Source organism: Rattus norvegicus, chromosome 20 (genome assembly GCF_036323735.1).
Source record: "Rattus norvegicus strain BN/NHsdMcwi chromosome 20, GRCr8, whole genome shotgun sequence".
Classification (NCBI taxonomy): domain Eukaryota; kingdom Metazoa; phylum Chordata; class Mammalia; order Rodentia; family Muridae; genus Rattus; species Rattus norvegicus.
In genome coordinates, this window is record NC_086038.1 from 32,152,228 (window position 1) to 32,262,480 (window position 110,253).

Consider the following 110,253-nt stretch of genomic DNA (forward strand, 5'->3'; position numbering starts at 1 on the left):
AATTTCTGTATCCATTCCTCTGTTGAAGGGCATCTGGGTTCTTTCCAGCTTCTGGCTATTATAAATAAGGCTGCTATGAACATAGTGGAGCATGTGTCCTTGTTTTATGTTGGAGCATCTTTTGGGTATCTGCCCAAAAGATATAGTAAGAGGTACTATACCCAATTTTCTGAGGAACCGCCAGACTGATTTCCAGAGTGGTTGTACCAGTTTGCAATCCCACCAACAATGGAGGAGTGTCCCTCTTTCTCCACATCCTCGCCAGCATCTGCTATCACCTGAGTTTTTGATCTTAGCCATTCTGACTGGTGTGAGGTCATTTTGATTTTCATTTCCCTGATGACCAAAGATGTTTTTTTACGTGCTTTTCAGCCATTCAATATTCCTCAGTTGAGAATTTTTTGTTTAGCTCTGTACCCCAGTTTTTAATAGATTTATTTGGCTCTCTGGAGTCTAACTTCTTGAGTTCTTTGTATATATTGGATATTAGCCCTCTATTGGATGTAGGATTGGTAAAGATCTTTTTCTAATCTTTTGGTTGCCATTTTGTCCTATTGACAGACTTCTTTTCCTTACAGAAGCTTTGCAGTTTTATGAGGTCCCATTTGTTGATTTTTGACCTAAGCCATTGATGTTTGTTCAGGAAATTTAGAAAGAGAACTTCGTACCAACCTCCCTTATGAATATCAATGCAAAATTACTCGATAAAATTCTTGCAAATCAAATCCAAGAATACATCAAAATGATTGTACATCATGATCAGGTAGGCTTTACCCCAGAGATGCAGGGATGGTTCAATATACAGAAATCTGTCAATGCAATCCACTATATAAACAAACTCAAAGGAAAAAACAAACAAACAAACACATGATCATCTCGTTAGATGCGGAGAAAGCATTTAACAAAGTTCAACACTTCTTCATTTTAAAAGTCTTGAAAGATCAGGAATTCAAGGCCCATAACTAAACATAGTGAAAGCCATATACAGCAAATGAGTAGACAACATCAAACTAAATAGAGAGAAACTTGAAGCAATCCCACTAAAATCAGGGACTAGACAAGGCTGCCCACCCTCTCTTTACCTATTCAATTTAGTACTCAAAGGCCTAGCCAAAGCAATTAGACAACAAAAAGAGGTCAAAAAGATACAAATTGAAAAGGAAGAAGTCAAAATATCACTATTTGCAGATGATATGATAGTATACTTAACTGACCCCAAAAAATTCCACCAGAGAACTACTAAGCCTGATAAACAACTTCAGCAAAGTGGCTGGGTATAAAATTAACTCAAACAAATCAGTAGCCTTCCTCTACTCTAAGGATAAACAGGCTGAGAAAGAAATTAGGGAAATGACACCCTTCACAATAGTCTCAAATAAAATAAAGTACCTCAGTGTGACTCTAACCAAGCAAGTGAAAGATCTGTATGACAAGAACTTCAAGCCTCTAAAGAAAGAAATTGAAAATCTCAGAAGATGGAAAGACCTCCCATGCTCATGGATTGACAGAATTAATATAGTAAAAAATGGCCATCTTGCTGAAAGCAATGTACAGATTCAGTGCAATCCCCATCAAAATTTCAACTCAATTCTTCATAGAGTTAGAAAGAGCAATTTGCAGATTCATTTGGAATAACAAAAGCCCAGGATAGCAAAAGCTGTTCTCAACAATAAAAAACTTCTAGGGGAATAACTTTGCCAGATGTCAAGCTGTATTACAGAGTAATAGTGATTAAAAAACAAAACAAAACTGCATGGTATTGGTACAGAGACAGGCAGGTAGATCAATGGAATAGAATTGAAGACCCAGAAATGAACCCACACACACTTATGGTCCCTTGATGTTTGTCAAAGGAGCCAAAACCATCCAATGGAAAAAGGACAGCATTTTCAACAAATGGTGCTGGCTCAACTAGAGGCCAGCATGTAGAAAAATGCAGATTGACCCATTCTTACATCCTTGTACAAAGCTCAAATCCAAATGGATCAAGGACCTCCACATAAAACCAGTTACACTGAAAGTAATAGAAGAGAAAGTAGGCAAGAGTCTCGAACACTTGGGCACAGGGGGAAATTTCCTGAGCAGAACACCAGTGGCTTATGCAGCGGACTCTTTCAGCTGCTTGTTGGGCTTCTCAGAGGACAGCCATGCTAGGCTCCTGTCTGTAAGCACACAATGGCATCAGTAATAGTGTCAAGCCTTGAGGCCTCCAGTTGAGCTTGATCCCAATTTGGGTCTGTCAGTGGGCCTCAGGCTCTTCTCCATTTTTGTCCCTGCAGTTCTTACAGACAGGAACAATTCTGGGTCAGAGTTTTTGATTATGGGATGGCAACCCCATCCCTCCACTTGATGTCCTGTCTTTCTAACGGAGGTGGACCCTGCAAGTTCTCTCTCCCCACTTGTAGAGCATTTTATCCAGGGTCCCTCCCTTTGAATCCTGACTGTCTCTCACCTCCCGGGTCTCTGGTACATTCTGGAGGGTCCCCCTACATCCTACCTCCCGAGGTTGCCTGTTTCCATTCATTCTGCCGGCTCTTAAGGCTTCAGTCCTGTCCCCTTCTCCAATATCTGATCATGTTCTCCTTTTCCCCTCCCTGTCCCCTCTCCCACCCAGGTTCCTCCTTCCCTCTGCCTCCCCCCCACCACTCCCATGATTGCCCCACCTCCCATGCGGGATTGAGGCATCCTTACTTGGGCCCTTTGGCTTGTTAACTAACCTTCTTGTGTTCTGTGGACTGTATCCTGGGTATTCTGTACTTTTTGAGGCTAATACCCACTTATTAGTGAGTACATGCCATGCATGCCCTTTTGAATCTGAGTTACTTCACTCAGGATGATATTTTTTGGTTCCAAGTAGTCTGCTGATATACAGCCAGAGATGTCCTTGAACTTTTGATTGTCAGGCCCAAAAGAAACTGGGGACTAACTTTGGTGCCTATTAGCATACCAAAGTGCATGCTGGCCTCCAGACACCCCGGCTTCTCCCAGTTGTTCTTACCACACCCCCTATCTACCATTTCAGCCAAGCCTTCTTGGTCTGCTTGCTCCCTTCTCTCTCAGCTGCCTTTGGTGTTTTGAATACAAATGGCTCCCAGAGGCTCATAAAGAGTGGCACCATTAGTAGGTGTGGCCTTGTTGGAGTGGGTGTGGCCTTGTTGGAGGAAGTGCACCCCTGTGGAGGTGGGCTTTGAGGTCTCAGATGCTCAATCCAGTGCTTATTTTCTCCTCCTGCTGCCTGATAATCTGATCCAATGTAGAATTCTCGGCTCCTTCTTCAACACCATGTCTACCTGTCTGCTGCCATGCTTCCTGCTCTGTTGAAAATGGACTTCATCAGGCTGGAGAAATGGCTCAGTAGTTAAGAGCACTGACTGGGGCTGGAGAGATGGCTCAGTGGTCAAGAGCACTGACTGCTCTTCCAGAGGTCATGAGTTCAATTCCCAGCAACCACAGGGTGGCTCACAACCATCTGTAATGAGATCTGGTGCCCTCTTCTGGCCTGCAGTCACATATGCAGGCAGAATGCTGTACATAAAATAAATAAATCTAAAAAAAAAAAGCACTGACTGCTCTTCCAGAGGTCATGAGTTCAATTTCCAGCAACCACAGGGTGGCTCACAACCATCTGTAATGGGATCCGATGCCCTCTTCTGGTGTGTCTGAGGACAGCTACAGTGTACTCATAAAAAAAAAAAGAATAAATACATTTAAAAAAAGAAAGAAAATGGACTAAACCTCTGAACTGTAAGTCAGCATCAATTAAATGTTTTCCTTTATAACCATTCCTGGTCACTGTGCCTTTTCTTAGCAATAGAAACCATAACTAAGACAGCCCTCTTTCTTGGGCCTCTCAGTTTCCCTTGTACCTCTCTTCTTCCTCTCCTGCTCTCCCCGCTCTTTCCTCCATGACCAGGTCCAGTCTGCTGGCTATGTTTAATCCACTAATTTCTCTCCATGCTCTAGTCTCTTCCAGATGCCTCTGGCTGTACTTTCTCTCTCTCATATTTACAATAAAAATCTTCTCCTTACCCACACCTTGGCCTCATTTTATATAATGATCTCAAAACCTCTACCACTTAAGTGCTAAAATTATAGGTAAGCACCATCTCTCCTCCCCCAAAACATGCAAAATATAAATCTTTAGGGTCACTGAGATGGCTTACTGGGTAAGGAGAACAGTTGCTGCCAAGTATGACAATCCGGGTTTGGACCCTACCATGAACAATATGGAAGGAAGAACCAATTCCTAAAAGTTGTTCCAACACACTCAGACATGCACCATAGCACACACACACACACACACACACACACACACACACACACACACACACAACATTACCCCACATACCATCATCATCTCACACACATTTTTTTCTTCTGGTTGCCACTTGCTCTCTCTGACACATAGCTGTATTTCTTAGGGAAGTTCACTTTAACTTTTTTTCTTTCACAATCAAGTTGTACAATAAATTTCTATTCAAAGATAAACAAATTCATCTGACCTGTCATATCTATCTGAAAGTAATACTCTGGCTTTTATAAGAGAGTCTTGTTCTATCTTGGTTTGAGAGTTAATGTAATAAGACCTCGAACAAGAACTGTCTACTTGCCTCTTTCAGTGAGTATGAAGGAGAGAGAGAGAATACCATCCAGACATATCTGGAAATTCACAACTCAAGCTAAAGTCTCTAAGGCAGACACCAAAATTCATTCAGTATCTGTAGATCAACATTTAAGTTACCCTGTGAAAGTAGGAGGCAAAGAACACACACACACACACACACACACACACACACACACACACGCCTATGTATGGATGAAAGTGCTGTTGTGGAGAATGGAGAACGGAGAATGATCTGGAAGCTGAAGAGGCAGGTAGCCTGAGTAGAGAGAACAGCCACAGAACCAAAAATCTAGTGTCCAGGCTGAGAAAGAACAAAATGAAGGGCTCGTATTTTCCTGCCATAAGCTGTAGTATTCAAGAATTTTTTCCAGACCTAGACAAGATGGCTTCCCAATGGCCATCAGCAGCAAGTTGTTTTGTTTTTTAATCAGCAGGGAAGCTGGGTGTGGTAATGCACAAGGAGGTTTAGCTCTCAGGAGGATCCTAGAGCTCAAGGCCAACCTTGAACATATAGCAAGCTCACATGTAAGGCAAACACAAACTATACAGGATCCTAGCTCAAAATCACAACACTATGACCTTCTTTCTGTCTATACTCGGTAGCAGGAGACAGATGCCTAGAGGGTTTCCATTTTGTATCTCGGGTCTCATCTTCAAGGTCATTTCCATTTTATATGTCAGAGTCACTCTAGGTTAAGGATAAAATTGTCTAGGTCATCAGACTGAACCAAAATCTGTTTTGAGGTTTTCTACTTCCTTTAGAACATAATAGATTTGCATTTCTATTTAATTTCTTTTATTAAAGCAAACTAAGGCATATATACTATATACACAACTAAGGTAGGACCTACGTGCCATTGTCTGTCTGAAAACAAACATACATTGCCATAAGATATGCAAAACGAGCAGTGAATGGTAAATAAAGGGATCGGTGTGTCAGTCGCTGATGGTGTTGCCTCTCCCTGTGACTGGTTTCCACCTCACTGTCGGACTTGTCCAGGTGAGCACTGTTCTCCTTAGAGAAACTTGGGACTTTTATAATACCTTAGCTTCAAAAAAAAAAAAATCAAAATGAAACCAGGTGTGGTGGTGCACGCTTTTAATTTCTGCCCTTGGGAGGTGGAGACAGGCAGATCTCTGAGTTTGACGCCAGCCTGATCTACAAAGTGAGTTCCAGGACAGTCAGGAATACGGAGAGAAAATCTGTCTCGGAAAACAAGGGGGTTAAAAGTCAAAAGGAAGGGTCTGAAGAAAGGGAGTGATGGTTAAGAGCACAGGCTGCTCTTACAGACTCACACAGCAACTCACAACTATAGAAACTCCAGTTCCCGAGGATCCTAAATCTTTCCCTTTATCTGGCTGACAATTTCAATAGAGAAAGGTAAAACTATTCATATCAAAGTATTAACTGAGGTGGAAAAGATGCCCCTCTTCTGGCCGTCCTTAGGCACCAGGTTTACATATATGTAAGTGTACATATATGTATACATACATGTATACATTCAGACAAAAGACTTATACACAGAAAATGAGACCAAATAATTTAAAATCTTTTTGAAAAAAAAATCTGGGGAGAAATCTTAAGATTAAAACAGGCACATAGTCTTGATATAAGAATTTGTGGTTTGATATATTACTTTAGGCCACACTTCTTTATCTCATTATATAGGAGAATGTAATAGCGGTAATATATTTACATTTGTCAGCCCATCCTATCGAGCTACATCCGGGTCATTCCTTACTCTCCTGGCATGGCCAACATTGAGATCAGACTGTGTTTACTTCTCTAAGTTATTTCTATTGTATGAAAGAGTTTTTGTTTTGTTTTTGTTTTTGTTTTAGCTATACATTACCTTATGAGGGTTTATTAAAAATAAAAAGGTATTCAAAGGATTTATTTTCATTTTATGGCTTCAGTTTGCCTTCGTGTATCTCAAGGGCTGGGACAGCAAACATGTGTCCTCCCACTTGGCTCTGTCTGCTTTTCCTCTGAGACACAGCCTCACTCTATCACTCAGGCTGTCAGTGAAGTCCTGCCTCAGCCCCTGGAATGGTGGGGTCCCAAGACTGTGTCGTATGCTTGAGTACTGTTTTCTCTTAGCTTATGGGGGTTGGCTCTCCTTCCAGTGTGTGGGTTCCAGGGGCTCAACTTTGGTCCCACTGCACCTTCACCTCTGTGGAGTTCCTACTGCCACTGGCCTCTGTGGAGTTTTTTGTACAGAATTTTTCTTCATGTTTGAGCAAAGGATGGTATAATGGAAGTCAGTGGGTCCTCCCTCACTACCCGATCCTAGATCTTTCCCTTTATCTGGCTGACAATTTCAATAGAGAAAGATAAGACTATTCATATCAAAGTATTAACTGAGATGAAAATGTCACCAGGGCCCCCATGACTCAATGGATTCCTTGGTGGTCAACAATTTCACTTGTCATTCATGGATCATAGAGCTAAATGTGTTAGAGGCGGCCAGCAGCTGTCCAGATTCGCCTTCTTAGAAGGAAACTTAAGGGAAAGGATGTGGCCAGTGAGATGCCCAGTAGATAAAGGGTCTGCTGTCAAGCAAGGCTGACCTGAGTTCAAGGCAGGAGTCCAGCAAAGTGGAAAGACAGAAAGAACTCTCACCAGCGGCCCTCTCTTCCACAGGCGTGGACCCACACAGACACACAACACAAATAAAAATGTGACTTGAAAATTTCAGTTAAAAGTCTGATTTGGTGGTCAAATTAATCTTAGCATCTGAGAAACAGAGGCAGGGGAGTATCTGTGAGTTCCAGGGCAGCCAGAGCTACATAGTTAGGTTCTCTCCCGAACAAAACAAAACAAAGATTTATTTTTTTGAAAGGAAACAAGAAGGTAACGCTAGTAAAAGTTTCCTTATTGAGGTGTGTGTGAAGATAATATTTTCAGGGAAGTGTATTTACTTTTGATTTGAACATGAGCCTACTGTTTAAGTATCTCCTTTACACCCCAGATCTTTATATACACATTTATTAACTCTCCATGACAACCGGAGAGAGTTAACCTGAAGGCCAGTGAATCTGTTCCAGCCAGAGCTGAGCAAGCCTCAGTTTGTAAAGCTGGAATTCTTTCCTCTGGGGTTGCCGCAGAAGAAGGTGCAAAGTCCACGGGCCAAGTCACACTTTGAATTTCAAAAGTTAAAGTGTAAACCAGGCAGGAAGCGAGGGCCTGTATTCCCCTAACTCTGAGAGGTGGAGGAAGAACATTTCAGAAGTTCAAGGTCAGCTCCTGCTACTTACCAAACTCAAGAAAACCCCTCTCTACTCGGACAACAAACTTAGATCGACATCTGCCAGTTTAGGCTTGGAGTTGGGGAGTGGAGAAGATTCCAAAGATCGCTTGGCCTTGGAGGATCTGAACCTTTCTCAACCCCGTTGCACTTCTAGATATACTAATTCCCAGAGGCCACGGAGGTGGTGTGCGAGTTAGAGCTAAGGTTGTGTCCTCGCAGAGGAAGGTCTGGAGGTCTTAAAGGGGAAAGTCCTTAAAACTAGTATTAACCTTCCCTCTGTCCAGTTTTACGGCCAGGACTCCAACTGAATGACTCAGTAATAATCTTCAAACTCTTCCGCGGTCCATCCAGTCTCTCTCAAGACTTTCCCACCACCTCAAAGAGGCGCCTCAATTACTGCTCCGTCTGAAGTTTTCGGGACTTCTCTGAAGACACGTCAGCTTACATTTCTCTCACTGGCCCTACTTGGCACATCTGTTCCCACATCTGGCCAGGCACCCACCTGTCTACCGAGCTCCACCTACAACTGGCCTCTTCCCACCTTTTAATCCTCTGAACAACTCAGTTCTCTGCCTTTTACTCTCAGAGAGGGCATTGCCTTCTCACCATCCAATTAGATCTCTCCAAATGGGCTCCGAATACACTCTCTATGTTACAGAGTGCAAACTGTAGTGAGCGATTGTTTCTACGCTCTGCAAAAGCTGCGTGAATTTAAGCACCCAGCCACATGGAATGAATGAGACAACGGAATGAATGGAGAGAAAAAGAGATGAATGAATGGATGAATGAATGAACGACTGAGATTGAATGAATGAATGAGATTGAATGGACTCGAACTGTGTTTCAAGCCACTGCCATCATCCCATCAGATTTCGGGTGCCTTGCATCGCCTTGGCCCACCAGCTCTAGGGTGGAGCTGACATAGTGCCGGAGGGGCGGAGTCTGAGCCGCGGGGCTTCGGCGGGCCTGCGCGCCAGGTGAACTTTTGATTTTCATTTTCTCGTGAATCTGGGCAGGTGGCGCGGGGGCGGGGTGGGGTGGGGGACGAAACCGGGCGCCCCCCTTGGGAGACCCGTGGTACCACTGGTCACCCCGGGGAGGGGGCGGGGCGGGGCAGGGCGGGGAAAACACGCCCTCTCGCGGGCGCGGGCGGCCCACAGGGATCGGTGCCGTGTGCCCGCGCCGCGCCGGGCCGCGGAGGAGGCTGCCCCAAGCGGGCAGCGGCGGCGAAAGCCGGGCCGGGCGGCCGATCCTGCGGGTCTGGAGTCTGGCGGGGCCATGGGGACCGGGGCCGGTGGGCCGGGTGTCTTGGCGCTGCTGTTCGCCGTGTGCGCTCCGCTCCGTTTGCAGGCGGAGGAGCTGGGTGAGTGACCGCGGGACCCGGGGCTCCGGGAGGGCTGTGGGCCTCGGGGGAGCCTCCCGGGGGCCGGCGTTCTCCGCCAGACCCGGAATTGACTGAACTCAGCGGGTGCGTTCTGGATCGCGCCCCAATACTCCTTCCTTCCCCCCATAAACGAGCCCGGAAGCTTGGCGCCTGTTCCCCGGCTGCCTTCGCGGTGTCCTCGCCCGGCCACTTAGTTCCCAGACTTCTCGACCCTTCCCGGCGGGTGCTAGTGGCCTGGCCCTGCGTGCGCGCCCGGCGTTGCCCCGCCAGCTCCTGGTCTCTGCCTGCAAGTGAGGGTGCTTCTGCGGGCTGCCCCGGACCCGACTGCAGACGGGGCCCCCGCAGCCCCACGCGTGTCCGGTTGGAACCTTGCGGCTCAGGTCCCTCAAGGGTATTTGAGCGAGTCGACTGCGGCCCAGGCTGCTTTTCCTCGGTCACTGATCTTTGGCTTTCTCAGCGCTACCGAATTTACCGAATCCACCAGATTAAGGCAGGAAACTGGTTTCCCAGCCCTACATGGCTCTACTTCATTAATCTGCTTTCATTAGTTCTTGGGTTGGACGAGTCAGCTTTCTGTCGTCTTCCTTCCTTCCTTTCTTTCTTTCTTTCTTTCTTTCTTTCTTTCTTTCTTTCTTTCTTTCTTTCTTTCTGTTTTTGTTTCTCTCCTGCCTTTGCTCCTCTGTAACTGGGGTTAATTAATGGCAGTGAGTTTATGCGGAATACTTGAATACCGCCCCCGCTATGCTTTCTGGGGGAACAGAAATCGAAGCTAAACTCATAGCTGGAATTGTTTTCATTGGATAATGTATTCATTCACCCAAACATTCAGCATGTTGATAGCATTAAAAACATAAAAGAAAAATGTAAAGTTATTTTGTTTAGAGTTACTGTAACACAGTCTAATGTATGTTAGTTAGATTTGCACTATGTAAAGTTTTATGGCTGCTTTATAAAGGTGCTGTTTTGTTTGGGTTTCGGTGGTGCTGGGGGGGTCCTTGCAAGACCTTCCAACAATCGAACTATATATTCCAGCCACAGAGTGTTTGAATCATTGAAGACACTTTCTCAAGTCCATGTTTGAAAATGTAACATTTTACATTTATTTGGTGTGTGTTTTGAAGGAGATATGGTTTTAATTATGTGTATTTGTGTCTGGGTTGAGATAGACGCATGTTGAGTGCAGATGCCCTCAGAGACCAGAAGGGTCTGATCTCTTGGACCTGGGGTTTCAGGCAGAAGTGAGCCCGTGGGTTGTGAGTCCTGGGAATCAAGCTTGCGTCTGCCGAAAGAACACTATGTGCGTTTAACCTCTGAGACTTCTCTCCAACCGCATGTTACAAATTTTTATTTAATTTCTTGTTATTATTAATATTTGCTGTTTGAGGCAGGGTTTTATTTTGTACTTCAGGCTAGCCTGAAACTCTAGGAACACAGACTACTCTTGGATTCACGGTAATTCTCTTCATGCCTCCCAAGTGCTGGGATTGCAGGCAGGAGCCATTATATCCAGCTCGACTGGTTGTTTTCTCTCTCGCTTTTGCCTATTTCTTCTTAAAATTTTTACTTTGTTTTAAATTATGTGCATGTGAGTGTAGGAATCGTCTGAGGCCAGAGGCCACAGGTCCCCCACCACCACTTTCCCCCCTCCTCCCCTCCGCCCCCATCCTTCACCCCCCCCTCCGCCCATGTGACTAGAATCAGTTGTGATCACCTGATTTGGGGAGCTGGGAACTGAACTTGCATCCTCTGCAGGAGCTATATAACCTCTTAAGTGCCACAGCTCATTTTTTTTCTTTCTATTTTCCTTTCTTGCTTTTTGTTTGCTTTAGCCATGGTCTTTTGTAGAGTAGACTTCCTGCCTCAGACTCACCGTTTAGCCTGAATGCCTGATTCTCTCTTTCCTCAGCCTCTGAAGATGGTGTTATCGTGGTGGACAGGCACATCACCACAATCTGTGAGTTCGCCTCCCAGCCCGTCCTCCACAGGAAAAGGCTAGCCTGGGCTAAGTGAGCACTTCAGAAGACGATTGTGTAGATTCTTAGCCAGCTTCAGATCTTAGACCTTGTTGCCTTTGACTGATGGAAAATACTGTCCTTAGGGTTGTCGTGGAGCATCCTATGTATTTAGGATTTTACAGTAAACGAGCACTCACTCACCTTTAGCTGAGGCACTTTGGAAACAGAAGCAGGAGGATTGCCCCCAAATTAAGGCTAGTCTGGATTATGTAGTAAATATCTGGCCAGCCAGGGCTGCAGAGTCTGTCAAAATAGCAACCCGCCAACCAAATGACCAACGAAATAGATGTGGGAATTTACACACCCAAGGTAAAACTTAAGTTTGGAATATTTACCGAAAGAGTAGTGATGAGTTGTTTTTCTTTAAACTCTCATTTTTTATTGTCTGTGTATTGTATGCGTATGTGTGGAGATTAGAGGACAATTTGCTAGAATCCTTCCACCAAGTAGACTCCAGGGATCAAACTCACATCCTCCAGTGGTGTGACAGAGAACCCCTTTACATCTCACCAGCCCTGTTTCTTGTTTTTGAGGCAAGGTCTCACTCTGTACCCCAGAATGGCCTAGAGTTCACTATGTAGCCCAGGCTATCCTCACACTTGCTATGTAACCAAGAATGATCCTCCAGTTCCTATCCTAATCCTCCTGTTCCTCTGATCTCCAAGTGCTAGGACTGCAGCTTGAACCATCTTGTATGGCTTCTATGAGTTTTGAAGTAGTTTCCACATTGGTGGTCTTCCAGAGTACATGGTAGGACAGTTTTCAAGTGTTCATAAATGTGAACATCCGTACAGACTTTAGGTCAAGGGATTGCTTCAGGGTCCAGGTTATGGGGTTGGTGTCTTAGTTTGGGTTTCTATTGTGAAGAGATACCGTGACCACAGCAAGTCTTATAAAGAAGAACACTTGATCGGGGCTGGCTTACAGTTCAGAGGTTCAGTCCAGAATCATCATCATCATGGCGGGAAGCATGGTAGTGTGCAGGCAAACATGGTGTGGAGAAGGAGCTGAGAATTGTTCATCTTGTTCATCTGCAGAGTGGACAGCTTGAGATTCTGAGACCCCAAAACCCACTCCTTAGTGATGCGCCTCCTTCTCCAAGGCCACACCTCCTAATAGTGCCATTCCCTGTGAGCCTATGGGGCCATTTTTATTCAAGCCACCACAGTTAGGTAGTATTAGGGGTGAAGTCAGTGCTCTCAATGCTTAACATTCATTAGTTTACTACATTGTCTTGGACCTTTGTTCCCGGAGTGTGGGGCTTCCTGGTTACACAGTCCCTTGAATCTGCCTGGCTACCAATATCTGAGGAAGCATTGCAGTTAGAGTTCCCTAATCTTATTGATTTGTTAAACACACACACACACACACACACACACACACACACACACAGAGAGAGAGAGAGAGAGAGAGAAAGAGGGTTTGACTGTGTGGCCCAGGCTTGTCTGTGTAGCTCTGGCTGGCCTCAGACTTATGGCCTCAGACTACCATTACAGGCTAGCATTACAGGCACGGGCCACCACACCATGTTTCCACCTAAGTTACTTCTGATGCTCGTCAGTGATGCTATTCAAACATTTTTGTCTTAGGATCTGGTGGCCTCATGGGGCTGCTTTGATTCGTTTTTCTGGTTGCTGCTTTCACTCCGTTTCCTAAACTCCAGCCTTCAGTGCATTTGCCCAGCACCCTTCCCTTTCTTTTGCCTGTGCACTGAGACTCACTCTCCCTCGGGTCTGTATTTCCATAAACTGTTCCAAGTGATTTTAAAAGTTTTGAGTAATAATATGACATGTAAGTTGCTCCTTTGTATTGATTCTCTCTGTATCAATCTGTAGGCTTGGATTTAGTCCAGCCTTAAGATCTCAGTTCTAGAGACTAAAAAATGCCCTTAGTTCTTTTAAAGGCCGGGGGCTGGGGATTTAGCTCAGTGGTAGAGCGCTTACCTAGGAAGCGCAAGGCCCTGGGTTCGGTCCCCAGCTCCGAAAAAAAGAACCAAAAAAAAAAAAAAAAAAAAAAAAAAAAAAGGAGTGAAGTTCTTTTAAAGGCCTTCTGTACTTATTCTTTGACCATTTCATATAGGTATAACTGGTATTTTAGTTACTTCCCCCCCCCCCCATTGCCCTTTCTTTGTACCTCTGATCCCCTTTCCCTCAAGTCCCTCTTGCACTAAGGTGTTCATGTGATGTTTGAATCCCCTGGGTTTATTAGAATGGCCTGCATGAACGTGGCTGTGGGTTTTACTAGAACATGGTTAATTCACCAGCACATACACCACTGAAGAAAAATGACTTCTTCCCCCCAGCAATCCACCTGCCAACAGTTCCTTCACTGGGGCGGAGCCTCTCGTCCATCGAGAAAGGTCTCCTGACATACTCTGCTGCGGGTCTGCTGGGCAGTCTAAGACGCTCTGAGTTCTTGACTGTAGAACGGGTTTTAAGCTCAGAAGACAGTATTTTCCCATCTTCCGGCTCTCACATGCTTTCCAACATACCCTTGATTGCTGTGATGGGATCAACAAATCCTGATTCACCAAAATATGTACACACGGGGCGGGTGGGTACTGATTTCCTCCCAGTGATTTAAATATTGGCCAAAAAATGAAAGCAAGCAGTTGTTACTTTGAAGACCATCTCCTGGATGCTTACAGATTGCTTTGAAAACCACGGCCCACTCGTGATTTATTGCTGTTATATGGTTATTGTCTAATCGTCCATCAGTAATGTTCACTTGGGTAGACATGTGACCCGCTGATATTTGATGTTTTTGGGATGTGGCATTTAAAAAAAAAATAAGTGCAAGTTTATTCTGGCACCTTCTGCACCACCCTGCCTTCTTGCTGACCTTCCTAGACCTTATCAGTCCAGGGGAGTGTCCCCATCCCCCCAGGCTCAGCCAGCCCTGGTTACCATCCCTGTCATCCTTGTCGCAAGCATCTGACAGAGACACCCCGCGAACATTGCTGAGTTGAACTGAACAATCTCCTTGTGTTTCGGAGACACTTTTGAATCATCCCTCTAATGAGTGGAAAGAAGAGAGTCAACGGAAGCTTAATGAGGTTCTTTATGTGGGTACATCTGTTGCTTCCACTTGTTAATTGTGTTGACTAAGCCCAGCTCCTTGGCATGCTGAGTTTTATATGTAAGGATGCCAGCAGAGCAATCTTCCCGAAGCTCTGGGCTCCGGTGGAATGACTGATTTGCAGTATTCGGAAACATAGTTGTACCTCAGATCTGGGAACCAAAAGAAGCCATGTTCGAGAAGTCAGCCAGCAAGTCACTGGATGTTCTTAGAGCAGGATTTGAACCCTGAATAGTCTTTCACATGCTTTGGTAATTTTTCATAACTTGAGCCCGTTAACTTTATAATATAAAGTAGAGTTGAAAATCATGAAAACCCCATGCTTTGAAAGTTGGACCTCTTATCGTTTATGAGGGATTATGGGGTGTGTTTCTTTGTTTTCTTGTTTGTTTGTCTCTTGGTTTTGTTGTTGTTGTTTGTTTTGTAGTGCAGGCTGTTCTTGAACTCTCTTGGTAGGTAAAAATGACTGTACTCTTGATCCTCCTGTCCCTATCTTACACGAGCTGGGGATGGAGGCATGTACCACTATCACAATGTTTTCTGCTTATAGTTTGTTTACTTTTTGTGGTTTGTTTGTTTGTTTTGAGACGAGGGCTCTTAGAAAGGACAACATTTAATTGGAACTGGCTTACAGGTTCAGAGGTTCAGTCCACTATCATCAAGCCTGGGAAGCATGGCAGCGTCCGGGCAGGCGTGGCGCTAGAGGCGTTGAGAGTTCAATGTCTTCATTCAAAGGCACCCAGACTATCTGGGTGGAGCCTGGGCATAGGGTGAGACCTCTAGAGCTACTCCCACAGTGACACACTTCCTCCAAAAGCCACACCTCCTAATAGTGTCACTTCCTATGAGCCAAGCATCTTCAGACCACCACATCCTGGAATCGCTGTCCATTCCTGCATCTCCGTGTCCTCCTCCCTCAATTCTGTTTTCTTTAGAGCACTTGCCCTCTCAAGTAGAGTGTACCAGTTACATTTTTATTAATGTGTGTGTCTCTTCCTCCTGGACTGTAAGATCCAGGAGAAGGTTGTGTGTTGAACGGTACCTGGAGCATGCTCAGTAGGGCTTTGAGCTCCCTGAGGATCGATGGGGTGAGAAGGTGGTGGAAACGTATGCCCACCTCTTGCTGAGGCCCCAGTCTGACTGGTTGGGAATCAAACCCTGAGCACAGGAGAGTAAGGAGATAGTCTGACTCGACAGTTGTTAGGAGGCAAACAGTCTGAGAGGAAGAATTTAACAGAACTCAGGCTGGTGAGATGGCTCAGCTGGTAAATTTGCTTGCTGCCAAACAGGGCAACCCAAGTTCAATCCTTGAGTCCCGCACGGTGGAAAGAGAGAACCAACTCCCACAGGTTGGTCTCTGGCTTCCACAGGTACAACAAAGCAAGCATGGCCCGCCCTCTCCCATGTATACACACCAAAAATAAGTGACAAAGAACTTGCTCTGCTGTGAGACGTCTGACTCTGAGGACTGAAGGTTAAATACTGTCAGAGACTCTGATGCACTGGGGACCAAGCCTTCAAGAGCCAGCCTTACTAGACACTGCAGATCCACATCATAACAGCCATGTCTGTGTTCAAGAAAACAGCAAGGTTCAACTCTCGACCTTCTGAGGTTTCAAGTCCTCTTTTAGGTGACAGCTGGAGCGCTGCTGTGAGTAAGGAAGCCCTTGATACCCTGGGAATAGGACAGGTGAACTCGTGGATCTCCTGATAGATGTGCACACACGTGAGGTCATGTGAGGGTAATAACCAGGCATTAGCGACATTAGTCATGGAGGTGTATCGCCTAGTGTGTTAAACAGTAGGTAGAAACAAAATACAAATAAAAATATTTATGAAGAACAATAAAATAGCCTTTTTTCTAGAACCCCATGTATGCCAGGCTGGCCTTGAATTGGTCGTGTGGTCGTGGGTGACCTTAAGTCTTGATCTTCTTGCTTCCACCTCAGGGCCAGGATCACCAGCGTGTATCTCCAGGCTGGCCTTTTTGTTATTTTGAAATGGTCTTGCTCTGTGGTCTCTGTTGACCTTTCACCTGCCATGTGTGAGCACGCCTCCTGCCTTCTTTTTTTTTTTTTTTTCTTTTTTCCGGAGCTGGGGACCGAACCCAGGGCCTTGCGCTTGCTAGGCAAGCGCTCTACCACTGAGCCAAATCCCCAACCCCCGCCTCCTGCCTTCTGATTCAACCTTGTTTTTCCATCTAAATCTTTTTCTTTTAAGCCTAGAGCACCCGATATTCCCAGGCGCTCTCCCATTCAAGTACTAACCAGGCCCAACGCTGCTTGGCTTCTGAGATCATATGAGATTGGGTGCATTCAGACCGTAGACTCCATGTAATTCAATTACAATCACTTTGAAAGCTATAAAAGGAACTGAGATCTAGAAAGACGGGTCCTTTATCTTGGGCACATGCACTCTGTGCGTGTAAAATAGGATGCAGGGACATTGCTGACAAGCCCAAGTGCCTTCACATGGTCCCTATTCACACAAGGAAACCATCGTGCGCTTGTGCCCAGGGGATAACTACTTAAAAAAATTTTTTGGAGGAACCTGATGCCAGAGGGTAATTTGTGTAACCAAGCTTTAAATTAACAGTCTTTGTCTTCTCTTAGGGGTAATCACGTTTGACTCGTGAAAGTCCTAATTAATAGCTAACCATTTGCTTCTGTGACACTGTGATAAATTCAGACTCCAGAATGCACAAAGGCCATGCAGTTTTCGGGACTGTGGAATGACAGCGCACTTTCAGGAATGCGCTCTAAGGCTTGTTTTCCCCCTCGAGTCTTGTGCTTCATACCTTACTAGACTCTCTGTCTCTCCCCATTCATAAGCCGTTCTCTGGTCAGTCAGCGCCGATTGCTTTCCCTATACGTGTTTATTTATGTCTGCTCAGACAAGCATCCACGTCCTTTGCTTTTGTGTTTTTTCTGTAGTTGACATTCATGAGTAGCAGAGTAGCTCTGGACCTTACTTAGATCCTGGCGTTTGTGCTTTATTGACTTACACACCACATATTCAGAGTCAAAATGAGTATTAGCAAGTTGACAAGTACTGTGTTCCAATTTTAGGAGTAGAAATTGAGGATAAAGCTATCCTGGACTGGTAATTCAGACACTTTCCATTTTTAAAAGATTCATCTCAGTATCCCGAGTACTCCTTTAGTTTCTTCTTCCTTCTCTGAGTGCTTTTGGCAGGGCCAGCAGGATAAGTATTACAATAGAAATGGAACACTTCCGGGCTGGAGAGGTGGCTCAGCAGTTAAGAGCACTGACTGCTCTTCCAGAGGTCCTGAGTTCAAATCCCAGCAATCACATACATGGTGGCTCACAACCATCTGTAATGAGATCTGATGCCCTCTTCTGGTGTGTCTGAAGACAGCTACAATGTATTCATATAGAATAACTGAATAAATAAATCTTTAAAAAGAAAGAAAGAAATATAAAATTTCCAAATCATGAGCTTTATCAAGCACTCTAGGTGATTGTCAGGGGTGACACTTGAGTGCTTTAACCCACAAGCCTGTCATTTCAGAGCTTCTCTTTAGGGAACCACATGATTGGAAGCAAAATGAAGGACCTCTGTTAGAGGTGTAATAATGCTTCTCAGGTAGACAATTTCCTGACTAATCTAGTAAAGAGTACTTGAGTAATTAAAAAGGAAGGGTAATAATTTCCCGTGTAATTTTTATAAGAAACCCTGAATTAAACATTACTATTTTCTCCACAGGGTTTTTATTGTTGTTGTTTGATGTTTGTTTTGTCTGTTTGGTTCCTTTTGATTTTGGTTTTGTTTTGTTTGAACTCCAGCCTCACAGTGTAGCCCAGGCTGGGGTAGAACTTAGTAGCCTAGGTTGGCCACACACTTAATAACAATCCTTTTCCCTAAACCTTCCGGGTGCTTAGATGATGGGTGTGGGCTACAAGCCTGGCTGTTTGTGTTCTTTTTAAGACACAAGAGTCTAACTGCGAATGACAGAGGGTGACATGAACTTGAATTCCATGACTGGGAGCCTGGGCAGCCTCCTCCAGTTACTCAGTTATCCTAGGAGGTTAAGGCGAAGGTGGAGGCAGGGTACAGTGATTCTGTTCTGTGGTTTTTGGAGTCAAACTAGGTTCATTCTGTCAGTCACATGGGCTCAGTTATGCTGGTCAAAGCTGTACCTATCCCCGGGCGATGGGAGGGATCTGTGGTAAAGAAGGACTTGGGGGCTTCACGTGTGTTTTGTTGAAAGTATTCTTTAGACTGTGGAGTGTATACTTAGATATTTAAGATATCACTTATTGTATGTGTATGCATATGAAGTGAACCACCATTGTCTATTAAAATGACGTATAGTATAGAGAGTCCTTACAATATCCTGTCTGTCATCTTTACGATTTACGTGATCAATTCTTGGCAAGGGCCCCTACACTGTTCTTTGTGTGTGTGTGTGTGTGTGTGTGTGTGTGTGTGTGTGTGTGTGTGCCGTACCCCCACCACTCCCCCGCCTTTAAAACTTTATTTTCTTATTGTTGGGAAGGGGAGTCGTGAAGGAGGACAGACGACAACTTTGTGGAATTGTTTCTCTCCTTCCACCTTTACACAGGTTCCAGAGATCCAGAAATCAAGCTTGCTCAGCAAGGTCCCCACTGAGACATCTCAGTGGCCTAACATTGTTTTTTTGAGGCAGGGTCATCATGTAGTCCAGGTTGACCTTTTAATTTACTATGTAACTGAAGATGGCATTGAACTCCCGATCCTCCCGTGTTTACGCCTGTGGTGGTTTTGAATAGGTATGGGCTCTATAGACTCGTGGGTTTGATGCTTGGCCTATAGGGACTGGTACTAACTGGAAGTGTGGCTTTGTTGGAGGAAGTGTGTCACTATAAGGGCAGGCTTTGAGGTCTCCTATGCTCAAGCTACACCCAGTGTGGCATTCAGTCCCCTTCTGCTGCTTTCAGATCACGATATAGAACTCTCAGTTCCTTCAGTCCCATGTCTGCCTGGATTCCACCATACTTCCTACCATGATGATAATGCACTAAACCTCCCCAGTGAGCTTAGCCAGTCCCAGTTAAATGTTTTCCTTTATAAGTTATACCTTGGTCATGGCGTCTTTTCAAAGCAATAAGACCGTAGCTAAGTGGGTACCAGGGCCTGGGGTGTTGTGATAGGCCTGACTATGCTTTGTTTGGAGGAATGTGGATTTGGGGGCTTTGGGTTAGGAAAGCAGTGGAATGCTCTAAGCATTACCTAATGGGCTATACCAGTAGAAGCATGGGAGACAGTGGTGCTGAGGGTGACTTGAACTGTGGAGGCCTGGCTCAAGAGGTTCCAGGGGAGAAGAATTTTAGTATGTTGCCTAGTGGTTGTTCTCGTGATGTTTTGGTGAAGAACGTGACTGCTCTTTGTCCTTGTGGGAAGAGTCTGCCTGAGGCCAAAGAAAAGACCTTTAGGTTATCTCTGTTAGCAAGGAAATCTCTGAACAGCCTTCCATGGACCCAGTTGTGTGGTTACTGCTATTCGCTTTTAATGAAAAACAGTGATGAGAAGGAGTAAACTGAGCAAGGTTAAGTACAAAATACAGATTGAGAAGAAAGGAGCCGCCAATTAGTGGAATGTGCCTGCGTCCTAAATTCAGGGAGATAAATAGCTTAAGAAATAGAATAAAAATAGAATAAAATCCCTTGGGGATTTGGCTCAGTGGTAGAGCGCTTACCTAGAAAGCGCAAGGCCCTGGGTTCGGTCCTCAGCTCCGGAAAAAAAAAAATAAAGAAAGAAAAAAAAAATAAAGAAATAGAATAAAGGGAATGGTAGCCTTGGGGTATTGGGGAGGGGAAGACCCCACCCAGCTAAGATTCCATTCTGTGCAAAGGAATTAGAGAACTGTGGAAGTCAAGGTGGGGTGATACACGCCTTTAATGCCAACACTCTTGAGACAGGCCAGCGGATCTCTGAGTTCAAGGTCAGTGTGGTTTACAGAGTAACTTCCAGGATAGGCAAAACAGTGAAGGAAAGCATTGAAAACAAATAGCTAGGGAAACTGTAATTGAAAGGGGTGGGGGTGGGGCAGGGTCCAGCCCCTGCAAGCCCCAGATCTTGGCAGCTTTGGCCACGTGGTTCAGGCTTTAGAGACAAGGACAGAAGAAAGGAGTTATGGAATCTCCCTCTATGAGTAAGGAAAGCCACTGAAGCCTGGTGTGTGGCATGGGTGTCCCTTCATTGTGTGAAACTGTAAAGGTGAAACCTGGGTTGCCTCAGAGACTCTAAGAGACTTAGAGATGCCAGAGCCCTGAGATACCTGTGGAGGAAAGTGACTAGACTAACAGGAAGTGGAACCAGTCCAAGAGAAAGATGTTGTAGTCAACAATGACCGAAGGAATTTGAGATCTGAAGAGTGTTTTCGACGTGGGGCAGGGAGATATTGAGCTTGGAGTTTGTGCAGTTGGTTTTGTTTTTGTTTTTTTTTCCTCACTATGATCGTTTTGGTACAGTGATACTGTATATCCTGTGCTGTTATATGTTGAAAGTATTCGATCTCTTTCTTCATCATCATCGTCATCATCATGCTTTGATAGGGGATTACAGTTAGGAGATTGCACAAATCTCAGATGGGGGTCAGGGAGTGGAATGTGGTGGTTTGTATAGATATGGCTCTCATGTGATTGCATGCTTGGCCCCTGGGAAGTGGCACTATCAGGAGGTGTGGCTGTGTTGGAGTAAGTGTGTTACTATAAGGACAGGCTTTGGGTTTCTTATGCTCAAGTTCTGCCCGGTGTGGTGTACAGTCCCCTTCTGCTCCCTGTAGACCAAAATATAGAACTCTCAAAGCTCCTTCTTCAGCAGCACGTCTGCTTGAATGCTGCCATGCTTCCCTCCATGATAGTCATGGACTAAACCTCTGAAATTCTAAGCCAGCCCCAATGAAATGTTTTCAGTTATGAGTTGCTTTGGTCACGGTGTCTTTTCACAGCAGTAAAACCCTAAGACAACCCTCAAGTGCTGGACGGAGTTGCAGCTCTCACTACTACACCCAGCTTCCTGATTTATTTTCTGAAAACTATAAATACAAAACAAAAATCACTTGCTTGTACGAAAGATAATTTGTGGACAATTTCAACCTCTGTAATCCAGAGTAGCTCTGTACTTGGTACTGTTTGGACATCTAAATTCAACAGAAAAAGTCACTTGGATACTTTTTGGTGTCTTATTTAATATAAAATCAACATTAGAAAGTGTGCATATTCTTGAGCTGTGAGCCATGCAGTGAGGCCTTGTTACCAAGTCAGAGCATCAGAGCTAAATACCTGGGACAGAACCGATTCCCACACATTTCCCTTTGACCTCCACCTGTAGGCACAATACACAGTAAGAAGGAAAAACAAAGCATATTCTACAGACCTCCCCCTATTTAGTTATTTATTTACTTATTTCTGGATGTAGGGTCTCTTGTATTCTTGACTCAAGAGCTGAGATTGTATGTGTGAGCCCCCGTCTACCACACCCATTTATGCAGTTTTGGAGATTGAACCTGGGACTTCTGCATCCTTCACGGTGCCCACTAAACCACATCCCCAGCTTGCCTATATGCTGCCCTCTTCCTCCCTCTCCCTTCTCTCCTCCTCCCCCTCCTCTCCCTCCTCCTCCTTCTTCCCCCTTCTTCTCCTCCTCCTCTCCTTCCTCCTCCCCCTCCTCTCCCTCCTCCTCCTTCCTCCCCCTTCTTCTCCTCCTCTTCTTCCTCCTCCCCCTCCTCCCCTTCTCCTCTTCCTCCTCTTCTCCTCCCCCTCCTCCCCCCTCCTCCTCTTCCTCCTCTTCCTCTTCTTCTTCCTCCTCCCCCTTCTCCTCCCCCTCCTCCTCTTCCTCCTCTTCCTCCTCTTCTTCCTCCTCCCCCTCCTCCTCTTCCTCCTCTTCCTCCTCCCCCTTCTCCTCCTCCTCTTCCTCCTCTTCTTCCTCCTCCCCCTTCTCCTCCTCCTCTTTTTCCTCCTCCCCCTCCTCCCCTTCTCTTCCTCCTCTTCTCCTCCCCCTCCTCCTCCCCCTCCTCCTCTTCTTCCTCTTCCTCCTCTTCCTCCCCTTCCTCTTTTCCTCCCCTCCTCCTCCCCCTCCTCCTCTTCCTCCTCTTCTTCCTCCTCCCCCTTCTCCTCCTCTTCCTCCTCCTCTTCCTCCTCCCCTTCTCCTCCTCCCCTTCCTCCTCTTCTTCCTCCTCCCCTTCTCCTCCTCTTCCTCCTCTTCTTCCTCCTCCCCCTTCTCCTCTTCCTCCTCCTCTTCTTCCTCCTCCCCCTCCTCCCCTTCTCCTCCTCCTCCTCTTCTTCCTCCTCCCCCTTCTCCTCTTCCTCCTCCTCTTCTTCCTCCTCCCCCTCCTCCCCCTTCTCCCTTCCTCCTCCTCTTCTTCCTCCTCCCCCTTCTCCTCCTCCAATTGTTTTTCAGGTTTTTGATGGCACAATTACTCTGAGAGGTCCAGCCGGCCTTGAATGCTCCATGGTCCTCCTTAGTGCTAAGTTATGGGCCCATTTTATCACACCCAGCCAAGATTTCTTAATTAGTCCTCAATTTAAGCAACAGCAGGATCACCTGTATTAGTAAAATTAGCTGCCAATTTCCTTTGACTTCTTTATTCTGAGAGGCTAGTCAGTGTAGAGAAAACAGTTGACTCTGGGAGCTGGAAAGATCAGTGATCTCACAGGGAACAGGAGGGAGTTGAGTTCTGGTCTCAACTCCCACACAGCTGCTCACAATCTCCTGTTTGAGGAGGTCGGATGCCCTCTTCTGGACTCCACAGGCACCAGGAATACGTGTGGTGCACGTACATACATGCCAGCAAAACATTCATATACATTAAGATAAAAAATAAATATTATGGGCTGGAGAGATGGCTCAGTGGTTAAGAGCACTGACTGCTCTTCCAGAGGTCCTGAGTTCAATTCCCAGCAACCGCATGGTGACTCCCATCTGTAATGGGATCTGATGCCCTCTTCTGGTGTGTCTGAAGACAGCCACACACTGTACTCATGTAAAATCAATAAATCTTAAAAAAAAAAAAAAAAAAGAAACTTGCACTTTTTTTTAAAAAGAAAATATGGGATTACATATATTACCATGCATGTCTAGCTTGACTTCTTGATGTATGCTTAGTGTTGGTTGTTTTGAGACACAGTCTGGCCTTGCTCTGACCAGAGATACTAGTACATTAGGGCTATGCTGACCTGGCATTGAGTGGGCATTAGATAAATCCTGGGAGTGTATTCTAATCTGACTTTCTCAGCAGTTTAAAGCCTTAAGCAGGGGTTGGGGATTTAGCTCAGCGGTAGAGCGCTTGCCTAGCGAGCGCAAGGCCCTGGGTTCGGTCCCCAGCTCCAAAAAAAAGAAAAAAGAAAAAAAAAAAAGCCTTAAGCATACACAGCCTCGTTTATCTATAACCACACCCTTTATGGTTAGTAATTTAAAGAAAACTGATATACAGAAAACATGTCACTTCTCAGTTGATCATATAGTGAAAATGCACTGCACTGGAGCAGTCACCTAATTATATATATACACAAATATACATATATACACATATATACATATATATATGCTGGCTTTTTAATGTCAGACCATATAGTTCAATTTCAGTATCATTTTTAGACCTCTTAGAGACCAAAAGTTCACTTCTCTTCTTGGATGTGCTGTATAAAGATATCTTGTAATTTTTTTCTTGAAAATATGATTTTCTTTTCACTTATTAAAGGCAAATTTAATGCAAATAGTTATCCGGGGATTTTAAATTAAACTACTTAACACGAGGCTTGAGACTCACATATTTGAGACTCACACATTTTTAAAACTGTAAACTCCCTGAGGTGTTAAGATTTTTATCCCCTTTGTAAACAATGACATCTGTTGCTCTAAAAAATAATTCTAGGCACCAATAAAGTCTCACCAACATGGCTTCCTAAATGTGAGCTGAACAGGGACAAAAATAAACAAGCTAACACTGATGGAGAAACACTGTAGGGTTGATGGAGGCCTCACCCCTACACAAAGAACTTCAGGTAACTAAGAGAGCAGGAGAACAGTCTTCTCCCAGGAGGAACAGACCAACTGGTTATCCAGTACCAAATGGTCAGTCCTGAAAATGCGAGAACAAATGGTGTCGTACAGACTGAACAGGTTACGTCTACGAGTTTAGGGTTATCTATGTACATTATGTATGTAACAACTGCAGATGAGGAAAAGTTCATGAATTTGAAAGAGCAGTGGGAGGGTTTGGAAGTAGAAAGGGGAAATGATGTGATTATACTACAATCTCATGAAACAAAAGAAATTAAAAAAAAAATTAACGGGCCAGCGAGATGGCTCAGTGAGTAAAGGATGCTTGCAGCCAAGCCTGGCAACCTGAGTTCAATCCCTGGAACCTGTACAAATGGTGGCTGGATAGCATCAACTTCACAGAGTTTGTCCTCTGCTCTGTGCACACACCATGACATGTTCTGTCCCCCGAAACATTTGCACATGCACACATACGCACACAATAGTATTTTAAAATTCTTCAAAAAGTATGCATGTATTTATTAATATATAAAACGGGCATTGGTATTTTGCCTGCATCTCTGTGTAAGGATGTCAGAGTCCCCGGGAACTGGCGTTATAAATAGTGGTGAGCTGCCATGTGGTTGCTGGGATTTGAACTCAGGACCTCTGGAAGAGCAGCCAGTGTTCTTAACCCTTGAACCATCTCTCCAGTCCGATATTTTTGAAAGTTTAAAGAAGGAATTATTTTTAGAAGTAGGGTGTGGATTTGACATTTGATGTTTTTTCTTTTAGACAAACTTCTTTGTGTTAAGGAAGGAACCAAGTGGGAGCTACAAAGACAGTTCTCCAACCCCAACAATACTCACCTTTAACTTAAGGTGTAGAGACCAGAGCCGGATGCCACTGGTTTTACTTGTAGCACATTAAAGAATATCAGTGAATTGGGTTTTCAGGCTGTGGTATACAATTCGAAGATCTTTCAATATCAGAAGTGTAGACCACAGATGGCATTGGAAGTATGTGATGGGCCTGGAAATGCCTTGCTTGTTTTTACATGGTATATGTCCGGTGAAACTTTCCTTTGATAAATTTTGGTTTTGATCATTTCTATGGGGAGATTTTAATTGTTTTTGCTTGTTTCGTGTTGGGACAGTGTGGTGTAGCACGGGCAAGCATCGAGTTCATTTTGTAACTGAAGGAGTCTGCTGTGCTAGGACTACAGGCGTTCGGCATAGATACTGGTTTTTGTTTGTTTGTCTGTTTGTTTTATGTGGTGCTGGGGAAGAGAACCTGGGACTTCATGCCTGGGCAAACCCTCTGCCGGCTGTGCCCCATTCCCAGCCTCTTTAGCCCCTCCCCCACCTCATGTCTTTAATACATAAAGAAAATAAATTGCTTTCATTCACCACTCTGTAGGATGCAGAGTCCAAGACTAAAGGCCACTGGGCCTGTGGTAGAAGATAGGAGAGTCAGAAACCGTGCATCCTAGACAGAAGGAGACAAAACTCATCCCCATGAGGACCTTGCGTTCAGTAGTATTAGGATCATGGCCTAATTCACTCATTATCACATCTTACAGCCCTGCCTCTCAGCGGCAGTGCACTAGGACTTAAGTGTCTAAAATGTTAATTCAAGGAAAGACAGCAACCACAGCACCCAGACACAGACGGAAGGTTAGCAGAAGGAATTTGTGAAAGCACGATTTGGCCATGCTGTGACTGACCCCAGGGGAATTTTGCAGCTTGGAGAGCCATATGAAGTTGTCTCCCATTGTGGCCAAATCTTTATCCTCCTGCCGTCAAGAACTCATTGTATTTGGGTTTAGCCTGGAAAGGAGGGTAAGACACTTCCAAAGGACTGGGAGCTGAGCGCTGCTGGAGGGCAAAGGCCACAGTGAGGACACTTGCTGAATCCCGTCCATGCAGGGTCCATGCAGGTGTTTGTAAGCTGCTGGAACAGCTGGCTGCATCAGCACATGAGCATCCGTTTCATCTGTGGTGAGATAAGGTTGGTGAGCCTTAGCAGACAGTTCAGAAGAACTCACCTGGTGGTCGTGCTTTCTAACAGATAACTGTGATGTCATTCAGTATAGCAATAATAGCACCCTAGAACTGGATAACTATTCTGTTTTAAGGTCACAACTTTTGCTTTACTTTTTTTTTTTTTTTCCAGAGCTGAGGACCGAACCCAGGCCTTGTGCTTGCTAGGCAAGCGCTCTACCACTGAGCTAAATCCCCAACCCCTTTGTTTTACTTTTTTATTCTCCCATGGCTGCTTAAGCACTTCTGCCTTTATTCTTTCATTTCATATATATATGTGTATATATATATATACATATATATATATATATATATATATATATATATATATATATTTAAGTTTATCGTTATTGTAGAAAGGGGTTTGTCCTGCCCTCCACAGGCATGTGGCTATCGGAAGACAAGTTTGTGCAGTCTTGTCCTTCATTTTTCCCCGAGTTCTGGGCATTAGTCTTAGCTCAAGCACCTGCTAAGCCAGTGGTTCTCAGCCTTCCTAATGCTGCAACCCTTTAATACAGTTCCTCATGCCATGAGAACCCCCGGCCATAAAATCCTTGCTACTTCATAACTGTAATTGTTACTGTTAGAAATCATAATGTAAATATCTGTGTTTTCCAGTGGTCTTAGGCGACCTGTGACAAAGGGTCGGTCGACCGCCTCTAGTGGGTAACAACCCTTAGGTTGAGAAGCGCTATGGTTCTGGCCAGTCTTGTTTTTCCATTCCACCTGGCTGTACATAAGGCATAGTTGAACACAGTTGGACAACGGCAGTGCTTCTAAGAGTCTGTCTCACAGTGAATTAGTGATACCTTGGGAATCTGGCTGCCTCACCACCAGACAAAGAGCGTGGTAATGATTGCAAGCTTGCCTTTGTGGTTGAAAAGATTGCAGCCATGCAGAACTTGTTTGATCTCAGACACGGGGAGCAGTTTTCTCACACCCACACCTGGGTGATTGTGTACGAGGAGACCTGTTAGAACTTGAATATTCGAGGAGCCCAGATGGAGCCACAGTGAGCTCAAGTCTCTAGACGTGGTTTCAGTCTGACAGTATTTCAGGACGCTCTTTCCCAAATTACTGGTTGGAACTCATCAGTCATGCAGGTTCAGGAGGCAAAACCAGTATGCTTTTAGTGAACTGCCAAGCGGAACCAACTGGGAAACAGAACAGTGGGTTGCATCTACTGGAAGAATTGTATCGATAAAGTTTGTTGTGTGGTTTATGTACGCGTGCCTATGTGTTTGCTTGGGTTGTGATAAATCCATGGGTCATAATCAAATAGGCTTCTGTTTTCAGTCTAGGAACTACTAACTAATCAGTCTGAAAGTATTTGTGCACTATTCACTCTCCATTACCCAGATAATTCTTCCACAAGTGCAAACCCATGGAAAGCGGTCTATGCTTATATGTATAGTGTATGTTCATGTGTGTGCATACGAATACATGGGCACACATGTGCATGTCCATGCGGAAGCTAGAAGTCCGTGCCATGCTTCCTCACTGTCCACCTTTTGTAAATATATGTATTTATTTACTTATTTCTTGACAATTTTTAAAATTATATTCATCCCCATTACCTTCTTTTAACCTCCCTCTTAGTTTCTGGAATCCCCCCTTTCTCACTCTATGTGCACATGCATGTATATTGTGTGTATGTGTGTGTGTGTGTGTGTCCCACTAAGTTTAATTGGAGTAGCTTGCATAAGTGCATGTAGGGGCGTTATTTACTACACCTCAGGCTTCTTACCAGTGGTTATAGCATTGAAGAAAAATGACTCCCCTTCACCTAGCAGCCTTCTTTTGCCAGTGGCTCCTTACCCAAGGGACCTCACAAGTCCATCCCCTATCCCTTCTGGAATGTTGATGAACTCCATTTGTGCAGAACTTGTACTTCTGACTCAGTTTGGGTTTTATTACTGTGAGGGGACACCATGACCATGACAACTCTTCTAAAGGACAACATTTAATTGGGACTGGCTTACAGTTTCAGAGGTTCAGTCCATCATCATGGTGGGAGGCATGGCAGCATCCAGGCCCACATGGTGCTGGAGAGGAAGCTGAAGATTTCTCTATCTTGATTAGAAGGCAGCTGTGGGGAGACTCTTATCCACTCTGGGCAAAGGAAGCCTGAGCATTGGAGCCCTCAAAGCCTGCCTATTCAGTGATGCATTTCTTCTAATAAGGCCACACCTCCTACTAGTGCCACTCCCTATGGCCAAGTATTCAGACACATGAATCTATGGGGGCCAAACCCATTCAAATGACCACAACAGTAACCATAGCTGTTGTGAGTTCATGACCGTAACAGCATGTCCTGTCCAGAAACAGCCTTTTGCGGAATATACATTCGTTCCTCTCCCCTTTTCACTGTGTTCCCTGAGCCCTGGGGTAGTGATATAAATTATCCCCCCCCCCTTTTTTTTTCTTTTTTCTTTTTTTTTCGGGAGCTGGGGACCGAACTCAGGGCCTTGCGCTCGCTCTACCGCTGAGCTAAATCCCCAACCCCGATCCCCCCCTCCTTTTTAAAATAGTTTTCTAAAACGTTTTATTTTATATGAGTACACTGTCGCTGTCTTCAGACACACCAGAAGAGGGCATCAGATCTCATTACAGATGGTTGTGAGCCACCATGTGGTTGCTGGGATTTGAACTCAGGACCTCTGGAAGAGCAGTCAGTGCTCTTAACCTCTGAGCCATCTCTCCAGCCCCAAACAATCCCATTTTGATTGGGCATAAAACAATCACTTATTCTCAGTACTTTAGACACTGCCCACTGCATAAAAGAGGCTTCTGTGACCAAGCCTGAGAGAGCAGCCCTCCTCTATGGGTAAAAGCATTTAGTAGGCAGTTTGACAAGCTGTCAGTTTAGCAGAGTGTCAACAGTATTCCCCCACCCACTTACGCTTGCCTTCAGCTGAGGCTCGTGATTCTCTGTTCGTGGGCTTTTGACAAGGTGTATAGTAACAGCCCCCGATTGAGACTGGTTCTCTCCCTGAACTTGAAGCTAATCCATTCGACAGTTCCCAACCTATGGGTTGCCACCCTCTTGGGAGGAGGAGGTAGTAGGTCACCTAAGATCATTGGAAAACACAGAGATTTACATTATGATTCATAACGATTATGAAGTAGCAGTAATTTTATGGTTGGGGGTCACCAAAACATGAGGAACGTTATTAAAGGGTCACCGCGTTGGGAAGGTTGAGAACCAGAGGCACCAGTGAGCTCGGGATCCACCCAACACTGGGATTGCAGAGAAGAGGTACCTTAGCCAGCTTTTTCTGGGTGCTAGGGATCTGAACTCAGGTCTTTGTGGCTATGCAGCAAACGCCATATTGACTAAGTTGTCTCCCTCGCTGCTCGCCACCAAGTTTTCTTCTTAATCCTACTTCCTTCTCTTTTTTAGTATTGTAGATCTAACCCACAAGTAATTTGCTTTTCTGTTTGTGAAACACGTATCTTATCAAAGGGAAGGAGCTGTTTAAGGAAGTTACTGTCTTCCTTTCCTACTGAGAGGAACCAGAATAGACTAAATAAAAGGATTGTTCTGTAGACGAGGATCTAGGATTCCCGGCTTATTTAGAAAATGCCTCGGGGCTGGGGATTTAGCTCAAGTGGTAGAGCGCTTACCTAGGAAGCGCAAGGCCCTGGGTTCGGTCCCCAGCTCCGAAAAAAAGAACCAAAAAAAAAAAAAAAAAAAAAAAAAAAAAAGAAAATGCCTCATATCCATCTTCCTGAAAAGGCAAGTCCACTGCTCTCAGCCGTAGGTAGGATAGATGTCAAGTCTGTATTTATGGCTTTGAACTCACAGCTTTACTCTCAGGCATTACTTGATAAAACTGGGATGCAGCTCAGTTGGCAACGTGCTTACCTATCGTGCACAAAGTCCTGGCTTCTGTCCCAGAACCAGTATAATCCAGGCATTTGGTGCAGACCTATAAGCTCAGCATTGAGTGGACAGAGGCAGGAGGATAAGTTCAAGACCATCCACAGCTCTACAGTGAGTTCAAGGCTAGTTTAAGATGTGTAAAACTCTGACTCAAAAGAAAAATTACTTGTTAACATCTCCCTGGTGACCATGAACTCTCTGAAGCAGGAGAGTGTCATCATTCTTAACTATGTCATGGAGTTTTAATGACATTTATATATCGATTTATGGAGCAGTTTTGCCATCTATATTATTTGGTTCATACTAAAGTAGGCTTAACTGTTTCAAAAAAATTGATAGAATTTGGTCTTCTTATATTACTTTATACTGTGTTCACATTAAAAAAGATGAGGTTCCACAGAAGTGGCCCAGTAGGTCAAGGCTAAGTGTAGTGAAGTGAGTTTGACTCCACGTGGTAGTAGGAAGAGAGCTCCCTAAAGTCGTTCTGTGATCTCAATACCACAACATGGGTCCGCCACGTGAGCATGGACAGTCAACCATTAAATACAAAATATTATAAAGATGTAGGAAATTTATAATAAGTTAATAGTACTTGGAAACTTACACCACACATTCATATTATATATTCATATCGTACACACACACACACACATTTTTTTTTCTTTTTCTTTTTTTCAGAGCTGGGGACCGAACCCAGGGCCTTGTGCTTGCTAGGCAAGCGCTCTACCACTGAGCTAAATCCACACGCACATTTTTAAGACATAGTCTCCTTCAAACTTGGTGTATAGCCAAGGAGGACCTAGAACTCCTGGTCCATGTGCTCCCACTTCCTGAGTACTGATGATCCTTATGAGATCAGAGGATAACTTGAGGGCACTGATTCTCTCCCGTCATCAAACCTAGTTCCTCAGTCTTGGCAGTAGGGTAGACACCTTTACACTATAAGCTATCTTGTCAGCCCTTAACTCTTCTTTTTTAATGAATATTGCTTCTAGGTCTTCAGAGAAAGTACTTCTCTGTACAGATCACTTTGAGAGTTTTTTTTAAAGACCTATTTATTTTATGTATGTGAGTACACTGCCGCTGTCTTCAGACACACCAGAAGAGGGCATCAGATCCCATTACAGATGGTTGTGAGCCACCATGTGGTTGCTGGGAATTGAACTCAGGACCTCTGGAAGAGCAGTCAGTGCTCTTAACCACTGAGCCATCTCTCCAGCCCCAAATAGCTTGGTCAAGTACAGGAGCCTGCCACCAAGCCTGACAGCCTAAATTTAATTCCTGGGACTTACGTGGTGGAGGGAGAGAACTGACTCCTGAGAATTGTCTTCTGATCACCATACGTGTGCTGTGTGTGCCAAGCGCATCTCCACAAATGAATGAATGAATGAGTACTTTTTACATATTTTTATTTTAAGGTAGGGTTTCACTACATATAGCCCTGGCTGGCTGGAACACATATGCAGACCAGGTTTACTCCAAACTCACACAGAGCTCCAGCTGTCTCTGCCTCCCAGGGCTGGGATTAAAGATATATGGCACCTATACCCAACCATAATTTTCTCATCGAGTGTAAATTTCTTTTTTTTTTTTTCCAGAATATAATTCTTCCAGCCATAGGTAACAAACACTTTTCAGGGCTTTGGTGGCAATTGTGGGCTAGCACCAGCAGGTCTAAGTCTCATAGAGTGTTTGGTCCTTGAATACCAACCATCCTGCTGTGTGAAGTAATAGAGCTTGGGTAGTCAGTGCTCTTAACTGCTGAGCCAGCTCTCCAGCCCAGGATTTTTTTTTTTTTTTTTTATTAATTCTTTGCTCATATCTGCTCTCAACTCCCCCTCTCACGTTCCTCTTCTCCAGGATCTTTCCTTCCGCAGGTTGGCTTAAACTTGTTAGGTAAGCTGTGCCTGGCCTTGAACTTCCAGACCCATTCAGGTTTATTTTGTATTGTTTTAAGAGAATGGCTGGTCATTTTCCCAGTGCAGCAGCAGCTGTGACTGGTAGCCAGACACTGGGCCCAGTAAAGGGACCACCATGAGATAAATATTGTGTCGCGGGAAAGCAGTTTCTGTCTGGGGGAAAAGGAAAGGTACTGGTTTGGTCATCCTGTGCTTTGGCAATTAAGTTCCAGTTCAAAGGAAGGAAAAGATAAACATTTCCTTGCAAATGCTTTTGACTTGAAGAGGATGCCCTGCAGGAATGTTTCTCTCTACTCTCTGCTTTGAAGTTAGGCCAGTGGCAGTTCATTCTGGCTGTCACCTCTACTCAAGCCTTGCTTCAGCCCCCTCCGCCTGGGAGAGCAACTCCAACCCTTCTGTGAAATTTAATCATAAAACTTTGGTTTTATTGGTTCCCTTGGATGCCGACTTTATTACATTTTCTGTTACATTGCGGTGGGGACTCAGCTGAGAGCCTGAGACAAGCACTGTACGGCCGAGCTACATCCCCGTCACTTTGGTCACCGAGCAAAGTCACAACATCCATCTTTTCATTTAATCCCACCGCTCCCCTTTGGTGTGAAGAATTTAAGGCAAATCTCAGACTGCGTGCCCTTTCAGCCCCACATAAATCAGTAGATGTCTGTAAAAATGCTATTTTCTTCCTTTTTTAAAAATTGTTGGGGTTGGGGATTTAGCTCAATGGTAGAGCGCTTGCCTAGGAAGCGCAAGGCCCTGGGTTCGGTCCCCAGCTCCAAAAAAAAGAACCAAAAAAAAAAATTGTTTAAGAACTTCCTGTTATGTGTGTATGAAGTGCCCCGTGTGTGTGTGTGTGTGTGTGTGTGTGTGTGTGTATGTGTGTGTGTGTGTGTGTGTGTGTGTGAGAGAGAGAGAGAGAGAGAGAGAGAGAGAGAGAGAGAGAGAGAGAGAGAGAGCGCGCGCACTCTGGGGAGTCAGTGCTTTTACACAGACCCTTCCTAACAGCCCTGGGTTGTCTTTAACCATTTTTCTATCTCTTCTCCTCGCAGAGAAGAGCCTTACAGAATGGAAAGCAATAACATTTAAATGGTTGGCTAGGCTGCTTCTGGGTAGCTGAGAGGTTTAGTTGAATGTTATATGTGATTGTTCCTACCCTTGTTACCCCAGGGTTGATTTTTCTGGGTGCTCAAAAATCAACCTACAAAGGTAAAGTTAAGGAATAAAAATGAGCAACAGGGGATCTTGGGTGGTGGGAGACTGGAGTGCTGACCCCCTTTAAAGGGACAGTAATCATTTATCTAGACCTATGGGGAGGAATACATACACACACACACACACACACACACACACACACACACACACACATATATATATATATATATAATGTGATTGACATGGTATCTAGTTTTCTGGAAAAATTATAAATTTTGTTATAAATTAAAACTTTTGAAAGCAGGCAAATAATTCAAATGTTAAATCAAAATGCGATTCACCATGTGCCTTTTTATAATACACCTCTCTCCAGTATAATTTTCAGTTTTATACTTACAGCTGCTCAAGAGCCCAGAAAATTTAGCAATCAGTCCAAAGTTGACCACAAAATTGATATATTGTGGTCCTGGCTGCCTCAGCCTTCCAGTCACTTGGATTCAGGACCTCCGCTGTTTTGTCTCCTCCAGTCTTTCCTGTGTGGCTGTGTGAACCCAAGGTGTTTCCTCTAGCTTCCCATTCTCAGCACTCCTCAAACTCCTGCCCACTGTTAGTCCCCAGCAGCATCCAGCTAGGATGCTCATTGCTTTCTAAGACCTGTGCTTTATTTGTTTCTGTGTTTTGAGACAGAGTCATAATCTATAGCACACACTGGCTTTGAATTCACTGTATAGCTCAAGTTGGTCTTGAATTCATGGCCCTGCAACCTCAGCTCCCCAAGTATTAGATTAATGGTGCTTGTTACCACACCTGGTAATCATACCCTTTCATGAACCTCATACTCAGAAAGTTCTGTAGCTCTCTGTTACTCACCAGCTTACCTTTCTAGACCTCCAGACTCAATATGGTCATTGTTGTCATCGTCGTCGTCGTCGTCGTCGTCGTCGTCGTCCTCCTCCTCCTCCTCCTCTTCCTCCTCCTCCTCCTCCTCCTCTTCCTCCTCCTCCTCCTCCTCCTCCTCCTCCACTTCCTCCGCTTCCTCCTCTTCCTCTTCTTCCTTCTTCACAGTCTAACATTTTACTGTGGTACAGATTCATGAATTATTCCACTGAAAGCAACCTGCTTGTCAGGGCCTCCTCCTGGCCCTCACCGTAGGCTCCCGAGATAGGCTCTGAAGTTATGCAGCACTCTTAAAATTTATTTCCTCTTGAGCTCCACAACTCCAGCTGTCGTGGAGCCCAAGTGCAGTCTATTCACCTTGCAGCTGGCTTGGTTCATGAGCCCTTGGATACTAGTGTTGTGCATTTGGCTACATCAGCTGGTACAATTTGTTGGTTAATTGATGAATGGGGGGGAGGGGAGGGGAGAAGGGGAAAGGAAGGGAAGGAATAGGGAAGGGGAGGGAGGGAAGGGAAGGGGAAGGGAGAGGGAAGGGAGAGAGGAGGGGAGGGAGGGGAGGGCAGGGGAAGGGAGGGGATAAGATGGGAAGGAAGGGAAGAGAAGAGAAGGGATAGGGGAGGGGAGCAGAGCAGAGGGGAGGAAGGGCCTAGACTCAGTCCCCACATTGCCTTTACTGCACAGGAAGAGCAGAGCAAGTGGAATTAGCTCATCGTGACGATCGCGTCTTCACTGATTTGAAGATGAATTTTGCTTTTAAGTCAGAGCATGGTGCCTGTCTTCTTGGGTGGCCCCGAGTCTTAGTCCCACACCAGCAGGAGGCAAAAGAGAGAATCCTAGATCACTGTTAGTCATCCGTATGTCAGGAAACTTGACTAGTATTTTCATGACGTTAATGAAGCACCTCATTTACCCTACAAATGTGCTATAAAATATCAGTTCGGGTCAGCTGTGGTTTTGGGCCCTAGAAAACATGTGTTTCCACTTCACTATTCAAAATAATCTTAAGGTAACTCCATATTTTAGCAAGTTATCTATAAAATTCATGGGAATGCATTGCCTTCCTCCTTCATAATCCTCTGACACTGTGTTCAGCTTTCTTGTGCAAGCACATGTCACCTAGAATTACAGTTATCAAATGAAGGCCTCAAGTTCCATGAAGCATCTCTTGCTGACTTTGTATGATTCCCCAGTAGTTAACCGTGACTAGCGTGTCTAGAACACTACACATAGTAAAACTCAGATGTTTTCTGATTGCCCGAGTCTGTGAGAAATCTTTGGATCCATGACTACCACAGTAATTGGGATATAAATGTGGAATGGTTGTTCAGCTAAGAGACTTGCAGCTAAATGAAATGCTTATCTGTATTAGTATAAATTCTATCAGGAACATCTTTCACTGTTCAGCGTCACTCTGAAGTAAGTTATAAATTATTATTCATCGGCTTTAGAGTGACTTGACAAATGTGTGGCAAAAGGCCAGGATCTTTTGAACAGGGTAAACAACCAGGACCATAAATTGTGTGTTTCTTAAGGTCTGCATCTAATTCAGAGCATGAGAAGCACCAAGTTCATTGAATGAAACCGAGGACCAAATGGAACATCTTGAAGCAAGATACAGTGCATGATTCGTGCTCAGGCTATGTTGTTTAGCCCTTTCTTCTCTCAGGAAAACAAAACAAAACAAAGCATGAAACGCTCAACTCCAGAGTGTAGAAGAGTCTGGGTTGAAGCCAATTACACTTACATCTTGCGTTCTTTCTTCTTTCCCAGGTGATGGCTGCGGGCACATAGTGACATCTCAGGACAGTGGCACAATGACATCTAAGAATTATCCAGGGACTTACCCCAATTACACCGTGTGTGAAAAGATCATCACAGTCCCGAAGGGGAAGAGACTTATTCTGAGGCTGGGCGATTTGAACATTGAGTCCAAGACCTGCGCTTCCGACTATCTCCTCTTTAGCAGTGCGACAGATCAGTATGGTAAGGAACGGGTATGGGGATCTGTAGGTGTGAGAGAACTGAGAGGGGAGGGAGGCAGGCTGTGTGTTGCGTTAGCAGCACAGCCTCCCAGGACAGGACCGTAAGAGAACCTTGGTTTGTGTAAACTCTCAGGGTAACTGCATGCAGGGTAAGCGCTTGCTTGGAAAGCTGAAACAATAAAGGAGATATTGTGTGTCTGCCCCATGTGTCTCAGAAGATTGGCATAAACTTCTCTCTTGCTGAAAACAGAATCAGAAATGTGGCGTTTGCTTAAACATACTCTTTACTTGGCCAGTACTTAGGGAGTAGCAACTGTGATTTAGACATTCTGTGAAGAAGTGGGTTCTATTCCGAGAACAAACAAAATTCCTCTCACAGAGAGTCCCGCTGGGGAAAAGATAACTGCATTTGTAACGTAACAGGTTGTGAGAATGAGAAAGAAGGAATCCTGTAGCAGGAGGAGCCTGTTTCCTGATAACGTCAGTGGGGTGGTCAGGTGCGCCCTTCCAGTAACGAAACATCTGAGCAGAGACGCAGAGCACACGAGGGGCCTCTCAGCTAAGGCTGAAGTCCGTTTTCAGAAGGGACAACTTAAAAGGAGTTTTCCTAAATAACCTTCGAAATTCAGTTTCTTGTGCTGTGGTACTCTGATTATGCCTGAGATAGTCATCTTTGGTGGTTAATATTGATGGTCAACTTTAAAGAATACAGAATCACCTTGGTGACAAATTTTTTGGCATGAAAAGTCCTTGAGGTGGGAAAATTCACCTGGCTCCATACTGAATTTAAAAAAGAAAGCAAGTGTGAGCATTTATCACTGTCTGACCCCAGACTGTGGGTGCTATGTGACCAGCTGCCTGCCACGAGACTTACCTTAACTGTGAGCAAAAGGAGCTCTTTTTTTTTTTTTTCTTTTTTTTCCGGAGCTGGGGACCGAACCCAGGGCCTTGTACTTCCTAGGTAAGTGCTCTACCGCTGAGCTAAATCCCCAGCCCCCCACCCCCAAAGGAGCTCCTTTTCCTTGAAGTGGTCTCTGTCCATTGGCAATCACAGTCAATGGGAAAGCAGCTAATCCACCATCATGGCGGATCCTAAGCCCCAGGAGATACCTCGAGTTAGACAATTGGAAACCAAAGACAAAACCTTGGACAAATCTTGTCCGAACATGTAGATGTTTTAGATTCTTGCTTTTTCTTTTTCTTTTTGTTTTTTTGAGACAGGATTTTCCTTTAGCCTGGGTCGGCCTTGAACTAACTATAGCCAAGGATAATCCCTCCCTCCCATTGGTGGTGGAGCACTGGGGTTATAGGCACGAACCCAGGGCTTCATGCATGCTGGGTAAGCACTCTACAAACCGAGCTACATCTCCAGCCCTAGGTTTCTGGAATTTTTTAAGATGTGGGTTTTTTTTTTTTTTTAAACTGAGATTTCAGTACTGAATTCTGATTTGGTACAGAGATAAAAATAGCTACTACTCTTTCATGGTTTTTCTTTATTAAGTTTTATTTGTCTTTTACAAACAGGATTTATGTTCCTAAAAATGAACATATTCACTGTATTGGGCATCAGCTGTCCTCACACACATCTCTAGAATGCACACATGCATCCTTGGGTGACTTTTATTCATTTCTTAGTCTACAGATGGATGGATTCGCACTGAAATTTGGTAGCATGATCAGGGCAACACAATTAGATCATTAAGGGCTGAGGGAAGAATTTGATTCTATATTTTTATGGCTCAGATATCTATTGTTCTCGCTTCTTTCTTTCTTTCTTTCTTTCTTTCTTTCTTTCTTTCTTTCTTTCTTTTTAGATATATTTCTTTACTTACATTTCAAATGTTATTCCCTTTCCCGGTTTCCTGTTCATAAGCCCCCATCCCCTATCCCTCCCCCATACAGGTATTCCCCCCATGCATCCCCCTTATTGCCCCCCCACCCCCATATTCCCCTGCACTGAGGGTTCAACCTTGGCTGGACTTCTCCTTGTACTGGTGCCCCAACAAGGCTATTCTCTGCTACATATGCAGTTGGAGCCCAGGGTCAGTCCATGTATAGTCTTTGGGTAGTGGTTTAGTCCCTGGAAGCTCTGGTTGGTTAGCATTGTTGTTCTTATGGGGTTGCAAGCTCCTTCAACTCTTTCAATACTTCCTCTAATTCCCCTCAGGGGTGTTCTGTTCTCAGTTCAGTGGTTTGCTGCTAGCATTGACCTCTGTGTTGGACATGCTCTGGATTTGTCTATCAGGAGAGATCTATATTCGGTCCCTTTCAGCATGCATTTTCTAGCTTCATCAATCTTATCTAGTTTGGTGGCTGTATATATATAGGCCACACATGCGGCAGGCTCTGAATGGCTGTTCCTTCAGTCGCTGCCCTAAACTTTGCTTTCATATCCACTCCTATGGATATTTTTTTCCCTTTTAAAAAGGAGTGGAAGCGTCCACATTTTGGTTATTCATTTTCTTCTTGTGGTCTGTGGATTACATCTTGGGTAGTTCCAGCTTTTGGACTAATATCCACTTATCAATGAGTGCATACCAAGAGTGTTTTTCTGTGATTGGGTCACCTCACTCAGGATGATATTTTCTAGTTCATTCCATGAAGTCATTGTTTTTGATAGCTGAGTAATATTCCACTGTGTAGATGTACCACATTTTCTGTATTCATTCCTCTGTTGAAGGGCATCTGGGTTCTTTCCAGCTTCTGGCTATTATAAATAAGGCTGTGATGAACATAGTGGAGCACGTGTCTTTTTTATATGTTGGAGTATCTTTTGGGTATATGCCCAAGAGAGGTATAGCTGGATCCTCAGGTAGTTCAATGTTCAATTTTTTGAGGAACCTCCAGACTGATTTACAGAATGGTTGTACGTCTACAACCCCACCAACAATGGAGGAGTGTTCCTCTTTCTCCACATCCTCGCCAGTATCTGCTGTCACCTGAGTTTTTGATCTTAGCCATTCTCACTGGTGTGAGGTGGAATCTCAGGGTTGTTTTGATTTGCATTTCCCTGATGACTAAGAATGTCGAGCATTTCTTTAGGTGCTTTTTGGCCATTCGATAACCCTCAGCTGAGAATGTTTTGTTTAGCTCTGTACCCCATTTTTTAATAGGGTTATTTGGCTCTCTGGAGTCTAACTTCTTGAGTTCTTTGTACATTTTGGATATTAGCCCTTTATCAAATGTAGGATTGATAAAGATCTACCAATTGCCATTTTGTCCTAATGACAGTGTCCTTTGCCTTACAGAAGCTTTGCAGTTTTATGAGGTTCCATTTGTCGATTCTTGATCATAGAGCGTAAGCCATTGGTGTTCTGTTCAGGAAATTTTCTCCAGTGCCCATGTGTTTGAGACTCATTCGCACTTTTTCTTCTATTAGTTTGAGTGTATCTGGTTTGATGTGGAGGTCTTTGATCCACTTGGACTTGAGCTTTGTACAAGTCAGTAAGAATGGATCGATCTGCATTCTTCTACATGTTGTCCTCCAATTGAACCAACACTATTTGTTGAAAATGCTATCTTTCTTCCATTGGATGGTTTTAGCTCCTTTGTCAAAAATCAGGTGACCATAGGTGTGTGGGTTCATTTCTGGGTATTCAGTTCTGTTCCACTGATCTATCTGTCTGTCTTTGTACCAATACCACACAGTTTTTATGACCATTGCTCTGTAATAATACTTGAAGTCAGGGATGGTGATTTCCCCCAGACGTTCTTTTATTCTTGAGTATATTTTTCACTATCCTGGGTTTTTTCTTATTCAAAATGAATTTGCAAATTGCTTTTTCTATCTCTATAAAGAATTGAGTAGGAATTTTGATGGAGATTGCATTGAATCTATAGATTGCTTTTGGCAAAATGGCCATCTTTACTATATTAATCCTGCCAATCCATGAGCATGTAAGATCTTTCCATCTTCTGCGATCTTCCTCAGTTTCTTTCTTCAGAGACTTGAAGTTCTTGTCATACAGATCTTTCACTTGCTTGGTTAAAGTCACACCAAAATATTTTATATTACTTGGGACTATTGTGAAGGGTGTCATTTCCCTAATTTCATTCTTAGCCTGTTTATCCTTTGAGTAGAGGAAGGCTACTGATTTGTTTGAGTTGATTTTATACCCCAACACTTTGCTGAAGTTGTTTATCAGGTTAAGTAGTTCTCTGGTGGAACTTTTGGGGTCACTTAAGTACACTACCATATCATCTGCAAAGAGTGATATTTTGGTTTCTTCCTTTCCAATTTGTATCCCTTTGACCTCCTTTCTCTGTTTGATTGCTCTGGTTAGGACTTCAAGAACTATATTGAATAAGTAGGGAGAGAGTGGGCAGCCTTGTCTAGTACCTGATTTTAGTGGGATTGCTTCAAGTGTCTCTCCATTTAGTTTGATGTTAGCTAGTGGTTTCCTGTATATTGCTTTTACTATGTTTAGATATGGACCTTGAATTCCTGATCTTTCCAGGACTTTTATCATGAAGGGGTGTTGAATTTTGTCAAATGCTTTCTCAGCATCTAATGAAATGATCATGTAGTTCTTATCTTCGAGTTTGTTTATATAGTGGATTACATTGATGGATTTTTGTTTATTAAACCATCTCTGCATCCTTGGGATGAACCCTACTTGATCAAGATGGACGATCGTTTTGATGTGTTCCTGGATTCAGTTTGCAAGAATTTTATTGAGTATTTTTGCGTCAATATTCATAAAGGAAATTGGTCTGAAGTTCTCTTTCTTTGTTGTGTCTTTATGTGGTTTTGGTATAAGAGTAATTGTGGCTTCATAGAAGGAATTTGGTAGTGCTCTGTCTGTTTCAATTTTGTGGAATAGTTTGGACAGTATTGGTATGAGGTCTTCTCTGAAGGTCTGATAGAATTCTGCACTAAACCCATCTGGTCCTGGGCTGTTTTTGGTTAGGAGACCTTTAATGACTGCTTCTATTTCTTTAGGAGTTATGTGATTCTTTAGATGGTTTATCTGATCCTGATTTAACTTTGGTACCTGGTATCTATCTAGAAAATTGTCCATTTCCTCCAGATTTTCCAGTTTTGGTGAATATAGACTTTTGTAGTACGATCTGATGATGCTTTTAATTTCTTCAGATTCTGTTGTTATGTATCCCTATTCATTTCTGATTTTGTTAATTTGGATACACTCTCTGTGCCCTCTGGTTAGTCTGGCTAAGGGATTATCTATCTTGTTGATTTTCTCAAAGAACAGCTCCTGGCTTTGTTTATTCTTTGTATAGTTCTTTTGGTTTCTACTTGGTTGATTTCAGACCGGAGTTTGATTATTTCCTGCCTTCTACTCCTCTTAGGTTTATTTCTTTTTGTTCTAGAGCTTTTAGGTGTGCTGTCAAGCTGCTGGCACAGCTCTCTCCTGTTTCTTTCTGCAGGCACTCAGAGTTCTGAGTTTTTCTCTTAGCACCCCTTTCATTGTGTCCCATAAGGTTGGGAATGTTGTATCTTCGTTTTCATTACATTCTAAAAAGTCTTTAATTTCTTCCTTTATTTCTTCTTTGACCAAGTTGTCATTGAGTAGAGCATTGTTCAACTTCTGTCAGTATTGTTGTTATTGAAGACCAGTCTCAATGTATGGTCATCTGATAGGATGCATGGGATTATTTCTATCTTCCTGTATCTGTTGTGGCCTGTTTTGTGCCCGACTATATGGTCAATTTTGGAGAAGGTGCCATGAGGTGCTGAGAAGAAAGTATATCCTTTTGATTTAGGATGGAATGTTCTATAAATATCTGTTAAATCCTTTTGGTTCATAACTTCTGTTAGTTTCTCTACGTCTCTGTTTAATTTCTGTTTCTATGATCTGTCCATTGATGAGAGTGGGGTGTTGAAATCTCTTACTATTATCGTGTGAGGTACAATATGTGCTTTGAGCTTTAGGAAGGTTTCTTTTATGAATGTAGGTGCCCTTGCATTTGGAGCATAGGTATTTAGGATTGAGAGTTCACATTGGTGGATTTTTTCTCTGAATATGAAGTGTCCTTAATTATCTTTTTTAATGACTTTTGGTTGAAAGTCAATTTTATTTGATATTAGAATGGCAACTCCAGCTTGTTTCTTTGGGCCATTTGCTTGGAAAGTTGTTTTTCAGCCTTTTACTCTGAGGTAGTGTCTGTCTTTGTCTCTGAGATGTGTTTCCTGTGTGCAGCAAAGTGCTGGGTCCTCTTTAAGTATCCAGTCTGTTAGTCTATGTCTTTTTTTTTTTTTTTAAAGATTTATTTATTATATATGAGTACACTGTAGCTGTCTTCAGACATTCCAGAAGAGGGCATCAGATCTCATTACAGATGGTTGTGAGCCACCATGTGGTTGCTGGGATTTGAACTCAGGACCTCTGGAAGAGCAGTTGGTGCTCTTAGCCACTGAGCCATCTCTCCAGCCCAGTCTGTGTCTTTTTATTGGGGAGTTGAGACCATTGATGTTGAGAGATACTAAGGAATAGTGATTTTCACTTCCTGTTATTTTCATTGTTAGACATGGAATTATGTTTGTTTCTCTTTTGGTTTCATTGCAAGGAAATTATATTTTTGCTTTCTGTATGGTGTAGTTTCTCTCCTTGTATTGGAATATTCCATCTATTATCTTTTGTAGGGCTGGATTTGTAGAAAGATATTGTGTAAACTTGGTTTTGTCATGGAATATCTTGGTTTCTCCATCTATGTTAATTGAGAGTTTTGCTGGATACAGTAACTCGGGCTGGCATTTGTGTTCTCTAGGGTCTGTATGACATCTGTCCAGGATCTTCTGGCTTTCATAGTGTCTGGTGAGAAGTCTGGTGTAATTCTTATAGGGCTGCCTTTATATGTCACTTGATCTTTTTCCCTTGCTGCTTTTAATATTCTTTCTTTGTTTTGTGCATTTTAGTGTTTTAACTGTTATGTGGTGGGAGGAATTTCTCTTCTGGCCCAATCTATTTGGAGTTCTGTAGGCTTCTTGTATGTTTATGGGCATCTCTTTCTTTAGGTTAGGGAAGTTTTCTTCTATAATTTTGTTGAATATATTTCCTGGCCCTTTAAGTTGGGAGTCGTCACTTTCTTCTATACCTATTATCCTTAGGTTTGATCTTCTCATTGTGTCCTGGATTTCCTGTATGGTTTGGGCTAGGAGCTTTTTGTGGATTTACATTATCTTTGATAGTTGTGTCGATGTTTTCTGTGGTATCTTTTGCCCTTGAGATTTTCTCTTCTATCTCTTGTATTTTGTTGGTGATGCTTGTATGTTCAGCTCCTTGTCTCTTCCTTTGGTTTTCTATATCCAGGGTTGTCTCCCTTTGTGCTTTCTTTATTGTTTCTATTTCCATTTTCACTTCCTTCACCTGTTTGGTTGTGTTTTCCTGTAATTCTTTCAGGGATTTTTGTGTTTCCTCTCTATGGGCTTCTACTTGTTTACTTGTGTTTTCCTGCATTTCTTTAAGGGAGCTCTTTATATATTTCTTGAAGTCCCCCATCATTATAAAAAAATGTAATTTTAAATCTAAACCTTGCTTTTCTGGTGTGTATGGATATCCAGTATTTTCTTTGGTGGGAGAACTGGGCTCTGATGATGCCAAGTAGTCCTGATTTCTGTTGCTTAGGTTCCTGCGCTTGCCTCTAGCCATTGGGTTGTCTCAGATGTTTGCTTATCTTGCTGTTTTGAGAGTTTTGTCCCTGCTGTAGGCCTCTGTATCAGTTCCTGTGGAACTGTTTTCCTGTTTTCCTTCAGCCTTTCCTGAGAACAGGTGCTCTGCTCTCAGCTGTGGCGGTGCTCCTGGTGACTGTCTTCCAGCTCTAGACTCGGGCAAGAATCAAAGGATCCTGCCCCTGATTGCTCCTAGGTCCTTGCACCCAGTGGGCACAGTTGGCACTATGCAATTCCCTCTTGGGTCTGGACTGTGGGCAGAGGGTAGTCTCCTCTGATTTCTCACAAGTGTCCACACTTCTGAGGGTCCAGCTCTCTCCACCTTGGGACTTGGGTGCAGGGAACTGTTTGGCTGGTTCAGCTCAGACCAGAACCGCGGGTACAGGCAGCTGTCTGTTCCTATATCCCTGTGTCCAGAGGCACTGTGCAGTTTCCCCTTGGACCGAGAATGTGGGCAGAGGCGGCAGTCTGTCCTGTGGGCTCAGGATTTCGGCACTCCTGGGTGTTCAGCTCTCTTCCCCAGGGGATTTGGGTTCAGAGAACTGTGGGACGGTATTATCTCACTTCCATGCTGCTTCTTTCATTCAAACAAAGGCAGTAAATGGGAGGTGGGGGATGGGAATAGAGCAGCACAGGTCTATAATCTAGCACTTGGGAGGGAGAGGCAATAAGGTCAGTATCCTTTAGTACATAGTCAGTTCAAGTCTGTCTTGTGCTGCATGAACCCTGTCTTCTGAGCTGGACCAGCCCATTAATATGCTGTGCAGCGATTTTTCTCTAAAACACAAGGGATAAGTAGTAATTTAGTTAGCAATGTTAAGACAACATGTTTAACAATGTTCAGTGTTCTTCTTTTGTGGCTGCTTTAAAGATTCCCTTTGATGGAAACCACTAGCAAGTCATATGCTTTAAAGCTAAGATAGAATTAAGCTGAGTTAAAACAGACCCCAGGTCAGTTTGCACTTCCCCTCGCAGTGCAGAAAGAGAAGGCAGAAACACTTTGTCCTCCTGTCACCTGAGCCTCAGCAGGGCCAGTTCTGTGTCCCTTGCTCCATCCCTGGGAAGGTGTGGGTCTTCTGCAGCTGTGTGGCTTTAGGGTCCCAGGGACCCACTGCTGTGCTAGAGAATGGCCACTGAGGTGTATCCAGCAAGGCCCACGCACGCTCTGGAATGACTCCTGCAGTTCTGAAAGATGTCAACTCTAACAGTTCTGTATGTGACTGAAACGGCTGGGTTCTTTGAGGTCAAACAGTTCAGTACCTCTCATTACCCAACTAATTGTTAAAACCTGCTGGTAACGGACATTACGACTTAGAGTTGTTGGTATTTTGAATGTAGGGTTAATGTTTTGAAAAAGAGCAACGTTCTCTGGCCTGAGTATTGGCCAGCTATGCCAAGAGTCCACATTCTTGGGATCTGCTCACATTAGCTTTTGTGAATGTGCTCAAACTAGACAGGTTTCATTTGTAGGCCGTTAACTTTTGATGGTTCGTTGCTTGAATCCTATGTTGGGCATTTTTAACATTCTTTAGGGGGTTGGCAGGTGGCTTGGTAGGTAAAGTAATTGCTGTGCTTATAGGCCAGAGTTTGGATCCCCATAAAAGGCAGGCATGGAGGCAAGTACCTGGTAGAGACAGTGGATCCTGGGGAACTTGATGGCTACCCAGTATAACTCAGTGAACTTCTGGTTCAGGCCCTGTCTCAAAGGAAGGTGTAAAAGTGATCAAGGAAAGACATCTCAGCATCAAGCCTTGGCTTTTAAACCCTCCACCTCCTACACTCAGGAATGTAACACACACACACACACACACACACACACACACACACACACACACACACACAGAGTTGGGGGAGCGCCATGTTCTTTGCAACAAGATGAACTGTAAGTGTGAACACACCCTCTTCATCTTATAGGAATTGTGCAGATACACACTGGAGATTGTTGCTGTTAAAAGGCCTATGCAGACTAGATGGGGAGGTGTTTGTTGTGTATTTTGACTATGGCTGATCCTCCAAGTTCAGTCATCAATTAGAAGGTACTTGTCTTCGTTCGGATTTCTATTTCTGTGATAAAACACCATGACCAAAGAGTAAACTTGGGAAGGAAAAGATTTCTGCTTATAACTCTCAGGTCAGGTCACCTTTCCTCACTTGGGGAAGTCAGGGCAGGAACTGAAGCAGAGGCCAGGATGGGATTCTTGCTCCCCATGACTTGCTCAACCTGCTGTTTATATAGCCCTGGGCCACACAGCAAGGGTGGTACCACCCAGAGTAGGCTAGGGCCTCTCACTTCAATCATTAATCAAGGAAAATCTCCACAGACTTACCTACACACCTGTTTTATGGAGGCATTTTCTCAATTGTGGTTCTCCTCAAATTATTATAGCTTCTGTCAGTGTCATAGTCAGGGTTTCATTGCTGTGAAGAGGCACCATGACCAAGGCAACTCTTAGAAAGGAAAACATTTCATTGAGGCTGGCTTACAGTTTCAGAGGCTCAGTCCATTGTCATGGCAGGAAGCATAGCAGCATCCAGGCAGGCATAGCACTGAAAGGGATGAGAACTCTACGTCTTTATCCGAAGGAAGCCAAGAATAAACTTTCACCCATGCAGCTAGAAGGAAGGTCTCCTTTGCACTGGGCAGAGATTTAAAGCACACCCCCACAGTGATGCATTTTCTACGACAAGGCCACAGCTACTCCAACAAGGCCACACATCCTAGTACTGCCACTTCACATGGGCCAAGCATATTCAAACCACCACAGTCAAGTTGACTAAAAAAACTAACCAGAACAACTGTCCCCCTTTTACCCTGACACACGAACACATCACTGTTCAGTTATAAATTTTCCCTTCCCATTTGATCCTAATAATATAACATTTCAATGTTTAGAAGTCCCACAGTCTTTAAAATTTTAAATACTTTAAAAGTTGAACCTTTTTTAAAAAATATTCAAAGTCTCTTTATAAGTTCAAAGTCAGGCTGGAGAGATGGCTCATTGGTTAAGAGCACTGACTGATCTTCCTGAGGTCCTAAGTTCCAGCAACCATCTGTAATGAGACCTGATGCCCTCTTCTGAAGACAGCTATAATGTACTTATATAAAATAAATAAATCTTAAAAAAAGAAGTTCAAAGTCTCTCTAAAATATCTAAAGTCTGGTAAAAATAAAACCATTCCAGGAAGTTTGGTAAGTGTAGTGGCTGTTCCTGGATGTCAACTTGACTCTATCTGAAATGAACTATAATCCAGAATTGGAGGGCTCACCTGTGATCCAGATCTTAAGGCTGGGAGATACAAGTTTCTGACCTGGTTCTTGGCATGGAGGAGATCTTGAAGCATAGAAGCTATGAATCCCAGGAGTCTAAGACAAGGAGATCTCTGAGTTCAAGGTCATCTTGGACAAAGCAGGTCCCAGATCTAGGCGTGGTGGGACACACCTTCTATTGGAGACCTACATAAGGACATTGGAAGAAGGAAGATGCTTTCTTCTTCACCAACCTGTCTTGTGGGACTGAGCCACTGCTAGATCCTTGGACTTCCATTCCCAGCTGCTGCTGTTGGGGAGTTGGACTACAGACTGTAAGTCATCAACAAATTCCCTTACTATATAGAGACTACCCATAAGTTCTGTGACTCTACAGAACCCTGACTAATGCAGTAAGGTAGAGCAGGTTGAGACCCAGAGGCTCGGTGAAACCGTGACCTACATACAGTCACATAGGCTCAAGACAGTGTTCTCCACGCTAATGAGGTACCTAGAGGCTCGGAGGGCTTAGCCAATAAGCTTCCCTTCCCAGACAGTCCTCCCTACAGCAAGTATTTAATCTCAGATCCACCATGAGAAGTGGGTATGGTACATTATAAATCCATTTTCCACCAAGAACAACCAATGAACAGTTTAGAACTATGGACTGTCTCTTTCATCACGATCTTCCAGGGGGAGCCATGGAATAGGCGTTCAACTACAGAGCAGCAGCTTAATTTTCCCGTAGAAGGCCTCTCTGCACTTCTGGCCACAACTGCTACTAAGCCTGCCCCTGCCAAGCTAAGGACAATCACTGTTGGGACAAGCCAGAGCTCTCCTTTCTCATCCCCACTCATACTCTCATCCTACACACCCCTACCCCGACTTCATTGTAGGCTGGGAGACTCCAGAACCAGCTCTTGCTTTCCCACATCTCAGACTGCATTTTCCCACTCCTGGAGTGGTGTCTCGGTCCTTCCCTACATCCCGCCACCCACCTTGGCAGTGGTGTGGGATAAGCGCAGTCAAATTCCCAATGTTCTGACTCCCCAAGAAGCCGTGCCCAGTGGCAGAGTGGACGTGGACCTGTGGACCCAGACCAACAACAACCAACAACACACACACACACACACACACACACACACACACACACACACAACACACACACTGCCTCTGGGGTGCTAGCATTTATATACCCTGTAAAAAAAACTCAGAATTCCAAACGTCATACAGTTACGCAAACTGTCTGCAGCTGGGCAAAATCATGCCCCTTTTAGCCAACTGTTCTACGCAATCTGAAGCAGCCCCATATTTCATACCTGAGATTAAAATGAAAACATTATTTTTATTTAATTTTTTCTTAAAGATTTATTTTATTTATATGAGTATACTGCCGCTGTCTTCAGACACACCAGAAGGGGGCATCAGATCCCATTACAGATGGTTGTGAGCCATCATGTGGTTGCTGGGATTTGAACTCAGGACCTCTGGAAGAGCAGTCAGTGCTCTTAACCGCTGAGCCATCTCTCCAGCCCCTAATTTTTAATACATAACAGGACCATCTGGCCGTGGGTGTGTTACCATTCAAAATGGGCTGGATCCTTTCTCATCAACTACTAATTAGGACAGTGTCCCCCCAGACTTTTCTACAAGTCAGTTTTTGTTGTTATTATTCTTGTTTTTGAGGTTGGGTTTCTTTATGTAGCCTTGGCCGTCCTGGAATTTGCTTTGTACAGCATGCTGGCCTTGAACTCATAGAGATCCTCCTCCTTTGCCTCTCTAGTGCTGGGATTAAAGGCATGCAACACCACTGCCTGGCCTCTACAAGTTAGATTTATGTTGACGTTTTTTTCTCTCTGAGAAGTGGTTCCCTCTTCTTAGATAACTGTGGCTGTGTCAAGTTGACAAAATACCAAACTGATGTGTTAAGAGACTGACCTTTTCAGATGCCTTTGAAATAGTTAAAAAAAAAAAATGCAACAGTTAATTAGGACATGAGGACACATCAGCATAGTGTTGTGTGTGCTTAATCCCAGCCCTCAGAGGCAGAGACAAAGGAAGGCAGAACTCTCCGAGTTAGAACTGTGAGTTAAGAGACCACAACCACTGAAGTGAAACTTTGCTGGGTTAATCGATACTGATTAGCAGGTGCTGAAGGATCAGCTATGATTAAGAAATCAAGACAGCCTGGTCTTCATGGCCAGTTGCAGTCCAGTCAGACTTACATGGTGAGACCCTGTCTGAAGAGGAAGGAAGGAAAAATGATGGATTATGTCCCTTTCTTATCTAGATTGGGGAGCATTTAGCCACTGTGGCGGCTCCTTGGTCTCCTATAATCAAGAATACTTCCTCGCCCTGTGTTTGTCTTTTGTGCCGTTTGACTCGTGCTACCCAGTTATTTTGTGCCTGTGACATTGGGTTGCTTTGATGTTCCTTGTGATTAAATTCAGATACTGCATTCCTAACCACCACGTCTGTCTGAGATAGTCTCACTGTAATGCAAGCTAGCCTAGAATTAACTGTGTAGCCTAAGCCGGTTTTGAACTCACAGCAATCTTAGCTCCTCACTCTCCCCATGTCTTTGGTTACATTCAACAGTCACCACACTCGGCATAGTTATACTACTGTGAAGTAGTCCTGGGCTTGGTGACTCGTGCTCTGAATCCTAGGACTTGACAGAGAGGCCGGAGGCTTGGAGTTCAAGGCCATCCTCAGCTACAAAGGGAGACTGAGGCCATTCTGGACTACAAAACCCTGTCTCAAAAAGCAAGTAAATAGGAAATAAGATAAATCGATAGATTGTAATCGTTGGGAGACATCTTTATAGCACTGTTCCGACATCAGGGTCTGTGGCATATGCTTCCAAAGTGTGATTCGTGATGTCAGCATCAGCTCCGCCCCCCCCCCCCTTTCAATGTCTTACAATTGGGATTTTTTTTTTCTTTCCTATTCAAAACTGCACCAATTCTGGGGTATTTCACACCAAGTTCCTTCCAATAACCAGTATGTGTTGTTATTCAAATTGAACTGTGGTGATGGAAGGGGAGGGCTTTTTAAGAAGAAGACTTTAGAAAAACACCTCATCTTAGATGTATTTATTTATTTATTCTTATAAAACAGTAGAGACTCCATTCAGGTAGCAGAGCCAGTTCTGGGAATGAATGCATTTACTTTGAAACATACAGGAGGATCGAGCAGCCCAATCGAAATCCAGGCAAACACTAGGATTCCTAGCCTCATACACTTGGACCCAAGCACTTAAGGGAGACTCAACCTGTATTTCTTCTTGAAAAATGGATTGACTCTCATCTTTCCTTACCAACTCCCACTGTTTTCTAAGCCATTTAAACCGTGTTAAATATTGTCATAATAATTTTTTTTTTATTTTAAAAATTGTGTTTTGTGCAGAGCATGGTGGCACAGACCTTTAATGCCAGCAACACTTGAGAGGCAGAGGCAGATAGGTTTCTGAATTCCGGGTCAACCTGGTCTATAGACTGAGTTCAAGGCCAGCCAGCGCTACACAGAGAAACCCTGTCTCAAAGCATAAAAATCAACCAGTCAATCAATCAGTTAATCATTGTGTGCTAGCATCTGCAGAAACATGGTAGTGTGGAATTCAGGCTTTTTACTCTCCAGTCTTCTATGTAGCCTTATCTCCAAACCCCACTCCTATCCTTATCTCTCTGTTTTCCCTCTAAGTGCATCGTGGTAGATTTCTGAGGCAGTGTAAAAAGACAAGGCAGAAAGAGATAAGAGTCCAACCCTCGGACTGGAGAGTTGGCTCAGCGGTTAAGAGCACTGACTGCTCTTCCAGAGGTCCGGAGTTCAATTCCCAGCAACCACATGGTGGCTCACAACCATCTGTAAAGAAATCTGATGCCTTCTTCTGGTGTGTCTGAAGACAGCTACAGTGTACTTATATATAATAAATAAATAAATCTTTAAAAAAAAAAAGAGTCCAACCCTCATCAGACAAGACGATGTAGACACAGGGAAGGGGCAGCAAGGATGGGAGGTTTTGGGAAACATAAGGGTCCGCCAAGTGAAAAGCTGGCTGGAACCTTTTATAGGGGTGGGGTGAGGAGCTTGGGAATGAGGAACTTGTTGCGGGTGAAGGGCTAGCTACCGGTTGCCTACAGTCTGTCCTTCCTGAAATTGCTTGCCAAGCCAAGACTGTCCTTCTGTGATCAGCCTCCTCAAACTCAGGAATCCCAGTTCATAACCAAGACACTATCACATCATACAGCTTTGTGCCCTGCATATTTGTTGATATCTCTTCCCCTGGCTTTCCTGTTCCTGTTCCTTTTAACACACACAGACACACAGACACAGACACACACACACAGACACACACACACACACACACACACACACACACACACACACACCGGCACCTATCAGATTCCCAGTCAAGGATCACTTGTTCCGATCTGGACGATTATTTCACCTTTACCAGAGGTGTTGGGGAGGGGTTGTCTGAGCAGGGGGGTACCCTTTATCCGTCCTCTCTTATCCATGAGTGTTTAGCATAGGCCCGCCATTCCAGATGCTCAAACGATGTTTACATGTAGTTCGATTTTCCACACATATCTATGAAGCTCACTTCTTACAGAAGAGAAATTTGAATGTCACTGTATTCACACCAAAGGAGGAATCACACCTGGACGTTACTGTCTGCAGATATCCTCATTTAAGAGAAGCTTTGAATAGGTTTTTATGCCAACATAATAGGGCCAACTCAAGCCAAATTAAAAGTATAAAAGCTGGTTTATTCGGGAACAATTCCCATGAGTTCGTCAGTCTCAGTTGGATGAGGCTGGAGGAGTCTCCTTCAAGATAGGGAGAGGACAGAGAGGAGAGGTGGGAGAGAGAACTCGACTTTTGAAATGTTAAATAGGCATCCTTACCCCTGTCTGCAACTGAACTGCTTGGTGGAAGTCTGTGAAACAGGATTGGAGGCACATGTGACCCAACACCTAGCTGTATGTGTACAGGACTCAGAACCTGCTTGTTCCCAATTCTCTTCTCTGAATAACTCTCTAACAAGGATTCTGTTTCTAGCCCCTTGGCATAAGGAGGCCAAGGAACTTGCTTAAAGCTCGCCTAGCACTTAAGATTCAAGTGAACATTTGACTCTGGAAGCGTGCTCTTAATTAAGCATTATACTACTCCAATTCAGTGGGACGAAGGCCATCTGAGCTCTCCCCTTTTGTGTTTCACCCTACCAACACCCCCAGCTTGTGACTCATGTGTGTCTCTTGCTGAAGGAAACGGGCACTTCAACGGGACTCTCCTCGAGGACATCCTGGGACCAAACCAAGGTTGCTTGGGTAATGAGTCACAGAGCTTGCTAGGAGGATTCCTCTGAGAAACCGGGGTGGTCTGTGGTGGAAGGAAACAGTCAGAGGATTCCTGTTTTGCTCTGTGCTTTGAGCCATAGGAAGATCAAAGATTGGTCTCCATTTCCTGTATCACCACCCCCAACATGTATTTTTAACCATTGTCAATGACTTACAAGTACCTTTACACTAACTGTTAATGTTTATACCACACTAAAAAACACGATAAATGGAAAAATAGGAGCTGTGATTTTGGTTTTTTTTTTTTTTTCACTTAAGATTTCTAAGTTTTCTGGGTGATTGGTATTTAGCATACTGCTGTAGCATCTTGTCGTTATGATTCTTGACTTTTGTTTTTAATTCTAAGGAGAGAAAAAAAAAAAAACTCAGAAACCACTGTTTTACAAATAGTTCTCCTCTAAGACCCGTAGGAGAAAAAGGTAAAATTCTTAAGCTGTGTTAAAAAATACAGCACCTTGAAAGGAATTTCCAGCGTATAAAAGGCTGGATTTGCCTAAATGCTCCCCTACCGTATTCATTAACATAACCATAGCCTCCTGGAAGGAAAAGCTACTTCCTTACTTCCCTGGAAACACCCTTTGTAAAGGATGGCTTGGTAGGGTGCTGTGCTGATGGGGTGACAAGTCTTCCCTCTTGAGTCCCTGAGCCCCAAGGAAAGCTGCACCTTTGTCTAGGAATCTGTCTGGCTCATTTATCACATGTTAACTGATTTTTGTCTGAGAACAGGAGACCAAAATTTCACCCGGGGCACCCACCGCTTACATTGTTCCGTGACTACGGTTTTAATGGCACAACCCAGGACTTTTTTCTTTTTCATGCTAATTCTCCTTTTCAAAGAAAATGGCTCTGAAAAATTCTATAATTTTGTACAATGACCTTGCTGCAATTAGCGAGCTTGGACAAACCCTGCCATTTAACTGCATTGAAAACCCAAATGAGAAATGGACAGAAATCTAAGTGCAGCTTCAGTGTTTCTGGTGATTCTCTCACCAGCGAGAGCCCTTCAGCACAAAGCTGGACCATGCTGGGTACCACTTTCCTGGCAGCTGACAGTGTGCCAAGTGGCTAGCCCTGCCAGTGGTGTTCCCAGGGAAGGCCACTGAGCCCCACCGGGCATGCTCTTATCTGTCCTGAAAATTATATATGCCATTCAGAAGGGGCTCTGTGTCGCTAATGTGGGGTTTGAGGAGGCATTTCTCACGTTCCTTTTAATTTGTGACAAGCCTCAAAAGAGGTAGATCTTGATTGGTGCCTGTGTGTTTTTTCCCATTGACACTGACTATAGCTGGGGGAAGGAAGGAGACCATTCCACCCATAAGATAGCTAGGGACTTAGTCATTTAGCTATAAAATCAAAACCACATACCCAGCAGAAATGACCTGGGACTGTTCTATTTTGCATCATTGCCTTGAGTTTCGGGCAGTCTATGGAGAAGAGCTGTGAACCGTCAAAGCACGGGTTCCCGGTTGGCCCAGAGCAGGCAGTTGAGAGTGCAGCTCTGTTTTATTCATGCACAGAGATAAAGAGTTTCCTTTCCAGCTGCAGATGTAGCAGTCAGGGGATGCACTAAAGATAGGAAGGAAGCTCCTGCTGTCTCGGGCTGTGAGGACTTGGTTTCAAGTTTGCTGACAGATGCTACAGTGTTGTACTATTTAGTATCAATGAGTCAGGACAGCCAATTACCCATCAGAAGTAAAAATTCTTCTTCCCTGATTTTTCTGCCTACCTAATTGATGTCCTGTCGCAGTCACTTGGAGATTTGTGACTAAAGCATAAAATGGGACTTGACACACAGATACAAGTAGAGGTTACAGGCTGGGAAGGTGTTTTGGTTGCTAGAATGCTTGCCTGGCATCCCTGGACTGGGTGTCACGGGGGAGGGGGGGTTGGGGGAGAACGATTGTAACATCAGTACTTGCACTGGGGATGTGGAGGCAGGAAGTCATAGAGCCTCCTTAGCTACTTAATAAGTTCTAGGCCAGACTGCCCTAGGTGAGACCCAGACTCAGAAAGAAAAAGAGAGGGAGGGAGAAGGGAGGAAGCAGGGAGTAACAACAAAGGACTTAGATGCTGGGTTTCAGTGCTGCGACATGCATTAACACTGCTGGCTAAGGACCAGACATCCTTAGAAAGTGAAAGTGTGGGCCCTGATTTTAGAAGTGCAGGGCTCAGCCTGACTTTGAAATGGAAACAGGTTTGCCAATCGGAGAACACTGCCTGAGACAGAGTATAACCAATATGGTCAAATTTACACAGTATAATTAGATGGTCGAAACTAAGAGCTACTGAGCTCTCATTCCAGTTGACAGGAAAATTTTACTTTTTCAAATGCTTAAAGTATAGGAGAGCCTCCTCTTACAAATCAAGCGGAAACTACTCAGCGAAGAGCAGGCAAGCCACGCTTTAGAGCAGGGCCATGCTTGGATGTGAAATACAAGACCCTTCCCCCACTCTGTAATAATGATGAATTTAAAAGATGGACGAAACATTTATTGACCTGTTGCACAGAAGGGGCGCCAGCACAGAGAAGAGCCAAATGGCTGAGTGTTGGTGAGGCTTGAGGCGGTGCAAGTCCTCCACTGAGGGCTGGAGAGATAGTATCAGGGTTTCCAGGCTATGGGTAAGCCTAGGAGCCCCATAAAGATCATACCGTGAAACAGACCCCATGTGCAGGAGATTTATTGGGGGATGGGGGAGGAGGCTGCCTCTGAGTGGAACAGGGGACGGAGGGCCGGCTGTGATGGCTGGACACAACTTGACTTGTTGGTGATGGTGGGAATGTGTTGAATTTGGTGGCTTTTGAGGACACTGAATCACTGAAGGCAGATGGGGCGCACGTGGTTCTGGAATGTTCCTAGCAGATGGCTCAGCAATTAAAAGCACTTACTGCTCTTGCAGAAGGCCTGGGTTTGGTTCCCAGTACCCACGTCGATCACAACGATCAATCTTCTGACCCCTGTGCAGTCACCACGCATACACTGAGCACAATCATGTCCATACGTACATGCAGGTAAAACACTCGTACCCATGAAATAAATATGAAGAAAGAAGCCTCCATTGAAGGGCAATTCCTGCCCTCTTTCCCCACAGATAATTAAGATCTTCAAGCCCTTTTGTACTTCCTTCCCAAATTTCTCCACCTTTTGATTCAGGATGCAAAACCTTCTCTAATGAATATTCTGGGGCTTGGGACTGCCCCCTTTTCTGTCTATGGGTTAGGTCCTGGAGTGGACTGCCTGCTACTTTCCAAGTCAGAATTCTGAGATGGAGGCAGCCTAGAGCTGAGAGGGCCTGGGGCTTCCTGCTTCCCTGTGATTCTAGTCAACTTTAGGAAGCCTTTAACTGAAAATGGATGTGACAATTTCTTACTTCCACTGAGAAATCACTGAGCAGTTTTTTTTTTAACCCTTTTTAAAAAAGATGTATTTATTCTATAAAAGTACACTGTAGCTGTCCTCAGACACACCAGAAGAGGGCATCAGATCCCATTACAGATGGTTGTGAGCCACCATGTGGTTGCTGGGATTTGAACTCAGGACCTCTGGAAGAGCAGTCAGTGCTCTTAAGCACTGAGCCTTCTCTCCAGCCCACTGAGCAGTTTTGTTTTGTGAATATTGAATGTACTTATTCAAGCCAAAATGGTACAAGTCAGTCATTCAATATGTCTTCCATGTTGTCTTTTGTTTTCTGAGCTAGGGTCTCATGCAGTAGCTCATTCTGGTTTACTAATTTCTCATAGCTGAAGATAGCCTTGAACTTCTTATCTTCCTGTTTCCAGCTCCCAAATCCTGAGATTACAGGTGCATGTGCCACCATGCCTGGCTTCAACGTGGCTTCTTTTGGGGGAGGGTTGTTTTTTAAGGGAGGAATGTCTTATTTTAGCTGAGGTTTTTAGTCCATAATATGAGAGAGTCTGGGATGAAGTTGGAGAGTCAGGATTCCAAGGTCATCCTTGGCTACATAGTGAATTCAAGATCAGCTTATGCTATATAAGGTCTGTCTGTCTCTCTCTCTCTCTCTCTCTCTCACACACACACACATACACACACAGCTTTAAAGTAGATATAGTAAGTGTTGTGTTTTATAAAAAAAGAAAAAGAAGCCAGGGATATATGTTTGGTGAAGGCACAGTCTGGTGTGGGGGGAAGATGGTGCCTCTGCCAGCCCATGCTAAGCCACCCCTTGCCCCTGAGGTACCAGCCACAGGAGGAGTATAGTGTAGAATAGAGTTGTTTATTCAGGGCATGGGGAGGGGAGTTGAGCGAGTAGTGAGACAGAGAAGACAGAGATGGGGGGGGGTGGCAAAAGCAAGAGAGTCAGAAGGGGCAAGCAGTCCCTTTTATAGTGAGTTACGCATACCTAGTTGTTGCCAGGTAACTGTGGGGTGGAGCCTAGAAGAAACGCTAACGGTAAGTACATGGATAGGTAACAGTCACCTACTATCAAGTGTTATTGGAGTGTATGTATTGCTGTGTCCGTCTATACCGTGAGCAGGATAGGAAGTTCACTTTATTTTTGTCTTTGTTGCTTGTGTTTTGAGACTTGGTCTTGCCCAGGCTGGCTTGGAATGTCACTCACCTGTCACTCGGGTTGGTTTCAAGCTCATGGCATTTTCCAGCTCAACAGAGACATTTATTAACAACAGAGATGTTTATATTTATTAGAATCATTGCAAGCGTGAATGCTTCACTTCATAGTCTTGGTTTTATGAGGCCACAGCAAGAGACTTGGCCCATAACGGGCCAAAATTCTGGTATACGGCACACAATTCTAGCATGTGAACAGTTGTGGACTGGAGAAAAGTTTCCATCATGAAAGACACTGTCTCACCAAGCTTGGTGGTGCACACCTGACAGCCTAGCCACTTGGGTCTGAGGCAGGAGAATTTGATAAGGGTTACATCGTGAGTTCACAGACAGTCTGAGCAAGCTAATGCCCTAGTGGTAAAGTAAATAGTGAAAAAGACTGTGGGGGAAACCCTAACAATTAAGGTCACACTCTACCAGGTCCAGATAGTTCCTCAGAGCTCAGCACAAAATGGAGGATGTATTTTACCAGCAAGCTTCCCCTTCTCTGACCTTGTCTGGGGAGCCTGACACCCCACACCTTCTACCTGGGGAAGGTCAAGGAGTCCTTGGCAGACCTACAAGTTCAAGTTCAACTTCTTTGCTGATAAGAACCTGCCCAGCAAGTGCCTGGGATTCCTGGAATGCCTCTCTGTACAAACTAAGCATTCACAGCACTTTAAACGCCAGCTGATGATTTCATTTGCTCTGAAAACTCCTTCCCATTCTCCAAGGTTCATATGTATATAGCCCTTGTGTTGGGGTTTAAATCTTGGCCCGTGCCCGGACAGAACACACCCAGACAACATGTTTCCACGTGGAGAGGTTTAATGAGAGAAGAAGAGTAGAGGAGAGGAAAGGTGGCCAGCCTGGTGTCACTCTGCATCTGGTCACCCTGAAGGAGGAAGCACACGTTCATACCACAAAAGAGGACTAGAGATATAGCCCGGTGGTAGAGCATTTGCCTAGCCCACTCAAGGCCCTAGGCCTCAGTAACACATCGGAGAGGGAGTGGGTTAACATCTTCGAAGAAGTCTGGCTGAAAACAGAACTTTGCTCGAGCAGCCAGGGTTTCTTACTAGTTCCCATTGGATATCTCTTCGATTTTAACTAAAGGAAAACAGTTCCTGTCAGGTCCAGAGGAAACTCCGTCTTCCCCCAAATTCTGGCAATTAGACAAAAGCGAGCATTTTGGGGGAACTCGTGAAGCTGATTCCCATCTAGCAACCGAGCCATTTCCCCTTTCGCTGGCAGAAGGAACAAAATGTTTAGCATACCAAAGCCCATGCTGGCTTCCAGGCTCCCTCAGAACCATGAGTACCTGTTAGACCTTCCTGAGAGCTTGCTAGCATCCTGACTCTTCTCAGCCTGTCTCACCCCTCTAACCTTCTTCCAGCTAATGCACTTCCTCACCCAGCTATCCATCCATTCTCCTTATGCAATGGGCCATGATTCACCAAAGAATGATATCTCAACTCAAATAGTATGTAAAACACAAAGAGTGTTTTATCCTGCAGAAGTCCAGCATGCTGGGGTCTCCCACTACCAAAATAGAGAGACAGCCAAGTGAGGTTTTCAGGCCTGATTTAAAGCACATTAGGGAATTCCAGGGTAGGTAACCTATGTGTTCATCTGTTGGGTCCATCTCTGTGGATATTCCAGTACTCGAGTTCGGGGGCTTGAAACTTGCTGGGGAGATCTGGAAACTGTTGCTGAAGAAGTTTGGAAACTGCTGCTGACCAAGTAGTGGGGCAGCTTCTGAGGCTTGGAATGTCTTGCTCTCTCTCTCTCTCTTCTTCTCTCATGGCCATGTTCAGTCTATTACTCTGGACTCTTTCAGATTCAGATGCGTGACTATTTTCTCCCTCTTATCTATAGTGAAAACCTTCCACTTAACTATACCTTGGATTGGACATGTGTCCGCTTATAAAGCCTCTAGTCTGTGGAAAGGAACCTGTGACTGTCAAGCCTTGGGACAGGTGATAATTTAGGTGCTTTGCCCAACAGGCTGCACGGCAGTCAGGGCTCCAGTCTCATCCCCATCCTGAACAAAGGCTCACTCATGCTGTAGTTACGGAGGAAATAAGGGAAGCCATTCTCCGTGACACTGATACAAGTTTCTCATACACCCCCGAGGAGGTATCCTTTTGCGGCATGCGTTAAGCCTGAGATGGACTGGTGTCGGGAATCAGGGTCACTAAAGGACAGGTGTATTTGCTTTGGTTTTATCTGAATTTTTCCCAGAAATGACTATGTGCTTTGGCAGGATAAAACCAGATACAACGTTCCATATGTATTTGGCATCCAAGGAACCACACATATCATACAAATTTGTGTGATGACCCATATTTTTATCTATTTGAAATAATAGGGAAGTTTTCAATCCTTCTGAAAACTTGGAAGAACAGAAATTGAATTCTTTTGGGTTACCAATTTAGATTTGTTTGCCCGAGTTTGTTTGTTTGTTTGTTTTTTTAATCAGAATTCATTAGGACGGTGTGGAAAGTTAGGAAGAGACTTAGTATGTAACACAATTGGAGAGGAGTGCTCAGAGACTCGGGAAGAAAAGATCCCAACTTATTAACTGCTCTAAATGATTTTATTTTTACTATTCAGCTTATACACTTATATTCTAACCTTTCTGCAGAGGACACGTGCTTTACAAACATGTAAAACAAAACTGGGAAAGCCAAGAGCAGCCTATGACTGGCTTTCACCTACATAGAGGCCTATGATACTTCATTATTGTGCTGGTTAACTTTTGCCAACTCGACAAGAGTCACCTGGGAGGAGGGAACTCCATTAGAGAACTGCTTACCAGACTGGTCTGTGGCCAGTTTCCTTGATGAATGATCCATGGGGAGGGCTCAACCCACTGTGTGTGGTGCCACTTCTATGGGTGGGGCAGGTGAACTGGGTGTATTAGAAAGAAAGCTGAGCAAGCCTTGGGGAAGAAGTCAACAAGCAGACTTCTTCCATGATCTCTGCTTGATAGTGGACTCTAACTTGTAAGATAAAATAAACCCTTTCTTTCCCAAATTGGTTTTGGTCATTGTTTTACTCTGGCAACAAGATCCTAACAAGAACCATAGATTAAATTGCCTGTCTTTAATATTCATAATACAGTGTTAAGATGTGTAAAACTCCTAATTCCTAACATTTTTAATATTTTTTTATTTTATTGGATTTTTTAAACTTACATTTTAAATGTTATCGCCTTTACCAGTTTCCCGTGGAGGAACCCGAAAAATCTATCTTCCCTCCCCCTGCTTCTATGAGGATGCTCCTTCACCCACCCACCCACTCCCACCTCCCCCACCTGACATGGCCCTATACTGGGGCATCAAGCCTTGGCAGAACCAAGGGTCTTACCTCCTCTCGATGCCCAACAAGGTCATCCTCTGCTACGTTTCCGGCTGGAGCCATAGGTTCATTCCTGTGTACTCTTTTTTTTTTTTTTAAAGATTTATTCATTTACTATATATAAGTACACTGTAGCTGTCTTCAGCCACACAAGAAGAGGTCATCAGATCCCATTACAGATGGTTGTGAGCCACCATGTGGTTGCTGGGATTTGAACTCAGGACCTCTGGAAGAGCAGTCAGTGCTCTTAACCGCTGAGCCATCTCTCCAGCCCTGAACATTTCTTTAGGTGCTTCCCCACTGTTCAATATTTCTCACTTGAGAGTTCTTGTTTAGCTCTAGAGCCCATTTTTTAATAGGGTTTTTTGATTTTTCTAGAGTCAAACATCTTGAGTTCTTTGAATATATTGGATATTAGCCCTCTATCAAATGTAGGAGTGGTAAAGATCTTTTCCCAATCTGTTGGTTGCTCTTTTGTTCAAATGACAGTGTCCTTTGCCTTACAAAAGCTTTGCAATTTTATGAGGTCCCAATTGTCAATTCTTGATCTTAGAGCATAAGCCACTGGTGTTCTGTTCAGAAAGTTTTGCCCAGAGCCCATGTATTTGAGGCTCTTACCCACTTTCTCTCCTATTAGTTTTAGTACCTGGTTTTATGTGGAGGTCTTTGAACTACTTGGACTTGAGCTTTGTATGACTTGATAAGAATGTATCGATTTACTTTCTTCATGCTGACCTCCAGTTGAACCAGTACCATTGTTGAAAATGCTATCTTTTTCCATTGGATGGTTTTAGTTCCTTTGTCAAAGATCAAGTGACCATAGGTGTGTGGGTTCATTTCTGGGTCTTCAATTCTATTCCACTGATCTACCTGCCTGTCTCTGTACCAATACCATGCAGTTTGTCACTATTGCTCTGTAATACAGCTTGAGGTCAGAGATGGTGATTCCCCCAGAAGTTCTTTTATTGTTGAGGATAGTTTTCAATATCCTGGGTTTTTTGTTATTCCAAATGAATTTGCAAATCTCTCTAACTCTATGAAAAATTGAGTTGGAATTTTGATGGGGATTGCACTGAACCTGTAGATTGCTTTCAGCAAGATGGCCATTTTTACAATATTAATCCTGCCAATCCATGAGCCTGGGAGATTTTTCCATTTCTGCGATCTTCTTCAATTTCTTTCTTCAGAGACTTGAAGTTCTTCTCATACAGATCTTTCACTTGCTTGGTTAGAATCACACCGAGGTATTTTATATTATTTGTGACTGTTGTGAAGGGTGTCATTTCCCTGATTTCTTTCTCAGCCTGTTTATCCTTTGAGTAGAGGAAGGCTACTGATTTGTTTGAGTTAATTTTATACCCCAACACTTTGCTGAAGTTTAGTAGTTCTCTGGTGGAACTTTTGGGGTCACTTAAGTATACTATCATATCATCTGCAAAGAGTGATATTTTGATTTCTTCCCTTCCAATTTGTATCCCTTTGACCTCCTTTTGTTGTCTGATCGCTCTTACTAGGACTTCCAGTACTATAGTGAATAAGTAGGGAGAGAGTGGGCAGCCTTATCTAGTCCCTGATGTTTGTGGGATTGCTTCAAGTTTCTCTCCATTCAGTTTGATGTTGGCTACTAGTTTGTTGTATATGGCTTTTACTATGTTTAGGTATGGGCCTTGAATGCCTGATCTTTCCAAGACTTTTAACATGAAGGGGTATTGAATTTTGTCAAATGCTTTCTCAGCATCTAAGCATCCTGTGTGTGTGTGTGTGTGTGTGTGTGTGTGTGTGTGTGTGTGTGTGTGTGTGTTTTTCCTTTGAGTTTGTTAATATAGTGGATTGCATTAATGGATTTTCGAATATTGAACCTTCTGTGAATCCCTGGGAAACAACTATTTGATCATGATGGATGATAATTTTGATCTGTTCTTATCTGGTTTTTGAGAATCTTATTTAGAATTTTGGCATTGTTATTTATAAGGAAAATTGGGGTGAAGTTCTCTTTCTTTGTTGGGTCTTTGTATGGTTTATGTATAACCATAATTATGGCTTCATAGAAGTGCTCCTTCTATTTTGGGGAATAGCTTGGACAGTATTGGTATTAGGTCTGATAGAATTCTCCACTAAACCCATCTCTTTCCAGGCTTTTTGGTTGGGAGACTTTTAATGACTGCTTCTAATTCTTTTTTAAAATTTATTTATTTATTATATATAAGTACACTGTAGCTGTCTTCAGATACACCAGAAGAGGGCATCAGATCTCTTTACAGATGGTTGTGAGCCACCATGTGGTTGCTGGGAATTGAACTCATGACCTCTGGAAGAGCGGTCGGGTGCTCTTAACCGCTGAGCCATCTCTCCAGCCCGACTGCTTCTAATTCTTTAGAGGGTATGGGACTGTTTAAATGGTATATCTGATCCTGATTTAACTTTGTTACCTGGTATCTATCTAGAAAATTGTTCATTTCCTCCAGATTTTTCAGTTTTATTGAGTATAGGCTTTTGTAGTAGGATCTGATGATTTTTTGGATTTCCTCAATTTCTGTTGTTATGTCTTCTTTTTCATTTCTAATTTTCTTAATTTGGATACGCTCCCTGTGCCCTCTGGTTAGACTGGCTAAGGGTTTATTTACTTGTTGATTTTCTCAAAGAACAAACTCCTGGTTTTGTTGGTTCTTGGTACAGTTCTTTTTGTTTCTACTTGGTTAATTTCATCCATGAGTTTGATTATTTCCTGTACTCTGCTCCTCTTGTGTGTAATTACTTCTTTTTGTTCTAGAGCTTTCAGGTGTGCTGTCAAGCTGCTAGTGTACGCTCTCTCCAGTTTCTTTTTGTAGGCACTCAGAGCTATGAGTTTTCCACTTACAACTGCTTTCATTGTGTCGCATAAGTTTTGGTCTGCTGTGCATTAATTTTCACTAAATTATAAAGTCTTTAATTTCTTTCTTTCTTTCTTTTTTTTTTTTCTTTCTTTCTTTCGGAGCTGGGGACCGAACCCAGGGCCTTGCGATTGCTAGGCAAGTGCTCTACCACTGAGCTAAATCCCCAACCCCCTTTAATTTCTTTCTATATTTCTTTCTTTTTTAAAGATTTATTTATTTATTATATTATATAAGTACACTGTAGCTGTCTTCAGACACACCAGAAGAGGGCATCGGATCCCATTACAGATGGTTGTGAGCCACCATATGGTTGCTGGGATTGAACTCAGGACCTCTGGAAGAGCAGTCGGTGCTCTTAACCACTGAGCCATCTCTCCAGCCCTCTATATTTCTTTCTTGACCAAGTTATCATTGTATAAAGTGTTGTTCACCTTCCATGTGTATATGGACTTTCTGTCTTTGTTGTTGTTATTGATGACCAGCTTTATAGTCCATGGTGATTTGTTAAGATACATGGGATTATTTCTATCTTCTTATATCTGTTAAGGCCTGTTTTTGGACTGATTATATGGTCAGTTTTGGAGAAGATATCATGAGGTGCTAAGAAGAAGGTATTATATTCTTTTGTTTTAGGTTGAAATGTTCTATAGATATGTGTTAAATCCATTTGGTTCATAACTTCTGTTAGTTTCACTGTGTCTCTGTTTAGTTTCTTTTTCCATGATCTGTCCATTGATGAGAGTGGGGTGTTCACGTCTCCCACCATTGCTGTGTGAGGTGCAATGTGTGCTTTAAGCTTTAGTAAAGTTTCTTTTATGAATGTAGGTGCCCTTGCATTTGGAGCATAGATATTCAGAATTGAGAGTTCATCTCGGTGGATTTTTCCTTTGATGAGTATTAAGTGTCCTGCCTTATCTTTTTTGATAACTTTTGGTTGAAAGTCAATTTTATTCAATATTAGAATATTACCCCAGCTTGTTTCTTGGAATCATTTGCTGGGAAAAATTTTCCCAGCCTTTTACTCTGAGGAAGTGTCTGTTTTTGTCATTGAGGTGTGTTTCCTATATGCAGCAAAATACTGGGCCCTCTTTATGTATCCAGTCCGTTAGTCTATATCTTTTTATTGGGGAATTGAGTCCATTGATGTTTTGAGATATTAGGTACCAATGATTGTTGTTTCCCATTACTCTTGTTGTTAGAGGTAGAATTATGATTGTGTGGCTATCGTCTTTTGGGTTGTTTGAAAGATTACTTTCTTGCTTTTTCTAGGGTGTAATTTCCCTCCTTGTGTTGGAATTTTATATTCATTATTCTTTGTAGGGCTCGATTTGTGGAAATGCATTGTGTAAAGTTGGTTTTGTCATCGAATATCTCGGTTTCTTCATCTATGTTAATTGAGAGTTTTGCTGGATATAGTAGCCTGGGCTGGCATTTTTGTTCTCTTAGGGTCTGTATGACATCTGCCTAACATCTTCTAGCTTCATAGTCTCTGGTGAGAAGTCTGGTATAATTCTGATAGATCTGCCTTTATATGTTATTTGACCTTTTTCCTTTACTGCTTTTAATATTCTTTTCTTTGTTTAGTGAACATGTTTTGGCTGTTATGTGATGGGAGGAATTTCTTTTCTGGTCCAATCTATTTGGAGTTCTGTAGACTCCTTGTGTGCCTATGTGTATCTTTTCTTTAGGTTAGTGAAGTTTTCTTCCATAATTTTGTTGAAGATATTTACTGGCCCTTTAACTTGGGAGTCTTTGCTCTCTTCTATACCTATTATCCTTAGGCTTGATCTTTTCATTGTGTCCTAGATTTTCTGGATATTTTGGGTTAAGATCTTTTTCATTTTGCATTTTCTTTTCTTCTTTTTCTTTCTTTTCTTTTTTTTTTTTTTTAATTCTTTTTTTCGGAGCTGGGAACCGAACCCAGGGCCCAGGGCCTTGCACTTGCTAGGCAAGTGCTGTACCACTGAGCTAAATCTCCAACCCCTTGCATTTTCTTTGACTGTTGTGCCAATGTTTTCTATGGTATCTTCTGCCTCTGAGATTTTCTCTTCTATCTCTTGTATTCTGTTGGTAATGCTTATGTCTATGACTCCTGACATTTTTCCTAGTTTTTCTATCTCCAGGGTTGTCTCCCTTTGTGATTTCTTTATTATTTCTATTTCCATTTTTAGATCCTGGATGGTTTTGTTCAATTCCTTCACCTGTTTAGTTGTGTTTCCTGTAATTCTTTTTTTTTTAAAGATTTATTTATTATATTTATTATATAGAAGTACACTGTAGCTGTCTTCAGATACCAGAAGAGGGCATGGGATCTCATTACAGATGGTTGTGAGCCACCATGTGGTTGCTGGGATTTGAACTCAGGACCTCCGGAAGAGTAGTCAGTGCTCTTAACCACTGAGCCATCTCTCCAGCCCCCGTTTCTTGTAATTCTTTAAGGGATTTTTGTGTTTCCTCTTTAAGGGCTTCTACCTGTTTACCTGTGTTGTCCTGTATTTCTTTAAGGAAGTTATTTATGTCCTTCTTAAATTAAAGTCCTGTAATATCATCATGAGATTTGATTTTAAGTCAGAATCATGCTTTTCTGGTGTGTTGGGATATCCAGGACTTACTGTAGGGGAGAACTGAGTTTGGTGATGCCAAGTAGTCTCGGGTTCCTGTGCTTGAGTTTTGTTTCCGTTGCTTAGGTTCTTGCACATGCCTCTCACCATCTGGTTACCTCTGGTGTTAGCTGGTCTTGCTGTCTTTGACAATGGCTTGATCCTCCTGTAAGTGTGTGTATCAGCACTTCTGGGAGACCCGCTCTCTTCCAGTGGGATTTGGGTACCGAGAGCTGTGGCACATGGTCAGTTCCAAGTGCAGATGAATACAGGAAGGATCCTGTCCCAGACTGCTCCTCGATTCCTGGGTCCTGAGGGAGGGCCCCAGGTGGGTTCCTCAGAGGTTAAGTGGTAGTCTCACCTGTGCCGTCAGGTATGTCAGCACTTCTAGGAGACCAACTCTCTCCCAGAAGAATCTGGGTAAAGAGAGCTGTGGCACAGGGTCTGCTCCGGGTGCAGAAGGAAACCAGAAGGATCAATTCATAACATTTGTGCATGCCGGGTTTATTAGTTACTGTTGTCTTACTTTGAGAAGATGCCCTGATACAAGCAACTTAAGCGAGATGAGTTTTACTTTGGCTTTCAGTTCGAGAATACAGTTTATCATGACAGGAAAATGCTGACAGGAGGAGCTTGAGGGAGCTGGTCAAGTTGCATCTGATGTTAGGAAGCAGAGAATGATGGGTCTCATGCTCAAGAAGCCTTCTGTGCAGTCCGGGACTCATGGCCCGGGAGTGGTGCTACCCAGCTTTAGGATGAGTCTTCCACCTCTACCTAATCAAAATACTCCTTCACAGGTATGCCCTGAGAGTAATCAATCAATTAGACTAACTAATTTATCACTCTTATGCCCAGAGGCTGATAGTTTCTTATAGGTTTGCCCAGAGACTTGCCTTTTAAGTGGTTTTAGCTTCTGTCAAATTACTTGTTAATCATCATTAACCATCATACTAGGCTTGCACATGCTAGGCAAGAATTTTAGCACCGAGTTACATACATCTCCAGCCCTTATGTTTCTGAGACAAGCATGTACCCCAAGCTACCTTTGAATTCCAAATACTTCTGCCTCCTCAAGTGCTCCTCAAGATTACAGTTATGAACCAGCTCCATTATACAGATATTCTCTTACTGTGGCACAGTTCACTTTTCTATTGTTGTATTTGAAAGTGAATATGTTTTTTTTTCTTTTATTGGATTTTTTATTTACATTTTCAAATGTTATGAATATGTTTTAAGAATATTCCCGATGACCTTTTATTGGAGTTTGGCTTTTACACATTGTTGTAAATAGAAGAATATTTCAACACATGTGATAGTTGAAGGAGGGAATGCAGAAAGCAAACAGAAGATTATTTTCCTCTATGTGGACACAGTCTAAAGAGAAGAGATGTTTGGTTTTGGGTTTTTTTTGTTTGTTTTTGTTTTGTTTTGTTTTGTTTTTTTGAAGCACTGTACGGCTCTTAGTATATGAGCTCTTCTATGTAACCTGCAAACATTACCTTGGATTATCAATACCTCACGAAGGCTTCCAAAGGGGGAAGTGGGAGCTTGGAAGATGGCTCAGGGGGTGGAATGCCTCCTACAGAAATGAAGTCCTGAGTTCTGATGTCCAGTACCTGAGTTCTGATGTCCAGTACCTGAATAATAGCCGGGCACTGCAGCTCATTAGCCATAGAGCCCTGCCAAAATCCACAGAGCCCGGGTTCAGTGAGAGATTGTTTCAAAAGCTTGAAGGGACTAAGGGATGGCTCATCTGTTAGGAGCACTTGTTGCTCTGCAGTGCACCAAGTTTGGTTCACAGGACCCACACGGCGGCTCACCAACATCCGTAACTCTAGTCCCAGGAGATCCAACACCACTTTCTGGTCTCTGTGGGTACCAGGCGTGCAAATACATAGTGTACATCCATAAATGCACGCAAACACTAACATAGATCTCTAAAGTTGTGCAGTGGAGGAAGACACCAAGCTTGGCCTCTGCTTTCTCTCCCCATGCACAAGCACGAATGTGCCCACAGTTGCGCATGTGCACTTACCACACACACAAGCTTAATGGATGAATAGGGGCAAGAAGGCATTGTACTTGGATCGCACTGTAACTTAACAATAGACGACAACAGCAGTGTGGGGCAGGAGAATACACCCCCAGCCCTCTCTTGTTCTCTCCGATCTTCAGAACCTTCCTACCAGGTCAGGATGTTGATTACTTGGATTTTTCATCTACTGTATAGGATCATTTTGGTCCCATGAGGCTTTTGAGTAATGTGACCCAGTTTGATTCCCACTGAGGAGAAGTGGTCATTTCTTTCCACACCTCGTCCTTTGTCGTGTGGTGGTTGTAGCTGCTGCTGTTGGCTGCCTCTGTAGTGTTCTAAGAGAAGTTGGGGAAGAATCTCTCTCCAAAACTTGCTTGTGGAACTGGGTGTGGTGGTATATGCCTTTAGTCCCAGCACTCAGGTTGCGGGGGCAGATGAATCTCTGAGTCGTAGGCCAACTTGGTCTACATAGTGAGTTCCAGGTCAGCCAAGACTATGCCATGAGAATGTCTCACAATAAAGGAAAAAACAAATAAACCCAAAACTTGCTTGGGGAGCCAACAAGGTGGCTACATTGGTAAGGTGCTTGCTACCATATCCCAACAACCTGAGTCTGTCCCTAGTGGTTGCAGAACCAAGTCCAAAAATGCTCAGTCTCGATTTCCTCTTTGAAATTTATCAACGTTGTTATTGCTTTTCAAGCAGTTTTCCTCTAGAAACAGTTTATAATCGTGTGTGTGTGTGTGTGTGTGTGTGTGTGTGTGTGTGTGTGTGTGTGTGTGTGTGTGTTTTAGACATGTCTTACTCTGTAGCCTAGGCTGGCTTTGAACTCATGGCAATCCTACTGCCTCAGACTCCTGAGTCCTGGGATTATAGGCATAGGCTACCACACCAAGTTAGAAATGTTACTACTTAGTTAAATGGACTTTACAGATTTGCTTCATTTTATTTGTTTGTTTGTCTTATTGTGTATCCCTGGCTGGTTTGGAAGTCTCTATGTAGACCAGGCTCATTATGAACAACCCAGAGAATAGGAAAACCTAACAAAACAGATGTCAAAGACACTAAGAAATAATTTATCAGAGAACATATGTAGACCAGGCTAGTCTCAAACTCACAGAGATCACCTCAAGGTTCTAGGTTTAAAACCATGTGTCATCAGGCCTTGCAAACTTATAGTGTTTGCCTTTTGAAGTCATTTTAGAGGCTAAGACAGGAGGATCACCAGATTCCTGCCTAGGTGACATTCTGAGATCCTGTCTCAAAGAGGGCAGGGAATTGCTGCTTTTGAACAGACTTTGTGATGTAAATCAAAACACAGTTCTAATAGAAGTTAATGCAGGAGAAAAATATAGGCGTTGCATATGATCAAAACTTTAATTTTTTATTACATTTATTCATTTGTATGTGTATGGGTACATCCACGTGTGCATGCCCCAGAACTCTGTGGAGGTTAGACATACCTCCATACATTACAGGTGTTAGATGAGTCTGCTTTCTCCTTCTACCACATGGGTACCAGTCCTAAGGCTTGGTGACAAGCACCTTTTCCTGCCATCTAACCAACCTAATAAGTTTGCATTGGGCAATGTATTTTCATCCAGAACCACCTTGAATCAATTTCTTAGGAGGTCCCTAGAGTGTATTCTCTGATAAATTATTTCTTAGTGTCTTTGACATCTATTTTGTTAAGTTTTCCTATTTTCTGGGTTGTTCATAACGAGCAAGGTCTAAACTATTGCTTGTCTACGGCAGGCTGCTCCACCCCAAGCTTAGCTGTCAAATCAGATTTACATATTGGTCTCTGTCAAACAAAATTCCAGATGGATAAGAATTTAAGATTTTGCACGTGTTATGGGACATATCTGGTCTCTAAAAGAAAATTCTCTGTTCTGTGTTAAGTGTTCAAATGTGTCACACGTGTGCTTTGTTTCCAGGTCCCTATTGTGGGAGTTGGGCTGTTCCCAAAGAACTCTGGCTGAACTCAAATGAAGTGACAGTCCGTTTCCAGAGTGGATCTCACATTTCTGGTCGGGGCTTTCTCCTGGCCTACGCCAGCAGTGACCATCCAGGTACAACAGAAACCATCAAGCCTGTCCACCTGAGAGAGTTCCTTCTGCTCCTTGTCTTTCCTTTTGGGCATAATTATGCTCTCGGATGCAGCAGTAAGATATGAGAACAAGCTGGACAAGGGGGCCCGTGCCTTTAACCCAGCATTCCAGAACCAGAGGCAGGCTGAGAGCTGTGATTTCGAGGCTGGCCTGGTCTAAATATGAGTTTCAGGCCATCAGGGCTATGTAGTAAAACCCTGTCTTGTGGGGAGAGGGAAGGGTCTGGCGACAAAGGGGAACAGCTTCTCTGTAAGTAGTTGGTCAAGTATTGCTTCCTTTTAGAGTATATGGTAAATGGATCCGATGATGTGTATGGGATGGAATAAATCTTGTTTTCTATGAGCCTTGAGTAATATGTCTTTGGGGAAATCCTCCTGACGTGCTGTCTGGCTTCTCTGAAGCCCTGCCCCAACCTTCTTCCTTGCTTAGGAAGCAAACTTCTTAACTAATGATCTCACTACTGTCGCACACCAGCTTGGAGACACAGGAAGGTCATGTGACACCCTGACCATGAGTGAGAAAGAAGGAAAGAGAGCATGAGTTCTGGTGAGAGGGAAACTGCAGGCTCCTTCCTCAGCCTCATGGGGCAGAGTCATCACCCTGCCATTAGCTCCATGCCTATCCAGGGTCACAAGGTGCCCTGTGTTCCTGCTGTCTGTCTGCTTTGGTAGAAATAAGTCTGAAAGGGAATGTGCCACTCATAGGAAGGCAATGGTGGCCATTGTTCACCATATTTTGCTCCTTAAGAAATGTTCATGAAAAGGGCTAGAGAGATGGCTCAGTGGTTAAGAACACTGGCTGATCCTCCATAAATAAAGGTTCACGAAGAAGAAACAACTATTGCTGAGGATATGGGCTATTTGGGGAACTATTTTGCCTTTTTTTTTTTAAAGATTTATATATTTTATGTATATGAGTACACTGTAGCTGTCTTCAGACACACCAGAGGAGGGTATCAGATCCCATTACAGATGGTTGTGAGCCACCATGTGGTTGCCAGGAATTGAACTCAGGACCTCTGGAAGAGCAGCCAATGCTGAGCCATCCCTCCAGCCCACCTTCCTTAAACGTGCTTGCTCCTGATTGGTTGTCGATCAGCACTGATTACCATGTCATTGCTCCAGTTAAACTGTTCCTGTGTCACTGGAATGCCACTGGCTGAATTAAAATGTTCTGGCGAACTGAGTATATTGCTATTTTTTTTTCTTTTTTTCGGAGCTGGGGACCGAACCCAGGGCCTTGCGCTTGCTAGGCAAGCACTCTACCACTGAGCTAAATCCCCAACCCGAGTATATCGCTATTAATGGAGCCTGGGTTCTATCTCCAAGACCACAAAAATCCAGTTGTGGTAGCACCAACCTATAATCCCAGCACTCAGGGAGGAGAACTGAGAGGACCAAAACATTTCAAGGTCATTTCAGCTACGTAGAGACTTGTATGGCCAAACCTAGACTATCCTGGCTAATCTCAGACTCTCAATAAAAAGGGGGGGGGGGTGTTTCTGGGAATGTTTTCTGTGAACTGTGATAAGATTTTTAATGGTTTGTCTCCTGTTAAGCATATCACACACATGATACCTGCGGGTGTATAATAATTACAGTTAGCAGTAGACTTTGTTATTGTTCTCTAGACAATAGCACAGAAAACTCCCCAGTCGGTGATAGGAAAGAAGAAGAAAGACACTGATTAAACCCTGGAGACTATAATCCCAGACTTGATTTCCTTGTAGACAAGAAAACTCAAATAACATGACAGTGCTTTCGAAGTTATTTTTTTTGGCTGAGAAGAGATATTTAGAAACAGTATGTGCTCACGATACTTCTCTTTATTTCTAATAGATTTAATAACCTGTTTGGAACGAGGCAATCATTATTCCCAGGAAAAATACAGGTAAATATGTGTACTAAAGTATTCGTGTATATCAATAAGGGGTATTTGAGATGATCCCCAAAGGCGGAATCTGCAAACCTTTTGCACTGCAAATAATTGTAGTTTTTATAGACCAAAAGTCCCCACTGCACCGACTCATGCGATCTCTGTTGCTTTTGAAGCAAAAAGGCTAAGGTAGACGATAAGAACAAATAAGTCAGTTTTATGAAGTTTTGTTTACACAAACAAGCTCAGCAGTCAGAAGTACACACTTCTTTTGCAGAAGGCTTGAATTTGCTTTCTAGGTCCCACGCCAAGAAGCTCACATCTACTTATAACTCCAGCTCCAGGAGATCTAAGGCTCTATTCTGACCTCTCTGGGTACCTGTACTCACCTGCCCATACCTATACCCATATAAAAATACGCATACACATGATTTAAATGTGTAAATTCAAAATAGCATTGAAAAAAGCAGTAGGGTAGGGATACCTCAGACTGAGGGAGGAGGAGGAGGAGGAGGAGGAGGAGGAGGAGGAGAAGAGGAAGGAGGAGATTGTATTTGGGACTTGGTCCATAGTTTTCTGATCCCATAGTTCTGCTGTATTACCTGTCAACCAGCCACAGTTGAGTCTGGAGTATACTTTTTCTCTGTGTGATATTTGGAAATGAGTTGTCTCATCCTTTCATAGGGGTTTTGTCTTTTACCCTAAAGAAAAAAACCTATGGAGAATAAGGATGTGGCTTGTTAGTTCAGCTTTCCTTTAACCACAAGTCTACATCATTTCTGTTATAGATTTCCTTCTCATCCATCAACGCAGTGATGTGGTCTAGAGGAAACTCATAACCATAGGGATGGCCTTTTGGCAGTTCTTTGTTATGTTGGGCTGCCCTAGGCATGGGGCCTTCCTTCCCTGGATTTTACTATCCACATGCCAGCTGTGACAACCACAACTGTCTGTACACAATGCCAACAGCAATATCAAAAACCTGTAACTTTAGAGTGCTTTCTTAATGGCCTGTGCAGCACTCCATACCACACACATTAGTAGTTCTTACGATGGTTCAGCATTCCCGGAAGGTTGCTTCTGTTATATCACGAAAATGGAGGCTCAAAACCACTAAGTCACTGCACTAAGTGTGCTCAGGGAGTTAGGTTTAAGAGCCTGTGTTCTTAACTATCTCAGACAATTGGGCATTCTCAATGTGAGCATTTGATGTGCAGAATCAATTCCAGTACTAGCTAATATTAAGTGTACTTAAGGAACATGAGAAATACAAGTATATGAATATTGCTTTGTGAGGTTATTGTTCAACACATGTATACAGAGGCTAATGGCCTCTAGAGTTTTGCCAGCCACACATTTCCAGTGAACTGGTGATAGGGCCCTGGGTATCATGGAGAAGGACAATGTATTCAAGCACATAGTATGACATTATGGTGACAGATTGGCTCCACTGTAGGCCAGCCATTTCGCAATGCCTAAGTATGGCCACTAATGCAGGCCCACACTCCTCACCCATAATTCTGGAATACAGAAACCTTTGGAAGTTCTTTGTTACTCATCTGATTGTAGATTCATCTGACAGCAAAATTAGACTACATTAGCACAAGGCTATTTAGTCTTTCTGTGTTTTACTTGCTATCGCTATTCATGCATTCCACATGAGCTGTCACAGCTCTTGAATGACAGGCGTGGGCTCCATGGGGGGTCTTAGGAGCCTCATCAGCACCATTTTAGTTTCCTGCAATCCTACATTGTCTGAGTCCAAAGGCTCATCTTCTCTGAAGGACCTGCGAGCCTGCCGGAGGTTGTTTTCTCTTTCCCGGTTCCTTGATTACTACTGCCGCGCAGGCCCTAGGAAAGGACTATGAAACATTTATTTGGGTCATTTGGTAATTGGTTGTCATTACGTGGTAATTTTCTAAGCAGCGAGGGGCAAGTAAAAGGAAAGGAAATAAAAAAACAGCTGCTACTTTAGAATCTGTCACCTTATAAATGGAGCGAGTAGGAAGGCTCAACCCTACACAGAGACTAAAGGCAACTGGAGAGGGGAGCTGAGAGCAGCCGCTGATCACCCCATACCAAGTGGTCAACCCTGAAGACATACATACAAGAAACAGTGGTAAAGCCACGCAGGTTGTATTTATGTCTTTAGGAACATATGTACATACACATATGTACAACAATTAATGAAAAATTAGGCCAGGAATTTGAAAGAGACCAATAGAGGAGGCATGGAGAGAAGACAGGGAGGGAGGAAATGGTATGATTATAATCAAAGGAAGAAAGGAAGGAAAAATGGAAGGAAAGAAGGAAGATTGTCAAGTCATACAGAAACAGGAACATACAGCAGTCATCTTTCAAGCTCAGTGATTTACTATGTTGGGTGTGTGTGTGTGCGCGCGCGCGCGCGTGTGTTCAAAGATGTGAGTAGCTTTCCTTGATATGTCGATGCTTCCAGAAACTAGAGGTCAAAGAGTCTGAGTCGAGGTCAGCGAGCTAACCCTGGCCTGAGCCAAGTCACCCAACCTCTAGCACTGAGACCCTTTGATTAGTTGGGTTTCCATTGCTGTGAACATAGGCCAGGACCAAGGTGACATTTAATAAGGACAACATTTAATTAGGGCTGCTTTACCAGTTCGGAGGTTCAGTCCAGTATCATCATGGCTAGAGAATGGAAGCATTCAGGCAGGCATGGCACGGGAGGAGCTGAGATCTACAGCTTCATCTGAAGGCCGATAGGAGAAGATTGACTCCCAGATAGCTAGGAGGAAGGTCTCTCAAAGCCCACCTAGGCAGTGACACGTTTCTTCCATCAAGGCCACACCTCCTACTAGTGCCACTCCCTGGGCCAAGCGTATTCCAACCACCACACCCTTCAGTTACATTTCCATCTGTGGTGGGTTCCTGGGAAGCTCCTTGAAAGATGACTTCAGTAAATCCATCCCTGTTTGATTATGCATTTATCATGTATGTGTGTATGTGTCAAATTTGTGTTTGAACATGTGATCCTCTTGTACTGCCTTGTATGTTTAGGGCCTGACTAAACCCTAATTTTAAAGCATTCTTCTTAAGTGTAAGGGTCATTTGTTATTACATAGACCTGTAGTCTCAGTTATAGTAACCCTGGTGACTGTGTACTTGAACTAAGGGGAAGTGTAGTACAGGTATAAAATATATTCCCAGTACTAGGGAAAAATAAGTTTAAAGTCTCCTTGATTTTTTTTTCCCATTATAAGTGGGAATTAACAGAATCAGGTATATTGTGTTAAAGATATATTATTAATTTTACCTATCTTTTTAGCTTTTCCTAATATAGGTACTAGAATGTTCCAATTTAAGCATATGGCTTCTATTTTGTTTCTGCATTAGAGTATCGTTTAGATAATGAATTACTGTAGCAACGGACACCAAGATTTTGCTCCAAGAGAGTTTACAAGTGTTGCTTTCTGTCTTCTTTTTACCCATCCAAACACAAAATGTTATGTATTTTAAACATTTCCTTTAATAAGCGTATGGTTATACTATATAGGTGAATTTTCCTTTCACCTTACAAGTATTTCTTAGGCATCTTAGAATCCAAGCGTATTGGGAAAGCAGCTTTAATACTTTATACATGATAAATCCTTACTAGCACATTCTTTCTGGCAAACAACCATTATGTGAAACTTTTCTCCAGGTCAACATTTTAGATCAGTTTGTGTTTTTGTAAATGAAGTTTCTTGCTTGTCTTCAAAACAAGATATTATTTGCCTATATTGTGAAAGAGGGGGGAAAAACCCAAAGTAGCCTATGCATTCATTTTTATTTCCAGAATTACCTTGTGCCAACAGAGCCATGTGATAGCTGTTAGTTTTTATTAACCATGGAGCCTTTAGATCCAAACACCTGTCCAACTTCCACAGAAGGACATAGATCCACATACTTACTCATTCCTTATACTTAAACATGCATTCATTCATCTCTCTCTTGAACTCAGGGTCTGTCCTTTTACAACTGTGCGTGCGTGCGTGCGTGCGTGTGTGATGGAAATTAAATTGAAGTATAGTTTAATGCTTTTCTGCTTTCAGTGTGATTTGAGAACATATGAACTTTTTTTTTCCCCCAGCAAATTCTGCCCCGCTGGTTGTAGAGACGTAGCAGGAGACATTTCTGGGAATACAAAAGACGGCTACAGAGATGTAAGTAAATTAAGGCTAATACCAAGGAAGTAAGAGTTGCTTGCTCTGCCTGAATTCATTGCAAAATCAACTGAAACAGGGTACAGCACTTAACACAGACAGATGTTTTGCTATTTATTTTATGAGATGGTAAAATGCAATAATTTTGAAACCAAAGTTGTCTGTGCTCTCTCGTTCGTATTTTCAGCATTTCCAAGTTAAGAGTAGCAGAAGTGACATGAAAGACAAAAGTAGTTTTTGCACCTAAGAAGTGCTATTCCATTGTAATGGTCAGCATCTTCTTCCTGGAGTGAGTTCCTGAGAGTAATCTACAGTAAGAGTGCGGACGTCAGTTTTCATTTCTCACGTTGGCCGTTTCAGTCCAGCCTGCTTGCTGCTGGGTCTGAGGTGGAGCCTGAGGACGGCTGGGAAGCAGAGAGAGGGAGGGAAGAGGGCGTTCCATGGACCCTTTCAAAGGCACATTTTTGGTGACCTAGTTTTTTTCCCATAAGGCCACACCTCCTAAAGGTTCTCCCATATCCTAATAGTGCTATGAGCTGGGCATTAGCTTTTATTAACACAGGAACCTTGAGAGCCAAACACCTGTCCAGTTTCCACAAAAGGCCATACATTTGTATACTTACTCATTAATTATACTTATATTATATGCGTAAACATAACATTCATTCATTCATCGCTCTCTCCTCTCTCAGGGCCCATCCTTTCTTTTGTGTGTGTGTATGTGTGTGTGTGTGTGTGTGTGTGTGTGTAATGTGCACATGTAGGTGCACATACCATGGCACACACGGAGGTCAGAGAACAGCTATGTAGAGTCACTATTCTCTTTTCCCTCGGTTTGGGGCATCATTAAGTGACAAGCGTGTCAGCCAAGAGTCATCTTATTAACTGTAGTTCTGTGGTACTGCAGTTGTCCTCTATACTAGAGCTAGTGACGTTAACAGTTACATCACAAAATAAAGCCAGCTGCCAAACCTCTGCCCACCCACCTCTACCTACGGTTTTATGTCTAAGAGGACTTCAATCTGTCTGCCCTGTCTCCTAATATATAATATAATTCTCTATTTCCACTTACAGGTTTCCATCCTGGAAATATGCATATTCATATTCTCTCTCTCTCTCTCTCTCTTTCCCTCCCTCTCTCTCTCCCTCTCTCCTTATACTACCATTTAAAACAGTTTAATTTGCACTTGACTGTTGAAAGAGTTGGTTTGATTTATTTAAGATGTGAAACATCTGTATTGCTGAGAAAAGACAGCACTGACGTACCCTCGTGTGTGAAGAAGTATCTCTCCCACACACACTGTAGACATTGAGAAGTTGCCTCTGGCAGGACAGAAAACACGACTGTAATCTCGTAGTCTGTTTTTTACATTTCATTTTGTTTTTTTCCCTTGGCACATCCTGATTTTGAAATAGATCATAGTGTAAGTTTACTTTTAGTTTCCTCTTTGCTGGGTTGCTTTTGTTTATAAATTGAACACAGGATGTTCATCTGGCCTACTGGACTTCTATTTTTCTTTTCTACTTGTGGCACACTTCAGTTTTTACTCTTTTAATGGACTGTATCATTTTTCTGAAACATAGAGAAGCTATTCCTAGAGAATGATTCCAGGAAGTTAACTACAAAACACAGTTTGAAGTGGCGTTTCTTCCCTTTCAGTGGGAAGGTGTGTTGTTCTTCTTGGGAGGGGTATGTGGGTGTGAGGTGGGAGGGTGTCCTCTCGTGTGTTAGATCTGAGTGCTTATCTGCAGGTGCTGGCATGCGGTTTCCTTGTTTCTCACCAACTCCTTGGCACCATGGCACCATTTGCTTTTGCTTTTCTTTTGTTTTTCAAGACAGGTTTTCTCTGTGTGGGCCTGGCTGTCTTAGAACTCGATCTGTAGACTAGGCTGGCTTGAACTCATAAATCCATCTGCAAGGGCTGGGTTTAAAGGGGAGTGCCCCAATGCCTAGCTACTGTTTCTTTTTGGAAGTTCGTCTCTTTACAGAAGCTGGTTACATACCTTCCGTGTATCTGTTAGGTACTTAGCTACCCCTAGGATGTTTTCTGTTGTCTTTTCATATTTATATATTTATTTATTGGGAGACAAGGTCTCATCAAGTAGCCTGGCAGACCTGGAACTGTATAGATCAGATTTGCCTGTTTCGGCACCCCCGTTGTCTCCCTGTTGCTGGGATCAGAGACATGCACGGCCATACCCAGCCTTTTAAAAGGCTCTGTGTGTGTGTGTGTGTATGTGTGTGTGTGTGTGTGTGTGTGTGTGTGTGTGTGTGTGTGTGTGTGGCATGCCCTATGCATACAGGTAACTGTTTGCAATGTGGAGGTCAGAGATCAATTTCAGGAATTCATTCATTCTTTCCATGATGGGATCCAGGGACCAAACTCAGGTGGTGGCAGTTGCCACACAACCCTTTTATGTACTGAGACATCTTGCTCACCCATCTCTCCTGTTTTCTGTGGATTAGGAATCTGATCAGGGTTTGTCTGGGTTCCCACTTCAGGATCTCATGAGGATAGAGCGTAAGTGCCAGCTGGAGCTACAGCCCCTCTCTGTGGCTCCTCTAGTGACAGGTCAGCTTCTAAGCTTGCAGTGCTGGACACATTCTGCTAATTGAAGGTTATTGGACAGAAGGCCTTGTATTCTTGGGTCGTGCCTGGTGGTGCTGCTGTTCTTGCCCCGTGTCCTTCTCACACAGCTACACATGTCCCTGAAGCCAGCAAGAATCACTAGGTAAAGCATCTCGTTCTGAGATACAGTGGAGAAGTGTGACATCCCACCTTTTTGCTGTGTTCTATGAATTTTTTTTTTTTCCGGAGCTGGGGACCGAACCCAGGGCCTTGCGCTTGCTAGGCAAGCGCTCTACCACTGAGCTAAATCCCCAACCCATGAATTATTAATAGGAGAATGTCACAACTTCCTGTCTTCAAGGGGTATTAGCAGGAGGCAGTTCCTAGGGGTTATTTTAGAATCTACACCAAGGCCGTTTCCTCTTAGGAAGTACATTCAGTGTAAGGAATCTTTTCTTGGGAGCTCTTTGCAAAACTAAAGCATCCTGTACATCAAGAAAGCAGAATCTGGAAAACTAATCACTTGAGGGGTCATCGAAGTAGAAGCATTCAGACTCGAGAGAGATTGTAGCATTCGGTTTGTTCGTTTGTGCCAGAATCCGTTGTAGCCCCAGGCTGGCCCTTGAACATTGTGTACCTAGGGCTGGGCTTGAGCTCCTGGTCTTCCTGTTTATCTTCCGAGCGTAGGATGACATAGCTTGTTGAGAATATGTGATCTTAACGAGACCGTTACAGAAAAGGCATCGCTTCACGCTTCAAAAAGCAGCAAGCAGCAGGATCGAGGGCTAAGCATCGTAGGGATGCCAGTTTCAGCTGCATGAAAGGACTGAGGCAGCATGGAGTGCAACGTGGTGTTCAGAGGAATATGTAGATGCTGCAAGCAGTTGTTGGTGACAGTACGTGTGAGTGGGGCGCGAGTGGGATGGGGGCAGAATGGATCTGCAGAGGCGTACAGTGACGAACTTTCAAGGGCCTTTTTGAGTCTTAAGGGTCTGAGTTCTGCTTCGTCTGACAATGTAGCCATCAGGGCTATGTCTGTTTTCAATGCCGACAGCAATGTGGGCTTTGGGCTTCTCCTTACGATCTGACCACAGAGACGGCTTCCTTCACCACCTGTCCAGCTTTCGAATAGTGGGCGCATCTGCTTGTCAATGGCGAATGTCACTTAACCAGTTTATTATTATCATTGTCTCTTCTGTGTATGGGGGCCTCTATGTATCATGATGCAAGGGGCGGTCAGGGGACAGCCTGTGGAAGTGGCTTTTTCCCTTCACTGAATGGATTCCAGAAACTGAATTCATCTTAGTCACTGTTGTGTTGTGTAGAGACACCATGGGCCAGGGCAACTCTTAGAAAAGAAAGCATTTAATTGGGGCCTGCAGTTTTAGAGGGTTTTATTATCATGACGGTAAGCATTGGTGTTGGAGTAGAAGCTAAGAAAGATGGAGTGGGTTGTTAGGGTTTAAATCTCGGTCCGTGCCCAGACAGAAAATACTAAGACACCATGGTTCCACGTGGAGATGTTTAGTGAGAGAAGAGTAGAAGAGAGGAAAGGTGGCCGGCCATGGGCACGTGGAGGGGGGTGGTGGGGGCAAGAACAGAGAACAAAGAGCAAGAGGGGTAAGAGAGGGTAAGAGAGAGTAAGAGAGTGAGGAGGGGCAAGCAGCCCCTTTTATAGTTGTCAGGCACAGCTGGTTGTTGCTAGGCAACTGTGGGGCGGAGCATTCCTGGCTGTTCCTGGGTAGCTGTGGGGGTGGAGCTTAGACAGAATACCACCCCCCCGTCCCCCCCTCCCTGTTTTGGTTTAATTAAAAAGAAAAATTAGAGGCAATGGTGAAGCTTGCTTTGGGGCGATGTGTCTCTAGGGAACCTAAGAAAAATGGGTATGGGGATATTTGTGATAACAGTGGGTGGCATGGGCTTTGGAGATACTTAGGCACACTTCCTAATCCTTCTAATCCTTTCAGACAGTGCCACGCCCTGTTGATCAAAACATTCAAATGGGCCTACTGGGGCAATTCTTATTCAAACCACAACTGAGCTTAAGCAGTCACCTGTGGGAGCTCAGTGGGTACTTTTAGGACTGAGCCATCTTGCTGACTATAACTAATTCATTTCATCAATCCATTGTTCTCAAAAAGTACTCAACCAACTGTGTAAACATGAGCTAAACAAGGACAACAGTAGTAGACATGCCAATGCGGCCAGGGAAGAGCCCATGAGACCTCAGCTTTATTCAAAGAACTACAGGAAACTGAGAGCAGGAGAAATAGTCTTCTCCATAGAAGAACAAGCCAATTGATCATTTGATTCCAAGAAGCATGAATAGCATGATACAGAATGAACAGTACACACACACACACACACACACACACACACACACACACACACAGAGTAATCATTAATGAAAAAGAAAGGCTTCAAGTTTGAACTACAGCAAGGAGAGGTATGTGGGAGAGTTTAGAGGGGGAAAAAAAAGGAAGGGGGAAATTATGTAATTATAATCTCAAAAATAAAGATTATTGAAAACTGAGAAAGCAGAAGTATTACTCCTGGATTAGGCAAAAAGGGATGGGGTGGGGGAAAAAAACTAGGGAAAAAGGAATAAGTGTTTCTAAATAGCTACAATTTACTTTCCATGTTTCCTAAAAGCCCTATAGGATATTACCTGATTAGAGAAACATGTTACAAATCCACCAATACACAGACTACAGGAACTGTAATGGAATACACGAGGACAAGCCACATGATTGGTAGTTAAATTTATTTCATTTCATTTTGTTTCTTTGAGATCATGTTTTATTTTGAGGCTAGAGAGGACATTCAATTCCCTGTGTAGCCCAGACTGGCTTTGAGCTTAACTCCCTTGCCGTCTTCCCCCTAGAGCTTATGTTGCAAGCAAACACCATCGAGTATGGCTCTGGAATGTATTTTATAACTTACCATCTTGCCACTTAAGCACATGCCTTACTTTCGTTACACTTTACTGGCATTTTTAGTAAAAATTTTATTAACTGCAAACGAAATGCTTTTTCTTGGACTTTTTATTTTACTTTGTATTTATGTATATGTCTACATGTACATATTTGCACATGTGTACAGGTGTTACCTTTAGAGCCTCAAAAGAGGGTGTCAGATCCCCTGGAGCTCAAATGCCAAGGACCAACATTGCCTTGGAGAGGGGTTCTGAGGAAGGGGAGTCTGGGAGTGGCAAAACAAATGACTTGAAGTCAAATCTTGGATCCAAGCTGACAGCCTATGTTCTGCCTGAGATGGTTTTCCAGACAGCTCGCTCTCTATGTTCTAGATAGTCCCTTTAAAATAATTTCATTGTATTTACTGATTGATTGATTATTGTACTGGCTACTTTTGACACAAGCTGGAGTTATCACAGAGAAAGGAGCCTCCCTTGAGGAAATGCCTCCATGAGACCCAGCTGTAAGACATTTTCTCAACTAGTGATCAAGATGGGAGGGCCCAGCCCATTGTGTGTGCTGCTGTCCCTGGGCTGGTGATCTTGGATTCTATAACAGAACAAGCTGAGCAAGCTAGGGGAAGCAAGCCAATAAGCAGCATCCCTCCATGGCCGCTGCATCAGCTCCTGCCTCCAAATTCCTATCCTGTGTGAGTTCCTGTTCTGCCTTCCTTTGGTGATGAACAGCAATGTGGAAGTGTAAGCTGAATAAACCCTTTCCTCCCCAACTTGCTTCTTGGTCATGATGTTTATTGCAGGAATAGAAACCCTGACTAAGACTATTATAATAATAAAGTATCCATTTATTATTATTGGGAGGCAGTGTCAGTTTTCTATTTCTGTGATGAGACATCATGACCAAGGCAACTTAGAGGAAAAGGTATTAAATTGGGTGTTTGCTTGCGGTTCATGACCATCATGGAATGAGAGTGATGGCCGACTGGTATGTTACCCGAGAGTTTGCATTTTGAGCCAACGGCCATGAGACAGAGAAATATCTAGTTAGAAATGGTGTGAGCCTTTGAAACCTCAAAGCCCTGCCCTATAACATACCCCTTTCAACAAGGCCACACTTTCTAATCCTTCCCCCAAAGGTTCTACCAACTACAGACCAAATATTCAATGTCTGAGCCTATGGGCGCCATTTTCATTCAAACCTCCCCAGAGTCATGCTTGACACAGCTTGAGTATAGAGTTCAGAAAACATTGACCAGAGTTGATTCCCTCACTGGCTCCCGGGTATTGACGTCGGGTCCTCAGATTTGGTGGCTAGATCCTTTACCTACTAGGCCATCTCACCACCATTTTCCCACCATTTTTCATTTTTAATTTTTTGAGATTTAAAAAAGTAAAAAAAAAAAAAAAAAACTTGTGTGTGGATATTTTACTTCCATATATTACGCGAGAAGAGTACCTGAAGAGACTAGAAGAGGACTTTGGATCCCCTGGAACTGGAGTTAACCAATGGCTGTTAGCTGCCATGTGGGTGCTGGGAATTGAACCTAGGTCTTCTGAAATAGCGTCTTTCCAGCCCTCCTACCGACTTTATGGGTGCAGGGGAAGTGAGAATATGTGTGTGTTACAATGCACACTTGGAGGTTGAAGAAGAACAAAAAACAACCTCAGGTCTGTCCTTGGTTTTCGCCTTGTTTGAGACGGTCTCTAGCTAGTTTTCCAGAATCTGGTTTCTGCCTCCCTTCCCGCCCTAGGCATGCTAGGATTACAGACACTGCAATGTCTTAGCTTTACGGGTTCTAGGGGTCTGAGGGCTCCGGTTCACACACTGGCACAGCAAGTGCTTTACCAGCTGATCCATTCCCCAATCCTGTTTTGTTTGCTGAGAAAGAATCTCAGGTAGTCCAGGCTGGTCTGGAAGCAGCTAAGTAGCTGGAGATCACCTTGAACTCCTGGTCCTCCTGCCTCCCTTTCCTAATGGCTGTGGTTACCAGTGTTTTGGTTTTTTTTTTTTTTTATTGTTGTTGTTGTTTTTTGTTTTTTGTTTTTTGTTTTTTACCATAGAGTAAGCTTCCTAGGAAGGCAGATTCCAGGAAGTTTTTTTTTTCAATGCAAGATGGGTCTCCACTGTGGGTTATCTTCCTTCTAGGGGACAAAATTATCCTATGTTCCCTGTTCCTAAAGGAAGGGGACAGTATTATTTGCACGTCTATGGGTATTCTCTTGTGTTGTATGTTCTGTTTGTAACAACGACATCACTTACTGCAGAACAGATTTTCACTGCCAAATCTCAGGGGAGAAATATGAAGTCTCTTAAGAAAAAAAAAAAATCATAAAATTCCTTGGTGTTGCTGCAACTCCAAGATAATTGGTTACAAGGTAATTGGTTAGAAAATGGTATTGTCCATTGCTTTTGCATGTGCTATAACTGAGATTTGAGGAAACGTTCCCATCGAGACTCAGGTAATCAATGTTGCCATGAAGCTAAGAACCACGTAGGTCCAGTAATTAAGACCCAGTGGCACGACCCTCTGTCGTCTTGGGTTTGGTGTTAGCCATTATGGAAGCCTCAGAGTACACAGCTCAGCTTTATTTACAGTTACCTTTTTGGCCACAATGCCTAGTCTGTCTGTCTATTGTCTTCTCATCCACATCTATTCCTGGGGACCTTTGAACCTGGTCACCCCATAGTTCTTGTCATTCCTTAACTTCCTGTCAGAGCCAGTGTCACCCTCTAACCTGTCTTAATCAGAGCCAGCCAGTTGATCTTGCTTTTGCCAAATTTGTCTAAACAGCATGTAGCTGGGGCTGAAGGCTCCCATGAGCCACTAGCCCAGCAGTCACGGGCTTTTGGACTCACTGAAAGGATTCTGAAAATGAGACGAATGCTGGGATGTTTGTTTGTTTGTTTGTTTTCTGGATCATTCCACATGAAACTTGCTGCTCCATTATAGCAGGTGGCAGCCATTTTAGTTTTGATGTTGTATCAAATCAAAGAATTAATGTGAAGCTCAAGTACAGAAGGTTGAATAGTACCTAGGTTGCCTTGTTAAGACTGTCTGCTTGTAAACCAAGTCTGAGGGACAAGTCCATTATCTTTCTCTGCATAACAGTCTACCGTGAACTCAGCGTCTTATGAGCATGGTGAGTGGTTTTGACAGATGGGTTCTTTGGCTCTGCGAGTCTGAAATTGCTCTGCTGCTGAAGAGTCCTTGTGGCTTCACTAGCGTGCATGTCAGTTAGCAGGGCCTCGTGAATTGTGGCAGAACAAGGCAAACTCCTTGACTCGTTTAGATTTTTGCAGCTAGGAGTTAACATAGGGCTGTGGCCACAAGAGCCATTATTCACGGGGGCTGAGTACACTGTGAATGACTAAGCCAGCAAATCTAATCCCAGCACTCCAGAGACAGAGGCAGGCAGATCTGTGAGTTCAAAGCCAGCCTAGTCTACATAAAGAGTTCCAGGATAACCAGCACTAAATAATGAGACTCTGTCTCTAAAGAAAAAAGAAAAAAACCAAAAAACAAAAAACAAAACTAATGAACACCCAAAAAAAAGAAAGTATAAAGTGGAAAATTCCAGCTTTGTTTTAAATACGTGAGTGCTGAATAATAATGATGTCACTCTGTTTTCAGACCTCTTTATTGTGCAAAGCTGCCATCCATGCAGGGATCATCACGGATGAACTAGGTGGCCAGATCAACCTGCTTCAGAGCAAGGGGATAAGTCACTACGAAGGAATCCTGGCCAACGGTGTGCTCTCCCGGCAGTAAGTACTTTGTTTGTGTTCTGAGAGGAGAAAGCTCTGAGGCCATAATTGATCAGCTTGCAGTTCTGAAGGGACGGCAGGGGTGTTTTGCCAAGTGGCAGTCAGCTGTGAAAATATTTGTGTTATATGGGGGCTACCAGGATGGCTCAGCTATTAAAAGTACCTGTTGCTGTACCAGAGGACCCAAGTTCTATTCCCAGCATCACACTGGCAACTCACAGCCATCTGTGATGCAGGTTCTAAGGTGCCTTCTTCAGGCACCAGGCATACAAATAGCACACAAAGATTAAGGCAAAACACTGGTAATTAAAAAATAAAATAAGGGGTTGGGGATTTAGCTCAGCGGTAGAGCGCTTGCCTAGGGAGCGCAAGGCCCTGGGTTCGATCCCCAGCTCCGGCAAAAAAAATAAATAAATAAAAAATAAATAAATAAATAAATAAATAAATAAATAAACTCTTTAAAATGGGTGAGAGTTTCAACAGCATTTATAGTCTTTATGTGGAAAATAAATGTAGTAGCAAGAGAGCTTTCTGGTTATGTGGGCACATAAGTTAAAATGGCAGACGTCTGAGCCCTGGGGTGGGAGAATTCTTGCAGTTCCAGCTGCACATGTGTGAGAGAATTAATGCTTATTCCTTTTGGGTTTTTATAGTTTCAGGAAATGACTTAAGTTAGCCCCAGTTTTACTTCATACTGAAGGGAAGAGGGAACTGAAATCTTCATAGAACCACCGAGTGCTCCCTACCTCAAAGATTCCTGGGGAGTAGAATGGGGGCTGCAATAAATGATAGATAGATAGATAGATAGATAGATAGATAGATAGATAGATACATACATACATACATACATACATACATACATATATACATACATACATAGATCCTTAGATAGATGCACAGATAGATAGATACATAGATAGATACACAAATAGATAGATAGATATATAGATAGATAGATAGATACATACATACATACATACATACATACACAGACAGACAGACAGATAGATAGATACATAGATACACAAATAGATAGATAGACAGACAGACAGATACATAGATACACAGACAGACAGACAGATACATAGATACATAGATAGATACACAAATAGACAGATAGATAGATACATAGATACATAGATAGATACACAAATAGATAGACAGACAGACAGATACATCGATACACAGATAGACAGATACATAGATACATAGATACATAGACAGACAGACAGATACATAGATACATAGATAGATACACAAATAGATAGATAGATACATAGATACATAGATAGATACACAAATAGATAGACAGACAGACAGATACATCGATACACAGATAGACAGATACATAGATACATAGATACATAGACAGACAGACAGATAGATACATAGATACACAGATAGATGATACATAGGTAGATAGACAGAGATAGATAGATACATAGATAGACAGACAGATAGATAGATAGCAATGGCTTTTATTATGCGTTAGCATCTCAGTTCAATAGTTGTTTGCTTCATGGGGCTGGGATATGTAAATTGATTTAGACATTTCAAACTAAGCTTTGTATACATTCGGATACCCTTGGAGTTTAGGAGGTGTGGAGAGCTGTTACTATAGCCTAATAACAGGCTGCTCCAAGGTGCCAATACCCACACACCTGAGAGCAGTAATGTGTGTGGAGAAGGAGGCTCCCTGAAGATGGGTAGTTAGTGAGGAGGATGTGTTCCTGGAACCTTCAGGTCTCTTCCTTCCCCATACATACCCTACCCTCACCATTCCCACCCCCACACCCAGTCTTCCCTGTACTCTTGTCAGTCCCTGGAAATGTTTCCTTTGACTACGATTGTGTTGTGAACAACTTTCCACAGTTTTAGTCCCAAGGATAAGTATAAGGCTCGGGACAGAAGCAGCACACACTTCGTGATCTATATGCCACGTGACAGTCTTTAGCCTTATTGTCCCCTTTTTACTTATCGTTTTCTGCTTGCTGTGAACACGTGGTCCTTCCATTACCACTCAAGTTCTTGGATTACAAGTGTACACCCAGTTTATCCAATGCTGAAGATCAAACCCAGAGCTCTGTGTATGTTGGACAAGCACTCAACCTCCCAGCCACTCCACTAACATCCCAGACCTCTCTTGTGCACAGGAAACTCAACTTTCATTGTTCTATCCTTGTGCTGGATATCATTTGACACATGCTAGTCATCTGAGAGGAGGGAACCACCATGAAGAAAATGTCTCCATAAGATGGCACTGGGTGCAAGCCTTTGGGGCATTTTCTTAATTAGTAATTGGTAGGGGACTGCCTAGCATATTGTGGGTGGGGCCATCCTTGGGCTAGTGGCCCTGGGTTCTGTTAGAAAACAAGCTGAGCCTCCGTGGCCTCTGCCTAAGCTCCTGCTTTCAGGTTCCTGCCCTGCTTGAATTCCTGTCCTGACTTCCTACAATGATGAAGAGTGATGTGGACGTGTTTCTTCCCCAACTTGCTTTTGGTCATGGTGTATCATCACAAGAATAGGAACCCTGACTAAGGCAGTACTCATAAGCGTGTGGACCATCTTGCTTGGTAGGAAGTCCATTACAAGCATGTGCGGTGTCCCAGCATTTGAGAGTCTAAAGTCAGAGGATTGTGAATTCCAGGCTAGCCTGGGCTGTATATACCCAGACCCACTGTCAGAAAACCTGGGGTTAAGAGATCACTTTATCAATAGTAGATAGGTTCTCAAGTTAGTGTAGGTTGGATTGAATCTGATGTCATTTTGAGAAAGTATGTAACTATTATAGTTTAACAAAGGTGTGGGCCAACAACATGGCTATTATAGGAAGCTGCGTTCTACGTTTTTTTGAAAGAGAAAAAAATCACTTCAGAAATTTCTAGTAAAAACTGGGTTTAAAATTCTTTTCCAGGTTAGGCTGCTGGGAGTAGGGTTTAGAAGGAGCACCTGAGGTTAGGAGAGAAGTTGGGTATGTGATGGCCATGAGAGAAGACACTCATGGAAAATGGCAAAAGGGAGGAGCAAGGCTTAGGGGAGACAGAGTCAAAGGCTGAGGAAAGGAGCCAGAGAGCCATGGAGATGGATGTCGGCTTGTCGTGGAGCCAAACAGGCAAGCTTTCCAGTGGCTGAGGAGAAAGAAGAAATCCATTTGGGGTGGAGGTGGTTGCCGGTAGAAGCATTCTCATCTGAGAGGTCTCATCTAAGGCAGTGCAAGCCTTGCTGGGTGTGTGACCCCAAAGATTGTCCAATGAGAATGGGTTGTGTGTTGCACACAGCACTGAGGACTTAGATTCAGTGCCCCCACCCACCGTGAGGTCCCATTTGCCTTTTTGTTTTCCAGGTAGGATTTTAAGAATGAAGAGACCACTGAGTGCTCTTTTCTCAGAGATAAATTTTTTGTTTTAAGAAAGGGTCTCAGCCTAAGCAAGCCTGCAGCTTACTATAGCCAGGCTGGCCTTGAACTCCTACTTCCTCTTTCCACTGGCCTGTATCACCATGCTCAACAGAATGCTTCTAGAGACTGATGTCATCGCTGAAATGAATGAAATTATACCATATATACACTTTCCTTTCTTCCTTTTCTTTTTCACACTATTTCTTTTCTTTTCCTTCCTTTTCTTTTTTCTTTTCTTTTTTTAACAGTTTGCCTATGTAGTGCTGGCTTGGAACTTGTTATGTAGACCAGAGGTCTGCCTGTCTTAGCCTCCTTACTGATGAAATTAAAGATGTGCACTGCCACACCCAGTAATACATATGTGTATACACAAACTACATATACTTAAGGATTTTTTTCCTATTTTTTATGTGTATGAGTGTTTTGTTTGCACGCATGTATGTGCACCATGTGAATGCCTCAGCCCCAAAGAGATCAGAAGTCAGCAGACCACCTAGAATTAGAGTTACAGAAAGTTTTGAGCTACTATGTAGTTGCTGGGAATTGAACCTCGTGCCCCTGGAACAGTGCTCTTAACCACGGAGCCATCTTTCAGTCTCTCTTGTCCATACATATATGTTTATTATGTACATAACTGTCTCAAACTTTGGAAGATTGACGAGAAAGACAAGAATACAGTTAAGTAAAAAAGTGAGTTCCATTCTCTCGATTACCTATGTAGCAATTAGACTTAATGTATAAATATAATTTAGAAAATAACTTGAAATTAAATCTGCATACCAAAGATGTTCATAAATGTCAATGATTCACAGCTTCTAGGGAATTGGTGGTTTATCGTTATTAGTTATTTGAACAAATTTTGTTGTTTTTTTGTTTTGGTGGGAGTAGGAAGCCTGGAATTATACCCAGGAGTGTACTTTTCTCCTTGTGATCCCTGTTCAGAACAGGGATTCAACTGTATGTGAACCCAGTCCCCTCTGCTTGTTTAGATCCCAGATCTTCAGGGAGCAGCTGTTTTTGTCTGTGATGTTTTGCCCTTGGGGAACCACCGAACTTGCGGTCATTGAACTTCTGTTCCCACAAATGATGGCTTGGTATTCAGGAAAAACAGCACAGAAGGAAGTGTTGCAGCTGAGGAAGAAGGGGTCCCTAAAGCAAATATCCAGACTCTGCTGGGACTCATCCGGGGGTCAGGCCACTTCCTCGATTTGAGTAGGCCAGAATGGAATCAGGAAGAAGGACTGACCTCATCCAGCGGAGGAGGGGAAGGAGGAGGAGGCTCTGACCATCAGAAGAGAAAGCCTTTCCTTTGTGTTTACCTCAGATTGTCCAGACTGTCTGACTCTGGAGCCCGGGGGGGGGGGGGGGGGGGCTTCTTTCTTATTCCTGTAATTTGATGGGATTTGTTTGCCCTACTGCCCTCCCCTAGGTGGTAGCTTTTACGGAGGTTTGTCTACTCTTAGTGTAACTCTGTTCCACTTACTTAGCTGGACAAGTGAAGTGGCCACCGGAAGCCAGCTGATAATGGAGAAAAGACAGCAGAAAACCATTAGCAGGACCTCCCTCCCCCGGGTCTGCACTTTTGAATGAAAATTTAATTTTATTACACTTTAAAAGTGTGTGTGTGTGTGTGTGTGTGTGTGTGCACGCGCGCGCGCAGAAGTTAACCTTTCCACACTTACCCTCTCTAATTGACAACAAAAATATCAAAGTCAGTATGTCAGTGCCTCATGGCAGTGAGAGCAAGTGTGAGTGTTCATGGTGGTATGATCACTGGGGGCCATGTTTCCTGTGTAATGCCTATGTTGGGGCATTAGGAGAAAGAAAACTTAACTAAGAAGTAAAAGAGAGACTCTTGATGAATTGTAAATTTATTCCCAATGGTATGTACCTTTTCCAGAGGGTTCTCAAAAAGGACGTAAGTGATTGAGGTGCATGACATGAAATTCCCAAATAATCAATACAAATATTAAGTTTGGAGAAAAAAAACTACCGTAAGACCCCAGTTATACCGTGTACTGAACCATATATATATATATATATATATATATATATATATATATATATATAATGTGTATGTATATATAATATATATGTATATGTGTGTGTGTATATATATAAAAACCAAGGCCTTTTACCAGCATATCACAGGAATGCCTGCCTGTCCATATTTACTCTAATGGTACACAAAAGAGTTTGGTTTGGGATGAACTTGGGGTATTTGCAAGAGAATTGACCTACAGATCATCATATTCAGCAAGATTATGGAGACCCAGGAAGATAAAGCTAGGACAAGAGGAATACGGCAAAGCTGCAGCTATCTAGTGAGGTCTAGGAAAGCCCAGGCTATACATCAAGATGCTATCTTAGGTATAACTAGAAGGGAGATGTCTGGTTGGTTCTATGGGAGAGGGGCCTCAGTTGAATTGCCTTATCAGATTTACTTGTGGGCACGACTGTGGGGTATTTTCATGGTTGATGACTGATATGGGAGGGGCCCAGCCAACTGGGTGGGGCCAGCTCCGGCAGGTGGTCCTTTGTGGTGTAAGAAAGCAGGCAGAGCAATCCAATAAGCAGCATTCCTTCACGTCCTCTGCTTTACTTCTTGTTCAGGTTTCTGTCGTTAGTTCCTGCCTTGCCTTGGTGAGGGAGGCTGAAAGTGAAGTAAACCTTTTCCCCTCCAGAAGATTGTTTGCCACCGTAACAAAAAGCAGGCTAGGACAGATGACTTTAGGTCAGGGAAACCATGGAAAGTTTGGAATGAGGATGGTGGAGAGTAAATACAAAGTAATCTTGTGCACATGTGTGAGAATGTCATGGTTAAATTCGTTTAATTGGTGCATACTATTACAAAAGGTTTTGTGTTTTAATTTATGACAGTTTTTAAGTTAGCCCACCCTTGAAGATGCTGGTATAAATGATAGCAGGAGGGCATCAGGATGGGGGGGTGGTGGTGTATGAAGCTGTCCTGTGCTAGTGTCTATCAAAGCAACTCTCTTACATGCCTCCTGTTTTGTCTCCTTTATTTCAGTGGTTCTCTGTCAGAAAAGCGATTTCTGTTTACATCCCCAGGTAAGGATCATGCTTTTCCTAAGTTTATTGTTTAAAAGTCTACAGTGGGAATTTAGTCCTGCAAACCCCAGAACTATGTAGAGTTCTATAGTTCAAGAATTTTCTGGCATATGGGTTTATTGTTTTGTTTTGTTTTGTATTGTTCTGTTTTGTTTCCCGCTTGGTTGTCCTGGGTCTATCTTTGCTAGACCAGTAACCTACCTCAACGTAAAGGCAAGAGGGTCAGGACTTCAAGACCATCCTCGGGTTAAATGTTATTTAATGGGGTGCTGGTGGCCCATGCTTTTAATCCCAAAACTTGGGAGGAGAGGCAGGCAGACCTCTGTGAGTTCAGGGCCAGCATGATCTACAGAGTGAGTTCTAGGACGGACAAGAGTTCACAAAGAATCCCTGTCTTGAAAAACAAACAAACAAAAAACACCCCCACAAAACTCTACTATTTAGCTGCGCATAGTAGGTGTTCAACTTTAATCCCAATACCTCTCTCTAAGAACAAATAATAGTAAATGTATGCATATATGAATACATACACATGCATATATACACACACACCACAATAGTAAGCTGTAGCATGCTATACATTTTTCATTTAACTTTAAATTCTCAGTATTTTCCTATTTACTATATACTTCATATTTATAAATATATATAAAATATATTTAAATATATATTTCATATATATTTCCAAATTACTATATATGGATATGCCATTAATTAACCACTCCCCTCTACAATGTTTAGATTGTTACATTTTCCTGAAATTTCACTCTTAAAGAATGACATGGCTGAAATTTACCTGTATTTTATATTCTAGGTTTTGGGGTTTTTTTTAACCTCTTGTTCATGAGCTATACATTTCTACTTTGGTTGTGGTTAGTCCTTTGAGGGATAGTCTCACTCTGTTCCCCTATGTGGCCTGAATGAGATATGTAAATCAGGCTGGCCTCAGACTCACCAAGATCCACCTGCGTCTGCCAGTCCAGTCCAGTCCTGGGGTCAAAGGCGTGCATCGCCATGTCCAGCAGACATTTTCACTTCTAACTGTCCTTTATCTCTACCCAAGGGTCACAAAGAAAGGTACAGTGTGATATCATCCTCCATTCGTTTATAGTTTATACAGCCAGTGGCCTATCCCGGGACAGGAGAGCCTCTTCATTTGAGGCAGAGAGAGTAGGCGAGAAGCATGGCGTTTTCAGTGGCCGAGTGACACGCTGCCTGAGAACGTCTTCAGTTAATGCACCACAGCTGTGACAATGGGAATCCCACAGCTTCCCCAGCCTTGGTAACAGTTACCTGCCAAACCTCCCCACGAGCTGTTCACCCTCACTCTGAGAGCCTCACCCAGCCATATGCAGTCTAATTCTGATTTGGGGAATTAACTTGAACCCAGCGAGGAGCTCAGAATAAAAGCCAATCCCGAGGTACATGGAACAAACCGTGACCTTTTTGAGTAGAGGAACAATTTTATGCTTTCAGACTTAGCTCAGACTTTACTTTCTAACATCATAGGCAAACACGTATTCATTTCCCTACGCACAAAGCAGATTTGCTTATCTTATTTATTTATTTATTTATTTATTTATTTATTTATTTATTTATCTATTTATCTATTTATCTATTTATTTATTTTTGAGACAGCATCTCACTGTGTGTGTATCCCTGTACCCTGTACCCTTGGCTAGCCTGGAACGCACATAGACCCTCTTGCCTCTACCTCCTGAGTCTGGGGTTAATGCTACACACCGCCACACCCCATTCAGAAGCTGGATTGTGTGTGTGTTTGTGAGGGGTGTGATATCTGTGTTGTGACATGGCTTTCTCCTCTAGGAATGAGTATAACAACGGTGGCTATTCCGTCGGTGATCTTCATTGCCCTCCTTCTGACTGGGACCGGGATCTTTGCGATCTGTAGGAAGTAGGTGGATTTACACGTTTTCAATCTCTCATTCTATACATAAGCAGTTTGTTGGCTGACTTTTCTCATCACTCGGACAAAAGTGTCTTAAGGGAAGAAGGGTTTGTGTGGGCTCGCAGTTTGAGGACGCATAGTCTGCCCATCGCAGTGGAGGGAGACGATAGCAGGAGTGTGACGTAGCTGGTCGCATCCCATCTGCGGGATGTCGGGATCCACAGGAATCAAGGAGAGAGGAATGCTGCCTTTTGACGAATCTGAAACCTCAGCCCAGGGAATGGTGTCATCCCCGACTCATGTGGAGCTTCCTGTCTAGGCGCGCACTTATAGGCAAACCCCGAGGTGCTTTCCCCTAGTGGAATAATCGTTGCTAACATCATAAACCTCAGAAGTTTACTCCTCTGGTCCATATGTGTTTAAGAAGCTGCACACCGTCTTCAGAGAGGAAATGTCTTGGGTCCAGATGTTAACATAGGGATTATCTGGTACTGCATTTTATGGCTTCCCACATGATCACTCACTGCTGGAGCAACATCTGGGAGCTGACGTATCCCCTGTGAAATCTCCCTCGTTCGCCTACCTGATGGAGATTGTATTAGAAAGAGGACCCGGTGTCTGGGTTCAGCTCCCACCATGTCCCTAGATAGCCCAGCAATGTCCGATGTGACTGTTTTCTCTTGGAACAAAGATGTTTACGATGATGGGTACTGACTCTTTTTCATAGCCCTGTATGTTATTTTTATTATTATAACAAATGATAGAAATTGGATTTAAACCAAAAGTAAGAAATAGTCTCAGGCTGGAGAGATGGCTCAGTGGTTAAGAGCACTGTCTGCTTTTCCAGAGGTCCTGAGTTCAATTCCCTGCAACCACATGGTGGCTCACAACCATCTGTAATGAGATCTGATGCCCTCTTCTGACCTGCTAGTGTACTTGCAGGCAGAATACTGTATACATAATAAATAAATAAATAAATAAATAAATAAATAAATAAATAAATAAATGTTTAAAAAAAAGAATATGTGTAAAAAAGAAATAGTCTCAGGTTTTCTTTTTATAATTTAAAAAGCTTTAGAACATGTAAATATATGCATTAGTTTGACTAGAATGTCAAATCATTGTACACGTTCACGTTCAACATAACTGATGTTAATTGCTTTTTTTTTTTTTTTTTTGTTCTTTTTTTTCGGAGCTGGGGACCGAACCCAGGGTCTTGCACTTCCTAGGCAAGCGCTCTACCACTGAGCTAAATCCCCAACCCGATGTTAATTGCTTTTAAAGGCACCCACAGATTATACTTTATAGAAAATAGAATATAAATTGATCCTTACAAATTACTTAAGAATTTTATTGGTTTTCTGAGCCACTGAGAAAAATCAAATAATAATGCATTGCTTCCTAATATAGAAAATAAAATTAGCATACATTCCCTCGGTGATTGTATGTGACGTTAATTATATACATATGATATATATTATATAAATATGATATAGAGGACGCAAGGCAGACAGATTGGCTGGTGAGTGTTTAATAGAGCTTTTTGTCTTGACAGGAAGAAAAAGAAAGGCAATCCATTTGTGTCAGCCGAGGCTCAGAAAACAGGTTGGTTCACACTCCGTCTACAGTTGTATTCTGTTTGCAGGGGAGAGGGCCAGCTCTGCTAATGCAGTGTTAATGGGGTACATTTGTAGGACAGGTGCTACCTAGCTTACTGGTAGAACATTTGCCTGGCAGGTACAAGATGCTGGGTTCTGTACCCAATGAGCCCCTTTATCTGTGAGTGATGTGTTCTAAGACACTAAGGGTTGCCCAAGACTATAACTAGAACTAAATCGTGTACATAACCCTGTACATGCAGAGCTCTGATAAAATGTAGCTTATGTATTAGGTATGGTGAGGGATTAAGAAAACGCTAAGTAATAATGAAACAGGACAGTTGAATAGAATGCTCACTACTTTGCTTTGAGCACATTATAAATTGACTACAGGGGAATGTTTCAGTTTCTCCTTCTCTCACTGTGATAAAATAATCTGAAAAAAAGGCAACTTTAAGAAAGAAGGTTTGTTTTCACTGACAGTGCAAGATCCAGTCCATTGTGGTGGTGGTGGGGAAGCAGGGGGCTAAAGATGGGAGCTTGAAGCAAACTGGTCACACTGCATCCTGGATGGGAAGACGCAGAGGGATGAATGCAGGCTGCTGCCCAGTTCCCCTTCCTCCAGTTCAGGATCCTGGGCAGGAAGTGGGCGCCATCATGTTGGCTTGGTATTGGTGGGAACCCTTGAATACAATCAAGACAACACGCTCCCCCCACCTGCCCGTTTTCTGGCTGAGTAGATTCTGTCAAGCTGCTGGGGGGGGTGGGGGAGTGGGGACTAACCATCACAGGAGGGTAGCATTCAGAGAACAGATAAACTGGGCTGGAGGATGGTTCGAATCCAGGTAGTGCTTTGCAAGGACAGCATACAGTTTAAACATGAATTGCTTCTGGGATTTTTCTGTTTAATGTCTGGGGCCACGATTCCTTTCGTTTTTGGAACATAAACTGTAGGGAAGAGAAGACTACTCTCTGGTTTGAAGAATAGTAAGTTCCATTACCTTTGAATTAGCCAAGTTACAACGAAGAAATTCGTTGTTGTCTACTCTATACTCTGCCTCGGAGTTTTCATGGTGCTGTATCTGTTTAGCACGAGCCCGTGCTCTTTAAGTTTTGTTCTTTTCATTTGTGTATGTGGACTGGAAATGAGATTATTGCACTGTCATCAGGAGTGACAGCAGCCTTGTCCATGACCTGAACACGTGCTTGGCCTGAGTTCTAATCTTAGAATCAAAATAATGTAGACAGGGCTCGTGAGATGTCCTGACTTTAATCTCCTGGGGTCACAGGTGAATACTACTGACCTGTGTCTTTAAAAATTTTCCAAAGCAAACACATGGACCCTGCCTGGTTCATTCCTCAGTTTCCCATGAAATACAGTGGAGGCCTGAAGATGCTGAGGAAAGGCTGAGCTTAAATGGCAGCTGTGCTGTCTCCTCTGGGGTGTGAGGTTATGTGCCTACAGGAAATGGGCCCACGCGATTCCAGGGCTTGGAAACTACATCTTTTTTTTTTTTAATTGATTTATGTGTGTGGGTGTTTTGTCTGCCTGAATGTATGTCTGTGAACTATGTCCCTGCCTAGTGCCCCCATGGTCAAGAAGAGGGTGTTGAATCCGCTGAGACCGGAGTTACAGATAGTTGTGACCTGCCATGTGGGTACTAGAAATCGAAATATCCTGGAAGAACAGCCTCTGCTCTTAACTCCTGAGCCATCTCTCCAGCCCACAACTACATTTATAGCATCAGTGGGGGCCAGTCATGGTGACTCATACCTCTAATCCTTGCACTCAGGAAGCAGAAGCAGGCAAATTTCTGAGTTCAAGATTAGCCCGGTCTACATAATGAGTTCCAGGGCAGCCAGGGCTGTGCAAAGAGACCCTATTTCAAAAAAATAAATAAAGTTACGGGTGGGTAATGCACATTCTGTGGGGCCTGCCTTGTCGTGCTGTGCTCAGCAAACAACCAGGGAGCTGTAGCTGTGGGTTTGACCGCACCCGGCAGGAAGACTGACTTCTGACAGACTTGGGTATGTGAATCACATGCCTGAGGCCTGGTTTTACATTCTCTTGATTTCAGGCTGTTGGAAGCAGATTAAATATCCCTTTGCCAGGCATCAGTCGGCGGAATTTACCATCAGCTATGACAACGAGAAGGAGATGACACAAAAGTTGGACCTCATCACTAGTGACATGGCAGGTGAGTGTCACACCCCAGGGACCGTGCTCTGAGGAGGCTCTGCTGGTGGGAGGCCTGACACAGTAGAGCAGTAAGGCTAAGTAAGATCCTTTACTATAGCAGAAGTATGCGGCCCCATTCCCCCAGCACTCTCTGAAGAGTTTCAAGCTGACGCAGAGATATTAGTCAGTGGTCTCTTCACCCGAGTTGAGTATACCCTCACGGCACATAATGATCGTAAAGAGTGAGGCCCACAGCTCTGCTAGGCTCTGCTAGTTACTTGTTATTATTTTGCCTTTGTTGTTGTTGGTGGTGGTGGTTGTTTTTTTCCAGAGAGGGTTTCTCTGTGTAGCTCTGGCTATCCTGGAAATTGAGTCGTAGACCAGGCTAGCCTCGAACTCATAGAGATCCGCCTGTCCCTGCTCTCAATTAATGTGTGCTACTCAGGTTTTTATTAAAGTACTGGGAACGAGGGACAAGGAAGGCTAACTGAGTGATGAATGAATACATCTCTGGCCTTTGAGCAGATGGAATTAGAGTAAGGGGCCTGTTTGGGTCAGAATGGTTCAGTGTCTCTGAGAAAGCATCAGTATGTCTCTCTTCCAGTTTATTTCCTGTCAGTCTTCTTCAGCTTGCCCCCAGAGTTACCTCAGACTGCTAGTATGTAGGTTCTGAGTGAGACTTCCATGTGATCTAATGGATGGACAACATAGCTCATGCTAGAAACATGGCTTCCCGTCCTGACTCCATTGCTCAGCAGCTGTTGTGATTTGAGGAACGTACTCAGTATCCCTCTGCTTTGTTTTCTGTTGTCATGTGACTACCTCATTTTGAAAACGGCTTGAATTGTTTCACTGTCTCAGAAATGATTTCATTATCTGGACACTATCACTAAGCCCAGACCTAATACTTACCTTTCATTTCCATTGCATCATCCTTCTCCCCTAATTCTCTTGCCACATCACACTGTCTTCATAGTTCTTTCTCCTCCGTATTATCAGGGTTCTGTAACAGAACTTATAGAATAAGTCTCTCTGTCTTTGTCTCTCTGTCTCTGTCTCTGTCTCCGTCTCTCTCTCTCTTTCTCTCTCTCTCTCTCTCTCTCTCTCTCTCTCTCTCTCTGTGTGTGTGTGTGTGTGTGTGTGTGTGTGTGTGTGTGTGTGTAGGAAAAGGATGACTTACTGGCTATGGTCTAGCTAGTCCACAATGTCTGTCTACCAATGAAAACTCCAAGAATCCAGTCATTGTTCCGTCCTTGAGGGTAGAAGTCTCAGCTGGCTTTCAGTATTCCCCAGAATCCCAAAGAAGCAGACTTTAAAGCCAAGGAAGGCTCAGACTTGCTAGTAGGAGCAAGCAGGCCAAGAGAGAGCCAGCTTCCTTCTTCCGTAGCCTTGATATAGACCACCAGCTGAAGGCACGGCCCACCTCTGAGGTGGATCTTCTCACCTCAGAGATCTAGATTAGAAGTGAGTCTTAACACTTCAAATGATTTAATGTAATTAAGAGAAAATCCCTTTCAGCTGTGCCCAGCCATTTGCGTCTTATTAATTCTAGATGTAGTCAGGTAGACGCAAAGGTGGTCGTCACACCCTCTTTAGGTTTTCTTCGCCTCAAACTTTACAAAGGCCAGTTTGGAAGTTACTCCTAGCTGGGCCTCATAACCAACACCGATAGTCCCAGCACCAAGTAAAAGTCACTTCTTGTGGGGTAAAAATAATGAAGGGTGGAACGGTTCCCGGGCGTAGCCCGGCCGTCTCACTCTCGCTAGTCCTGGCTCTGGTGAGCCATTGGAACTAACGCTAATTTATCTCCGTGGCTCCTCGCTGCCCCCAAAGCACTCTCTGACCCAGGTGGGGTGCTGCCACGACAGTTTCATACAGAGACCTCCTATCTCGCTGCTCTTTTACTGTGGACTCTGTTCACATTTCCAGCATCCACCCCCTGGTCTCAGCTGCAGCTACCTTCCCCCTGCTGCCCTGTTTACATTCCCAACATCCGCCCCCTAATAGTTATGGTATAAACTCCCAAAAACCTATTAAAATCAAGATTCTACAAACTGTAGATTTATATGTTAAATCAGATTTATATGTTAAATGTTCAGTCCACAATACATCCACACAATGAACTCACAACCAATTGATAATGATGTAAACCGCCCACCTAGATGAGATAAATTTGCCTACAGAAATCCATCCCAGCTACCTTGGCAATTCAAGACCACCCAGACCTGGGTCATCTTTCTCCATCTCCATTTTGATTTTTCTTCCTTCTTTCCCACCTTACAAGAACTTTGTCCCTCCCTTATTTTTATTACTGTTTAATCATGGCCTTGACCTAACTGGTGCCAGCCCACACCTACATATGGACATCAACCTACAACCCCTAAACTGGGCATGGAGTTGCATGTCTGCCGTCCGTCAACCCTGGACACCAAAGACTTAGAGGCAAGAAGACCACAAGTTCAAGTCTAGTTGGGGTTGTGTCTATAAGTAAACATTTTCCCTCTAACAGAATCAGTTCAGTCTCTGAGGTCTTATGGCCCTTGGCGGCTTCCTGAAGCAGTATTATGGTGCAAAAAAAGTGCAAAAAAAAAAAAATTTTAAAAAAGAAAAAAAAGACCCAAGTGCAGTATCTGATTTCATTTCATGTCTCATGAACCTGAGATGCATTAGTCACCGACGGAGATGGAGTGGAAGGGAAAGCCCACCCTGTGGCGACTGGCTACCTCGCTCTCCTGTCAGCTAGTGCACTAATGATGTTCGCTTGGTTTTAGATTATCAGCAGCCTCTCATGATTGGCACAGGAACAGTCACGAGAAAGGGCTCTACCTTCCGGCCCATGGACACAGACACGGAGGAGGCCAGAGTGAACACTGAGGCCAGCAGCCACTATGATTGTCCTCACCGCCCTGGCCGCCATGAGTACGCACTGCCCTTGACTCACTCAGAACCTGAGTATGCCACACCTATCGTGGAGAGGCACCTGCTGCGAGCTCACACCTTCTCCACACAGAGCGGATACCGAGTCCCCGGGCCCAGGCTCACTCACAAACACTCCCTTTCCTCTGGAGGCTTTCCTCCCGCTGCAGGAGCCACCCAGATTGAAAGCTATCAGAGGCCAGCAAGCCCCAAGCCTGTGGGTGGCGGCTATGACAAACCGGCTGCTGCCAGCAGCTTCTTGGACAGCGGAGACCCCGCCTCTCAATCACAGATGACTTCCGGGGGGAACGATGGTTATTCAGCACCCCGAAACGGTCTCGCGCCCCTCAACCAGATGGCGGTGACTGCCCTTTTGTGAACCCAATGTGAAAGAAACCTGCTGTGGTACTGAGCGCGCACCGCTGCGAGTCCCTGGAAGAAATGTCCCAGCGCGCATGTGTGACTCTTCAGGATCCTAGAGGCGACCTCACTTACTGTTTACAGAACTGTGCGGCTGGTTTTGTTCCGATCTCTCCAGCAGAGCCGGTTGGTTTCTGCTGGGCTAGAACAAGGAGACTTTTCTCATTCGTCTAACTGTGATGCTGTGCTATAAAATGTGCAATCTGTACAGTTATATTTAACACGGATTAACCTAACGAAGTTTGTGGTGTTTGTTTTCTACACGGGGCTTCAAGGGGGAACGCGGGATTTGAATAGATGGAGCCCGCCCGTGTTCATGCTTCTCGGTGCGTTTGGTTATCTGACGCTAAGCAGCAGGTCTGTTTAAAACCTTCGTGGGTTGTGGCGGCTCGTTTCCTTTTTGATAAAGTGAAAGCATTTTTACCCTTCTTTCTCCGGGAAGAAATGAAATTACTTGAAAACACATAAAGCACACTGGGGTGGGGGACGGCCAGCAATGGTGGCCCACGTACGCAAGCAAGAATACCACTTCGGCAGCTGCAGCCTGGTTTCTTAGACTTTCCTTGAGAGGAGTAGGGAAGCCTAGTGTCCTGGGGCCTGTGTGGGTCCCGGCTGCACCCTTAGGGACCACATTCTCCAAGGAAAGGGCCTAGCCTACTGCGCATCTTCCCAAGCAAATATGCGTCCACACTGTCCACCCACGCCTTGTAATGAAGGAGCTTATAGCTCAAGGCAGGAATATCAAATATTTCTACACCTCAGATTATGAACACAGCTGAACCCAGAAGCCCTACTTCCTACAACTTTCTCCAGAAGCAACGCATGTGGACGACTCCCTCTCTCTGGAAAGCAAATGGCTCTTTGAAATGTGTTTGTGCCAGTGTCGAAGCAGAGCTCTTTTAGCGGAGAGCTAGTAACTGCCCTGGTGATGTAAAGTGCAGTTTTCCCCCTGAACATGTGTGTATTCATAGAGTAGCCCGGGTCTCAGCTGTACTTCATGTCTTGTGTTGTTTTTTTTTTTTTTCCAGAGTTTACTTCTCGAATGAACTGGGGGGTTAGAGGGGAGGGATTTAACCTCTTTCTGCCAAAGAGGAAAAAGTTATGTGTCTTGTTTATTTAAAAAAAAAAAAAACAAAAACATGGACCAAAAACAAAACAAAAAAGATTCTTTCCTTACAAATTGTATTATAATCCTATTTGTGTGATTGTCGTTTTCTGTGAATTCTGTGTTAACATAGGGTGCTGAAAGCTCGTGGCAGAGTATCTGCTGGTTGTAGTGGAGGTTAAACCATTTATGTTATGGAGTTTACCTGATTTTGTATGTATACTAATTGTAATAAACTATGAAAAATCAGAGAGCCCCTGAATTCTATTTGGCCCCAGCCTGCTGAGCTAGAGAGGCTCTCATCTTGTCACTGAAGTCCCATGATGCAACTTGCAAATTTTTTCCTTTTTTTTTTAAAGATTTATTTATTGTATATGAGTACACTGTATCTGTCTTCAGACACAACAGAAGAGAGCATCGGATCTCATTACAGATGGTTGTGAGCCACCATGTGGTTGCTGAGATTTGAACTCAGGATCTCAGGAAGAGCAGTCGGTGCTCTTAACCACTGAGCCATCTCTCCAGCCCCCCCCCCCTTTTTAATTTCTTTCTTTATACACTGTAGCTGTCTCCAGACACACCAGAAGAGGGCATCAGATCTCATTACAGATGGTTGTGAGCCACCATGTGGTTGCTGGGATTTGAACTCAGGACCTCTGGAAGAGCAGTCGGTGCTCTTAACCACTGAGCCATACCTCTAGCCCTTTTTTTTTTTTTTCTTTTAAATTCAGGCTTTCATATTGCCCAGGCTGTCAATTCTCAGTGTAGCCTAGAACGACCTTGGATTTCTTATCCTCCTGCATTTGCCTCTCGAGTGTTGGGGTTACAGATGTGCAACCTCACATCTGGTTTTACTTTTTCTCTCGTAAGAGGGTTTGGTCGCACTGTAGAGCGTCCAATACTTGGTGCCCAGTCACCTTGGAAATGAATGCTTTACCCAGGGATTTGTAGAAAGTGTGATTTTTTTTTTAAACTGTTCCAGGGACAACTTAGTGAAATATACCTATAATCTTCCAACCTTTAAGGCAATACCCCCTCTAAATACGCAGCCATGGTTCCCTGCAGGAAAATCAGTAGGGCAGATCCATAAAATAGCCGAGACAATATGGCGGACAAGATGGGGAAGCTTACAGTGAAACCCGGAGCTCTTTTTTTTTTTTTTTTTTTTTTTTTTTCCGGAGCTGGGGACCGAACCCAGGGCCTTGAGCTTCCTAGGTAAGGGCTCTACCACTGAGCTAAATCCCCAGCCCCAAACCCGGAGCTCTTATGGAGAGTTACACAACTACAGACGCTTCTGGCCCTCGTCCCAGATTCTCCTCATTTCATCAAAATGCTTCTTAGATGTGCTGGAAATTCAGGATGGATCACAGATGGATAAAAGACTTTTATAAAAACTTCCTAGGGGTTGGGGATTTAGCTCAGTGGTAGAGCGCTTGCCTAGCAAGCGCAAGGCCCTGGGTTCGGTCCCCAGCTCTGAAAAAAAAGAAAAAAAAAAAAAGAAAAAAAAAAAACCAACCAATAGTGGATAAAAACTTCCTAGAGTTGAGCAATGAAAACCCCTTAAACACAGTGACAACCTACTGTGGAAGGGACTTCCTCTAGATCCTTATAGAAGCCACTCTCTTGAGAAAGGTACTTTACAGAACTATGAAAACGTTCAAAGTGGACAAATTTGCATTACAAAATCTCCTTCCAGTATCTCATTTTAAGTTGGTTTTGTGTTTTTTCTTTTTTTTTTTTTTAATATGCATGGGTGTATCTCTGTATCACATGCATTCAGTGTCGGCAGAGGCCAAAAGGGAGATGGATCGCTGGGACTGGAGTCACAGACCTTTGTACCCTACCTCTTCAACTTTGGTTTTGGATTTGTTTGCTTTTTTTTTTTTTTTTTATTCTTGGGGGCGGGGGTGGAGTTTTTGTTTGCCTTTTGTTTTTTATTTTTTGAGACAGGGTCTGTCCGTGTAGTCCTAGCTGTCCTGGAATTCTATGTAGACCAGCCTGGCCTCAAATCTTGGAGATCTATCTACCTGCCTCTGTTTCCAGAGTACAGAGTTAAAGACATGCACCACTCTGCCCAGCTACTCAACTTTTAAACACTGTGCGATTATATTAGATGCCTCTACAGCACTGGTTCTCAGCCTGTTGGTCCTTGGGGGGTGTCAAGTGACCCTTTGACAGGGGTCACCTGAGACAAATGGAAAACACAGATATTTATGTTATGATTCATAACAGTAGCAAGATTACACTTATGAAGTAGCAATGAGAGTGATCTTATGATTGGGAGGTCACCACAGCACAAGGGACTGTATTAAAGGTCGCAGCATTAGGAAGGTTCACCACTGCTCTACAGAAAAAGGGGCAATTAAACTTTACCTCAAAACCTCGAAATTCACGGGGTCTGGACAACTTCACGGAACAGAGGGGAAGCCTCCTTCACTACCACACAGAACACCATAAAAGCATGCAACGCCTGCCGAGAGGAAGCATCCCTATATTAGGGTTCCCCAAATCTCTCCAAGGTGATCTGGGACTTTTCCTCTGTTGCAAAGGTAACTTGAACCATCTTATTCCTCTTAAAGTTCACGACGAGTTTTGTCCACCTGCCACCTCTAGTTCTTGGTGAAAACAGAGGAGCACTGGACAATGGTGGCATACAATCCTTTAATCCCAGCACAAGGGAGGCAGGGACAGGCAGGTGGAATTCAAGGCCAGCCTGGTCTACAGAGTAAGTTCCAGGACAGCTAGGGATACACAGAGAAACCCTGTTTCAGGAAACCAAAATCAGTCAATTAAAGGAAAAGTAGATGAGGCCTTAACCAGGCTGTCAGGTAACTTTAGAGCTTTGGAGCCTTGAGGTAATCCACTCCCCACAGCCCTTGCAAGAACTCAAGCTACCCCAAAGGACTACCTAAGGACCTTAGTCTGGCTTCTGCCACTTTGCATGACGTTAGTCACCATTATTCCCTATTTTGTGTGTGTGTGTGTGTGTGTGTGTGTGTGTGTGTGTGTGTGTGTGTGTGTGTTTGTTGTCCAGAGTCAAGGAGTCAGGGCAAAGGCTATTCCTCTAATCTTGTCTCCATTAGATCAAGTGTCCAAGGATGCTATTCTTCCAATGTGGGGCCAGCAAACCCATTTTGCAAACACTTCCAGAAGACGGAACTCCACCTGTCAACACCCTTAAGAAAAAGAGGAATCTATCCGTGTGGAGAGACTAAAACAGAAATTGGGTCCTCATTGGGCTAGGAGACTATAAGTCTCAAGTCTAGTCAAAAATCTCTTCACCTGTTTGCCAGGATCTCTCTCTTCTCTTGACAACGTATGATATATGTATCTCTTATCCCATTTCACATGGAAAAAAAATAACCCTATCTATTATAGGAAGATTATAGTATCCCCCAAGGAAAGCAGGCATCTAACATGGTGTGCTGGTTTAAATTGAACTTGGTTTGGCCCCCACAGACAATGCTTGGTCCATGGGGAGTGGCACTATTAGGAGGTGTGGCCTTGTGGGAGTGGGTGTGGCCTTGTTGGATGATGTGTACATTGTGGGGGTGGTCTTTGAGGCTTCCTCATGCTCAAACTCCACCCAGTGTGGAAAGAGAACCTCCTGGCTGGCTGACTGTGAATCAAGAATGTAGAACTCTCTGCTCCTTCTCCAGCACCATGTTTGCCTGGATGCTGTCATGCTGCCCACTGTGATGATGATGGACTAAACCTCTGAACCTGTAAGCCAGCCCCAATGAAATGTTTGCCTTTAGAAGAGTTGCCTTGGTTATGGTTTCTCTTCACAGTAACAAAATCCAAACTAAGACACATGGGGAAATCTTTTTAAATGTCGAGGAAGAGAATTCTCATACCATTCACTCAACACACTCAAAGTATGAAAAGGTTCCAGCAACCCACTAATACCTCCTCTTTCCTCTGTCCTGCAGACAGTCAGGACTTCCCCATGTTGTTCTCATTCCCTAACTTATTCTTTCTCATTTCTCATTTCTTTCATTTCATCTCATTTCTTTCTCATTCCCTTTCTTATTCTAATTAATATTGTGCCTGACAGTTTTAGAAGTTTCATTTATAATATTTTTATTTTATTGAGACAGACTCTCAGGTACCACAAGATTCCCTCAGACTATATAGTTTAAGATAGCCTTGAACTCGTGATCCCTCTGCTTCGACCTCCCATGTTACGGCAGGTACATGCAACCATGCCCTACCTTCAAGTGTGTTTCCATCAGTTGTCACTGGAATGAGAGCTCTCTCACCTCCTCTGTTACCAGCTCTAATGATCTATACTGACTAAGACTACTCCTGACTTTCACATAGGTCCATCTAGCTTGGCTAGAAGGCTTCTCCTCAAACCACATATCTGAATTACAACTAACCAACCAACCAAACAGTAACAAAAGAACGATTGCTTTGTATGTTAACTTAAATTTTTGACTTTACCCAGGCGCTTGCCGTCACACTTGAAAACACCACACCGTTTCTCTCACAGAATAAAAGTTTCAGTGTGCCGGGGACTTACCCAGGCACCTAGTTTCCTGAGGAAGGCAGCAAACAGGTATGGTGTCGGCGATCGATTGGTGGGGCCATAGGATCCAGTCAAAGTTGCTTTATTTTAAGCAGTTCCTTTCTGTCTTTAACTCTTTGCTATTTGGTGGCCAAAAGCTGCTTACTTTTGGTAATTTTCTTTTTCTTTAACTCTGCTACTCTAGAACCAAAAGCCTATGGCTTCTGGTAATTTGACTCCAATTGATAGCAGTAGTGGAATTAGAAAAGAGGCTTAGTTTCCCTCTGGTTCAAGGGCTCCTTGCTGGCCAGGGGCTTGGAGTTTTTCAACTACTTGTGAGCCTGAGAGAAAAGAAGAAAGAAAGGGAGCATTCAAGCACACACATAGACACACACAGACACACATACTTTGGCTTCGTCCAAACACCTGTCTCAACAATTCCACAAGTGTTCATGCATACTTACATGCATACACATATACCTACACTCACATGTACATACATATAGACACACATACACATATATACATTTGATGGATGGGGCTAAGCCTCAAAGGCCACACTTTATTCTCTTTGGCCTTCTTAGACAAAAGTTCTTCAATAAAACACCTGAGATAAAAACGTTACACAAAAGAGAGTTACAGAAGGATGTCAATAGTAAGTTCAAAGCAGTGTTTCATTGAATAAGCTCATTATAAGTTCAAAGCAACAGTTTCACATGGCCTTGCTTAATCATAGTGCACACCTGTGGCTTCATCCTTGGACCTGACCTAGAATGAATGTTTTTCCTTGATTACTATTTCATTTCAAGTCTTCTTTCTTATCCTAGTGCAATTAGTCCATGACATACGAAGGTTTATAGAGCTCTATTTGCAGCTTTATTCTATAGGGGGCTTGGGATTACTTGCATCAATTTAAGAGTTCTATAAAATCATTATCAGAAATTGTGAAATCATCGATTTGTCTATACAGCACTATTACATGAGAGTACGTCTTCATGTTGCTCTGTTGAAAATTTACCCAATAGGGTGGGCTGATACCTGGGAATCATTAGGCTGTGCAATTATGTAATAGTGACAGGAAAGGCTTATCAGCAACAAAAAGCAACAAAAAGCAATCCTGGGATGAAGTCTCTGGTGACCTTGCATCTCAGACCTCACCCATCACAGGGTATTCAAAATGGCGGGCCATCTCCAAAAAACTCATTTGCATGCCTTAGTCTTTCCTAGATGACTTCTGTCATCAATGTAAAAAAATTTACAAAAAAAAAAAAAGGAGGGGGCTTGAAAGACAGACAACTCAGTAGTTAATGTGACTCTCCCTGTCCTCAGAATCATCAGTCGATATAGTCAACAAGGGCAAAGGGAGATGACAACTGGGGTGAGCGGAGTAGGGGAAGGAGTGTTGGAAGCCCTGTGAGTGATCACACCAGGACCAGTTGCAGAGAGGTAGATGCACCTCCTTTCTTGGGGTGACTCAAGGCTTATATTATTTGGGGGACTAGGGATAGGAACATCCAGGATGGGCAAAGGTCATTGGCTGAAGGATTAGGGTACCGAAATGCCTCGTTTGCATGGGGAAGCACTTCATGATCGCAGGTGCCAGCTGAGCGAAGGGGTTCTTATCAGGAGAAAGGAATTTGATCCTGTAGTCTAACTAAGGCTACCTGGCATTCCTTAGGTAGAGGCATCTGTGTGGGTTTTGAATTCCCCAGAGAAGGTCAGAGAAAGAGAAGCCCTGCCAAGGAAGGTATTCCTCCATTTTGCACCGATCTCAGAGGCTATCCAGTCAGTGGTAGACTTTGGCTTTAATTAGCAGAGTTTTCCCACAGTTAAGAGTACTGGCTGCTCTAGTGGGAAGCCTGGATTCAATTTCCAGTACCCATATGGCAGTTCATAGCTGTCTGTAACTCCAGTTCCAGGGTATCTAATGCCCTCTTCTGACCTCTCAGGACACCAGGCAAGCACATGGTACATAGCTATGCATATGACCTAAGACTCATATGCACAAAATTGAATAAATAAATCTTTCTTAAAAAATGGCCTACAGCATTCCTCGTCCACAGTTAAGTGTTTAAAACCAACAAGGACATTCTTTTCAAAGTCACCAGAGGACCCTGAATCTAATGCACATTAGCATTAGTTTAGTTTGGAGGGTGTGCTGGGTAGTTTTATGTAAGCCCGACATAGGTTAGAGTCTCCTGGGAGATGAGAACCACAACTGTGAAGATGCCTCCACCCGATCAAGTTGTGGTGATTGACGTGGGAAACCCAGCCCATTGTGGATTCTACAAGAAAGCAGGCTGAGCAAGCCATGGGGAGCAAACCAGTAAGAAGCAGCCCTCCATAGCCTCTGCATCAGCTCCTGCCTCCACAAACTCCCTGTTTGAGTTCCTGGCCCTGACTTCTTTCAGGGATGGACTATGATGTGGAAGTGGCCAAATAAACCCTTTTCTTTCCAACGTGTTTGTGGTCATGGCGTTTTAGCACATTGATAGTAAACCTAACCAAGACAGGGAATTTTATTTGTTTCATTTCTTGTCTTAAGGCCAAGTTTCATTATATAGCCCAGGTTGACTTCAAACTCACTGTGTAGCCCAGGCTCTTAGCAGTTCAGCTGACTTAGCTGCCGGATACTGGGGCTTTTAGGCATGCCTGACTGGTTGTTTATTCTTTTGAGACAGGGTCTTGCTGTACAGCTTTGAATGCCCTGGAACCAATCTGTTGAGTGGGCTGTCCTCAAACTTGAGAAATCCTACCTCTGTGTCCCAACTGCTGGGGAATAAGCATTTATTTACTACTATGCTGTAACTGCAGGCTTTCTACCTGTGCCCAAGTCCCCTGAAACGCTAATTTTGAGACTGAATTATATATGGAGTGAATAAATGCCTAGCCCAACTAGATCATAACTTAGTTATCAGGTTATTCTAAGTGTGCCATACGGCTTGTTACTCTCTTCAGAGTTCATGTGACCGTCTTCCTCAAAGGTCTGGGACGAAACCCTTCATTCTGTTTTCCAGAATTGTTTTGCTCTCTCCCAGGTGTCTCACCTTCTACTTCCTGCTTTAGTTCATTGGCCATAGGCATCTTGATTGACAGGTGAATGCTTTACACAGAGCATAAAGAGGTTCTTTCTGTACTATGACTGTTTAAAACTGGTTTTCTTTAGGGATTTGAAGAGAGCCCTGTGTGGCTCAAGCTCACTGAAGCCGAGGACTCCCTTACTTCCATCTGCAATAGTGTCTCCTAGACTTCCCATCTCAGCTCCCGCTAATGCTACAACTGTCTGATACTCACACTATAATGAACCGTCAATAGAGCTCACACATGCACAGACAGCATATTTCTTGATTGGTATTCTTCGTCACCTTTTTCCACAGTCCAGACACCCTGTTTTGTTCATCCCATAACTCCTCTAAGTTTATGGGCTGAAGAGATGGCTCAGTGATTAAGAGCACAGGCTGCTCTTTCAGAGGACCCAGGTTTAATTTCCAGCATCCACATGGTGGGTCCCAACTGTCTGTAACTCCAGTTCTGGGAGAGCCGATGACCTCTTCCAGTCATCTTCAGCACAAGGCATTCATGTGGTCCACAGACATGCATGTGGACAAAACGCCTGAACACATAAAATAAAACTTAAAAACCAAGGTAATAAAAAAGATTTAAGCCCTGTAAGACCGATCCTTACAGAGACAGATGAGTCCAGCCCTCTACCACTTGAGTTTTGTGGCTGCACGATGAATTAAACTCTTACTTTTGCAAACTTATTTCATGGATTAGCTCCTAGGCTATGGAAAAAGATAAAGCTGGTTCCAAACAATCCCCAGGAAG

The 110,253-nt window shown here is 43.6% G+C and overlaps 1 protein-coding gene across 4 annotated transcripts; it reads left to right on the forward strand.

Moving 5' to 3' along the window:
* Window positions 1-9,013: 9,013 nt before the first annotated feature.
* On the forward strand, window positions 9,014-102,164 carry Dcbld1 (discoidin, CUB and LCCL domain containing 1). 4 transcript variants are annotated; one of them, XM_228172.11, is made up of 11 exons: window positions 9,014-9,238; window positions 36,000-36,212; window positions 69,825-69,959; window positions 71,837-71,888; window positions 75,979-76,051; window positions 85,186-85,319; window positions 91,748-91,788; window positions 93,616-93,703; window positions 95,253-95,302; window positions 97,374-97,493; window positions 100,246-102,164. In XM_228172.11, exons 1-11 carry the CDS (start codon window positions 9,154-9,156, stop codon window positions 100,767-100,769), a joined length of 1,515 nt encoding a protein of 504 aa, XP_228172.5. In that variant the 5' UTR covers window positions 9,014-9,153; the 3' UTR covers window positions 100,770-102,164. The 4 variants fall into 4 exon arrangements, with proteins under 4 accessions (XP_228172.5, XP_063135742.1, XP_038955309.1 ...); XM_063279672.1 differs by lacking the exon at window positions 9,014-9,238 and adding an exon at window positions 11,171-11,213; XM_039099381.2 differs by lacking the exons at window positions 9,014-9,238; window positions 36,000-36,212; window positions 69,825-69,959; window positions 71,837-71,888; window positions 75,979-76,051 and adding an exon at window positions 78,149-79,523.
* Window positions 102,165-110,253: the final 8,089 nt, after the last annotated feature.

Coding starts and splice junctions, on each gene's coding strand:
- Dcbld1 (XM_228172.11), top strand. CDS start 9,154: ATGGGGACCGGGGCCGGTGGGCCGGGTGTCTTGGCGCTGCTGTTCGCC. Junction 9,239..35,999: donor TTTGCAGGCGGAGGAGCTGG/GTGAGTGACCGC, acceptor CTTCTTTCCCAG/GTGATGGCTGCGGGCACATA. Junction 69,960..71,836: donor CGCCAGCAGTGACCATCCAG/GTACAACAGAAA, acceptor TATTTCTAATAG/ATTTAATAACCTGTTTGGAA.